The 128,901-nt window shown below is 41.3% G+C and overlaps 2 protein-coding genes across 3 annotated transcripts; both read left to right on the plus strand.

Moving 5' to 3' along the window:
• Positions 1-2,312: 2,312 nt before the first annotated feature.
• pex7 (peroxisomal biogenesis factor 7) lies at positions 2,313-89,181 on the plus strand. Of its 2 annotated transcripts, XM_059982510.1 has the most exons (11): positions 2,313-2,561; positions 3,694-3,751; positions 6,793-6,943; positions 12,251-12,328; positions 20,076-20,184; positions 46,779-46,885; positions 47,003-47,116; positions 49,820-49,875; positions 79,425-79,524; positions 82,144-82,200; positions 89,040-89,181. In XM_059982510.1, exons 1-11 carry the CDS (start codon positions 2,438-2,440, stop codon positions 89,040-89,042), a joined length of 957 nt encoding a protein of 318 aa, XP_059838493.1. In that variant the 5' UTR covers positions 2,313-2,437; the 3' UTR covers positions 89,043-89,181. The 2 variants fall into 2 exon arrangements, with proteins under 2 accessions (XP_059838493.1, XP_059838492.1); XM_059982509.1 differs by lacking the exon at positions 89,040-89,181 and having other exon boundaries at positions 82,144-83,024.
• Positions 89,182-89,371: 190 nt separating this feature from the next.
• On the plus strand, positions 89,372-98,424 carry slc35d3 (solute carrier family 35 member D3). The gene is made up of 2 exons (XM_059982511.1): positions 89,372-96,908; positions 97,458-98,424. The coding sequence occupies exons 1-2, from the start codon at positions 96,473-96,475 to the stop codon at positions 98,192-98,194; spliced, it is 1,173 nt and encodes a 390-aa protein (XP_059838494.1). The 5' UTR covers positions 89,372-96,472; the 3' UTR covers positions 98,195-98,424.
• The last annotated feature ends 30,477 nt before the right edge of the window (positions 98,425-128,901 follow it).

The following is a 128,901-nucleotide window of genomic DNA, read 5'->3' on the forward strand; positions in this document are numbered from 1 at the left end:
CATTATGAATTGAACCAGGTCGCTGGCACTGTAATAGCATTATGATAACTATCAGACAACGGTGGTGCCCATTATGAATTGAACCAGGTCGCTGGCACTGTAATAGCATTATGATAACTATCAGACAACGGTGGTGCCCATTATGAATTGAACCAGGTCGCTGGCACAGTAACAGCATTATGATAACTATCAGACAACGGTGGTGCCCATTATGAATTGAACCAGGTCGCTGGCACAGTAACAGCATTATGATAACTATCAGACAACGGTGGTGCCCATTATGAATTGAACCAGGTCGCTGGCACTGTAACAGCATTATGATAACTATCAGACAACGGTGGTGCCCATTATGAATTGAACCAGGTCGCTGGCACAGTAATAGCATTATGATAACTATCAGACAACGGTGGTGCCCATTATGAATTGAACCAGGTCGCTGGCACTGTAACAGCATTATGATAACTATCAGACAACGGTGGTGCCCATTATGAATTGAACCAGGTCGCTGGCACTGTAACAGCATTATGATAACTATCAGACAACGGTGGTGCCCATTATGAATTGAACCAGGTCGCTGGCACAGTAACAGCATTATGATAACTATCAGACAACGGTGGTGCCCATTATGAATTGAACCAGGTCGCTGGCACTGTAACAGCATTATGATAACTATCAGACAACGGTGGTGCCCATTATGCATTGAACCAGGTCGCTGGCACTGTAATAGCATTATGATAACTATCAGACAACGGTGGTGCCCATTATGAATTGAACCAGGTCGCTGGCACAGTAATAGCATTATGATAACTATCAGACAACGGTGGTGCCCATTATGAATTGAACCAGGTCGCTGGCACAGTAACAGCATTATGATAACTATCAGACAACGGTGGTGCCCATTATGAATTGAACCAGGTCGCTGGCACAGTAATAGCATTATGATAACTATCAGACAACGGTGGTGCCCATTATGAATTGAACCAGGTCGCTGGCACTGTAATAGCATTATGATAACTATTAGACAACGGTGGTGCCCATTATGAATTGAACCAGGTTGCTGGCACTGTAACAGCATTATGATAACTATCAGACAACGGTGGTGCCCATTATGAATTGAACCAGGTCGCTGGCACTGTAATAGCATTATGATAACTATCAGACAACGGTGGTGCCCATTATGAATTGAACCAGGTCGCTGGCACTGTAATAGCATTATGATAACTATCAGACAACGGTGGTGCCCATTATGAATTGAACCAGGTCGCTGGCACTGTAATAGCATTATGATAACTATCAGACAACGGTGGTGCCCATTATGAATTGAACCAGGTCGCTGGCAATGTAATAGCATTATGATAACTATCAGACAACGGTGGTGCCCATTATGAATTGAACCAGGTCGCTGGCACTGTAACAGCATTATGATAACTATTAGACAACGGTGGTGCCCATTATGAATTGAACCAGGTCGCTGGCACTGTAATAGCATTATGATAACTATTAGACAACGGTGGTGCCCATTATGAATTGAACCAGGTCGCTGGCACTGTAACAGCATTCCAATAACTATTAGACAACGGTGGTGCCCATTATGAATTGAACCAGGTCGCTGGCACTGTAACAGCATTCCAATAACTATTAGACAACGGTGGTGCCCATTATGAATTGAACCAGGTCGCTGGCACTGTAACAGCATTCCAATAACTATTAGACAACGGTGGTGCCCATTATGAATTGAACCAGGTTGCTGGCACTGTAACAGCATTCTGATAACTATTAGACAACGGTGGTGCCCATTATGAATTGAACCAGGTCGCTGGCACTGTAATAGCATTATGATAACTATTAGACAACGGTGGTGCCCATTATGAATTGAACCAGGTCGCTGGCACTGTAACAGCATTCCAATAACTATTAGACAACGGTGGTGCCCATTATGAATTGAACCAGGTCGCTGGCACTGTAACAGCATTCCAATAACTATTAGACAACGGTGGTGCCCATTATGAATTGAACCAGGTTGCTGGCACTGTAACAGCATTATGATAACTATTAGACAACAGTGGTGCCCATTATGAATTGAACCAGGTCGCTGGCACTGTAATAGCGTTACAATAACTATTAGACAAAGGTGCCACCTGTTACATATTGAGTATTTTGCTGGCGCTCAGCGGCCGCGAGGGGGCGCACGGGGCTGGCGGTCTCGGCACTCGGCGGCCGCGAGGGGGCGCACGGGGCTGGCGGTCTCGGCACTCGGCGGCCGCGAGGGGGCGCACGGGGCTGGCGGTCTCGGCACCCGGCGGCCGCGAGGGGGCGCACGGGGCTGGCGGTCTCGGCGCTCGGCGGCCGCGCAGTCGCATCCAGGCCGGCTTTGCGGTGCTTTGCCGTTGCCGGGGCCGGGCCGCAGGCGTTCACCGTGCTCACTTAATCATGAAGGATGACGGACGCTGCCGTGATTAAAACTTTCCGGGTGCTGGCCCGGCACGGTTACGCAGCAGAAATATCTCCCTATTTCCCCTCCAGAGTTGCCTGCGCTACCTCCCAGTACTACGGAATCGCAGGTACCGCCGTTACAGGGAGCCCGTGAGGAATTTATTTTGCTGGAAGAGCAGGAAATTCAAGCAAAGGGATGTTAAATATTAAGCCCCAGTTTCGATGAAGTCATGGGCTAGTTGCTGGGATGACGTTTGTTTTGGATTTGCTATTTTTACTTTTCATTGAGGTCAACTACAGCTTGTCTATATCCAGTGTGACCGCTTAAGGAATAAACTTGGTTATTAAATTATTCAGCTTTCTCGGTACTGTATTTTGGGGGAGAACGTATCGCACGGAAACAGATCGTTTGACCCAAGTGGACTGTTTCGGTATTTATTATACACACAGGCCTTCCTTTTAGTCACATACAGTATCCCAGTCCGTTCCTCTGTCCCTCATGTTTGTATCAGATCTCCCGGCAATCATGTTAATCTGTTTAGTTAAACTAATCTGCATGGAAGTTTGTATTTGCATTAGAAAGTTCTGCCAGATTGCTACGTGCTATTGGAAGTAGAATAGGTATAGGGAGATGTACTAAATTTTAATCTGACATATTATGGTATACTAGATAACTAGATTGAATGGGAGATCAAATGAGCACGCCTCGTATATTCAATATATTTTATACAGAAAAATGGCCATGATTACGTTTCCATTACTACCTGTAAACGTTAGATCAGTGGAACACATTAGATTTAAAATATAATCTCCAGCAAGCTCATTGCAGTTTGGCTGCGAAATGCAAACAGACTGCAGCAGGCACTTATTGTAAAATTAATTTTTAGCAGTTTCTGTGGTATTTAATCCTCTCAAGTCATGATTGTTGAATGTGAATTACTGATTTTGTGGCCATTTGGGTTATGGAAATTCACCTTTACAGAATTCGCAAATTACTCCTCAAAAATCAGATATATGGAGTAAGATACACTCTCAGAAAATATGTGGGGGTTAAATGTGAATAAATAAGTTTTTTTCCAACATGCAGTTCTTGACAGGTGAGCAGATGCCAAGCGTCATGTTAGGGTAATTTGCAATTGGGCCTGCTTTGTAAGAACTCAATTCCCCCACCACTTGCCCAAAACCCAGTATTGCGGGAGTTGCCTTTACAAAAATTTGTGATTGACTTTACCTGACCATTTTGTATACACTGTCTTTCAGGATGTGGGACATTAGTGGTGCTGGAACAAACAGAGACTGGAATTAACCTTTTCAGGAGGTACTGTGAAACAAAAGAGGGCTTTCATGTGATTCACATACTATTTCTGAATGATGTGGGGGAAATAAAATGACTAGAGCTGGGTTTCTGTTTTTGTAACCTCAATCTATTGCCTTTTCTACATCTCTGTCTAGCTTTATTTTTGAAAAGCAAATTATGAATATTGTGATTCTTACCCCAATTTAAAAATAAAACTTTGATAATCTGCTGTCTGTTATTCAGAAATCAAGTTGTTTTAGCATCCGACTCACTGGATGATGTTAATTGCACTCCATTTAATTTCACCGGGACTCTGTTTCCCACACTCCTGTCAAATTTTTCAAGGCCTCGATTGCCAGACTCCTTAGAATTTCACAGGAGTCTCTTATTCTCATTGATCCAGAAATATACTGGGGTCCTCTTTTCAGTTCCTCGTTAGGCAGTCCAAGTTTACTGGAAAACTTAGTATACTACTCTGTAACATCTTAAAAATGAATTAAACGAGTGTTGGACATAACTCATTTAATGGGCATAACATCCAACAGTCTAGAAAAATGGCCAGTCAATCTGATACCACCAAAGCAAGCTGCACTGACAGAGTTTTACTGTGTTGTGATACATATTATGAATCATTGCAGTTAACATAAAACCAGCAAACCAGTTGTCAGAAGTAACATTTAACAGATTTCTACATTGGACAATCAGATTTTGAAACTTTTTTTATATTACTGTAATGTAGTTTATTTGTCATAGATAACTCCATTACTAGAAAATGTTCAATTTTTTTTCCATTACATTCTACACTTGATATGGAAATCTGACATTCTTGCCTTGGGCTTGGCTTCTTGGACATTTTGCTAGTCATTGTTTACAGTAAATGAGAAAACAAGGGGGAAATGTGTTTTGAGCCAGAGCTTTATTCAAGAATAATTAAAACCAAAAAGGCATCAACTTTGGGGGAAATTTTAAAATGAGAGTACTGCAAACAATCTGCATGTCAGGAGAATTCTATGGAGAAAGAGCAACTAGATTAAAATGTTAGGCCAATGACCAGAATTGAAGAAGGGAAAATCAAAGGTATATTTTGATGTGCAGAGAAGGTGGGTGTGGGAGGTTGGTCAGTGGAGAAGATAAATGGGAAAGCCTGTGATAGGGTGATGGCCAAGGTTGCCCAGGGTGACACAATTACTTTTGGATCGAGGCCAATTAAATCATGAATAAGGCAGTCTATACAAAAAAATAAACAGATGAGGATGTTGGAACCTTGAGAGGCGGAACATAGCAGTTATTGGAAATTGGAAACAAAAAAAGGAATGCAGGAAATATTCGCAATTGGCCAGTTCTGAGGAAAACAGGAAGTTGATTATGTTGAATTATTCAGTTTGACTAAGTGTTGTGCTTTGAGGTTACATTGGGGCTTCATTGGGAAAGAGTAGAAGCCCAAGGATAAATGAGTCAGAGGGGGAGTGAAACGGGAGTGCCATTTACAGGTGACTGGGAGCTCTGGGTGTGCAGAAAGGTCACCCAGTCTGTCTTTGGTTTCTTTAGTATGGAGGTGAGCATGTGATGAGTGGCTAATGCAGAATTCTACACCTGGCAGCTGAGGGAGTGAGTGTGGGAAGGTTAGATCCCTGAAATGTTGCATCTACTTCAGTTGCATGGGAAATAGTATGAGAGTGCAAACACTGGGAACAGAAGTAGGCTACCTAACCCTTGAAATCTGCCCCATAATTCAATGATCATATCTGATTTAGGCTAACCTCAGTTACTTTTCTGTGCCAGTTCCTCATATCCCTCAATTCTTTCATCTTTCAGAAATACATATATTCCCACCATTTAATGTATCCAATGACATAACCTCCAAAACCCTCAAGAGGTGGAAAATTCCAGAGATTCACTGCCAGAAGAAATTCCTGCATACATCAATTTAAGTGACCAGCCATGTATTTTGTAAACCGGACTAGGATACAAATTGTGTTAAACATTTCTTCGTAGCTGGCATAACTCAAAAATTACTTGTAATTTCATCTTGTGAATAATGAAGACATTTTAAAATATATTGAATAGCTGTAAATATTCTTTGTTGCTATTACTGACTCAGCTAAAAATTATGTGGAATAATCGATAAAAACAAAGAGTTTTAAAATTAAACCTGCCCCTTTAAATATTTTATTTTTAAGGTAATATGTGAATTAAGCATTTCCAGATGTAATAAAATTAAAACTATAATGGATTAATAAATACCACATTGATTAAAATGTATTAGTCTCTGGGGTTTGCTGACAAGACTGGCATGTCTTACCCATCCAGAACTGTTCCTGAGATGCTGGTGATCCACTTTGAATTGCCGAGTTCTCTTTAGTGATGGTACTTCAGCAATGCTGTAGGATAGGGAGTTGCAGGACATAGATGGAGGAATGAGAAGTCCGGATGATGTGTGAACTGAATGGGAGGGAGGATGTGACTGTTCCCTTTGTACCTGCTGCCTTGTCCTTCATGGGGGGGGGCCATGGGTTTGGGTGATATTCTCATGGGCAGATTCGTCAGAAGCAAGTGAATTTGGATAGTTGTGGCTTATTGGTTTCAAAAGAAAAGATTGGCTTCTGGAGCTACTAAGCAGTTGAGACACTGGGAGAATTACATATTGCGGGAAATATATCAAATTATTGAGATTAATTGATAGATAGGTAATTTAGTTCACCCCTCCCCCTTCCAGAAGTTCCCCCTGAAAGAAATTTGCTTTCACAGGTTAGTGACAAATGAACAATTCATTTTATCTTTGTTTTCCCATTCTTGGAGATGTATTTCTTTTTAAAGTCTCTTACTTTCCTAGTTCAACAAGATTCCTAGTAACGTCTTTTATTCTTTAACGCAGGAAGCTCTTTGCTTGCTGCATCTGTCTCATAGGCCGATTAAAATTTGTATTAATTGTGAATTTCTATTAAATTATAATTTTTCTGAATACATAAGCCTTAATTTCCAGAAACACTCAACATTTGTATATTCTAGGAACACTAAAGTTTTTAAAGAACCAGATTCAAATAAACTGTCTTTCTGTTTAGTTTTGACTGGAACGATAGCCTTTTTGATGTTACATGGAGTGAGAACAATGAACACATCCTGGTCACTGGTAGTGGTGATGGATCTCTACAGATCTGGGATACAGCAGGCCCTGCTGGACCCCTCAAAGTCTTCAAGGAGCATACACAAGAGGTATAAATGAAACCTTTGGTGGCGATCTTGTGAATTTCAAGTTTGATTGAATTGTTGTCTTAGTTTCAGTGGCTGAAATTTCAGATATTTAAAATGATTTCACTGGCTGGTTCAGTTGCAATCGATGCTAATTTAACTCCTTTGCTTGGCAAAAGGATTTCATTCCATTTATGCTGCAATCTGCAGAGTGTTGACTTGTCAACATGCCTGACAAATGTGAGACCTCAGGGGAAGCCCATGTCCAATTGTTGATCTCATTAATGAATGAGAGGAAAAAAGTGAAAAATAATACAGGGAATGGGAAAGGAAATAAGGGAAAGTCAATTCAAATGAAATGAAAAAAGAATGGTGAGAGAGTTAAACAGAACAGATTAAGGCAACACAAATAAAAGATGAATGAATAATAAAGCCCCAGTATGAGTATGAGAGAGGATGTTGTAACTGAGTTACGTTCAGAATTGCTGCAGTGGTCTTTGCAACAATAATGTTAAAGCACCGTGAAGTATGCACACATTCTACACCTATGAAGAAGAGAACGAGTGATGCTGTTCATCAGCGATAACAACAATATAAATAAACCAGCACTGTTTTCATGATTTTCATTGAAGGAAAGCTTCATTTGAAATGTGCTGATGTGACCAGTTTTAAGAATTAGGTTAAAAGAGGAAAATGTTACCCCAGTGTTGGTATTGCGACTGAGAAATAAGACAGTTTGAAAACTTAGCAAAAGGATAACCTAGAAGTTGACAGAGAAATTAGAATTGTAAACTAAACAAAAAGAATAAAGAAAAAATGGACAAACCACTACTGACCAATTCATTGGCATTCTGGGCACATAACTAACAGAACTGTTAAATCGGAAACAGTTGTGAAACTTATTTGGATTTTCCTCAGATATGATTAGATGATGCTCAAAAGTTGTTTATAAAAATACTCTTCCAATTGTGCATGTCTTCATGAGATCATATCTCATTCTCCTAAACCCCAGTCAGTTTTTCACTTCACTCAGTTTCTTGTCTGTGGCTAAATTCCCTAATCCTAAAAATCAGTCCAGTAAATCTGGGATAAACTGAAAATAGGAAAAACTACTTCTTTAGGAATGAAGACAAGAACTGCACTCACTATTCCAGATGTGGTTTTGCCAAAACTCTGAGCAAATTTAGCAAAATTTCCTTGTTCTGACACCACAATCACCGAAGGTAATATTTTGCTGCTTTAACGCTTGCTGTATCTTTACATTGTGAACTATCTTCTTACACAAATACTTACTAGATTCTCAGCACTTAGAGTACAACATCATTTAATATTCTTCCTATCAAAGTCAGTAACTTTATACTTCATCTGTTACCTTGTTGCCTACTCTCTTGAGTTAACTTTATCTCTTTCCATACTCTGGTTTCCTTGTACTCAGCTTCCCACCTATCTCTGGATCATCAACCAACTCAGTAACTCTATCTTTTTATCTAAACCATTAGTATAAATAATGAATAACTGAGGGTTCCATACTGCTCCCCGGAGTATCTCACTAGTAATCACCTGCCTTCTTGAAAATGACTCCTACACCCATGCTTAACCAAACCTTTATCCTTGCTAAAGGGGCACACCTTCCATTGTTTTCAAATTACTGCCCACTTGTCTCAGTATATATTGTTTGTTCTGTGTGGCACAGAGAGTCTTCTGGAGAAAGTCTGGCTCACAGTACTTCACATGGCTTAGTGCAGTATACTGGCAACTTGCTGCGCCTGGACAAGAGCTTTTCACCACCAGTGGCTATCTTTTTACCCTGAAGTTCACAATCATTCAGAAATAATTGGAACTATTTAAAGTTAAATTGTCTAAAAATTGAAAAATATTTCATGAGATGTTGTTGTACCGTAAGTGCATTTTAAACATTGAAAGCAATGGTGAAAGCGAGTTTGTTTCCCATTCTCCTGGCAGTCAGTTCTCCTCATTCATATGACTGGGAACTTGTTCGCTTGCACTTGCTTTCAACTGATGCAAGCTCATTGAAGAACAGTATGTGTGGCAGCACTCTGAAAGTAGGACAGAAGATGATGTTAGTGTCAGCAATGGAAAAGAGGACTTCCATTGGAATACCCAGGAAGGTCTTGGTATAAAAGCTGGCATTTAAGTTGAAGATCTGCCTCATTCTGTTGCATAGTCCTGAGTCCTTTATGACTTTTCCCCTAGTATTTGATCAAGTGCTACATCCACAGCTTGCCCATAATTTTTTCTGATTGTTTCAGTGGTAATACACTCAGTTAAAGTTATGGGAAGATGAATCTCGGTTGTATACTGCATTCATACTTCGAACTTTAATGTACTCAATTATATCATGATTTTTAAGTCTCTCGTTACTGCATTTTTCCCATGCCACTCTTGCAACTGTCTGTTCACATCCCTGATCCGTTCAAACCCATACCTGGTGTCTATGACTTGAATGCCAATTTCTGAATAATACTTTTAGAAGATTATCTTTTAATTGAGACCACAACCCTTCGGTTTCAACAGAGTCTGACTCTTTGTGCTAAGTCGGGTTCTTTCATTACAAAACCTTTTCCAACATTGAGAGATTTCTTTAATCATTCCACTAGAGACCTGAGAACATTTGGTCACATCTGCAGAGATTATCTCTCTTCCTGACGGCACTGTTCCTGGTCACTACCATGGCTCTTTGCAATGCACTGTACGTGAACATTGTCAGGCTCATGTTTCCTGTGAACAAGAACTGTTCACATCTGTACTTGGGGTCAACAGCAAAGGCTCCATCAGTACATTCTTAGTCCTAGCACCATACTAATTCTCTGTCTCTGCTTTCTTTCCTGACCTCCACCCAAATCTGGGCAACTACCTAACCTAAGGCATATTCCTTCTAGATAAAGCTGTTCAATTAACATTTTCCCCTCTAATGTTTTGCAATGCCTGCATAATTCAACTGTTTGAGGTTTTCATTCATTTCAATTAGATTTTGATTGACTATTTTTAGGTACTATTTATTACACTATCAATTATCTTTTTAAAAGTTTTGTTTTAAATTTATAGGCATATTAACATATAGTAAGCACAATATACATTTGACATAACTTATCTAAACTGCCAAACTACCACATGTAGTATTCGGACAAAGCAACACTTCTTTCACCATCTGTATAGAATTTCTATGAGCACTGAATTCTATTCTAGCACTGTTGATTTTCACTCTGTCCAAATTTGCTGTCAAATACTTAATACAGACAACCTTGTTGCTGATGGTCAAAGTTCAAAATAAGTTTATTATCAAAGTACATATAAGTCACCATATACAACCCTGAGATTCACAGTGAATACAATAGAATCAATGAAAAACTGCACACCAGACACAACAAACAATGTGTAAAAGACAGCAAATTCAGCAAACGCAAAAAGAAAGAAAACAAACAGAATAATGAATAAATAAACACATAAATGAATAGATAAATATTGAAAACATGAGATGAAGAGTCCTTGGAAGTGAGCCCATAGGTTGTGGGACAGATCAGTGTTGGGGTGTGTGAAGTTAAGAAAACCCCTTTGGTTCAAGAGCCTGATGGTTGAGGGCTAATAACTGTTCCTGAACCTGGTGATGTGGGTCCTGAGGCAGCAGCAAGAAGAGAGCACGACCACTCTTGTGGGTGTCCTCGATGATGGATGCTGCTTTCCTGTGACAGCACTCCGTGTAGATGTACTCAGTGGAAGGGAGGGCTTTACCCATGGTGGACTGGGCTGTATCCATTACTATTTGTAAGCTTTTCCGTTCAAAGGCATTTGTGTTTCCATACCCAGCTGTTATTATCAGATACGAGGATCAAGTGTAGTATATCCATGTTGCTGACTATGCAAATCTGCAAAGGAAAGATGAGCTGCAAGGAGGAGGGAAGGAAGGTCATGTAAGTGTTATGGACAGATTATGTAATTGGAGAAGAATATAGGTGTGGTGCAATGAAAAGAAACGTAATTATCTTCTTTGATGCAAACAATAAAAACCAAATTACAGTTGTCCCTTGGTATCCACAGGGAATTGGTTCCAGGACCCCCCCCCCCCCCCCCGGCAGATACCAAAATCCACGGATGCTCAAGTCCCTTATATAAAATGGCGTAGTATTTGCGTATAACCTACGCACATCCTCCCGTATACTTTAAATCATCTCTAGATTACTTACAATATCTAATACAATGTAAATGCTATGTAAATAGTTGTTCTACTGTATTGTTTAGGGAATAATAACCAAAAACAGTCTGTACATGTTCAGTACAGATGCAACAATCGTAGCTCTTCTGGGAACGCTGATGCTGCCTCGGCATCAGCCGATGCCGATTCTTCCGTGATCTTTTAAGTTCTCTCGTGATCTTTAAGTACTTAGCAAATCATACCAAATAGCACATAAAACCTAAACTAACTCGAACATAAAGACACAGCTATATAAAGTAGAAATATTGTATGTACGGTGTAATTTCACTTGTCAAAATCAGGAAGACGTGCCGATTTTTTTTCTCTCCAAATCAATTTTGGCTTGCTGTCTTCCCGATATAGCTGTGTCTTTATCATATCATTCCTGCTTTTACTATATGTTCGAGTTATCTTAGGTTTTATGTATTTTAGGTATGATTTGGTAGGTTATTTTTTGGGTCTGGGAATGCTGAGAAAACTTTCCCATATAAATTAATAGTAATTGCTTCTTTGCTTTACGACATTTCGGCTTACAAACGGTTTCATGGTAATGCTCTACCTTTGGATAGCGGGGGAAATCTGTAATAAGTTTACTTTGAAGCATAGAAACATAGAAAACCTACAGCATAATACAGGCCCTTTAGCTCACAATGCTGTGCCAAACATGTACTTTGGAAATTACCTAGGGTTACCCATAGCCCTCTATTTTTCTAAGCTCCACGTACCTACCCAGGAGTCTCCTATCGTATCCGCATCCACCACCATCGCTGGCAGCCCATTCCACACACTCACCACTCTACGTTAAAAAAAAATTTACCCCGACATCTCATCTGTACCGACTTCCAAGCACCTTATAACTGTGTCCCCTCCTGTTAGCCATTTCAGCCCTGGGAAAAAGCCTTTGACTATCTACACAATCAATGCCTCTCATCATCTTATACACCTCTATCAGGTCACCTTCATCCTCTGTCGCTCCGAGAAAAGGCCAAGTTCACTCAACTTGACTTTGAACTTCCATCAAAAAAGCATGCCAAGTTCCACTTAGCCTTTGCAATCCATAGATTAAGTATCTCATTTTGCTTGTCTAACTACTTGGTGTTTCTTTTGCTCTGCTATTGCAGGTCTACTGTGTGGATTGGAGCCAAACACGAGAAGAAAATCTTGTAGTATCTGGATCATGGGATCAGACCATAAAAGTGGTAATTTTATTCTGTTTTTTAAAAAAGAATGGAGAAATGTAAATCTTCTTCCACAGGTTTTATTTTGTACCATGTAAGATGCACTCAGACCCCACTTAATGCTGAGGGTGTATTCCTCGGAGGTGGAGTGCTATGTGTAGTCATTATAACATTACATAAATGGATGTGTGTGCCTGATTTTATAAAAACAAACCTGAGGTATATGATCTATTATTTTATGCATACACAGTAATTCATGGATTTACAAACATGCAAATAGGTCTAACCTGTTCATCAGTGGAGCAGCAATACATCACAGCAGCAGCGGAGGGAAGTGAGTGGTGGCTACTTCTTAGAGGAGGGACCAGGCTATGAGTTCTCCTCTAAATTTGGCTTCATCTTTAAGTAGGTGTCGAGATTTGACTGCTTTTTCTTAAGTTTCCTCCCATGAAGTTCTTCTTGGTAGCAGGAAATCATGTCAAGAACACCTTTCTTTGCCTTATTGTCAGGGTCATTATTGATGAACTGGTCCATGATTTGTATGATCATGGTGATGCCAGTGTTGAGGAATTTTGTGGTGAGGTTTCTTGCTGGTGTTTCCTCATCTGTAGTTCTCATGTTCACTCAGGATGAGTTGCTCTGCCAGTTCTCTAAGCTCCTGTACTTCACCAGAGATACGTATGTATGGAGGTTACTGCACTATTTAAATCTATCAAACCAGCCTCTGCGGGCTGTGAATGTTACTAACTTGTTCTTGAATATGATTAATGATGCTTCTTGTCTTTTCCATTATCAGCTGGCTTAGCGGATTGTTTCATCCACCCATATATTTGGTGTATTTTCCATTTTTCCAAGCAAATGGCTCCTTAATGAGTCACCTTCATTGTTGATAACTTTGAGGTTGTCATTACAGAAGCTTTTATCTTGTCTGCATTTTTTAATAATTGTTCTGATCATTGACATAGCTAATTTCAAAGAGGCACCAACATTAATCTGACACTCACCAAGCTTCCAAATGCTGTATCACGTGCAGTTTCACATCCATGGTAATGCTTTTTCAAGATATCTTAGATGTACTATTCTCACTAGAAGTTGTGAGCCCTTTTCCAGACATTATAGGTGGGAAAAAAACGGAATCAGTTGGCGAGGGAGCAAGAACGTTTACATAGGCGGGGGAGCAGAGCGTGAACTAATGCAATTGGCTCTGAGTGGCTCAGGGCATATGTAAAGTGCTCTCATTGGCTGATTGTATGTTTACTGTTTTGGTGTCGGCTCTTGAGAAGTTTTAAGTATTGTTTAGAATGAATTTTTGTCGATTTTTAAAATTTCAATGAAGAATTAACCGCATTGTAACAAATCAGCATTAAGCGGCGTCGGAGTGTATACTAAAGAAAACCTTTAAACAAAATCAGTCCTCATTTAGCTGGATTGACTGGATCATGGTTGGCACTTGTGATAGCCCTGAGTTATGCTAATCTTTCCTGGCTGCATGGAATTCCATTCTGCTTTAAGTGTTCAATTGCACAGGGATGCAGAAAACTTCAGATCGTTCTAGTGCTCACATTGTTGTACTGCAGACTCCCAATGACTTGAGTCTATATTACCACAGCCACTGTGCGAGGTGGAGCAGAAACGGCCAGTAAGTCTCAGGTAATGCAGTCCGTCTGCATGGCCTTGATGGTTTTATAGCCGTTTGAATTATGAAAAGGCCTTGCCACTTTTTTCCAGTATCTTAATTAATACCTTTATTTAACACAATTAAACCATATAGCTTAATTAAAATTAAATTAAACCATTTTCCTCTTAAAAGAAGTTTGCAGATTGAAGTAGGCTGGGGTCAGTTAGGGCTGGCATGAAGTTGGAGGACAAGATGTGAGGTGTATCAATCCCCTGAGAATGGCAACTTACAGAATACCCCTGGCTTCAGTGTTGAGTCCAGGTGTGAAGTTAGAGGATGGGCATATTCCTGTCCGACTTCCAACATGTTCATCAATTCTGTGTTGCAATGCGCAATGCAACGAGTTGGAAGTTCTCCGCAGTCCCACTGACGAAGTGCCACAGTTGGCCAGCTTGTTTGTGCAGTTAAAGTGAATGCAATTACAGGGAGTTTCATATTCTTAAGCTTATCTGCATTAAGGAAGTCATCTCTTACAAATTTTGATGATCTGTTTGTAATCATCTTAGTTACAACCTAATTTGGTCTTGGTTGCCCATTGTACAGTGCAGGCAGATATGGCAGTGGAATGCCCCTCCTGTATGATGTGGGAATTCATGGAACCTGATGGTTTCCCTGATGACTACACCTGCGGGAAGAGCTGCCAACTCCAGCTCTGGAAAGACCACGTTAAGGAGCTAGAGCTGGAATTGGATGAACTAAGGATCATCTGGGAAGTAGAATTATTGATAGATATAACTTTTGAGAAGATGGTTACACCCATAGTGCAGCAAGAGGTATACCCCTTTGGATACTGCTGAGGGGGATGACCTATCTGGGTAAGGCAGTACAGCCAGACCAATAGCACTGTGGTCGGCTCTGAGCCTCTTAAGGGTCGTGTGAAGTCAGGCGAAGCAATAATCATAGGGGACTCGATAGTCAGGAGATTCTGCAGAAGCAAAAAAGATGCCGGGATAGTATGTTGCCTCCTGGGTGCTAGGGTCAAGGATGTCTCTGAATGGTTGCAGAAGTTTCTTGAAGGGGAGGGTGAGCAGTCAGGGGTTATGGTAAATATTGATACCGATGACATAGGCAGGAGAGGGGTAGAGGTCCTGCGCAGTAAATTTAGGGATTTAGGAAGGAAGCTGAAGAGCTGGACCTCCAAGGTGGTAATCTCTGATTATTTCCAGTGCCTCAAGCTCGGGAAGGTCAGAACAGGAAGATACCGCAGATGAAGGAGTGGCTGAGGAGATGGTTCAAGGGGCAGGGTTTCAACTTCTTGGATCATTGGAACCGTTTCTGGGGAAGAGGTGACCTGTACAAGTGTGGCCGGTTGCACCTGAACTAGAGGGAGGATTGCTAATGCAATTGGGGAGGGTTTATACCAGATTTGCAGGGGTGGGAACTGAAGTGAACAGGCAGAGGAAGGGGCGGTTGGCACATAAGTAGAGACAGCTTGTAGGGAGTTTGTGAGGAAGGATAAGCAGATGATAGAGCAAAGATGCCCTCAGCCAGATTGTTTGAGATGTGTCTATTTTAATATAAAGAGTCATAAACAAGACGGATGAACTTTGAGCGTGGATCAGTACGTGAAACTATGACGTTATGACCATTACAGAGACTTGGATGTCTCAGGGCAGGAATAGCTGCTGAGTGTGCCGGGCTTTAGATGTTTCAAGAAGGATGGAGGGAGGCAAAAGGGGTGGGGGAGTAGCACTGCTAATCAGGCATAGTATCATGGCTGTAGAAGAGGGGGACGTCACGGAGGGATTGTCTACTGAGTCATTGCAAGTGGAAGTCAGAAACAGGAAGGGGGCAATAACTCTACTGGGTGTTTTTTTATAGGACCCCCCCTCCCCCCCAATAGTTACAGAGACATCAAGGAGCAGCTAGAGAGGCATATTCTGGAATGGTGCAATAATAATAGTGTTGTTGTGATGAGTGATTTTAACTTTCTTAATATTGACTGGCATCTCCTTAGACCAAGGGGTTTAGATGGGGTGGAATTTGTTGGGTGTGTTCAGGAAGGTTTCCTGACTCAATATGTAGATAGGCCAACTAGAGGAGCGGCTATACTTGATCTGTTATTGGGAAATCAGCCTGGTCATGTGTCAGATCTCTCTCGGTGGGAGAGAATTTTGGAGGTAGTGATCACAACTCTATCTCATTTACCATAGAGCTGGAGAGGCATAGGAGCAGACAACTTGGGAAAACATTTATTTGGGGTAGGGGGAAATATGATGCATTATGCAGGAACTTGGGAACAAAAATTGGGAGCAGATGTTCTCAGGGCAATGCATGGCAGAAATGTGGCAAATGTTCAGGAAATATTTGCATGGTGTTCTGCAGAGGTATGTTCCATTGAGGCAGGGAAAGGATCGTAGGGTAAATGAACCGTGGTATACAAAGGATGTAGAAAATCTAGTTAAGAAATGAAAAGCTTACAAAAGGGTCAAGAAACTAGGTACTGTTAGAGCTCTAGAAAATAACAAGGGTGCCACGAAAGAACTCAAGAATTAAATTAGGAGAGCTAGAAGGGGCCATGAGAAGGCCTTGGTGAGCAGGATTAAGGAAAACCCAAGGCATTCTATATGAATAGCAAGAGGATGAGCCATGTGAGAATATGACCAATCAGGAGCGAGAGTGGAAACGTGTGCATGGAGTTGGAGGAGGTAGCAGAGGTACTTAATGATACTTTGCTTCATTATTCAGTATTCACCAGTGAAAAGGACCATGGCTATTGTAGGGATGACTTACAGCGGAATGAAATGCTTGAGTGCATAGACATCAAGAAAGAGGATGTGGTGGAGCTGTTGAAAGGTATTAATTTAGATAAGTCGCTGGGACTGGCTGAGATATACCCCAGCCTACTGTGGGAAGCAGGGGAGGAGATTGCTGAGCCTTGGGAAATGATCCTTGCATCATCAATAGGGACGGGTGAAGTACTAGAGGATTGGAAGGTTGCAAATGTTGTTCCTTCGTTCACGAAAGGGAGTAGAGAAAACTCAGGAAATTATAGACCAGAGTCTTACTTCAGTGGTGGGCAAGTTGTTGGGGAAGATCCTGAGAGGCAGGATTTATGAGTATTTGGAAAGACATAATCCGATTAAGGATTGTCAGCATGGCTTTGTCAAGGGCAGGTCGTGCCTGATGAGCCTGATTGAACTCTTTGAGGAAATAATGGAACATATTGATGGAGGTAGAGCAGTGGATATAGTGTATACAGTCAGCCCTCCTTATCTGCGGATTCCACATGCGTGGATTCAACCGACAATGCTTATACATGTTTGAGCATGTACAGATTATTTTTTCTTGTCATTATTCCCTAAACAATACAGTATAACAACTATCTACATTGCATTTGCATTGTATTAGGTATTATAAGTAATCTAGAAATGACTTAAAAGTATAGGCAGTCCCCTGGTTATGAATGAGTTCTGTTCCTGAGTCGTCTTTAAGTCTGATTTGAAGTCGGAACAGGTATATCTGGTATTATTTAGTGTCAGTCAGACATTTGTTTTAGTATATAGTACATATTTTACCTTTCTGTGCATATAAAACACTTAAGAAACATACGTATTTCAATAATTAAACCACTGCGTCGCTTAGTAATAATTTTAGCTTTCATCGGGGCAGGACCTTTCAAATGCTCCATTAAAATTGTTCCGATCGTTGACCGATTGTAGCCTAACGCTTTTCCAATGACTGATGGCGTTTCACCTCTTTCCGATCGCTTTATTACTTCCACCTTATTTTCAATCATGATCGTGATTATTTTCGTGAACAGAAACACCGCGGATTCAGATCTACGCCGGGTCCTAATGTCCACCACTCTGAACATGTTAAATAAAGTCTGGTGTTCCGCTGGGTCCTAAAGACCACCACACTGCTTCAGGTTAAATAAGGGACTTGAGCATCTGCGATCTTTGGTATCCATTTGGGGGGGGGGGGTTCTCGGAACCAATCCCCTGCGGATAAAGAGGGCTGCCTGTATAGCTTTCAGTATGGCATTTGATAAGGTTCTGCATGTGAGGCTCATTTAGAAAGTAATGAGGCATGAGATCCAAGGGACCTTGCTTTGTGGATCCAGATTTGGCTTGCCTACAGAAGGTAAAGGGTGGTTGTAGATGGTTCGGATTCTGCATGGAGGACAGTGATCAGTAGTGTTCCACAGGAATCTGTTCTGGGACCCCTCCTCTTTATGATTTTTTTATAAATGGCCTGGATGAGGAAGTAGAAGGGTGGGTTAGTAAGTTTGCTGATGACACAAAAGTTGGGGGTGTTGTGGATATTCTGGAGGCTTGTCAGAAGTTACAGTGGGATGCAGAACTGGGCTGAGTAGTGGCAGATGAAGTTCAACCCAGATTAGTATGAAGTGGTTCATTCTGGAAGCTCAAATTTGAAGACAATATAATATTAATGGTAAGACTCTTGGCAGTGTGGAGGATCTGAGAGATCTTGGGATCTGTGTCCATAGGACACTCAAAGCTGCTGCGCAGATTGACATTGTTGTTAAGAAGGTGTATGGTGTGACAGCCTTCATCAACTTCAGGATTGAGTTCAAGAGTTGTGAGGTAATGTTACAGCTATATAAGACCTTAGGTAGACCCCACATGGAGTACTGTGTTCAGATCTGGTCACCTCATTACAGGAAGGATGTGGATACTATAGACAGAATGCAGAAGAGATTTACAAGAATGTTCCTGGATTGGAGTGCGTGCCTTATGAGAATAGGTTGAGTGAACTTGGCCTTTTCTCTTTGGAGTGATGGAAGATGAGAGGTGACCTGATAGGGGTGTATAAGATGATGAGAGGCATTGATCATGTGGATAGCCCTGGCTTTTTCCCAGGGCTGAAATGGCTAACACGAGGGGGTTTTATGTGCTTGGAAGTAGGTACAAAGGGGATGTCAGGGGTAAGTTTTCTTACACAGAGATTGGTGGGTGTGTGAAATGCACTGCCAGCGATGGTGGTGGAGGCGGATATAATAGGGTCTTTAAGTGACTCTTAGATTGGTACATTGAGCTTAGAAAAATAGAGGGCTATGTGGTAGGGAAATTCTAGGCAGTTTCTAGAGTAGGTTGCATGGTCAGCACAATTTTGTGGGCTGAAGGGCCTGTAATGGGCTGTAGATTTCTGTTCTGTGTTCGTTGAGCGCCAATTTTTATAATTCTATTGAACATGAAAAGTCAATGAATTGTAAAAATAATTTATTAGAAATGCTATTTGATAGACTTAAGATTTGTGAATCCTCTTTAGAATAGGCAAAGGTAATGTCTGCTATGTACAAGAAACTTTAGAACCTCTCAAAGTCATGACCATTACTGCAACCATGGGAAGCAGGTTTTTGTGAATAACACCAGCTCAGAGTTCCAGCCCCAATTGATCCTTTACCCACTTTCTTAATTTCTAAGTTCATTGCGATTCTACCTAAATGTACTGTGGTACTTCAGAGCAATTGAGGACTGTGGATCTCTGGTGTCTTCTGAAGGCAATTAATTTTGCTTCTGATCACTCACCTCTCCCTTTAAATTAATCTTGTTGCTCCAAGGTTCAGGCACTTTTCCTATATCATCTGAAAACAATCAGCTCTCTGTGGGCAGGTAGTAAGACTACTGTGAGCTGCCACATGTATTTTCCTTTATTTCTGAAAGCACTGGCTTTGTACATTACGTGACTTTATTTGAGAACCAATTTATTTGGAAAAACCAGTAATCAACATAACCAAATGTGACAATCCTTAATACAAACATTGGATTCCTCTCTAAATATAATTGGTAAGAAAAAATCTTTACTTGCTGTGCCTAGAATTTATCTTGTACCCCTTCTAAAGCTATTTCTTGCTTTCTTCAAACATACAGCCCTTTGGTTGAAAGTTTTGTTGTGGACAGTTATTATAATTTCAAAATAAACTATTTCCATACCTAATGTTGTTTCTTTACTGAGGACTTTCCCATTATGCTCCTTTTAAGATGGTCCAAAAAAAAGTGTCAAACTCATTGTGTCAAACAAAGACCTGTCTTGAATTCTGACCACGTTATTCTGATTCAATGTTGTGAGTTCTTGGTTGTATCTTTTTATAGAGATGTTGATCTGTGCATTTCTTTTCTGTAGTGGGATCCACTGGTAAAAGATTCAGTTTCTACATTCCGGGGACATGAAAGTGTCATTTACAGCACAATCTGGTCACCACATATCCCAGGTTGTTTTGCTTCAGCCTCAGGTACATCTTCTTTCCAATTCAAGTAACCTATATTAAAATACCTTTAATTTGTACAACTCAGATTCCTGATCCCATACTTAATCTAACTCTTTGACTGATTTTGGAAGTATTTCAGTAAACTATTTATCTTTTGATATATGAAGTCATAAATGGCACAATATAATTGTATAAATTCATTAGTCGGGATTAACTTACAAAGCCGTGAGGTAATGTAGCTCTATAAAACTGGTTAGACTACACTTGGAGTATCATGTTCATTTCTGGTTGCCTCATTATAGGAAAGATGTCAAAGCTTCAGAAAGGGTGCAGAGATTTACCAGGATGCTGCCTAGATTAGAGAGCATATCTTATGAGGAAAGATTGCGTGAGCCAGAGCTCAAACATGAGGAAATCTGCAGATGCTGGAAATTCAAGCAACTCACACAAAATGCTGATGGAACGCAGTAGGCCAGGCAGCATCTATAGGAAGAAGCGCTGTCAACGTTTCGGGACGTCTTCGTCAACAGTCTTCTTCCTATAGATGCTGCCTGGCCCACTGTGTTCCACCAGCATTTTGTGTGTGTTGCAAACCCGAGCTTTTCTCTTTGGAGCAAAGGAGGGTGAGAAGCAACTTGATAGAGGTGTACAGACTATGAGAGACATAGATAGAAAGGACAGCCGGCACCTTTTTCTCATAGTGACAACAATGTGTAATATCTGAGAATGTCTATTTAATGTAGGTGGAGGAAACTTTAGGAGAGATATCAGAGGTAGGGATGGTGGGTACCTGGAACACATCCAGGGTGGTGATAGAAGCTGATATAAACAGGACACTGTTTCTTAGAAAGGTAGAATGATATGAGAAAAATATAGGGCTATGGGTTGTGTAGCAAGGAAGATCGATCATGGAGTATGTATAGTTCAGCTCAACATCATGGGCTGAATGGTCTGCAATGTGCTGTACTATTCTGTGTTACTATACTTTAAAATAATTGTGTAAGGTATGAATTCTGTGTAATGTCATTATAATAGAACGTGTGTGGTGCAATAACAAATATCTGTTGGTTACTTGGAATAGAATTTGTAACTTGCAGATTTTTATTTCAAATGAAAAATTGTTCCCAAATATAGGTTCCATCAAAGTTGGTTGTACTTCTTCAATTTTAAAGGAAAAGAAGCTACTTGAACACAGTTTGATTTTTATTACGTCCTTTAATTCTATTTTTTTTAAATTCTTTTGTCACTCATGGGCACAATACATTTAGCCAGCAATAGGTTTTAGATGCTGTTGAAATAAGATTAGAGCTAGATCATTCCTTGTAAGTCAAAAAGCTAGAGAGGCTGGAAATACTCAGCAGGTCATGTGGGATTCTGTAGAGAGGGTGAAAACCAACCATGCCATTGCTTTCGAAGCCATCTAGTTAACCGAAGGATGACAGCTGTCAGAGGCAGGTTTACAAATGTTTGAGTCAGAATTGAACAATTGCCAGAAATTGGAAACAAAAGAAGAATGCTGGAAACGCCAACAGATCAGACAGCAAGAGGAAAGCTGAGTTAAAATGGATGATCTTACTTCAGAACACAGAAAGGAAAAGCAGTTTATTCTGATGAAATGATTCAACTTAATTCTGAGGCCACCACACTTAATGCCTAGGTGGAAAATGTGTCCCAGTTATCCAATGAAAACCTGAGAACTAGAATCTAGTCTCTCATGTAGACCTGTTGAAGCCCAATATTGAATTGAGATAAGCATTATCAAGTTATTAAGTGCAAGTTGTCAAACCTCATACCTTTTGGGATGTTTTGCTTGTCTAATTCCACATGGTGGCCCCAGCTCAGCAACATTGTTTCATAAGTAATATTGATTCTCCAATATGAATTCACTGTTTTGGGCTGATATTTTTCCGAGTATCAACAAGTTCTAATATGCACCTATTAGGCTTCCCTGCAATATTTTGTAAAGGGCAAAATATTCATTGTGATGACTTTCTTAAAATTAATGGGTCTCATATTTGCTTTGTTTTGCTGAAAGGGAAGAATTATATTCTTCAATTAAAATATACAATTTAAGACAATTGAAATTCCTTTCAAATTGAAATTGACAGGATTTTTCAATGACTTGCATAAAGTGTAGAGGAAAAATAAGAGACTCTCAGCAAGCTCCAACAACCCTTGCCCTTTCAGAACTAAGTTACTTTGTAAAAGTACATTTTGTTAAAAATTTGCAGCCTGCCATCCTCTGTAGATATTCAAAATACATGGATCTCTTTGCTAGAAACCAATGTGGATAACCACATCAACTGTACAAGTGGATCTTGTATGGCGTTACTTAGTGGAAGAAACATTATCTTGTATAAAACAACTGAAGTCTCTCTAAATCAGTGGCTCTGTTGGAGCTATTTTTCACCATAACAATCTGCTGACACTCCTTCCAGCCCCTATTAATTATATCCTGGGTTTTCCTGTGAGATTCCAGTAGTTCTTCAAAACACCTGTTCATGTCTTTGTTCATGACAGAGTTCATAAAACTTTATCTAGGTCACACTTGGAGTATTGTGGGCCATTCTGATTGTCTTGCTACAGGAAGCATTAAGAGGCTTATCTAGAATGCTTACACAACGCTGGAAGAACTCAGCAGGTCAGGCAGCATCCGTGAGAAAAGAGTAGCCAACGTTTCGGGCCGAGACCCTTCATCAGGAAGGGTCTTGCTTGTACAATACTACAACCCCAGTTAAAGTCATGGTTACTGTGAATCCCTTCTTGTCTTCTCCTTCATCAGTACTTAACTCCAGCTTGATGATAACATCATTATGCTATCAGTAAATCATTCTCCATCAGCTAGAACAGTGTTCTATTGAAAATCACAGATATCTTTTAGTGTTTAGAAATCTCATGATCAGCAAAGTACAAACCCCATTTCCAGAAAAGTTGGGATATTTTTCCAAAATGCAATAAAAACAAAAATCTGTGATATGTTAATTCACGTGAACCTTTGTTTAACTGACAAAAGTACAAAGAAAAGATTTTCAATGGTTTTACTGACCAACAATTGTATTTTGTAAATGTACACAAATTTAGAATTTGATGGCTGCAACACACTCAACAAAAGTTGGGACAGAGGCATGTTTACCATTGTGTTACATCACCTTTCCTTTTAATAACACTTTTTAATCATTTTGGAATGGAGGATACTAATTGTAGTAGATTTGCAATTGGAAATTTTGTCCATTCTTGCTTGATATAAGACTTCAGCTGCTCAACAGTCCGTGGTCTCCATTGTCTGATTCTCCTCTTCATGATGCGCCATACATTTTCAAAAGGAGATAGATCTGGACTGGCAGCAGGCCAGTCAAGCACACGCACTCTGTGTCTACAAAGCCACGCTGTTGTAGCCCGTGCAGAATGTGGTCTGGCATTGTCCTGCTGAAATAAGCATGGACGTCCTTGATGGCAATATATGTCTCTCTAAAATCCTAATATACGGCTCAGAGTCAATGGTACCTTCACATACATGTGTTATGAATGTGCCACAACTCTGGGGGGCCGAAGGGTACAAAGTAGCCCCCTCCTTTTTGAGAATCGCAAGATCACAATTAATTCGGGTCTGGGACCCAGGAAATGAGAGAGAATCCTCAAGGTTTTGGAATGTGTCCTGGCCTCAGCAAGACAAAGCCACGGATAACGGCTATTGTCTCTTGGAGACGGAATTGTGTATTGAGTACTGTACTATTCATTGAAGCCCTCAGGCTTAGTATTTACTAATAAATACTTAAAAATAGTACCATCAGACTTCAACAGACCTCTCTATCTTTGCTGGTAAGTGACCCAGTTACAGGGTTCGTAACACATGCAACTCACCCATGCCGTGGGCACTGATGCACCCCCATACCATCACAGTTGCTGGCTTTTGCACCTTTCGCTGATAACAATCAGGATGGTAGTTTTCATCTTTGGCATGGAGAACTCGACACCCATTTTTTCCGAAAACTAGCTGAAATGTGGACACATCTAACCACAGCACATGGTTCCACAGTCTTTCGGTCCATCTGAGATGAGCTCGGGCCCAGAGAACTCGCCGGCGTTTCTGCATAGAGTTGATGTATGGCTTCCTCCTTGCATAATAAGGAGGATTTCTGTTGCATTTCTGGATGCAGCGACGGACTGTGTTAAGTGACAATGGTTTTCCAAAGTACTCCCAAGCCCAGGTGGCTATAATTGTCACAGTAGCATGACAGTTTCTTAGGCAGTGCTGCCTGAGGGCTCAAAGATCATGCGCATTCAACAGTGGTTTCCGACCTTGCTCTTTACGCACCGAGATGTCTCTGAATTCTCTGAATCTTTTCACAATATTATGTACTGTAGATGTTGAAAGACCTAAATTCTCTGCATTCTTGCGTTGAGAAATGTTCCTTTTGAACTGACTAACGATTCTCTCATGAATTTTGGCACAAAGGGGTGAGCCACGACCCATCCTTGCTTGCAAAGACTGAGCCTTTGATGGACGCTACTTTTATACCCAGTCACGATACCTCATCTGCTACCAATTAGCCTGCTTAATGTGGAGTCTTCCAAACCTGTGTTACTTGAATATTCTGTGCACTTTTCAATCTTATTTTAACTGTGTCCCAACTTTTGTTGAGTGCGTTGCAGCCATCAAATTCTAAATTAGTATATATTTACAAAATACAATTAAGTTGGTCAGTAAAACTATTGAAAATCTTTTTGTACTTTTGTCAGTTAAATAAAGGTTCACGTGAATTAACATATCACAGATTTTTGTTCTTATTGCATTTTGGAAAATACCCCAACTTTTCTGGAAATGGGGTTTGTATGTTATTTACCCCTCTGCCATCCTCCAATCTCAACATGTATACTACCACAGAAATAAAGATATAAATAGTACCGGCATGTTATTGCATCTTACTGCCCATTACACGACTGGTGTTTAGGGCAGCAATGAAGGTCCTCCATTGTTGGTGTTGTTCAGGGCTTTCTTCATTGTGCCAATAGCTTCCTCGTGGTTTTTACTATTGGCAGCTCTGCAAGTCCTGGGTGGAGACTCAGGAATACCATCATCACACTCAGATGTAGAAGTATTCTCATTGCTGTTTCCAATACAGTTTTATTTTACCAGTCAGGGTGTTAGCCCTGTTGGAAAGGAGAGGAGAGAGAGATACTGCTTCTACCTCTTCCAACGATTCTGAGTGAGGCACAGAGACATCTGTATTTACTGACAATTACCTTAGTGTTCAAACTAACAAATACGTGAATTTATACACTAAATACCTTGTGTGCATACCTGCTGAGTACCCCCTGACTCTCCTGGATAGTCAAAGAATAGCAAAGGTATTACCCGGGCGGAGGAATTTACGCTGGCTAGGCACCCCTTGTTCCTCGTGGTCCCGACTCACTCTCCACGTGTTCACACAGGGTTCTTCTCGCTTGTGTCTGCGATGGTTATTCTTTAGAGTTACCGCCACCAGACCACACAAAGCATCCACTTTTATATCCATTGCTTATCAATTCAAATGTCGCATTCCCATGTCATTGGCCGCAGGTCATGTGTCTGGCCTTTAACACCTGGTCATTGGCTCTGGTCCAAAGCAGCCTCCATCTATTGTCCTCTTCCCATCAAGGGACAGTTGCTGACTCATGGCTCTTTGTTCTCAGTCAGCAATGAGCTCGAATCACCTCAGGCATTCACAAGTCTGCATGTTATAGCCAACCAAAGAACACCTCACAAACAACTCCTTATTTGGAAATGACCTCCAGTCCAGCAGATTACCTGGTCTTTGTGTCTTCTTTAAAACACTAATCAAGTCCAGCATGTCAAGCTCTCAAAATGGAGGATCGAGTGTCTTCACAAAATGGCAGCCTCCATCCCCCAAGCACACAGCAAGAACAAAGACTGTTTCCACTGTCCTTGATTCATTTGAATTCACTGATTTGAAGATTCTCATTCTTTCTGGCCAACAGCCCTGAGTTGAACCCCCAAACCTGGAGGACTGGTTGACCTCTCTTAGTTTGGCCTCTTCCCTTTGATCTGTTTGGCATGGATGGCCATACCAAAAGGCAAAGCGGAAAGCCCTGACTCCAGCCAACATAGCTCTCCGGGTCATTGAGGCACACAAGTGTCCAAACCACAAGGTTGTGGTCCTTTTGAAGGGTTATTGCACCACTTGGAATAAATTCATTTTTAGTTCAGCTTTAACAATGTGTAGTGTATTTTTTCCTCATAGCTACAAACAAAACTCCAACCATTGGATTTTAGTAAAAGTTGCATGGCTTTCAACACATGTAGCCATATGTTACAGTTTCCAAAGAAAACTTTTGTGAAAATCTAGTTTCCAGAATACTTTGAGTTTAACAGTGATAAATACACTATTAAGAGTTCCAGTCCTCTGACCAGTTGATTATATCACGTTGAGTTATCATGATAAAGATGATGAGTTCATGTATCTGAAAGAGAAATAGAGGGAAAAGTTTAAATTATGAAACAATGGAAAGAGTAACAAATTTCACCCTGCAGACTGGATTCATTTCAGGGCCTTTATTTATAGCCATGACAAGGAATTAGCTAATCTCTGACTGCTGTTCCCTTGAATTTATGGCACTGCACTATCATTTGATATTTAGGCTGGGAAGACTAAAGCCAGGCAGCAGGAGAGTTCTTTGGAAATGCTGCTTTCTCTGGGCTAGAGTGTAGATGTATTCTGAAAATATGCATTAACCAAAAATGTGTTTTTGTAAATTGAAGCATTAAAGCAGAGGAGGTATATTAAAGTAAGTTGATGGAAATAGATGTAAAATTGATCGGGTCATTTTAATAATTTCAATCAGAGCTTCACTTTTAGTTGTAAAGGTTTGCAAAGGAGTCAGAAACGTGATGAGTGTTAGACTGAAAAGAAGCTAAAATACAACACTTGCCAAAATGATGACATAGAACCTAACAGTACAGCTCTGAAATAGTTTCCTCTATCTATAATGTCTGTGCAAACAATGTTTCTAGTTCCATCTGCCTATACATGTTCACCTTCATCAAATACCCCACAGTTCATGTGATCGTCTAAATGCCTCTTAAACATCACTATATTTGCTTCCTCTATTTTCCTGGAAGCACAATCCAGGCATCTAAACACTGTAAAAGAAAATGCTTGTAAATCTCCCTTAACTTTTCTCAGGCACCCTAAATTTATTCCCTCTAATCTTTGACATCTCCACTCACCACAGAGGGTTATGGGCTGTGTAGGAGGGAGTAGGATTATATAGGTTAGCACAATATCACTGTGCTGTATTATTCTATCTTCTATTAGAAGACTGACTGTTTACTCTATCTATGCCTCGTAGCATTTTGTATTCTAGCTGTATGCTGTATTGTAACAATTTCAAATGTTCTGTAATGTTTTTGATGATCAGAGAAACAAGTCTTTGATTATGTGAGGACTATCCTGGGCGCAGGATTCATTCCTTTCCATAGATGATGTCTGACCTGCTGAGTTCCTCCAGTATTTTGTATTTGTTCCTTTGGATTTCTAGCATCTACAGAGTCTCTCGTGTTTATTATGTAAGAAGAAGGCTTTTGGCCCAACATGTTCATGAGGGTAAAGGAAAAATCTATTTACATTAATTTTCCTTTCCCATTCTCACTCCTTTGCCCTCATCATAGAATCATTATTTCAAACCATGAGTCAATATCACAAAACAGCGCCTTCAGCCCATCAAATCCATGCCAACCATCAAGCACCCATTGTACTAATCCTGCAAAATCGTATTTTATTCTGCCACATTACCATCAACTCCACCAGTTTCTATCACTTGCCTACACACTGAGCAATTTACTTTGGCCAATTAACCTACCAACTTGGAAGTCTTCGGTAATTAAGAGTGAACTAGAGCACTCAAAGGAAACCCATGCAATCACAAAAGGAGAATGTCCACACAGACATTGCTGGGGATCCTGGGCCATAAAAGTTAAAAGCGTTCAACTTGTAGGTGCAATTTGTGCCAACTCAAGTGGTGATCCATGTCTTTTTTAATGTGCGAGGCTTTTGACTGATACCACGCTTTCTGGCGGTGACCAGCACCATCCTACACAAATAGAAGCTTTTGATGATAAAATAGCTTGAAAGGAAACAACATCATAGTGGGCTTGTATGGAGCATAAACATAATTTCATATGATTAGACATACTAGCCTGTTTCAGAGTTGTAAATTCTTTGCAATTCAATGTTTAAATGGAGGGTTATTTTTTATTTTTTATTTTTTTTGGTGTTCTTTTACTACAGATTGTTGCAGTGGTTCTCCCTCTAGCCCACAATTTCCCAACCTGGGGTCCACGGACCCCTTGGTTAATGGTAAGGGTCCAAGGCATATTTAAAAAGGTTGGGAACTCCTGCTCCAGCCTGTCTCTACTTATAGTCTGAAGCAAAGGTGGTGAAACATTTTTAAATCCTACTATCAGGTGGGCTGTGAAGGGAAAATGTAGATATGAGATGAGGTGGAGAAAGGAAGAACATGCTGATACCTCACAGTAACAGATGGTTATGGCTTTGCTGTTAGTGGATGTCTTGGGTATGTTGCTTACAACCAAAAAGTGCTCAACAGGAATTTGCCTGATGTTGAAAGCTCTGATTATTTAGCCCTAACCAGATGGAATCTGTTAATGACACTAGCTTGGTCCCAGATGAATAGGAAGCATTATATCCCAGAGAATATATGATCTGTATCTGCACATATCACTGATGCTTTTTATATTCTATTAAATTGTATATTTTAGAGCAATAAACAAAGATTTTTTTAAACTCAGACAGTCTTTATATGTACTGTTGATCCAGATTATGATTTATTTGTTATCTTCCCACAAATGAACAACCTATTTCATCGGCAAACATGCTAATGCCATGAATCAGTGGGAGGAATGAATGCAAATCTATCTCATTCTGTTCAGTGGTGCACCAGGAACATTCAGCATCAGAGTGTTTTACACTGATTTATCCTGCTCTTCCAAATGGAAGACTTCATATTGCAACTTTCAAACACAATGCACATTACATGTGTGACTGAATAAGTGTTAGTTTTAGGAATACATTCTGCAGTTAGTAATTTACTGGAACATTTAAATTGAAATGGTATGATTAAAGCCACATTGGCCTGAAACAAGTTCTCAAAGGGAACCCAGTCTGCATCTTTCCTTTGTTTTTGGATGCAAAGCCAGGACATTGGAGAGAAGGACCTGAATCACTAGGGTTTTCTTTTTATCATTGAATATCTTGTGGTCAAGAGTTGAGACTTCCAAGTACAGTGCATCAAAGTTACATAACCAACAATGGTGGGATGGCATTGTGCATGGAGCAAGATGTTACACTTGCTCCTGTTTCAATCACTGATTCATTTGACTATTAGAACATAGAACTTTACAGCACATTACAGACCCTTCAGCCCACAATGTTGTGCCAACTATTTCTCCACTGCAAGGTCCTCTATTTTTCTAAGCTCCATGTACCTATATAAGGGTCTCTTAAAAGATCCTTTTTTACCCACCTCTGCCACTGTCACTGGCAGTGTATTCCACGCACCCACCACTCTGACATCCCCCCGTACCTACTTTCAAGCGCCTCGTGTTAGCCATTTTAGCCCTGGGAAAAAGCCTCTGGCTGGTTGCACGATCAATGACTCTCATAATCTTATACACTACTATCAGATCACCTCTCATCCTCGGTCACTCCAAGGAGAAAAGGCCAAGTTCATGCAACCTATTCTCATAAGGCACTCTCTATAGAATCCACATCCCTATACATCTCATACCTCATTACTTTCTGAATGAGCCTTGCATAGGGAACCTTATCAAATGCCTTCCTGAAATCCATATGCACTACATCCATTGCTCTACCTTCTTCAATGTGTTTTGTTATATCCTAAAAGAATTCATATCCTTCCTGTAGTGAGGTGACCAGAACTGAACACAGTACTCCAAGTGAGGTCTAACTAAGGTCTTATATAACTGTAACATTACCTCACCGTTCTTGAATTTAGTCCCACAGATGCCAAGAACTCTCTGATCTCCACACCTCCAAGAGTTTTACCATTAATATTATATTCTGTCTTTAAATTTGACCTACCAAAATGAGCCACTTCACATTTATCTGGGTTGAACTCCATCTGCCACATCTCAGCCCAGTTCTGCATCCTATCGATGTCCCACTGTAACCTCTGACACCTTCCAGACTATCCACAACATCCTAACTTTTTTGTCATCAACAAACTTGCTAAGCTGCTCTTCTACTTCCTCATCCAAGTCATTTATAAAAATCACAGAGAGGACTGGTCCCAACATAGGTCACCACAGAACACCACTGGTCACTGACCTCCATACAGAATCCAAACCATCTACCCTTTACCTTCTGTAGGCAAGCCACTTCTGGATCCATAAAGCAAGGTCTCCTTGGATCCCATGCCTCATTACTTTCTGAATGAGCCTTGCATAAGGATCCTTATCAAATGCCTTATTGAAATCCATATACACTATATCCACTGCTCTACCTTCAATGTGTTTTGGTACATCCTCAAAGAATTCAATCAGGCTGGTTAGGCACTACCCCTGCCCTTGACAAAGCCATGCTGACAATCCCTAATCAGATTCTGTCTCTCCAAATGTTCATAAAACCTGCCTCTCAGGGACTTCTCCAACAACTTGCCTACTACTGAAGTAAGACACACTTGTCTATAATTTCCTGGGTTGTCTCTACTTTTTTTGAACAAAGGAAAAACATTTGCAACCCTCTAATCCTCTGGTACTTCTTCCATCCCTATTGACGATGCAAAGATCATTGCTAGAGGCTCAGCAATCTCCTCCCTTGCTTTCCACAGTAGCCTGGAGTATATCTCAGCCAGTCCTGGTAACTTATCTAACTTAATGCTTTTAAAAGCTCCAGCACATCTTCTTTCTTATGTACTCAAGTCCGTTGTAAGTCGTCCCCACGATTGCCGAGGTCCTTTTCCCTGGTGAATACTGAAGCAAAGTATTAATTAAGTACTTCTGCTACCTCCTCTGGCTCCATGCATACATTTCAACTATTGCACTTGATTGGCCCCATTCTCACACGGCTCATCCGCTTGCTCTTCACATACTTGTGGAATGCCTTGGGGTTTTCCTTAATCCTGCTCGCCAAGGCCTTCTCATGGCCCCTTTTAATTTCATTCTTGAGCTCCTTCCTGGCAACCTTGTAATTTTCTAGAGCTCTAACAGTACCTAGTTTCTTGAACCAGATTTTCTACATTCTTTGTACACCATGGTTCTTTTACCCTACCATCCTTTCCTTGCTTCAATGGAACGTACCTATGCAGAACACCACACAAATGTTCCCTGCCATGCATTTCCCTGAGAACATCTGCTCCCAATTTATGTTCCCAAGTTCCTGCATAATGCATCATATTTCCCCCTACCCCAATTAAATGTTTTCCCAAGTTGTCTGCTCCTATGCCTCTCCAGCTCTATGGTAAATGAGATAGAGTTGTGATCACTACCTCCAAAATTCTCTCCCACTGAGAGAGATCTGACACATGACCAGGTTAATTTCCCAATAACAGATCAAGTACAGCCTCTCCTCCAGTTGGCTTATTTACATACTGCGTCAAGAAACCTTCCTGAACACACCTAACAAATTCCACCCCATCTAAACCCCTTGCTCTAAGGAGATGCCAGTCAATATTAGGAAAGTTAAAATCACCCATGACAACCTTATTATTATTATTATTATACCATTCCAGAATCTGCCTCCCTACCTGCTCCTTGATGTCTCTGTTACTAATATGGGGGGGGGGGGGGTTCTATGAAAAAAAACACCCAGTAGAGTTATTACCCCCTTCCTGTTTTTGACTTCCAGCCACACTGACTCTGTAGACAATCCCTCCTTGACTTCCTTCTTTTCTGCAGCCATGATACCTTCCCTGATTTTCAATGCCACACTCTCCACCTCTTTTGCCTCCTTCCCTGTCCTTTTTGAAACATCTAAAGCCTGGAAGACTCAGCAGCCAATTCTGCCCCGAGACATCCAAGTCTCTGTAATGGTCACAACATCATAGTTCCACATTATTGGTCAACGCTCTTAAGTTCACCCACCTTGTTTATGATACTCCTTGTATTAAAATAGACACATCTCAAATCATCTGGCTGAGTGCATCTTTGGTCTGTCCTCTGTGTATCCTTCCTCATAAACTCCCTACAAGCTGTCCCTACTTATCATACATTCTAGTGTATAAGCCGATCCTGAGTATAAGTGACCTCCCATTTTCAAGGTTAAAAAAGTGACTTATTCATGTTATAGGTTTCCCCGCTATTCGAAGGTAGAGCATTCCTATGAAATGGTTTGTAAGGCGGAATGTCGTAAAGTGAAGAAGCAATTACCATTTATTTATATGGGAAAAATTTGTGAGCATTCGCAGTCCCAAAAAAATAACCTATCAAATTATGCCAACCTAAAATAACAGTAACATATAGTAAAAGTAGGAATGATCTGATAAATACACAGCCTATAAAGTAGGAATACTCTTCTGCAATTATTGCAGCACTGTCCACAGCAGTGAAAATCTCACGCGAGTGCTCTTGGCAGAAACACACGGCGCAAGCGCTCCCGGCAGAAGCACTCTTTCCAGTAACCTTTAAGCTATGAAGCTGCCAAATCATACCAAATAACACATAAAAAATACACAGCCTGTATAAAAGTAGAAATAATGTACTTGTAATGTAGTTTCACTTACCAGAATCAGGAAGACAGTGAGCACACTGATGATAGTGTGTTAGGCTGAGTCATTGGGGGCTGGGGTGGTGGGAGACTGGGCTGTCATCGCATCATCATCTTTCCATCAGGGCAGGCAGGTCACCTTCTTCTATATCTGCCTGCCTTGATGTTGAAGGTCGAGTCTCGTCTGCTGTGGCTGATGTGTAAGGCTTGAAAAACGACAGTATGCTTGACTGTTTAGCCTCGCGCATTTTTCTATCATACAGTTCTTCGTAAGCACTCAAGCCATCCTGCAAATATGCCCTAAACCTATGTACCCTTTCAAAATTAAAGTCATACTTTTCTGCAACCATTGCAGCATTGTCAATCACAGTGAAAATCTCATGCAGTTGCTTCACGTTCAGTACTTGGTCGACTTCACTTTCGGACCGTTCGCTACTGCGTTCGGCTTCAGTTGTTATCCTTTCCTCTTCATCAGTTCTTCATCTGTCATTTCTTGGTCATGTGATGCCAAAACTCTTCAACATCATCTTCATCAACTTCCACAAACCCTTAGCCAAAATCACTATATCCTTACTTCATTCACCACAATTGAAACACTTTATTATATCTAGTTTCACGCTAAGTGTAACACCCTTACTTTTCGGATACCTTAGAACTCATCACTAATGCTCTCGGGCACGTGTTTAAGCAATGCCGGCTAGAATGCAGTTCTGGGGGAGGTGCTCGGGGCGCGCGCTGCCTTTTTCCTTAACAGTGAGAACACCTGTTAGTGAAAACAGGTAACTAATGTAGGTCTTTCGTAACAGTGAAGTGTCGTAAAGCGAACGTTCAAAAAACAGGGGACATCTGTACCTTTGTATAAGCCGACCCCTTTCGTAGAGGTTTTTGATTTAATCAGAAAAGATCACAAGATCTCACATGCCGGTACTTAGCTTTGCTGGATCCGGAACCTGGAAATTTTGTGTACCAGTACCTGCTAAGAAAATAGGCCTACACTTTGTAGAGCATGAAAGGCGAATTCTTAATAAATAAATCAGGGAGGGAAGTTTTGGATTAGGTTCCCAATGGTAAAGAATCCTCTGAAATGTAACCCCCATAAAACTATTTAGCGCCCATTGTAATCTCATTAAAACATAACATGGGGTGGCGGGATCAGTACATGTACTCAGTATTGAGTTTGCAACCACCATGTACAAAAGATTAAAACAAATGCGATGATGCTGGCTTCAAGCTGAAGGTTGTTGATTTTGCTAAAGGAACGAATAATTCTGCAGCTGCTAAGAAATTTAGTGTAAATGAGAAACAAGTGAAAGAATGGAGAAAGGCAGAGGACACGCTGAGGGAAATGCCAAAGATGAAATGTGCAAACTGCAGGAAAACATGCCAGTGGCCAGAACTGGAAGAAAAAGTTTTAGAGTGAGTGATCACCAGCGATCGTCCGGATACATTGTTACCAAAGAAATGATTCGAGTTCAAGCATTGAAATGGGCCAAAATACACTGTGAGGTCAGCAAAAATTTCAAAGCTACACTTAAGTTGGTGCACCAGATTTATGAATAGACGTGATTTTGTGTTTAGACAAAAAACAAATATTGCTCAGAAGTTGCTGAGCGACCTTGAGAATAAGATTACGGCCTTCCAATCATTTGTAATCAAGCATTGAAAGGCACATTCTTACCCACTTTCACTGATTGGTAACAAGGACAAGACACCAATATTCTTTGATTTTGCTGGCAAATGCACTGTCAATCAGAAGGTGGAGAACACAGTCCTTGTCAAAACAACTGGACAGGAGAAGCAACATATTTCTGTCGTGTTAACGTGTATGGCTGATGGGACCAAATTACCACCGATGGTGATTTTTAAGAGGAAAACAATCCCAAAGAAAGAAAAATTCCCGTGAGGTGTCATTTACGTTTAAGAACGCGGCTGGATGGATGAAGCGGATTGCTTGAAGTGGGTTAAATAGGTGTGGCGTCAACATCCTGAAGGTTTCAGGAAGGAAAAGTGGCTACTTGTCTGGGACACGTTCAAAGCGCACTTGTCAGGTGAGACAAAAGCAGCATTGAAAGCTGAAAATACAGACATTGCAGTCATCCCCGGTGGTTTGATGTCTGTGCACCAGCCACTAGATTGGAGTTTAAACAAACCATTCAAAGAATTCATGTGTCAACAGTGGAACGAATGGATGATGTCTGGAAATCAGTCATGCTCTCCAGTGGGAAATATGAGGGCGGCATCTCTAGCAACAGTTTGCAAGTGGGTAGTGCAATTGTGGGAGGAAATGAAGGCCGAGTGCATTGTGAAGGCATTCAAGAAGTGCAGCATCAGCAATGCTTTGGACGGCACTGAAGATCATTTGCTTTGGGAAGAAGATGCTGGAGATTTGGCAGCCAGAAAAGCTGCAACTGACGATGTCGAAGCAGAAATTGACAGTCCTTATGATGATATGGTGACTGCTGAAGAATGGGATGCGATTTTCGGAGAGTCAGATAATGAAGAGTGTGAGAGTTTCAAGCTCTGAACATTTGACGACAACAATGTGTACAAATAAACTGAGGAACAGAATGTGTTTAGTAGATCTTTTGTGTAGATTTCATATTTTCTTTTGTATTTGACTTGTTACGTAACCCTGTAACTGGGTCACTTACCCGTAAAGATAGAGAGGTCCGTTGAAGTCTGATGGTACTATTTTTAAAAGTATTCATTGATAAAGGGGCACAAAAATAAGATTAATGCAAACATACAGATACTATACGTCGTCAATACTAAATCTAAATAGCTCTATCGCTGTCTAGGCCGGGGGTCGGCAACCCGCGGCTCTGGAGCCGCATGCGACTCTTTCATCTCTGTACTGCTGCTCCCTGTGGCTTTGGAAAATAAATGTTGAGTATTTAATTAAAATGTATTTTATGTTAGTTTGTTAGTTTTTGAAATGTAATTCTAAATTTGAAGATTATGGTGATCTTGTACAATCTAAATAAAACGTTGTGGCGACCCATTTCCTGGCACATCCGAACCAGCTCACAATTAGCCAGCGTTCCGGCTAAGGGAGATAACCTACGGGGGTTTGTGAGTACGTGTCTTTTGGAGCATCCGCGCCCACGGGGGGGGGGGGGGGGGCGTGTTGAGGGAGGCTTAAAAGCAAGGCTGTTTAGTTCGAATAAAGTTATCTTTGACTGCAGTTTACCGACTGTGTCGTTATTTTAGCGTTGCGTGTAGCACACCGCTACAACGTGTTTTTTAATCGCTATTAATATACGTCACCACTGCCAATGCCTGACACCCGCCAGTGCGCGATTTCTTTTAATTTTTCGATCCAAGGTAGGCTAACTATGGAGTTACCTTCAACCCAACGTCTTTTTTTCGGAGTTCAAAATGTTTTTGTTGCATGCAGAAATGTAATTTAGTTTTTTCTGCAGGAGTTCATCAATTTCATAAATGCAACACATTATAGTTTGTTTATACATAGCATAAAGGCAAAAAAGAACGTTGTATGCAGTGTTATTTCATTTTAAATGTCTAACGGGTTTTGTGGCTCCCAGTGTTTTCTTTTCTGTGGGAAACAGGTCCATATGGCTCTTTCAGTGGTAAAGGTTGCCGACCCCTGGTCTAAGGGATAATGTATTGTCCGATGGAAACATAACAGTCACTGTTAGTTTGTTCAAGCTGCAGCGTGTTGTGTTTAAGAGAGATGGTTGAAACTTGCCCAGGTGTTTTATGATACCAATCCTTTGAGTCGTGGGAGTTGGTTTCCCCGTTGTTAGCTAAAAGCTGTTTCCTGTGGTACCAGTCACCAGTCCCAGGCAACAGAACTGAACGCACGTGGCCTCCTTCAAATGGCTTCCAGCTATTACGGGATCACTAGCATTTCTTCTGGTGCGTCTGAGGGGCTGTTCCCACAGACCCTCTTTTATCCTGACTCGCAGGGTCGCAGATGTCAATCAGGTTGGGGGTGATGCAATCCCTCCCTCAACCAGCCCACTTTGCCTGAGGGCTTCCACGTAGTACAGTCTTCAATCCACAAATTCGCCTTCCGGAGACAATGGCCATGTCCCATAGCTTTATATCGCCGGGGGAACTAGACATTCCACACGTCTCTCTCTCATTTCCTGGGTCCCCTGACCCAACCCAATAGTGATCTTGCAATTCTCACAAAGGAGGGGGCTGCAGGCATAACAGACTCAAAAACAGCCAATAAATACAACTTGTCTTCTGTGTATCCACTTTTTCAAAGTTGGCACTCTCTGTATAAGCCGACCCCCTAATTTTAGTACCAAAATTTAGGGCCAAATTCTCGGTTTATACACTGGAATTTACGATATACGCCAACTGCCCCATCCTCTGCCTCTTCCTTCCCTCCCCCTTGTAAATCTAATTTAAACCTTCTCCAATTGCATTAGCAAACCTGCCTCCTAGGATATTGGTTCCCCTCCAGTTCAGGTGCAACCTATCCCACTTGTACAAGTCACCCCTTCACCAGAAAAGGTTCCAATGATCCAAGAACTTGAAACCCTGTCCCCTGCCCCATCTTCTCAGCCACTCATTTGTCTGCACCATCTTCCTGACCTATCCTGCCTCGTTACATCGGAAGTGATCCAGAATTTGTCACCTTGAGGTCCTGCTCTGCAGCCTCCTTCCTAACTTCCTGCGCAGGACCTCTATTAATTGGCTGTGATGAGACACATCATAAAACCTGACACAAAGTTTCCCCTCACTTTTCAAGCCTAGCCTTTCCAATCTTTCTTTAGAAGACGAATTGCGCATTTCAGGTAACAATCTTAAGTCTTCTCTAAACTCCTTCCAATGCATTTATATCCCAAAACAAGTAGTTCAATACTATACACGGTATTCCAGATGTAGTCACATAAAGAATTTCTGTACTCTTATATTCCATTCCCCTAGTACTGAACAATAGAACTCTGATAGCTTTCCTAATTACTTGCTGGATCTATATACTGTCCATTTTGTCAATTATGGACTGGGTCCCTCTGAATCTCAGAGTTCTACATTATCTTGCAGTTTATTCTTGCTGGAATGGGCAACTTCATATTTTTCTGTATTATTCTCCTGTTTCCAGCTGGTTGTTCATTCATTTAACAACTTGTATCTTACTACAGCCTCCTAAAGTCCTATTCACAAATTGCTTTCCTATTTTTGGTGTATCAGCAATTTTATCTTTGGAGCTTTCATATGAATTGGGGAAAGAAAAAAAGAATAATCTTTACTTGGAGTGCCTAACTTGGAAATTTTAAGCTAGAACATGGAAATTAAATTTAAATGAACTGTAAGAAGCAAAATAATTATTGGAGAATAAAGATATAATTAATGAGAAGAGATAAGAATCAGAAAAATCTCTGTTCTGATTTTTTATTATTGTCTCCAATACTCTTATACAGTACTGTGCAAAAAAAACTTGGTTGCATATATATAGCTAGGGTGCCTCAGACTTTTGCACAGTACTGTATATTGGTTAAAATAGGAAGGTGGTTGGGAAACAGAAATAAGAGTACTTAGCTTTGTATTAACTCATAGAATTAAATGTTATTTGGTAATTGAAAAGACACAATATACAGCACTGTGCGAAAGTCTTAGACACCCTAGCTCTTTCTATATACATAAATGCTTCTGCACCTTGGTAGAATGCTGATGACAATAAAGCACCAGCCCCCAACTTACTGGGCATTTTTAATAAGCAAATAGACTGCAGACATTTCAGTGTTGGTCCTTCAGGAAGCACTTCAATATCCTACCCTATGGTGCAGCATTACGTTCCAGATTCATTGTAAGGATTGCTAATGAATTGCTATCTGGATGTGTCCATGCACTTAGACTGATTTATTGGTTTAAATAAAGGAAAACAAGATGAGGAATTATTGATGAGAAAATGTAACTCAACCCCTTATTGAAACAAGGTATATTGATAAAATAAATTTAACTTAGTAACTAATAGTAGTAAGGAACTGCTATATTGACACCCTGAAAACTTCACTAAAAGCCTTTGGCATCAACCCAGACACGTGGGAACATATCGCCAAGGATCAGGTTGATTGGTACTCCTCCCTGCTTAAGGATGCAGTTACCCATGAGGCAGAAAAGACAATGGCAGCAGAAAGACGTAGGCTGGCCAGGAAAGGCCAAGCTGCTGACCCCCAGCCCAATGTGACTGCCATCTTTTGTCCACACTGCCAAAGAACTTTGAGCATGGATTGGCCTCTCTGGTCATCTGCATCCCAACAAGCTAGTCCAGCCCTACAAATCACAGATCACAAGAATGGTTCTCAACATTGCATGATGGACGAATGAACAAGGAGAATGGATCATTTGGAACTTTTATCTGTTCTACTGAAGTTGATTGAAGAGAAATGTTATGATCCAGCAACAATGAATATAGAGACAGGTTTTTTTTTGTTTTTTTTTTTATTTTTTTTAACTAGTTTTTCAAAACATTTTACAAATTAAAAACCCCAAATCCCAATGAGGAACATTAAAACAGTGCAAAATTAAGCATACAATAACAATATGCTACAAAGGAAGAGAATTTAACAAAAAAAAAAGCACCTAAATTAAAGACAAGTAAGCTTAGTGTCCTCCCCAAGCCCCACAACACAAGAAAAAACAACAGCAACTCCAGACCAACCACAACACAATATAGAGAGTATAAGTCAGGACAGCCAAGCTCCCAGACTGTGAATACACTCAGCAACAGAGGATAATAATGCCTTCTATCAAAAAAAAGGAGCTGAAAGCAAGGGACCAAAAAGAAAGAAAAAAAAACCCTAGTCAAGAGGAAGGTTATGAAAGTACTTGATAAAAGGTCCCCAGACCTTATGGAACTTTAGATCCGAATTGAGAACTGAATAATGAATTTTTGAGGTCCAAACAGGCCACGATGTCATTAAGCCATTGAGCATGAGTGGGCGGGGCAACATCTCTCCATCTGAGGAGGATCAAGCGTCTAGCCAGGAGAGAGGCAAAGGATAATATTCGGCATTTGGTCGGACCCAGACATAAATCTGTCTCGCCCCAAAAACCGAACAGAGCAATTAAGGGGTTTGGTTCTAGGTGCTGATTCAGAATACACAATAATGTAGTGAAGACATCTTTCCAGAATTTCTTCAAGCTAGGACAGAACCAGTACATATGGATGAGAGAGGCCACGCCCCTCTTGCATTTATCACAGAGCGGACTAACGTTAGGGTAGAATCGAGATAGTTTAGATTTAGACATATGGGCTCTATGAACAATCTTAAACTGTAAAAGGCAGTGGCGAGCACAAAGAGAGGTTGAGTTAACCGATTTGAGAACTGAATCCCAGCTCTCCTCAGATAAGGAGATATTTAAATCCTGCTCCCAGACCATTTTGATTTTATCCATGGGGGCCCGTCGTAAGGCTGCTAGTTTATCTCGGATGATTGATATTAAGCCTTTACCTAGTGGATTCATGGAAAGAAATAGGTCCATAGCATTTTTCGCAGGCATTTCAGGAAAGTTAGGAATTAAAGGAGCAACAAAGTGTCGGATTTGGAGATATCTGAAAAAAATGAGCATTGGGCAGATTAAACTTAACAGAGAGCTGCTGAAAAGAAGCGAAGCGATTATCAATGAAAAGATCTTCAAAATGTCTAATGCCCTTCCTATACCAAACCTGGAATGCTGAATCGTATGTAGTAGGTAAAAAAAGGTGATTATGAGCAACAGGGCTGGAAACAGAAAACCCCTGGAAACCATAGCATTTCCTGATCTGAGCCCATATACGCAAAGTGTGTCGAACAAGAGGATTAGCTATTGATCTGGGCAGACTACTAGTGAGTGCAGAGCCAAGAAGTGCAGAGATAGATAATTCTTTGGTGGAGCTCAGCTCCATCGCCACCCAGTTAGGGCACTCGGGTTGGCCATGGAAGAAAGAGGTTTTTTTTTTATTTCAAATAAAACATTTATTAAATGCTGCTAAAAAAAATCCCAAAAGTAAACAAACAACTAACTTAACCGGAAGTCGGCTGCTATGCGGCAACTTGAACAGTTCTTAAAGTGATAATGCAATAACATTTCTTAGAAGTAGTACTGCAAAGGGTCACAGCCCAAAACGTTGGCTACTGTTTTCTCACAGATGCTGCCTGACCTGCTGAGCTCTACCAGCGTTGTGTACGTATTCTTCGACCCACAGCATCTGCAGTTGTATTTTTGTGTTTTGACTGCGAAAGTCCAAATGTTTTACACAGTCGCTAAGGAGAGACTTTCCTTGAGGTAATAGATTCTCTTTCCTGGCGTTACTGCTGATCCCATCCGAAGTATGCCTTGCTCAAAGGATTTATGATGAAGGAAATAAAATGGCTTAAAGGCACTGACCTTTCCTTGGCAAAACTCACTGCCCCAGTCTTTTCTGCTCTTATAGCAGGGACTAACGTGGGTACAGATGACTAATTCCTTCTGAATGAGGATCAAACAAGGTCAAACCTGTTTCACCATCGACATCAACTTTCCTCAATCCTTCAGTTTCCCGAACTTCGATGAATCTTCACTCTCCACTGGACTGAACTGAACTGGCAGTATTGTAGCAAAACTGCCAGCAATAACCTTTGAGACTTAAGGCAGAAAGTAAAACTCCACTTTAAAGCAAAACTGCGTCATAACATCGAAAACGCAGCAGAATGGAGTCACTGGCGAATTCAACCACAAACTGCCCCATGTCACAGGGAGGGGTTCTCCTTTTATACCCTGTTAGAAAAAAACTATCACATGACCTCTCATTGATGGGAAAATGACATCACTCCACCATCACAAGACCATTACCTCATGCCCAGCATAGCCTCAATTACATCATGGTCATGTGACAGGCACAAGATACCTACGGGTACGTAACAGAAACTTACAGTTAAATCTCTTTACGTTAAATCCTGGATGCAGTTTATTAGAAGTAATAGCTAGATATAACATCTTATACAAGTTATAGATAAAACAATGGTTTTGAAGTGTAATTTGTTAGGTTTTGTAATTAGTTGAATTGAGCTGGTAAATGCCACTTTGACCCATGATGACCTACTTCATATTAAGGTAGAAGGAAAGTGTCCAACAAGTTGCTTGATGCAGTTGTTATGATTTTCACATAAGTAGCATATTGTGTATAGTGTTACATGTACAAGCATTAGGTTACAGAATTTCCTCAGTGGGCACTGACTGGAGGTTACATGTGAAAATATTTACCCTCTGTGTATACTGTTACTATAGTTGAACTATTAGAGGTGGGGTGTAAAGGTTTTGCTGGCTGTCTGCTGTGCAAAACCTATTCTTTCCTTGGCATGACAGGATATAAAGCAAAGAGCTATCAGGACTGCCACAGAGGCTGCTGAGCGAGCCTCCAGATGGCTATGGATCAAGGGCTGAGACCTGTGGACCAATGCTGCTGGGACTCAAGTCAGGGCCTGATCAACCCTGGCTGGGTCACTTGGGCAAGTGTCTGATGTTGAAAGACCCAAAACACTCGGTGACCCTGGGTTACATCACTGATGATGTGTCCCAGCAGATCTTAGAATGTATCTCAGCATTACATCTGTGAGCTTAAACCAGAACAAATAATTGAGCCAGGAAAGTGCTAAGCATTTCCTTTTTTCCCTCATTAAGAAAGAATTCAGTATAGTTTTGGCACAATTGACTAAGCTTTACAGTTTTTAATGTTGAGTCATGTATATAGTATAATATTCTTCAATATCTTTTAAAAGTGGTTGAAATGATGAGAGGCATAGATAAGGTGGTTGGTAAAGAGTTTTCTCCCCAGGCTCGGGGAGTCAAAAGCAAGTGGCACCATTTTAGGGTGAGAGAGGAAAGAGTTAAAATAACCTGAGGGGTAACATTGTTGAAATAAAATCAAAATATTTTGCTGTTGTATGGTATTCACTGTGTGTTGCAGAGAGATATCATGCTTGGATTCTCCAGTTTAACATATTTACATCTCCCATCTTCAATTGAAAAGGGTCGTTCAGTACCATCATTCTTGGGCAGTATAATCTCATTATGATTAAAAGTCAGTAAACTACAGCAATTACCATTCAGATGGCAACTACCATAATAAAATTCTGCTGCATATGTATTATCTAGCCAAGCAAAGTCGTCTAAATTTGAGGTGAAATGCATGATAGGTTATCTGCACTGTGCTTTTATAATTGATTATAAGGCTGAATTACTGATTTTGGGTAGGGTTAGTTTATCTCTACATTCTTTAATGTAAATCATAACAATTGAATAAATAAAGAATATTGGATAATGTAGAACAGTACAGCACAGGAACAAGCCCCTTTGTCCCACAAAGTTGTGCCGAACTATTTAAATTATTAATCAAATGGCTAACTAAATTAGTTTCTTCTGCCTACACAATGTCCATATCCTTCCATTTTCCTCACATTCATGGGCCTCTCTAAACATTTCATAAAAATCCCTAATATTTCTGTCTCTACCACCAGCCCAGGCAGCACATTCCAGTTATGCCCCACTCTGTGCATTTTAAAAAAAAACTTTGCCTCACATCACCTTTAAAATGATCCCTCTCACCTTAAATGCATGTCCTCTAGAATTAGATATCTCAACCCTTGACTGTTTACTCTGTGCCTCTCATAAACCTCTGTCAGATCCCTCCTCTGCCATTCCAGAGAAAGTGACCTAAGTTTGTTCAACTTCTCGTTGTAGCACATGTACTCTAATCCAGGCAATGTCCTGGTAATCCTTTCCTGCACTGTCTGCAAAGCCTCAACATCCTTCCAATAATGGGGTTACCAGAACTGTATATAATACTCCAGATGCAGCCTAACTGGAGAATTATAGACCTGCAACATTACTTCCTGACTTTTGAACTCAATGCTTTGACTAATAAAGGCAAGCATGCCATATGCATTTTAACCATCCTATCAACCTGTGTAGCCACTTTCAGGGAGCTATGAACTTGGACCCAAAAATTTCTATGCTCATCAATAGTTAAGGATCTTGCCCTTAAGTGTATTGTCTCTTTGCATTTGACCTACCAAGGTGCAACACTTTACATTTGGCTGGGTTAAACTCTATCTGCCATTTCTTTCCCCCAAGTCTGTAACTCATCTATATGCCATTGTTTTCTTTGCCAGTTATATATGCTATCCACAAAACCAGCAATCTTCATATCATCTGCAAACTCAGGAACTCGCCCATCTACATTTTCATCCATGTCATTTATGTCCATTATAAACAGCAGGGGTCCCAGTATAGGTCACCATGAATCACAGACCTCCAGCTGGAATACATCCCTTTGACCACTAGCCTGTTTTCTTGGGCAAGCCAGTTCTGAATACAAATGGCCAACTCACCATGGGTCCTATGCATCTTAATCTTCTGGATGAGCATCCCATGAGAGACCTTATAAAACACCTTACTAAAATTCGTGTAGACCATATCCACAGCTCTACCTTCATCAAAAGTCTCAATCAAGTTAGTAAGGCACAACTTGCCCCACATAAAGTCTTGTTGGCTGTCCCTAATTAGGCCATAGTTTTCCAAATGCATATAAATCCTATCCCTAAGAACTTTCTCTACTAAATTCTCTACCCCTGACTTGAAACTCACCCGTCTATAATTTCCAGGATTATGCCTGCTTCCCTTCTTGAACAATGGATCAACATTTGCTACTTGCCAGTCCTCTGGGACTTCACCTGGGGTTAGAGAGGACATGAAGGTATTGAGTAAGAGCCAAGCAATCTCTTCTGTTGCCTCTGTCAATAACCCGGAGCTTATCCAATCAGGCCCTGAGGACTCATTCACCTTCATGCTCCTTAAGCAACCCAACACTTCCTCCTCCTAAACCTTGAAATGCCTTAGCATGTGAATATGCTCAGCTCTGTTCTCTTCTCCCTATCCTGAATGTCCTCCCCTTGGTAAATACTGATGTAAAGTATTCATTAAGGAACTCACCCAAATCATCTGCATCCAAGTAAACGGTTTCCCCTTGATCCTTGAGTGGTCCTACCCTCTCCCTAGTTATCCTCTTGTTCTTGATGTACCTGTATATAGAATGCCTTTGGATTCTCATTACTCCTACTTTCCAAGGACCTTTCAAGGCTCCTCCCATCTTTCCTACTTCCCTTCTTGAATCCTTTTCTGGCTTCGTTATAATCCTCAAGTGCTCTGCTTGATTCTAGCTTTCTAAGCTTTGTATACATTTCCTTTTTCTTCTTCACTAAATTGATCACTTCTTTCAACATCCAAAGTTCTCTTACCTTGCCATCCTCACCTTCCTTCTTACTGGAACATACCTGCCCTCCACTCTGTGCATTTGGTATTTAAACACCCTTCACACATCAGATGTGGACTTGCCAATAAACAGCTGTTCCCAATTAACTCTCCCTAATTCCTGCCTAATGTGCTTATAATTTGTCCTGCTCCAGTTTAGTACTCTCCCACTAGATCCATATATATCCTTATCTATATTCATCTTAAAACTTGGGGAGTTGTGGTAACTGTTCCCTAACTTCTTGCCCACTGAAATGTCAGTAACCTGGTCAGGCTTATTCCCTGGCCCAGTACAACTCTTCCTCTTGTTGGACTATCTACATATACATTTAATACATCTCCTAAAGGCCACTAACAAATTCTGCCCCATCTAAACTCTTTGCATTTAGAAGGGCGGCATGGTAGAATACTGGTTAGCCCAACACTTTACAGCATTAGTGACTCGGGTTCAATTCCCACTGCTGTTTGTAACTTCTCCCCGTGACTGCATTGGTATCCTCCAGGTGCTCCAGTTGGTAGATTAATTGGTCATTGTAAATTGTCTCTTGATTAGCCTCGGTTTAAATTGGGGGATTGCTGGGCAGTGTGGATTGAAGGACTGGAAGGGCCAATTCTGCACTGTATCTTAATCAATCAATCAATCAATCAATCAATCAATAAATAAATAAATAAATAAATAAATAAGAACTAAAATTTGAACTTCCCCATGACAACAGACTTATTGTTTCACACCTTTCTTTAAACTGTCTGCAAATCTGACAGGAGGAGCTTGCACACTGCCTTAACTACCATCCTGCCTACACTTGTTATATCTTTTGCTCTAACTTCTTAAGCTTAAGTTCTACAATTAGCTAAATGATTCCAAAAGACTCAGGACCCTTAGCCTGCACCTGTTCTCACTGAATCCTGTTGAGCCAAAGCCTCCTACTTTAACCCTGGCCCACTCACACAGCAACCATCCCCACAATAACTGTTCCACTTACATCTTGTTTCTTTTTATTGGCTAAGTTACTAATAACCAAGGTATCTCCCGTTCCTCAGACAAATTGCGATAGGCCCCGATCATTATTAAAACTGGTGCGTAAAGTACACAAGGAACTGTCTCCAACTCACTCCATAATCTCCCTCTCCACAGACGTCCTGACATTTTAAAACATTAAGAAAATGGGTGTCTATACAGCCATTGTGCTACCAGCCAATAAATGTTATTTCCTTACCAGGAAAATTACCACACCTGAATTTCGCAGTAAGAACTGTTGAGTCTGATTTCAATTAAGATTTGCGAAAAACATCCAGTCCTGATGAAAGGTCTTGGCCTGAAACTGCCTGGCCTGCTGAGTTTCTCAAGCATTTTGTGTGTGTTGCTTCTCCATCTTCTTTGCTGCGCAAAACTGACTTATTTCCTCTTTCCCAGTTTTGATGAAGGATCCCAGAATTGAAATATTAACTGTTTCTCGTTCCACAGATGTGTTTTGTGCATTTCCTGCTTTTTATTTGAAATTAATTTATTTTTATTTTAAAAAGCTACTTGTCAGCAATAGAGGTATAGCTACTTATATATTGTATGCTAGTGAGGCTAATTTGATTGGAAGAAGAATGAAAGAACAATGTATTTTCATATTTTAGGTGATCATACTCTAAGAATCTGGGATATTAAGACAGGAAGAGTGAGTATAATAATTCCTGCACATCAAGCAGAGATCTTGACCTGTGATTGGAATAAATATGATCAGGTAAAAATATAGATTTTATTTCATTAAGTAAATCAAGGGTACTTTCTAGTTTTCAACATTGTTACTAAAAATCACAATGTAAAATTGCTCTAAAGAATTCCATTCTGTTTAACTCAGAACTTGCTTGTTACTGGAGCAGTTGACTGCACTTTACGATGTTGGGATCTAAGAAATATCCGGCAGCCAGTTCATCAGCTTGCCGGCCATTCCTATGCTATACGAAGAGTCAAAGTAAGCACATTTATTTTTTCAGTGCATGCAGGCGAACCATGGTAGATTGCTACTGATAGTTGAGCTATTTTTTTAAAAAAGGTGCTTTTAATGTAGTTATGTACATAGTGTTTTAAAACATATCCATTAAAGATATTTGGTTTATTTGAATGGGATGGTGCTGATATTATGACCTGATTTCTCATTACAGTTTATCACTGGTTTCTACTTCGTAACTATTAAGAAGTTACCACTCTTGTAGACCGATGGTTAGATTAGACAGTTGCTTGTTTATTTTTAAATGATATACATGGTCGGCTGGTGGCACAATGACAGCAGTGCCGGACTCCGGAGAGAAGGTTCCCAAGTTCAGACCCAGTTGGGCTGCACCCGGACACACTTTCCATCCGTGCCAGGTTGAGTGTCAAGCTCGCAGCTCGGCTTCGTAAAAAAAAACAACTGCGTTGTGAGAAGGATGTGGGGGACCACTCACAGAATCTTTCCTCCAAACGACCACTTGAAAAAATAAGTGGTCGCCGAGGCTGTGGCAGAGAACGACACACAAAAAAAATGTATAGGAAGGGTATTGCTGGCAGGAAACATTGCACATATATCGTTTATGCAATTAATGAGATTGTCAGACCGTGCTCCATTTCCTTACTTTCTTGTGTTGTTGCAACGTTGTTGTTATTCAGCATCACTCTTGATATTGCTGCAAGAGAACCAGCAGAGGGCAGGCATTTGCAGCAGCACACAGGAGTGAGGAGGCAAGGGTTTGTGCCACGCTCTTAGGACAGTGAATTCTGCCACATTTCTGCCCCAGCAGCACTGCCAATAACATTTCCCTCTGCAGATAGTGCTAAAATTAGCCCTATGAACACTGATTCCGCAAGCATTCTCATTCATAAAAGTACTGTGAGCATTTAGTCCAAGATAATGCACACATCACTTCCATTTATGTCTGTCATTTGTTTGACAGAGACAATGAATGGCCTAGAATATGATTCAAAAATGAGAAATGTGGGGTTTTAAAGTGGGAATATGTTTTTTATATAACATACACAAAATGTTAGAACAACTCAGCAAGCCAGGTAGAAACTATGGAAAAGAGTAAACGGTCAACGTTTCGGCTGAGACCCTTCATTGGAACTGGAGAAGTAAGAGTAAGAAGGTGGGGAAGGGAGGAAGAAGTACAAGGTAGTAGGTGATAGGTGAAGCCCAGGTAGGGGAAGGGGTTGAAGTAAAGAGCTGGGAAGTCAATTAGTGAAAGAGATAAAGGGCTGGAGAAGGGGAAATCTGATTGGAGAGGACGGAAAGCCATGGAAGAAAGGGAAGGGAGAGGAGCACCCAAAGGAGGTGATGAGCAAGTAAGGAGATGAGGTGGGAGAGGGAAATGGGAATGGAGAAAAGGGAAGGAGGGAGGCATTACCGGAAGTTCAAGAAATTGATATTCATTCCACTGGGTTGGAGGCTATCCAGATGGAATATATGATGTTTCTCCTCCAACCTGAGTGTGGCCTCATCGCGGTAGTAGAGGAGGCCATGGACTGATATATTGGAATGGGAATGGCATGTAGAATTAAAATGGGTGGCTACTGGGAAACCCCTTTTTCTGGCGGGCGGAATGCAGGTCTCCCAATCTACATCAGATCTTACCGACATGTAGGAGGCCACACTGGAAGCACCAGACACAGTACATGACCACAACAGATGCACAGGTGAAGTGTTGCCTCATTGGGAAGGACTGCTTGGAGCTCTGAATGATACTGAGGGAGGAGGTGTAGGGGCAGGTGTTCCATTTGCAAGGATAAGTGCCAGGAGGAGATCAGTGGGGAGGGACGATCGGACAAGGGAGTCACTTAGGGAGCGATCCCTGCAGAAACCAGCAAGTGGGGTGGGGGGGAGGGAAAGCTGTGCTTGGTGGTGGGATCCTACTGGAGACAGCAGAAGTTACAGAGAGTTATGGTGCTGGATGTGGAGAGTGGTGGGGTGGTAGGTGAGGACAAAAAGAACCCTGTCCCTGGAGGGGTGGCAGGAGGATGGGGTGAGGGCAGCATTAATGGTGGAAGAAGAGAAGCCCCTTTCTTCGAATAAGGAGGATATCTCCTTAGTTCTGGAATGAAAAGCCTCCTCCTGAGAGCAGATGTGGCAGAGATGGAGGCATTGAGAGAAGGGGATGGCATTTTTACAAGTATCAGTGTGGGAAGAGGAATAGTCCAGGTAGCTGTGAGAATCAGTGAGTTTATAAGAGATATCAGTGGATAAGCTGTCTCCAGAGATAGAGAGGGAGGTGTTGGAAATAGACCAAGTAAATTCGGCCCAAAACATCAACTGTTTACCTTTTTCCATAGATGCTGCCTGGCCTACTGAGTTCCTCCAGCATTTTATATATGTTGCTAGGATTTCCTGCATCTACAGGTTTTCTCTTGTGTGTATTTTTCATGGATTGTTACAATACATTTTTGGAAGTTACTTTTCTTTCCAGTAGTTTTACCTCAACGCACTCATGTCCAGTCTTTGAATGAAGTGAATAAATTGTTTTCTTACTGTACATCCTCAAAGCAAAGTGTACTGCAGAAATTATCCTCAAGTATTGTAAAAATACTACAACATACAACAAACTTAGACTACAAGATAGAACTGTATATAAATTTTAAACATCAATAATTGGTCCATAATTTCAGAAATATTGCATTATGCTAATACTAATATTTCCTTTTGCAGTTTTCTCCCTTTCATGCAAGCATATTAGCTTCATGTTCATACGATTTCTGTGTTAGGTAAGTGACATTTTTTTCTTCATCTACACTCCTCTTCCCTTGTACCCATCTTATCTTAGTCTTCCTCAGTTTTGGATGGCGTTTGCTACTTATCTTACTGATGAGATTTGTGATTTCTTGATGAATATCTCATTAAAATTAAATTAAGAAAACATACCAGGACATTTTGGTTCTTTGTGATTTGCTCTTTGTTTATAGACCAAACCTAGGAGTGACTTTAGCACCATGGTTAAGTTATAGCATAGTTATCTTTATGCCTGACGTATTGATTTGGAGAATGATCAGTAAAATGCTGACATGTTTTTTGAACAAATAAAACATACCAAGGCACTCCAGGTGAAAGGGCTTGACATGAAACATTGACTATCCATTTACTCCCACAGATGATACCTCACCTGCTGTACCCCTCCAGCAGTTAATTTTTTCTTTCAGATTCCAGCATCTGCAGTCTTGTGTGTCTTTGAAACATGTCAAATATTTTTAACTTCACATCCTTACATATATGTACTTTATACTTAAGAAACAAGATGGAAATGTACTTGTATCTGATAGATCTTAAATAGTAATGTTAGATCATTATTTACTGGGCTGGATTGTGCTGCTCTTTTATCACTCTCTGTGCCACATCCACATAAGCCAGCTTGAGCTTTGGTCAGCCCAGTGAGAAAATTCATGTGAAAAATACCTTTGACAGTCAGAAAAGCTGATGACTCGGTTTAGACACTTGTAAAAGCCAGAGTGATTTTAGTAAATGTTGAATATTTCTTGACATTGAACTATTGAAATTAAGCTTGAAATAGAAAATTAAATTTGAAGTTGTATTAAAATGAAGTTATAAAACATCTCAATAATTAATATTTTTATATCACATTATTTTTAGATCCTCCTAAATTATCATTGAAACAATTGGCATCTTAGATTCTGTACCACTTCTCACCTGACATTGGAGCCAAGAATCAGAATCAGGTTTAATATCACCGGCATATGTCATGAAATTTGTTAATTTTGCAGCAGCAGTACAGTGCAATACATGATAAATAGAGGGAAAACAAATAAATAAATTGCAGTAAGTATATATGTGTGTATTAAATAGTTAAATTAAAAATAATAGCACAAAAACATAATTAAAAAGTCAGGTAGTGTTCATGGGTTCAATGTCCATTTAGAATTAGCAAGGCAGAGGGGAAGAAGCTGTTCCTGAATTGCTGAGTGTGTGCCTTTAGGTTTCTGTCCTTCTGTCCTGATGGTAACAATGAGAGGGGGCATGTTCTGGGTGATGGGGGTCCTGAATAAATTGTCGCCACCTTTCTGAGGTGCTGCTCCTCAAAGACGTTTTGGATACTACGGAGGCTAATACTCAAGGTGGAGCTGCCTAATTTTACAATTTTCTGTACTCTCTTTTGGTCCTGTTCAGTAGCTCCCCCTGCAGCCTGTCAGAATGCTCCCCATGGTACATCTGTCAAAGTGTTTGAGTGTTTTTAGGTGACAAACCAAATCTCCTCAAACTCCTAATGAAATATAGTCGCTGTCTTGCCTTGTTTATAGCTGCATCAATATGTTGGGACCAAGTTATATCCTCAGAGATATTGACTCACAAGAACTTGAAATTGCTTACTCTCTCCTCTTCTTATCCTTGTTCCCTCGTTTTACCATTTCTGAAGTCCACAATCAGCTCTTACTGACGCTGAGTGCAAGTTTGTTCCTACGACACCACTCAACTAGCAAAGCGGCAGTTTTGTCAGTGTAATGCAGGCCAGGTGCTCTGCTCTGCTGTTTCATTGGCTGAAGAATCAGAGTGGGCAGCAGTAGTCAACATGACTGGACCGCATCTCTTTTGTGATCTTGGAAACAATATTACTAAATAATGATTTGTCCACAATCAATGTTTTGGGAACTGTGAGAATCGCAAGGACTATATACCATTTGGATAAAGCTAAATGTGCACCATGTCATCATGGAGATTTGAATTTTTCTTAATCCATTGCCTTTTTGTGCTATTGTGTTATTTTGGAGAAAAACAATACTGTCCATTGTATTTGTCACTGAGAAGCTACACAAATGAAATATTGAGATAAAAGTCATTAGTAGCAACTCTTACTGCTCACAACTTTACTGTGATAAATATTAATGTTTATGTAAAGGAGATATTCAGATATACAGTAAATTAAATTAAGTAATATATTTTCTGTGTTAGTTTGGACAGTCTCACTTCTAACTGTTGATACATTTCTTAACGGAGCACAGGCATTCTAAGTTCAGTATTAGTAGGCACTAAGATCACTTTTATTGTCTGTCAGTGGAAAGGATCTATGGAGGGCCTTGACATTCTGAAAAATATTGGCATGACATGATGTTCAGTTCTTTGGACCTACTGTGCTTTTTCTGCCTTCCATTTTTTCTATTTTTACATCACAGGTTTCTTTTTGATTCTCAGCCTTTAGATGCCTTTAGAGCTATTTTTTCACATTTGGATCATTGCAGAATAACTTTTTGAAGTTCATCTTACATTTGAAATTAAGTAGATTATTGATATTCTGCTTATGCTTATTCTGCTTATTTCCAAATTACTGTGTACTTCCAAACAGTGGGCTCTCTGCAACTCCTTTTGGTTTGGGGTTGTAAGATTGTTGTTTGCTTGTGAGAGAAGAGCTATTTTTCTGAGGTCCTTGAAATCATAAGTCAGCCTTGATCTTGAGGGGAGAAGAGTTGATTTTAAATTGGCTGGTGTATTTATGCTGTATACTGGAGACTAGAATGTTAAGGCAAATGGAGTTTTATCCCATTGCTTTTGACCATCAATTTTTGGTGAAAAAGTGCAATATGTTCTATTTATGCTACAGTCGTAATTACTTCAGCAAGTGCAACTTAAAAATAAAATCTCAATTAAGGACACTTCTCAGAAGAAACCTCCATTTTAATACGAAGAAAAAACGGCCATTTTTAAAATGTCTTTGGCCCTCACACACATTCCGCATTACTTGACTTGCATTGGATTAGTCTGATGTCTATTCATGGATGCTATACAAGTGTGTGGCAGATATCTTAAGCATAGTAGTAATATTCTGCAATGCAAGTAAGATCCCTTTGTCCTAACTTTTTATAACTTACTTGCAAATTAATAACCAACCAGTGGAAAATTTAATACCAAAACATGGAATTTCCTTTATATTGCAGATCCTTACTGAATGCCTCCTAGAAAGTTTAATAAAATTAGAGACAACTTATGTCAAGATACTATTTTAATTCATTTTCAGGCATCAGCCCTAAAGCAATAGCGTGACTATAATTGTGACCCCAAAAAACAAATGTTGTAGAAGACAAAGCAAGTTTTACACATTTATAGTATGAAGCTATGTGTAAAACATAATTAGTCTTCCAGAAAATCGCAACAAATATTCTTCAAAAGCAGCTGGTCCAGTTCGAGTTAGAATATAACCTTAAAGAAAAAGCCAGCAGAGTGGTGCAGTGAAGCACAAATGTACTCAAAATGTGCTGATGCCCCAAGTGGGATAAATTGGAATTGCCTTCAATGCATGTTGCAAAATGTGTTCTGCCCTCTACTAGCCACCTTGGCCATCATCAGTAAGGTTGGCTTTAATGGTCTCATTTTCTGCACCATTTTTTATGCTGAAAATAAGTTTGGATTAAAAATTTACCCTTAATTTTAGCATCATTATCTTTAAATTTCTGTGTGTCATTTTGTGAAATAATCATTATAGTATCTTGCCAGGGTTTCTGAATTTGATGGTATTTTACCCTTGTATCAGCAGGCAGCAGGAGAAATCTGCTTCAGCATCTGTCCCCTCACATATTGACATCTAGCCCACAAAGTGAAAAGGAAATGTTTATTTCACTATTCAGTAAAATCTTTACCTATGTGTTCTATTAGAAAACTTGGCCCATATCAGGTTTGATTTTCTTTGTCATTTTATATCAGAATTCTTACCTCACTTTGTAGTCACAGCCAACCCAAAATGCTTCCTTCACTGCTAAGTATCTGTTAAAATATTTTTATATTTAGTAATGTACTCTTGAGAAATGGTGTTAAAGCAAGGTCTGAACCATTCAAATCAAAGCATATTTTTCCATTGTTATTATTCCATTGTTTTCACTTTACTTGTATTCAGCACCAACATAATCTCACCAGATAAAATGTTATCCTTAGAATGACACAGGAGACTGTAAAGAGTTTCAGGACGATCTCAGAAATAAAAAACCAGGTGGACTATCCACATTAAGAATGCAGACATGTTAATAGTACATTCATTCTCAATGGCCTGACTTACACAGTTGTAACCCAGGATATGCCAAAACTGGGAGATAAAGCAACAACCTAATGCAGTCATGATCCCAAAATCATAATTTCTAGTTCAACATCCAGGTTGCCTCAATCATTTGAACTTCTTTCAAGAAGTGATGTTTTGAAGAAATTATGGTTACTATACTAAAATTTCCAGAAGGAATTTAATTATATATTTTTGAGGAAAATAGAAGTTCATCGTGTAGGAGATAATATATTGACATAGAAAATTAGCTGTTGAATAGGGGGCAAAGTTGGCATAAATTAGTCTTTTCCTAGTTGGCAACAGTTGGCAACACGTGATTTACCATAGGGATTGATGCTAGGTCCCCAGGTCTTTCAGTTTATGTCAATGACTTTAGTGAAAGCATCCAAGGTATTGTCACAAACAAGAGAAATTCTATACTTGCTGGAAATCCAAGCAATACACACAAAGTGCTGGAGGAACTCAGCAGGCCAAGCAGCATCTATGGAAAAGAGTACAATTGACATTTCAGGCTGAGACCCTTCATCGGGACTAGAAAGAAAGATGAGTCAGAGTGAGAAAGTGAGGGGATGGGAGGAAGAACCACAAATTGATAGGTGAAGCTGGAGGTGGGGGAGGGGTGGAGTAAAGACCATAAGATATAGGAGCAGAAGTAGCCCATCGAGTCTGTTCCACCATTCAATCATGAGCTGATCCAATTTTTCCAGCCAACCCCATCCCCTGCCTTTTCCCCATACCCCTTGATGCCCTGGCTAATCAAGAACCTATCTATCTCTGCCTTAAATATGCCCAGTGACTTGGCCTCCACAACCCCTCGTGGCAACAAATTCCACAGATTTACCACCCTCTGACTAAAGTAATTTCTCAGCATCTCTGTTCTAAGTGGACATCCTTCAGTCCTGAAGTTGTGCCCTCTTGTCCTAGACTCCCCTACCATGGGAAATAACTTTGCCATGTCTAATTTGTTCAGGCCTTTTAACATTCAGAATGTTTCTCTGAGATCCCACCTCATTCTCCTAAACTCCAGGGAATATAGCCCAAGAGCTGCCAGATGTTCCTCATACAGTAACCCTTTCATTCCTGGAATCATTCTCATGAATCTTCTCTAAACCCTCTCCAATGTCAGTATATCCTTTTTAAAATAAGGAGCCCAAAACTGCACACAATACTCCAAGTATGGTCTCACGAGTGCATTATACAGTCTCAACATCACATCCCTGCTCTTATAATTCTATACCTTTATAAATGAATGTCAGCATTACATTTGCCTTCTTCACCACTGATTCAACCTGGAGGTTAACTTTTAGGGTGTCCTACACAAGGACTCCCAACTCAATTTGCATCTCTACATTTTGAATTCTCTCCCCATCTCAATAATAGTCTGCCAGTTTATTTCTTCCACCAAAGCACATGACCATATACTTTCCAACATTGTATTTCATTTGCCACTTCATTGCCCATTCCCCTAAATTATTAAGTCTCTCTGCAGGCTCTCTGTTTCCTCAACTCTACCACTCCTCCATCTATCTCTTTGTACCATCAGCAAATTTAGCCACAAATCCATTAATACCATAGTCCAAATCATTGACATACATCATAGAAAGCAGCAGCCCCAGCACCGACCCCTGTGGAACTCCACCAGTGTAAAGAGCTGTGAAGTCGATTGGTGAAAGAGATACAGGGCTGGAAAAGGGGGAAATCTGATAGAATAGGACAGAAGGCTATGGAAAGAAGAAAAGGTCGTGAGGCACCATAGGCAGGTAAGGAGATAAGCTGAGAGAGGGAAATGGGAATGAGGAATGGTGAAGGAGAGGGAGGAGAAGGGGGCATTATCAGAAGTTGGAGAAATTCATGTTCAAGCCATCAGCTTGGAGGCTATCCAGATGGAATATAAGGTGTTGCTCCTCCAACCTGAGTGTGGCTTCATCGTGACAGTAGAGGAGACCACGGATAGGAAGTGGAATTAAAATGGTAGCTTCTGGGAGATCCTGCTTTTTCTGGAGGATAGAGTGTAGGTGCCTGGCGAAGCGATCCCCCAAAGTGCACAGGTTTCACTGATATACAGGAGGCCACACTGGAAGGTATGGTCACTTTTAATGATGAAATGGAAAAGGAAGGATAATTTGTGAAAACAACATGAAGCTACAAAATGATACAAATAGATTAATTGAGTAGGCAAATAGAATACAATGTGGGAAATTGAGATGTTGTCCATTTTGGACAGTAAAATAGAAGAAGCATATGACACCCTATCCTTGTTATATGCATCTTAAGACAATGTGGATTCACGGTTATGCGTCAAACCTATTTCTACCAATGTCTCCTTATATGCATCCAAAACTCATAGTTATGTGAGAAGCTCTGCTTTCCTGCCCATACAAGTCACATGCATGTGCCTCACAGTCTCACTCTCGCCAGTCTCGCATTGGTTTTGGCAAGGTGTGGATGTGCGAACTTGCGCTTTTAAACTTCTGTTGGTTTTACCTACGGTGCAGTGATTTTGTGCTTGAAGTATTTAACTGTGCCTTCTAAGTGTCCGATGTCATGTCCTGGGCCATCAGCCAAGCGGCAGAGAACCGCTTTAACACTTCAAAAAAAGTTGGAAATTATAACCAGCGCAGCATCAGCTGAAGGTAACACAGCTCTGGGACGCTACTGCCGGGAACAGAATCTTGCCTTTAAAGTTCTTCTGTTGCTTGATAATGCGCCAGCCCATCCTAAACATTTGGACAGCATTCATCCTAACTGCGTTTCCTGCCGCCTAACACAACATCGCTGATTCAACCACTCGACCAAGGGGTGATCCACATTCAAGGCGTATTTTTTTTTTAAAACGGCGAACTATCTCTCAGATGCTATAAGCAACAGACGATTTTGAAAATCCTGGGAGTTTACTAACAGTCAGGGAATGGTGGAAGTCAGAATACTTGGCACAAATGTGATGAACATGGACCCAAGTTTAGAATGGAGTCAGCATTTCATTTGTTCCCTGCCGTCAACCCTTCTTCCCTACAAGCAAATTTATGCTGAAAAACAAAATGCTGCCAAGCAAACAATCCTCATCATTTTCTTCAAACCAGTGTCATCTCCTGCTGCCGGCAGTTCTAAGAGTTCTGAGGGTCTTCCTTCACCCCTTGCTTGATGATCCTGATGACCCACAACCATCCACCATGTAAAGCTGCCTGACACCACAACAACCACTCATCTCCCAGAATCAAGTACTGTACACCCTATTATGTTAACTTTCTATGATCTATTACATTGAATATTACCTTAAATTGATGAAATATAATACGAATATTGCCTTGTGGTACAGCTTTTGTGTCGTATTGGTATGAAAATGTGAATAAATTACAGATGAAACATATTTAGGAAGCCCTCTGGAACGCATCCCTATTTTCTCCATTTAAATAATTATTCACATTATGCATCGACTACGAGGAACATATCCCCCGCATATAACGAGGATAGGGTGTATCTAAATAGAGAGAGAGAGCTGGGTTCTGAGGGATCCAAGTGTCCTGGTGCATGTTTTACAAAAGGCTAGAATGTAAGTACAGAAAGCAATGAGGAACATTGTTTATTGCTACAGGAATTAACTACAAGAACAATGAAGTTATTCTTCAGGTATGTAGAGACCTCATTTGAGAAAGGTTGTGCAGGATGAGATAGTTAGTCAAGTCAAGTCACTTTTATTGTCATTTTGACCATAACTGCTGGTACAGTACATAGTAAAAATGAGACAACGTTTTTCAGGGCCGTGGTGTTACATGACACAGTACAAAAACTAGATTGAACTACGTAAAAAACAACGCAGAGAAAACTATACTAGACTACAGACCTACACAGGACTGTGTAAAGTGCACAAAAAACAGTGCAGGCATTACAATAAATAATAACCAGGACAGTAGGGCAAGGTGTCAGTCCAGGCTCTGGGTATTGAGGAGTCTGATAGGTTGGGGGAAGAGACTGTTACATAGTCTGGTTGTGAGAGCCCGAATGTTTTGGAGCCTTTTCCCAGATGGCAGGAGGGAGAAGAGATTGTATGAGGGGTGCATGGGGTCCTTCATAATGCTGTTTCCTTTGCGGATGCAGCATGTAGTGTAAATGTCCATGATGGCGGGAAGAGAGACCCCGACGATCTTCCAGCTGACCTCACTATCCGCTGCAGGGTCTTGCAATCCGAGATGGTGCAATTTCTGAACCAGGCAGTGATGCAGCTGCTCACAATGCTCTCAATACAACCCCTGTAGAATGTGATGAGGATGGGGGATGGGAGATGGACTTTCCTCAGCCTTCACAGAAAGTAGAGACGCTGCTGGGCTTTCTTTGTTATGGAGCTGGTGTTGAGGGACCAGGTGAGATTCTCCGCCAGGTAAATACCAAGGAATTTGGTGCTCTTAACGATTTCTACCGAGGAGCCATCATGTTCAGCGGGGAGTGGTCACTCTGTGCCCTCCTGAAGTCAACAACCATCTCTTTTGTTTTGTTCACATTCAGAGACAGGTTGTTGGCTCTGCACCAGTCTGTTAGTTTATGTGAGAGTTTAGAGAAGCAACAGGGGAGTTAATAGAAATGTATAAAATCCTGAAGGGCTTTAACTGGGCAGATATGGAAAGATTATTTCCTTTTGAGTAAGAAGATGTCTAGATGTCATGGTTTATAAATAAAAGAGGAGATGATTTTGTTCTTCATTCTCTCTGAGGGTTGTGAGTCCTTGAACTTTTCCTCAAAGGATGGTGTAAATGGCCTTTTATGTAGAGTTAAATAGATACTTAATAAATAGTGGATAAAAAGTTACCACAAATGGATGGGAATGCAGGGTGAAATTTTCAGTGGGATCGTGTGTGTGGATCGTTAAGAGGACACCTAATCTATTCTTGCACCATATTTGTAGTCTTGTATCACCTACTGCCTTTGTTCTGCTGATACGGTAAATAATGATTCTTTCTTATTGAATGTTGAGCTTTGGAGGTGCTTAGCATCATCTGCTCATGGGATCAGCGTCTTCTGGAAGAAAGTTGTGGAAGACAGATTGAAGGAAACATTTAGGGTGAATTTCAGTATTATTCATAATATCCAAGAGATAGACACAAATCGATATAATGTAAACCAAACACCAAATATTTAACTTAGTTATTTTTTCTGTGTGGGTTTTATAACTTCATATGGAGAGGCAGAACTGAATGCAGTATATTAGTGTGTAAGGATTTTAATGCACTTTCTTAATGCTGGTAGACTGGTATAGACCCATCAAACCATTTCAAATTAATGTTCTGTGTGTCTTTTGACTTCCTACCAGCTTTCAAATACAAGCTAATGAAAAAAATCAATATTAATAAATCACATTTCATTTAGCTTTGTTCTTTTAGCAATTTTAGTTGTATATTGATTTTCAATCATACTTTGTTCATGGAATCCAGAATTTAACATCAGTAATCTGTCGTTACGTTCTGCTGATCCATCATTGCCAATATAACCATGCACCACTATACCCAAGCACATCTATTTGCAAATCTTTACCTCCAGTTTCAAATTCTGCACTTAAATAAAGAAATGTCCTTGCAGCTTACCTTTCATCCATGCTGCTTTCACTAGTCTAGAATCAATAACTGAAAAGTCCATAAACCTCTCACCTACTTAACATGAGAGAAAATAATTATTAAGAAAAGCAAGATATAAATTGGAAAATTAACAAGCTTAGAAAATAAAGGGAATGAGACCAAGATTATCAAAAAGTAAATTTATTATCAAATTACAATAGAACTAAGAAATACAATAGAATCAATGAAAAACTACAAAGACCGACAAGCAACCAGTGTGCAAAAAGAAGACAAGCTGTGCAAATACAAACTTTAAACAAACCAACAAATAACTAAATAACACAAAATGCTGGAGGAACTCAGCAAGCCAGGCAGCATCTATGGAAAAGCAAACAATCATCTCAGCTTGAAATATCAATTGTATTCTTTTCCATAGATGCTACCTGGCCTGCTGAGCTCCCCCAGTATTTTGTGTGTGTTGCTTGGATTTCCAGCATCTGCAAATTTTCTCTTGTTTGTGAATAAACAAATAACACTGAGAACATGAGTTGTAGAGTTCTTGAAAGTGAGTCCATAGGTTGTGGAATCAGTCTGGTGTTGAGGTTATTCAAGCTGGTTCAGGGGTCTGATGGTTGAAGGGTAATAACAGATCCTGAACTGGTCATATGGGACATTAGGCTTCTGTCCCTCCTTCCCGATGGCAGCAGCAAGAAGAGAGCATGGCCTGGATGGCCGAGGTCCTCGATGATGGATGTTGCTTTTTTTGTGGCATCACTCCTTGCTGATGTTCTTAATGGTGGGAGGTCTTTTCCTGTGATAGAGTGGGCTATATCCACTACTTTTTGTAGGATTTTCTATTCTTGGGTCTTGGTGTTTCCATACCAGACTGTTATGCAACCAGTCAGGTACACTCCACTGCACATCTATAGAAACCTCTCCAAGTTTTAGATGGCATGTTGAATTTGTGCAAACTTTTAAGAAAGTAGAAAGAAAGAGCTTTTGTGTTTTCTTTGTAATGACACTTGTATGCTGGACAGGACAGATCCTCTGATATAATGCTGATATGATAATTTAAGTTGCTGACCCTGTCCACCTCCAATCCCCTAACTAGAACTGACTCATGGACCTCCAGTTTTTTCTTCCTGTAGTCAATAGTCAGCTCATTGGTCTTGTTAACTTTGAGTGAGTTTGTTGTTGTGATACCATTCAACCAGATTTTTAAACTCCCTGCTATATCATAACTGTGGCAGAGAAGCAACACAAGTATGATAACCCCAGCTATCTCTGAATTTGAATCTTTGCTAGTCGTTAGTGTTCCATTGTTTGACCTACCAGAGTCAGAATCAGGGCTTATGTCATTAAATTAGTTGTTTTGTGGCTGCAGTACAGTGCAATGAATAAAAAATTACTCAGCTACAATAAGAATATATTTTTTTTAAAGTTCAAAAAGAGAGCAAAATTGTGAGGAAGTGTTCATAGGTTCTTGGACTGTTCAAAAATCTGATGGTGAAGGGGAACAACCTGTTCCTGAAATGTTGAGTGTACATCTTAAAGCTCCTGTACCAATGAGAAGAGAGCATGTCCTGAATGCCAATGGTGCTTCATAATGGTTTTCATCCTCTTGAGTCATCGCCTTTTGAGATGTCTTCAAGAATCATACTTCAGTTTTCTCACCAACACTCTCAAAGCAAATTTTCCTTTTTTACTTCCATTAAATCCTATTCAGTAAGTGCTTCCTTTTTGCCTATGTTTAGTCGGACAATTCCTTTTACTCCTATAAAATAGACATACTCATCTTTCTGAGAAACATTTGTATACAGTCGGTCCTCTTTATCCGCGGATTTCGCATGCGCAAATTCAACCAACCGCGAATCAAGAAAACCTGGAAGAGCTCTTCCAGCACTTGTTGTTCGTGTACAGACTTTCTTTTCTTATCATTATTCCCTAAACAATGCAGTATAACAACCATTTTACATAGCATTTACATTGTATTAGGTATTATAAGTAATCTAGAGATTATTTAAAGTATATGAGAAGATGTGTGTGGGTTATCATGCATAGGGATCGAAAAAATTGGAAGCTCTCTTACTAAGTCAGAACAGGTACATCTGGTATTATTTAGCGTCAGTTAGTCAAACGTTTGTCTTAGTATATAGTATATATTTTACCTTTCTATGCATATAAAACACTTAAGAACGTATATTTCAGCGCTGGGCTCGGGAACGGAAGTTCTCGGGACTCGGGACAGATCGCTCCCGAGTGCGATCTCCACCGTGCCGGGTTGTGGAGGATCAAAAACCCAAAACCCAATAATTAAACCTCTGCATTGCTTAGTAATAATTGTAGCTTTCATTGGGGCAGAGCCTTTCTCACTTTATCCTTTAAAATTGTTCCAATCGTTGACTGATGTAGCCTAACGCTTTTCCAATGACCGATGGCATTTCACCTCTTTCCAATCGCTTTATTATTTCCACTTTATTTTCAATTGTGATCTTGATTATTTTAGCGAACAGAAACACTGCGCATTCGGAGCTCTGGCGCCGGGTCCTAATGTCCACCGCTCTGAGACAGGTCTGGGTTTCCACTGGGTCCTAAGGACCACCACATTAAGGCAGGTTGAATAAGGGACTTGAGCATTCGCAAATTTTGGTATCTGCGAGGGGTCCCGGAACCGATCCTCTGCGGATAAGGAGGGCCAGCTGTAACTGGTGAGTATTTGTTTTGCCATTGCTGAGCAACTTGAGAGACTAGACCCTTTTAGGGAAGATGAATGGCCTCATTTTAAAATTGTTTTTCAGTGTTTTGGTGAGTTGAAATGTTGCAAAGCATATGGCATGCAGGAGCATTGTGAAGTCACACAACATTCTCATGCCTTGCCATTCCTAGAGAAATCACTGAGCATCTTCCTCTACTGATTTCAGCTTTCTGCTGTAGTAATTTTCCTGGATGCACCTTCACGTGGTTAGGGAAGATGGTTTCCATCAGATTTTTAGGGCATAGTAACCAGGGCATGATATGTGACAAATATTTTTGCCACATCTCTCTTGCAATGGAAATTCTTTTCCATCTTTTAAAAAATATATTAATTTTCCTAGATCTGGATGTTGCTGCAAGCCAACATTTCTTGCCTAGATTTACTCAACCTTAAGAAGGAAGTAAGTTGACTTAAACTATTTCTAGCATATGTATTTGCAAATCAGGATGGTGTGTGATTTGAAGGGAAGCCTGCAGGTGGTGGTGTTGCTGTGTACTTGCCACCCACGTGCTCCTTATTATGAGATACATGTTTGAAAGATACTGTCAGAGTAGCTTCGGGGGTGGGGGAGGAACTGAAATGTACATTGTTGATCGTGTGTTTGTGGCTAAAGAATGAATGCCTACTATAGTGAAGAAAACATCAGTCTTTGATGATGTGGAGTATCCCAAGTGTGTTGGGGCTGCAGTCATCCAGGCAAGTATGCCTTGTAGATAATGGACAGGTTTTCAGTGTCTTGCTGCATGTAGGTATGGGCTACTTCATTTAAATGCAAATGGAGTGGAAAGCTGTGCAGTTATCAGTGAATATTCCCACTTCTGACCTAATGCTGGAAGGAAGATCTCTGATAAATCAGGCAAAGGTGACCAATTTCTGCCTTGATGTTGTGGGGCTGGATGATTTGTCTTCAATATTCACAACTATTTCCTTTGCGCTCAGCTTGCCAATTTGTTTGTTGCTCCAGATTCTAGCATTTTCAATCTTTTGTGTCTTTTGTGTGGAAGTGTTTTACCTTTGATGTTTGTTCACTTCATTACACTCTTAGTTCAAACATGGATCAATGAGCTGAATTCTAGACCTGTTAGTTGCAAGATTTTCATTTGTGTGTACGTAGAGGATGTGGGTTTGGAAGGTGTTGTCTAAGGAGTCTTGGTGGCTTGCTGCAGTCACCAGATGATGCAACCTACTGTTACTGTTTATCAGTGTGGTGGGGGTGCCCATCAAGTGGGCTGCTAGGTCCTGTATGGAGTCGAGCTTTTCAAACATTGACGCAGCAGTCATCCAGACACGTGGTGAATATTCTACAACACTCCTGACTTGTGGTAGGCATGCTTTGCAGATTTAAGTAGTGAGGATTCCTAACTCTGATCTGCTCATGTAGCCACATTAGTAGTGCACCATTTGATAGCTCGGCAACAGATTAAGTAGTAATTAGCCAAATTCGTTATGTCCTACTTTTGTGTACAGGGCGTATCCAGCCAATTTTCCACCTTATCCAGTCAATGCCAGTATTGTTAACTGTGGAAGAACAGCTTGTGTTGAGAAGCCAATAACTCCTGAAAGCAGGTCTTCAGTACTACATCTTTTTGCATAGCCTTTGTTGCATGCAGTGCTCTCTGCCACTTCTCAGTAAGACACGGAGTAAATTGATTAACAGGAAGCGTGCAGGATATTTAGTGATATTCTACAGCACATTTATTTTATAAATGATAATATGAAAATTAGAACACTTAAGCTTTGAGAGGAGGGAATTTCACTCAAGTTCACTGCCTGAGTAGAAAAAGGGAGGAGTGGATTCGGCAGCATAATAGAACTTTCACCAGCAGTCCATATTGAAATTAATTAGCAAGGGCAAATTAAAGGAAGCCAGGGGCAAGCGCAACAACCATTGTCTGAGTGGATATAGTCAGAGTGGTGATCGCGAGGCTTTAGCTCGTTGAAGCTTCAGGCAGAGAACGCAAAGAAAAGAAAAGCTCTAGGTTAGATTTCTTTTCTTTATACCTGCTCACCTAGAACAGTACTGATGCCAGGCAGGACAGTTGAATACTCCTCTTGTGGGATGTGGGAAGGCAGGGAGACCTCCAATGTCTCTGACAATTACACCTGTGAGAAGTGTGCCCATCTGCAGCTTCTAACAATCCGCGTCAATCTGAGTTGGAGCTGGAAATGGATGAACTCCGGATCATTCGGGATGCAGAATGGGGTGATAGATAGGATATATAGAGAGGTAGTTACATCCAAAGTGCAGGACACAGGAAACTGGGTGACAGTCAGGAAGGGGGATAGGAGTTAAGGAGCTAGTGCAGAGTACCCCTTTGGCCATTCCCCTCAACAACAGGTATATCACTTTGGATACTGTTGGGGATGTTGATCTAACAAAAAAAAGTTACACTGGTCGGGTCTCTTGCACCGAGTCTGCCTCTGTGACTCAGAATGGAAGAGGGCAGAAGAGGCAAGCTGTGGTGATAGTGGAATCATTAGTTAGGGGAATGGACAGGAGGCACTGTGGGTGTGAATGAAATTCCCAGATGGTATGTTGCCTCCCAGTGTCAGGGTCTGGAATGTCTCGAATTGAGTCCTCAGTGAGAGGGTGAACAGCCAAAGGTTGTGGTCCATGCAGATACATGGGTAGGATGAATGATGAGGTTCTGCATAGGGAGGTCAGGGAGTTAGTTGCTAAGTTAAAGAGCAGGATCTCCAGGGTTGTGATCAAAGATAGCTACCTGTGCTACATGCTAGTGAGGCCAGAAGTAGGAAAATTATACAGTTTAATTGGTGGCTAAACATTTGGTGTAGGAGGGAGGGCATAAGATTTTTGTATCATTGGGCTCTCTTCCAGGGAAGTTGGGACCTGTACAGAAAGGATGGCTTGCAGCTGAACTGGAGAAAAGGTTTGTTAATGCTGCATTTTGGGGGTTAAACTGGAGTAACAGGGGGTTGGGAACCAGAGTGGCAGAGCAGTTAGTGGAGAGGTTGTGGAGACAGATGTTGGTAAGACCTCAGACAAAGTCAGAAATCAAAAGGTTGCGCATGGTGTGACTGGTGTCCTGAGCTGCATATACTTCAACGCAAGAAATATTGTAGGAAAGGTGGATGAGCTCAGAGCTTGGATCAACACCTGAATAATGACATTATAACCATTAGTGAGACTTGGTTGCAGGAGGGATAGGACTGGCAGCTCAATATTCCAGGGTTCCATTGTTTTAGACGTGACAAAGCTGGAGGGATTAAAGGAGGAGCAGTGGCGTTACTAGTCAGGGAAAATATTACGGCAGTGCTCGTCAGGACAGACTGGAGAATTCGACTGATGAGGCATTTTGGCTGGAACTGAGAAATAAAAAAGGTATGACCACGTTAATGGAGCTATATTACAGTCCCACCCAACAGTCCTAGGAACAAATTTGTAGAGAGATCGCAAACTGTTGCGAGAAACATAAGGTTGTTATAGTGCAGGTGATTTTAACTTTACACATATTGACTGGCAATCCCATACTGTAAAAGAAGTAGCAACACACACAAAATGCTGGTGGAATGCAGCAGGCCAGACAGCATCTATAGGAAGAAGCAGTCGACATTTTGGGCCGAGACCTTTTGTCAGGACTAACTGAAAGAAAAGATAGTAAGAGATTTGAAAGTGGAGGGGGAGGGGAAATCTGAAATGATAGAAGACAGGAGGGGGAGGAGTGAAGCCAAGAGCTGGAAAGGTGATTAGCAAAAGGGATACAGAGCTGGAGAAGGGAAAGGATCATGGGATGGGAGGCCTAGGGAGAAAGAAAGGGGTAGGGGAGCACCGGAGGGAGGTGGAGAACAGGCAAAGAGTAATTGTGAGAGGGGTAGAGAGAGGAAGAAAAAAAGAGGGGGTAAATAAATAAATAAGGAATGGGGTAAGAATGGGATGTTGTGATGGAAATGAGACATTCTCTGGGTCTCAAAGGCAAGGGCTCTGGACAAACAATTTTAATAATAAGGAGTTTATTTACAAGGGGAGAAGAGCTTGGGAACAACATGAGCAGCTACAATATTTGCACAAACGCACTTAGAATAGATGAGCGTCAGAAAAGTCGGATCGGCAATACAATACACGGGAAAACAGTGTGGGGACAGAGTACAGGTACACATACAAGCAAGGGAAAAGTAACTACAATACCTGCCACCCCTTGACAATGTACAGGCATGGCTCTCTGCTACAGGGACAACAATAAACATTCCCAAACCTTATTCAATGCACGGCTCACCACATGTCTCCAGAGCTGTATTGCAGTCTTCAGCCTGGAGTGAAGTAGGGTGGTCCCTCAAGGATGGCAAAAAAGAGAGTGAGCCAAGCACATGTAGCACCCTTTATAGGTCAGGGGGCTGAAGGGTCCAGCCCAGGTGATTCATCAGGGGGCCAACAGCTTGGTGCTAGATGGGTTAATTCAATTCAGGTGGCCAATGGTTAAGTGTGTATTGATTAGTTGGGGGGGTGAAATGTTGACTGGCATGTGGTGTGACCTCCGACCAGGTGAGGGCAGTGCTATCACATGACAGGCATGGCTCTCTCTGGATACAGGGGAGGAGGGACATTAACGAAAGTTAGAGGAATCAATGTTCATGCCATCAGGTTGGTGGCTACCCAGACGGAATATAAGGTGTTGTTCCTCCAACCTGAGTGTAGCTTCATCTTGACAATAGAGGAGGCAATGAATAGACATTTCAGAATGGGAATGGGACGTGGAATTAAAATGTGTGGCCACTGGGAGATCCTGCTTTCTCTGGTGGACAGAGCCTACGCCAGAGTCTCGGCCCAAAACGTCGACAGCGCTTCTCCCTATAGATACTGCCTGGCCTGCTGCATTCCACCAGCATTTTGTGTGTATTGCTTGAATTTCCAGCATCTGTAGATTTCTTGTAGAAGGATTAGATAGGATAGAGTTTGCCAAATGTGTTCAGGAAAGTTTCCTTCCTGACGAAGGGTCTCGGCCCGAAACGTCAACAGCGCTTCTCCCTATAGATGCTGCCTGGCCTGCTGTGTTCCACCAGCATTTTGCGTGTGTTGTTGTATGAGATATTGCATTTGCTATTAGGAAATGAGACAGGGTAGGTGACAGAAGTTTGCGTAGGTGAACACTTTGCATCTAGGGACCCCAATGCCTTTAGTTTTAAAGTAATATGGAAAGATATGGTCCACGGGTTGAGATTCTAAACTGAAGAAAAGCCAATTTTGATGGTATCAGAAATGATCTGGCAGGTATGAATTGAGGCAGGCCGGTAAAGATAACAAGTGTAGGGAGCTTGGTTTTCAAGAGATATTGAGGCCCTGGTTAAGAGGAAAATGGAGGTGCATGGTAGGTATAGGCCAGGGGTCAGCAACCTTTACCACTGAAAGAGCCACTTGGACCCGTTTCCCACAGAAAAGAAAACACTGGGAGCCGCAAAACCCGTTTGACATTTAAAATGAAATAACACTGCATACAACGTTTTTTTTGCCTTTATGCTATGTATAAACAAACTATAATGTGTTGCATTTATGAAATTGATGAACTCCTGCAGAGAAAACGAAATTACATTTCTGCATGCAACAAAAACATTTTGAACTCCGAAAAAAAGACGTTGGGTTGAAAGTTACTTTTAAGTAAAATACTCAATGTCTATTTGAGTCCTTCTTGTATTTATGAAAAACGCCGAACTTAAATTTTCCGCCAGCAGCAAACCAAAAATATCATCAGCCAGCTGTCAGCCTGAAAAATAAAAGGACTATTTCACTGAACAATGAAAAAATATGAATATACATAAAATAATAGGCAATTAAAATATTTATCATACTTGGTTAATGGGATTTCTGCTCCTGGACCTCAGCGCACAGCGTCTGCACATCAGGGCTGTATGACGTCACCTTCATCTTTACACAGGATCGCAAGCTGTCATCTGTGAAGCATGCGCGATGTTTGTTTTTAATAAAGTTCATGTTGGAGAACACCTGCTCACATACATATGTGGATCCAAAGATCGACAGGACTCCAAGCGCATACTTTTTCATGTTTACATAAATGTCGGGCACAGCATTCCATGTTTCAAACACAAGTTGGTCCGGATTTGGAAGGTTTTCAATATCACTCCATTTGTGATTCTGAGCAAGAACGGCCTTCTGACGGGCAACATCTTCAAGGTCTGCTGTCAAGCGTCTAAACTTGGACACCCATATGTCTTTGTCGGCTATGTCGGCCAGTTCCATCTCAAGATCAGGTTGACTCACACCTGCCAATGCAGTCGTATTCAGTAGGGAAGGATCGATGCTTAAGGGAGTGACCGGGAAGGATAATGTGTTTTTTTCCTCTCTGAACTCACAGAAGCGTTTCCCAAACGATGTTTGCATTGCGATGATTGCAGAATGTAAATACTCCGAAATTATCATGTCGTGACCTTGTTTGAACTCTCTCAAATTGGGGAAGTGAGACAAAGTGCCTTTCTGTAAATCTCTGGCAAGCACTGTCAACTTGCGCTCGAATGCCAAGACATCCTCCAACATGTGCAGGGCTGTGCGTCCTTTCCCCTGAAGAGCTGTGTTCAGCGTGTTCAGGTGCGCTGTCATGTCTACCATGAAGTGTAGCTTTTCCAGCCACTCTGGCTGTTCCAGCTCAGGAAAGTTGAGCCCTTTGCTGCCCAGGAAAGTTTTCACTTCTCCCAGACACGCGACAAAGCGTTTCAGCACCTCCCCTTTGGACAGCCACCGGACTTTGTTGTGCAGCAGGAGATCAGAATATGCGCTTTCCATCTCGTCCAGTAACAAACGGAATTGACGGTGATTTAAACTTTTTGCCATTATTTTATTGACAATCTGAATGACAACATCCATTACTTCTGTGCATTCCGGAGGAAATGTTTGAGCGCACAGTGCCTCTTGGTGCAAGATGCAGTGAAAAGTCAGCAGCTTTCTGTCCAGCGACTTCTGCAGTAAAGCCACAAATCCCTTGTGCGTTCCCGTCATATTCGGAGCCCCATCAGTAGCTACTGACACCAGATGGGTGGTCTTTATTCCTTTGGCTCTTTAAACAATTCAAGACAGCCTCACAGATGTCCTCCCCCCGTGTTTGGTCTTTTAGAGGTATCAACTCAATCAGTTCTTCCTGTGGCCCGGCAGAGTTTACATACCGGCAGAACAACGCTATTTGTTCAATATCGCCTTTGTCTTTAGACTCGTCACAGGCAATCGAGTAGGCCACAGCTGAATTGATGTCTTTAATTTGCTGTCTTGTGATGTCTTCTGCCATTTTTATGGTTCTGTCTTTGACAGTCTTTGCAGAGAGGGGCATATCCCTGATTTTCTGCACAATTTCACTCTTGTTTTTAAAGTCCGTGAATAGATGTTCTGAAATCTTAATGAAAGATTCTTTTATATATTCACCATCTGTAAACTGCTTCCCGTGCCTGACTATTTCCTGAGCGGCAATATAACTGGCGTATGTCGTTGATTTTCCTGACTTCATCCATTTCTGGAAATGATTTTTGCTCAGATCAACCTTCCGCATCAGTTCCGAAACGGCTTTTTTTCTCTCATCTCCATCCGGATATTTTTGAGCAAAGGCTGCGTGTTTACTCTGGAAATGCCTTGCGACATTTGACTTTTTGTTGTTTGCTAGTTTCTCATTGCATATTAAGCATACCGGTAAACCAGTCTCGTCAACAGTGAAAGCAAATGAATCTGTCCACGTATCATTAAACGTTCTGTTTTCTTCAGTCACTTTTCTTTTTTTAGAATTCTCCATAGTTGGCTTACCTTGGATCGAAAAATTAAAGAAATCGCGCACTGGCGGGTGTCAGGTATTGGCAGTGGTGACGTATATTAATAGCGATAAAAACACGTTGCAGCGGTGTGTTCAGGCAGTCAGTAAACTGCAGTCGAATAACTTTATTCGAACTAAACAGCCTTGCTTCTAAGCCTCCCTCAACCCAGCCCCCATGGACGCAGATGCTGCAAAAGACACGTACTCACAAACCCCCGTAGGCAATCTCCCTTAGCCGGAATGCTGGCTAATTGAGAGCCGTTTCGGATGTGTCAGAAAATGTGTCGCCACACTTACATTGTACAAGATCACCATAATCTTCAAATTTAGAATTACATTTCAAAAGCTAACAAACTAACATAAAATACATTTTAATTAAATACTGACCAATTATTTCCCAAAGCCACAGGGAGCCGCAGCACAGAGGTGAAAGAGCCACAAATGGCTCGGGAGCCGCAGGTTGCCGACCCCCGGTATAGGCAAATAGAAACACATGAGGTGCTTACGGATTACAAGAAATGGAAGAGAACACTTAAGAAAGAAATCAGGAGAGCGAAAAGAAAACATAAGGTTGCTCTAGCAGATAAGGTGAAGGAGAATCCTAAAGGATTCTACAGATACATTAGCATGCAAAGGTTTGGGCACCCCCTGGTCAAAATCTCTGTTACTGTGAATAGCTAAGTGAGTAAAAGATAACCTGATTTCCAAAAGGCATAAAGTTAAAGATGACGTATTTCTTTAATACTTTAAGCAAGATTACTTTTTTATTTCCATCTTTTACAGTTTCAAAATAACAAAAAAGGAAAAGGGCCCGAAGCAAAAGTTTGGGCACCCTGCAGGGTCAGTAATTAGTAACACCCCCTTTGGCAAGTATCACAGCTTGTAAACGCTTTCTGTAGCCAGGTAAGAGTCTTACAATTCTCGTTTGGGGGATTTTCGCCCAGTCTTACTTGCAAAAGGCTTCTAGTTCTGTGAGATTCTTGGGCCGTCTTGCATGCACTACTCTTTTGAGGTCTATCCACAGATCTTCGATGATGTTTAGGTCAGGTGTCTTTGAGGGCCGTAGCAAAACCTTCAGTTTGCGCCTCTTGAAGTAGTCCATTGTGGATTTTGAGCTGTGTTTACAATCATTATCCTGTTAAGAAGCCATCCTCTTTTCATCTTCAGCTTTTTTACAGATGGTGTGATGTTTGCTTCCAGAATTTGCTGGTATGTAATTGAATCATTCATCCCCCTACCAGTGAAATGTTCCCTGTGCAACTGGCTGCAACACAAGCCCAAAGAATGATCGATCCACCCCTGTGCTTAACAGTTGGAGGGGTGTTCTTTTCATGAAATTCTGCATCATTTTTTCTCCAAACATACCTTTGCTCATTGCGGCCAAAAAGTTCTATTTTAACGTCATCAGTCCATAGGACTTGTTTCCAAAATGCATCAGGCTTGTTTAGATGTTCCTTTGCAAACTTCTGACGCTGAATTTTGTGGTGAGAACACAGGAAAGGTTTTCTTCTGATGACTCTTCCATGAAGGTCGTATTTGTGCAGGTGTCGCTGCACAGTAGAACAGTGCACCACCACTCCAGAGTCTGCTAAATCTTCCTGAAGGACTTTTGCAGTCAAATGGGGGTTTTAATTTGCCTTTCTAGCAATCCTGCGAGCAGTTCTCTCGGAAAGTTTTCTTGGTCTTCCAGACCTCAACTTGACCTCCACCATTCCTGTAAACTGCCATTTCTTAATTACATTGCAAACTGAGGAACTAGCTACCTGAAAACACTTTGCTATCTTCTTATAGCCTTCTCCTGCTTTGTGGGCATCATTTATTTTAATTTTCAGAGTGCTGGGCAACTGCTCAGAGGAGCCCATGGCTGCTAATTGGGACAAGGTTTGAGGAGTCAGGGTATTTATAAAGATCTGAAATTTGCATCAGCTGGCCTTTCCTAACAATGACTGTGAACAAGCCATAGCCGTAACAAGCTAATTCAGGTCTGAGACCTTGGTGAAAGTTATCTGAGAGCTCAAATCTCTTGGGGTGCCCAAACTTTTGCATGGTGTTACTTTCTTTTTTTTCACTCTAAAATTGTACAAGACAAAAATAATACACTAATCTTGCTTAAAATGTTGAAAAGAATGTTTAATCTTTAACTTTATGACTTTTGGAGATGTTCATCTTCTACCCAGTTAACTGTTCACAGTAACAGAAATTTTGACCAGGGGTGCGCAAACGTTTGCATGCCACTATATGCTAAGAGCAAAAGGATTGCAAGGGACAAGATTGGCCCTCTGGAAGACCAGAGTGGTAATACATATGTGGAACCAAAACAGATGAGGGTGATCTTAAATGCATTCTTTGTATTTACATGGGAAGCAGATACAGAGTCCATAGAAGTGAAGTAACTTCATGGACCCTGTACAGGTTACAGAGGAGGAGGTTGTCACTACCCTGAGGCAAATCAGGTTGGATACATCCCCAGGGCCTGACAAGGTGTTGCCTCGGACCCTATGGGAGACCCCAGCAGAGATGTTTAAAATATCCTTAATGACAGGAGAGCTACCAGAGGGTTGGAGGACAGCCAATGTTGTTCCGATGTTCAAAAAAGGCTTTAAACATAAACCAGAAAACTACAGGCTGCTGAGTCTGACATCAGTTGTGGGAAAGTATTGGAAGGTATTCTAAGGCGACTTGATACATAAGTACTTAGACAGACATGGACTGAATAAGGATAGTCAGCATGGCTTCATGTGTGGGAGGTCATGTCTAACTAATCTTGAGTTTTTCGAGGAAGTTACCAGGAAAGTGGATGAAGGCAAGATATTGGATGTTGGCTACATGGACTTTTGCAAAGCACTTGACTGGGTCCCACATGGGAGGTTGGTCAAGAGGGTTCAGTCACACGGTATTCAGGATGAGGTAGTAAATTGGTTTGACATTAGCTGTGGGAGAAACCAAGGAGTGTTAGTAGATGCTTGCCTCTCTGACTGGAGGCCTGTGACTTGTGGTGTGCCGCAGGGATTGGTGCTGGGTCCTTTGTTGTTATCTATATCAATGATCTGGATGATAATTGGTAACTGGATCAGCAAGTTTGTGGATCAAGATTGGTGGTGTAGTGGACAGCGAGGAAGGCTATCATGGCTTGCAGAGGGATCTGTATCAGCTGGAAAAATAGGCTGAAAAATGACATAGGGAATTTAATGCAGACAAGTATGAGGTGTTGCACTTAAGTAGGACCAACCAAGGTAGCTCTTACACACTGAACGGTAGGGCACTGAGGAGTGTGGTAGAACAAAGGGATCTGGGAATACAGGGTAAGTATGGTCGTAAAGGAAGTTTTGTCACAGTGGCCTTCACAAATCAATGTATTGAATACAGGAAATGGGATATTACATCATTGTATAAGGTGTTGATGAGGCCAAACTTGAAGTATTGTGTCCAGTTTTGATTATCTCCTTAGAGGAAATATGTAAATAAGATTGTAAGAGTGCAATGAAAATTTATAAGGATGTTGCTGGGTCTGGAGTTACTGAGTTATAATGAACAATTGAATAGGTTAGTACTGTATACTTTAGAACATAGAGATTGAGAGGAGATTTGATAGAGGTACACAAAGTTATGAGGGGTATAGATAGGGTAAATGCAAGCAGCCTTTTTCCACTGAGGTTGGGTGGGACGACAGTGGAGTTCATGGATTAAGAATGAAAAGAGAAAAGTTTAAGGGAAAGCTTCTTCACTCAGGGTTGTGAGAGTGTCAAATGAACTGCCAGCACAAGTGGTCCATGCGAGCTAGATTTCAGTATTTAAAATAAGTTTGGTTAGGTACTTGGATGGTAGGGATATGGAGGGCTATGGTTCAGGTGCAGATCATTGGGAGTGGGCAGTTTTAAGTGGTTCAGCAAGGACTAGATAGGCTGAAAGGTCTGTTTCTGGGCTGTATTTCTATATGACTCCAAGAATTTAATAAAGTTGAAAAGACAAGAACATCTTTACACATATTGATAACTAGTCACTGGTGTGCATAAGTTAAGTTCTTCAGCATGGAGCATTTAACTTCCAGTGGTGACAGGTGCTCTGATATGATTGTAAAACCTCCACCAAGGGAGCTCTGAAAAGCTGTCTTGTCTAGTGCTGCAGAGCAAATTGTTGTTTTTTTGGATCTAATCCATGTAGAAAATCCATAATATGCTCTTGTACTTAACTCAATTGAAGAAAGTGCTTATCCAGCTGGCTCTGTTCAATATAGAAATGAACCAGAAGGGTGGGGGACGTAAATTAGCGAATTGCATGAAGAAACAGAAATGTAATGAATCTTGTTAGTTGTCAAGATTTTGTACTTCCAGTGCGTTTAATCACAAACATTGCTATTTCAGTTCAATGGGAACAATGATAGGTAAACTCCAATAATCTATGTTAGGAAATCCTAATGATTTGCCACCTTATTAGTCTGGAATGTGAGCTTGGACGTTTGGAAAGCAAGTTTCCTCTGTATGTGGCTTGAGCTTTGGATCCAGAGTGCAGGCAGAGTGGGGATCCAGACTGTGGTTCAGAGCCAGGATTGAGGTCTGGTGTGTGTGGAAGGGGGTTCAGAGAGAGGGAGTGGGTGCAGGTGGGTAGGCACGGCAAGCAGTTGGGTGAACAGGGAAGTTTGTTGCCAGAGCTTGGGTCTAGAGTGTTTCCTCCTCCCTGGGTTCAATGGAAAATGTGTTTTATCTGTATTATGTGTAATGTTTTTTTAAGAAGTGAAATAAAAGTGTGCTTTTGTCATAAAAGGGTACTAATAGTTCAGAAAATAGTCCAGAAAATCTTCTAATCCAGTGCTCCCAAAGTCTGAAGCTGGCAAGATTATCAGGGTTTTATTGTACTCTGGTGCTAACGTTTAAGGGAGCTTTGGATATCTTGGGATTGGTCTGAAACTGGACAGTTAAGGAAGCCTCTGCATCTATTGAAACAAACATACAAGCTGTTTCACACTTAATATTTGTATTTATTTTAACATAGCAAAAGATCCCAAAGGATTTCCAGGATCATTATTAAATAAGATTTGATCTGGAGCCCAAAAAGCAAACTTTTGGGCAAATTATTAAAAGCTTAGTCTAAACAATAGGTATTGTAGAGCAGTTAAATTTAAGAATAATCAAAAAAAATTAAAATGAGAAGACTGGAGGAGGATGTCAATTACAAAGATTTCAAACATTTACAGAAGGACAATGATAAAAGATGATGGAGATATTTGGATTTTAAAACTTGCTTCACCGAGTCTATCAATGAGCACCAGGGTGTTGAGTAAATTGGACATCTCATGAATTAGGACAAGCAGCAGACTGGGTTGACCTCATCTCTGTGAAGGATAGAATCCTTTTTCTTTGAACAAACCCAGCCCATCGTATGTTGGAATAGTTAAATCTAGAAATAACAAAGTATAGTTGTATATTTTGGTAGCTGCTGAACTGAGGAAAGGATGGAGTCAGACAAGATTTTTGGAAGTGGAAATAGACTGTGTTTTATGCTAATTACTTGCTAGCCATAGGGTAGTTACTTTATATCTAAAAATATATGACCAAAATTTTGAAATTATACTTTATGTGTTTAGGGTTCTGAATGTTACAGATCCCACTACATTTACTAATCACTTATTATTTTATCAAAATAATAAACATTGTGAACATTTTCAGCATAGATCTTGGATTTTTTTTCTAAAATGGTTACAGAATCAGCAGCTGGAATGTGGTAACAGAATAGCTATTTACAATGCCAGTAATCCAGAGCCCTGCACAAATACTCTGGAGCACACGAGTTCATTTTCAGTCATGGCAATTCATATATTTTTTTATTTTTGAAAATCTGAAAATAAGCTTGTATTGATAAAAGCTGTTGTACTATGACTGTTAATGCAACAATAAATAATGCCCTGAAAAGATTGCAAACTGCTGTCATTACCCATGTGAACTCTATCCCATATTGTCTTCTGAAGTTTTCTACTAAGTTACTGCTGCATACTGCTCCTGATCAATGTTCAAAGTAAATTTATTATCAAAGTACATATATGACACCATATGCAATCTGAGATTCATTTTCTTGCGGGCATGTACAATAAATACGAATACTTAATACTTTATTGTCACCAAACAATTGATACTAGAGCGTACAATCATCACAGTGATATTTGTTTCTGCGCTTCGCGCTCCCTGAAGTACAAATCTAAGTAAATATAATAAAAATTTAAATTATAAATTATAATTAGAAAATAGAAAAGGGAAAGTAAGGTAGTGCAAGTCAGGTCCAGATATTTGGAAGGTACGGCTCAGATCCGGGTCAGGATCTGTTCAGCAGTCTTATCACAGTTGGAAAGAAGCTGTTCCCAAATCTAGCCGTATGAATCTTCATGCTCCTGAACCTTCTCCCGGAGGGAAGTGGGACAAGAAGTGTGTTGGCTGGGTGGGTCTTGTCCTTGATTATCCTGGCAGCACTGCTCCGACAGCGTGTGGTGTAAAGTGAGTCCAATGATGGAAGATTGGTTTGTGTGATGTGCTGGGCTACGTTCACAATCTTTGGCAGCTTCTTCCGATCTTGGACAGGACAACTTCCATACCAGGTTGTGATGCACCCTAGAAGAATGCTCTCTACGGTGCACCTATAAAAATTAGGGTTTTAGGGGACAGACCAAATTTCTTCAGTTTTCTCAGGAAGTAAAGGCGCTGGTGGTCTTTCTTGACAGTGGACTCTGCTTGATTAGACCAAGTCAGGTCATTTGTGATATTCACCCCGAAAGTTTTTGACCCATTCCACCTGCACACCACCAATGTAGATGGGGTTGTGTGGTAGAATCAATGAAAGGCTGCCCCGAAAAGTTTGGACAAACAGCCAAACAACCAATGTGCAAAAGAAAACAAGCAGTGCAAATACAAAAGGGGAAAAAAGGAATAATAATAATAAATAAATTAGTAAGAAATATCAAGAACATGAGACGGTGAGATGCTTTTGAAAGTGTAAGAGTGCTTGAAAGCCTGTCCATAGGTTGTGGAAGCATTTTGGTGGTGGGTGAGTGAATTTATTCCCTTTGGTTCAAGAGCCTGATGGTTGAGAGTAAATAACTGTTCCTGATTATGGTGGTGTGGGTCCTGACTCTCTTGTACCTTCTTGATGGCAGCAGCAAGGAAACTGCATGGCCTGCATTGTGGGGGTCCCTGAAAATGAATGCTGCTTTCCTGCAACAGCACACTCTGTAGATTTGCTCAAGTGGTGGAGAGGGCTTTACCCATGATTGACTGAGCCATATCCACTACTTTTTGTGGGATTTTCCGTTAAAGGGCTTTGGTGTCTCTATACAAAGCTGTGATGAAACCAGTTCTCTGCACCACACATCTATAGAAATTTGTCAGTTTTAGGTGACATGCCAGATCTTTGCAAACTTATAAGAAAGTACCTCTGAGTTCGAGATCATGCTTCAAGAAGAAAGTCCACCACCCTATTATGCAATTGGGGATTAGTACTAGTAGGGATGTTTAAGAATAACAACTACATCACAAAAATGAATATTTGAAAATACTAAAGAATATATTTTCGAGTACTGAAATAAATGTATATCATAGGCCAGTGAGCCTGACATCAGTAGTGGGAAAGTTACTGGAAAGTATTCTAAAGGTCCAGGCATAGGAGTATTTGGATAAACATAGTCAACATAGCTTCATGCATGGTGCATCGTGTCTAACATATTTTTGAGGAAGTTACCAGGAAAGTTAATGAAGGTAAGGTGGTGGATGTGGTCTACATGAACTTAGAAAGGCGTTTGACAAGGTTCCCCAGGAGAGGTTAGTCAAGAAGGCTCAGCCACCAGGCATTCAAAATGAGATAGTAAATTGGATTAGACATTGGCTTTGTGGGAGAAGCCAAAGGATGATAATAGCTGGTTGCCTCTCTGACTGGAGAGTCCTGTGACTAGAGGAGTATTGCAAGGATCGGTACTTGGCGCTTTGTTGTTTGTCAGCTATATCAGTGATATAGATGATAATGTGGTTAATTGGATCAGCAAATTTGAGCAAATGACACCAAGATTGGAGGTGTAGTGGACAGTGAGGAAGACTATCATGGCTTGAAGTGGGGTCTGGACCAGCTGAAAAAACGGGCAGAGAAATGGCAGATGGAATTTAATGCAGACAAGTACAAGGTGTTACACTTCGGTAGGACCAACCAGAGTAGGTCTTACACAGTGAATGATGAGGCACTGAGGAGTGCAGTAGAACAAGGGATCTGGGAATACAGGTCCATTATTCCTTGAAAGTGTCATCATAGGTAGATAGGGTCGTAAAGAAAGCTTTTGACACATTGGCTTTCATAAATCAAAGTATTAAGTAAAGGAGATGAAATGTTATGTTGAAGTTGTACAAGACATTGGAGAGGCCCAATTTGGAGCTTTGTGTGCAGTGTTGGTCACTATCAACAGGAAAGATGTAAATAAGGTTGAAAGTGCAGAGAAACTTTACGACGATGTTGCTGGGTCTGGAGGACCTCAGTTATATGGAAATATTGAATAGTTTAAGACTTTATACCTTAGAACATAGAAGATTGAGAGGAAATTTGATAGAGGTATACAAAATTCTGAGGGGTATAGATAGGTAAATGCAAGCAGGCTTTTTCCACAAAGGTTGGGTGCAGCAACTGGAGGTCATTGTTTAAGGGTGAAAGGTGAAAATTTCAAGGGAAACATGAGGGGAAACATCTTCACACAAAGGATCAGGGAGGCTCTATTTCAACATTTAATAGAAGTTTAGATAGGTACATGCTAGTAGCGGTATGGAAGGCTATGGTTCCAGTGCAGGTCAATAAAAGTAGGCAGTTTAAATAGTTTGGCACAGACTAGATGGGCTGAAATGCCTGTTGCTGTGCTGTACTTTTCTATGGCTCTATTGTAATGAGGTTTACAGTAGATTCAGCTTACAAAACAGGTAGCTATTCCATTTATTGAACAAAGACAAAAAGAGACATCTTAAAATATCCTTGTGGGACAAATCAGAACTATTAATTATTTCCCCTCTCATATCTGAGGGGGCAACATCCAACATGTGTAGTGTTACATCTGCCTATCAGAGAGTTGCAATCCATTTATACTTTATGCAGGTCAGTTTGTGCAATGGAATACTAACTGTGTCATAACTTTAAAATATGATTTTAAGTCTATTTATTTACTTTAATTGCATTTATTTGTTCTCATTCATAGGTTTTGGGATATTTCCAAGCCTGACTCAGTGCTTGAAACACTGGAGCACCACACAGAATTTGTATGTGGGCTTGATTTCAGCGTACATATCCCTGGTCAGGTACGTGACTAACTGCTTCAATGACTGGTCAAAATGAATTAGTTCAAAACCTGCAAACAAGCTCCAGATCCCTGATTTGGAACAAAATAGCAGAGCCAAAATGCTGAAGGGGAATTACCTAGTAAAGCTAAATAAAACAGGACATTTTTTCGGCTTGTGCGTCTACTCTGACTTCACAACTAAATTCGATTTTCTTTGTATTTTCATGGGCAACTTGATTCCATGTATTTTGGACTTGGCTGCACAGACAGTATCTGACCGCAGTGATGTTTTGGGGCCTTGGAACAATGAGTCATGCTTTCCACTCCAGACTATTATCTGCCATGTTCTACAGGAAAATCATTGTGTATAACACAAAGTTTAGCTGTGATGTCTTTGATACTCAAATAACTTGCTGTCATTAGTTAACAAGGTGCACTATCAGAATTTACTTGTTTTTCAAGACACTAGTCTTACAGAGGACAGTAGGAAAGTGAAAAAAGAAAATCATTAACTATGTGCTTGACAATAAAACTTCTCATTAATAACCATATGAGGTTTTAAAAGGCTATATGACTTTGTGCAATCTGTGTAATTTGAAGCAGCTGCTCAACTCTGAAAAGCCAGAATTAGGTATGCATCACCTGAACTGTATCATTGTGAACACAAAACTCTCAATAGGTGTAGGGACAATGTTTGTACTTTACTGCTGATATTTAATTGTGTGCAAGATGGTATCACTATTACCGTAAAGAAATCAGTTACACTGTGTATTTGCTTAACAACAATGCACGAATAATGATCTCATCAGATTTTGTGCTTAGTCAGAGGTGTAGTCAGTGTGCACAGAAAACAGAATTAAAGCCTTTTCCTGTACTTCAACTCCTATTTCTCGAAGAAAGAATATATAGTTAGTGAATTAGCTCCATAATCTATAGCTGATTTATTAGATTGTCCCAAGAGTGTTGTGAAAGCTCCCTTGAGGCTGAGGATAAAGAACATTGATGAATTGGAGACAGCAGCCATGGAAGCAGAATTAAATCAGTTAATGGATCAGTTATAGTGTTCCTGAATGAATTAATGTAGAGCCAAATGTTGGCAACATTCACTGCAGACTTATCAAAATGAACAAACACGATTAAGATAAGTGTAGGCGGTTAGATTCCACCATCACATTTTGTAATTAAATGCTAGGTGAAGAAAAACTACACTGCTGCATTACAGTCAAGCAATTGATTAAAAATGAAGGTGATTAGAATATGCTGAGGTAGGGATTGAACATTTTAAATACTTCCCTACATCATTTTCATTGTTTTGCATTCACTTTTTTGCTGGAATGGGCATTAGGTATAGGAGTGTGTCAGCCTAGTGAAATCTACTCTGTGGCAGAGGCAGATTACTCAGGTTATGAACAAGCAACAAAGTGAATTTGCTTAAAACATACTTAACCTGTTTCTGCTCAGGTATTCATCTGGGCTGATTTTCAGTAGGGAAGTCAGCACCTTACTGATTTCAATCTGTTAATGTTTGAAGGGAAGATTAGACGAGGATGAGTGTACATCCAGGCTTCAATAAACATAAACCTTGCATTCAATAAATGATTCAGTCCAATTTCCAACAAGATTCCACCATCAGATACACCTTTCTATCACCTCCCCGTTAAGCATTCTGGAGCAACCATGTCCTCGGTAACTCACTGGTCCTCTCTTACCACTCCCTTTAGTCAGACACTTCCCCGTGCAAATGCAGGAGATGTACACCTTCTTCCCATGATCCGAATGAAGCACTTGCACTTCTTCCAGTCGGGCATATGGCACTAACATTCACAACTTGGTTTCCTCTATATGTAAAAACCAACAAACAGTTTGGGTAACCACATTGGAAAGCAGCTGTGGTACGTCCGCAGTCGTGACTCTGGCCTCATGTTGCCTGCAACTTAGATTTTCCGTCCTGCTCTGATGTATTTGGCTGCTGTTGTTCCTTTTCATGCCTTGTGGCGCATCTGGTGACATTCTTGCCATTTCCGTAGCATTTGACTATTTTTTACAAGGCTGAGTTGCTAGCTTGAAGCACAACCCAGCACAGAAGGAAAGCATGCAATGCGCTGGCTGGATTCGAACTTGGGACCATTTGTCTCAAAGTCTGATGGTGATGAAACTACAGGACTGGCTAGTACTATCTGGCTGTGGCCTGCAATGATTTCCATTTTTTAGCATCTTTAATGCAGTGATATATTCCCAAAATTATTAGGAAGATTGTGAGTAAACAAAATACTGATGGGAAGTGGCATATTTATGTAGTTTATGTAGACAACATGGCTGGGTCAAAAGTGGTTAAAAACTTACACTCACACAGTAACCCCTCTCATTCACAGTTCTTTGCATTGCTCCAGTCTACCTTTTCAGTTGACGTCTTCCTGAAGCATCATTTTAAGTATGTGATAGGATATTGTTAATCAGCATGCAATCCATTTTGGCATTTTTTTATGCAAATGTGCTAACCCAAATGGACATGATGTCATCCCGACATCCACTTTTGTTGTTGTCATCATAGTTTGATATATTTTAATTGACCATTTTTTTAGATTGATAACGATAGAACTATTTCTAACTTACGCATTCTGTTGTACTTTCCTTACAGGTTGTTGATTGTGCCTGGGATGAGACTGTGAAGATCTATATTCCATCTTGCCTTACAGTTAGTCATTAAATTTGTCATCACTGTACAATTTAGTACATAATGTTCCACTTCACAAAACTATATTTCTGTATAAGACTGTATTCTTTATACTCAGCTCATAATGAGCATTAGCTGTTATGTTGAGAAAATTTATAAAGCTCTGCAGCAGTTTTATACATAGGTGTGTATATATGTATACACACATATATATGTACACATGTGTGTGTGTATATATACACACACACACACAGAGCGCTAAATGTATAGTTAAATATGTCTGCCGTGGATTGATATGCACTTAAAGGGACTGTAAACTTCCATTTGTCCACATTGCAGAATGCTTGGGAAGGCAGTGGATAAAAAATACAACACTGGCAGTTTATTTATTTCTTGTGTTAATTCATGAGTAACCAGCTGCTGCAAAGGCTTTGAAACTATATACAAATTTGACTTTGTATATTTCATACTAAGTTAATACATTTTGCACTAATTCATTGTTCAACTAAGAGTAAATACCTGTCTTGGTTCTATGGTACTTCATCCAGACTGTTAAGATTAGACACTGCCTTAAAGTTAGTGTAACCAGGTCTTAATAGGTGGAGGGAAGTGTTGCTGCAAGATGAACTTCAGTCGACATTGGCTTGGAAGAATTATCATGAATATGTTTTCATTGTAATTGAAGAAAGAACAAATTTGAACTTTGCAGCAAGAGCTTTTCATTGTTCAGAAATTTTAATTATTTTTCTGTCTTGATACTGTTACGGATAATGTCATTGTTAACATTGACATGAAGTATATATTTATGTCAATAACATTCAAAGTAACTCACATATTCAGACTAACTTACTTGTTTTCTTGTCATCAGTACCAATTCTTATTTATATAGCATTTTCAATATGGAAAATAAATTGAGGCACTTCCAAGGTGCAGTTTTAAAAATGGTTAGTTTAGCCAAAGGTGAAGGTATTGACGCAGACTTTGCTTTTAAGTGGCTTCTCTCAGTTTGTCTCAGATATTTCCCTTTCTGCTTCAGCTCAATAATGATTTGTCCTTCAGGTTGTGGAAGGCTTGGTCATTCTCCACACCCCGCAGTACTTAGTCAAAACTCAAGTTATTTGCTTTATTCAGGAAACTGCATTGCACCTGGTCAGCTTCCATCCTGAACCATGGTGTTATCTTTTAGGACAGCAGGATTTCTCTGAGTTTTCCCATTTTCTTCCACATTCCAAAGTGGGGTGCAGCAATTTTTCCCAGTTTAGATAGGTAGCATGAACATTGGGGGTGTTGATGAGCCTATCAGAGATTAGATTATTGGAGAAGAAGTGGTCGGTGTACTGATAGGAATGCACCGAGAGGAGGCATAGACTTGGTAGGCCAAATAGTTTCCTTCTGTGCATCTAATTTAAGAAATCACCCAGATACAGAGTTCCAAAACAATTTAAAAATACCCTCGTCATAATTAGGATTTGGCCTATTTCATCCAATTCTAAGGTTACAAATCATAGATTGCCATTTTCATGAACAATTTAAGATGAAATCCCTCGGTCAGCATCTATTTATAACAATTCATCCCTTTGGTTATCCAGTCAGTCAGTTGTCCCTTTGAAGATTCCCCCTTACTCAGGAGGTTTATTATTAGGAGCCACATCAAATATTTCCTGTACATCATCGTCTGCATTGTTCTCCGTCTTTAAAAAAACATTTAATTCGGCTTACTTGTACTGCTAAGATTGCTGGATCAAATATAGAACCAAGTTTGACCTGTTTAATAGGACAGAGACATTTGCTGTGTTTTATACCAACTCTACAGTCCCTCCTTTTCACACCTGGTAATTTGCCCAAGTAAAATACTGCATAGTGCTATTCTGATTTCTTTGCAACATTAGGGGTAATCAGGACACACAGCTTAGAAGAATCTGGGAATATCTTGGATTCCTATTGGTGCAGGTGGTGTTGAGAAAGCAGGGAATTTGCAGAAGGACTTGGGCAGATAGGGAGAATGGGCAAATAAGTGGCAGAGGTTAATATAGTGCAGGGAAGTGTATGGTCATGACCTTTGAAATAAGGATTAAAGGTGTAGAGTATTTTATAAACGGAGAAAATTTCAAAATCAGAGGTGCAAAGAGACATGGGAGTCCTTAAGCAGGATTCCTGATAGGTTAACTGACAGGTTTAGTTGAAGATAATGCAATGTTAGCATACAATTGAAGAGAATTAGAATATAAAAGCAAGGATGTAAAGCTGAGGCTTTATAAGGTATTCGTCAAATGGCACGGGATATTGTAAGCAATTTTGGGTCCCTTATTTAAGAAAAGATGCACTGGCATTTGAGTGGGATCAGAGGAGGTTCATAAGAATCATTTCAGGAATGAAAGGGTTATTGTATGAGGAGTGTTTAATGGTTCTGGGCCTGTGCCAACTGGAGTTTAGAAGAATGAGGGGGTTGTCATTAAAATCTATTAAATATTGGAAGTCCTAGATAGAGTGGAAGTGGAGAGGATTTTTCCTATTGTGTGGGAGTCTCGGCCCAGAGGGCACACCCTCAGAATAGGTGGATGTCCATTTAGTACAGTGATGAAAGACATATTTCTTTAGACAGGTGGCAGTGAATCTGTGTAATTTATTGCCACAGATGGCTGTGGAGGCCAAGTCATTGGGTATATTTAAAGCAGAGATTAATAGATTCTTGATTATTCAGGGCATCAAAGGTTACAGGGAGAAGGCAGAAGAATAGGGTTGAGAGGGATAATAAATAGGCCATGATGAAATGATGGAGCAGATTCAATGTGCTGAATTCTGCTCCTATGTCTTATATTACCCAGTCTCTCTTTGGAGTCATCAGAGAACTTCACTTAGCACGTCTGGTGATTCCTCCAACTGCCCTGAGGTGTGGTCATTATCTTTGATCATTCTACATCTGACTTCTCAAGTTTATGCTGCATTACTGAACCAGCTTGAACCTTATTGCAGCAACCTGGCCACTACATTACAGAAGCTCAGTCAGATTTTGTAACACTGGTAATATCCTTCCATCTGATATCCTTCATTCTGGGCAAGAGCAACCTCATAATATTTCTTGACATAATATGCAGCAGCATAAGCAAGCATTGCCCCTTATTGTTTTCTTAACCTGATTTTAATGGATCCCAGTTAAACCTGCAAAGGAATCCTCTTGGACACCCTAATCTTTGATATTTGATCATGCCCTGTTTAATTTTACAAGCAACCTACTGATCCACAGAGCTTTGTTAAATCTGTTCTGTATAAAATTACATTTTATATTTATTACTTGTCCTTGTCTAATTTCAAAGTTCAAATTTCAAAGTAACTTTATTATCAAAGTATGTATATGTTCATGTATGTATATGTATATGTTCAATTCATTTTATTGTGGGCATGTACTGTAGATACAAAGAAGCACAATTCAATCAATGAAAAACTACAAAAAGCAAAGATGGACAAATAGCCAATGAGCACAAGAAGGCAAAATGTACAATGACAAGTAATAATATTTAGAACATTGAGTAGTCATTGAAAGTAAGTCCATAGGTTGTGGAATAGTTCAGTGTTGAGGTGAGTGAAGCTGTATGGGTTTAGAAGCCTGATGGTTGAAGGGCAGTAACTGTTCTGTTCCTAGTGGTGTGGGACTCAGAGCTTCTATACCTCCTTCCTGATGTCAGCAGTGAGAGGAGAGCATGGCCTGGGTAGTGAGGGCCTTTTTGATGGATGCTGCTTTCTTGTGGCAGCACTCCTTGCAGATGTTTTCAATGTGGGGAGGGTTTTTCCTGTGATAAACTGGGCTGTATTTACTACTTTTGTAGGCTTTTCCATTAATGGGCTCTGGTGTTTCCATGCCAGGCCATTATGCAACCAGTCAGGATACTCTCCATTGTGCAACTATAGAAGTTCGTCAAAGTTGAAAATGTAACATGCCAAATTATTGCAAATTTCTAAGAAAGTAGAGGTGTTGCTGTGCCTTTTTTGAAATGACACATACATAATGGTCCCAAGAGAGATTGTCTGAGATAATCCTAAAGAATTTAAAGGTACCAATCCTCTCCATTTCTGATCTCCTGATGAGGACTGACTCATTGGTCTCCAGTTACTTTCTTCTGTAGTTAATAATCAACTCTTCGGTTTTGCTGATGTTGAGTAAGAGGTGGTTGTGTGGCACCACTCAACCAGATTTTCAGTCCACCTGGTTCAGTACTTGTTGAATGTTACCCTTATACCAATTACCTAAAATTCTAACAAATGTTGTTTGATGCTTCAGATTCTCTTTTGAGCTGTCTGTCTCTTAGTCAATATTCTGACCCAATAGTTTCAAGTAGTATATTTTGTTAACATGTTACTGGTAGAGTTAATGCAGTTGCTTTCTTTGAAGCCATCTACCATCTACCAACACAACACCACATCCTTACAAAGTAAATTTATACTTGGTGACTTTCACATGTACAAGAAGCCAAAGTGTAGACATCTTGGGCAGTGATCAGGTATTGTCTTGCAATGCTGGATAACATAGTTAAGGAGGGTGGAAAATAGGAGGTCAAATTATTAAATTGTCAAATCTGGTATTCCTAACGACTTGATGTTGGCACTACAGTGATGTGGTTAGCCCAACAGTATTACAGCTTGGGGTGTTTGAGTTTGGAGTTCAGTCCCCAACATAATCTGTGAGGAGTCTGACCTGCTCCCTGTGTAATGCGTAGGTGTTCTCCAGATCTTCTGGTTTCCTCCCACAGTCAAAAGGCATGCTGGTTAGTAGGTTATTTGGTCATTGAAAATTGTGCTGTGATTGGGCTAGGAGTAAATCAGATTGCTTGTTGATGTGGCACAAAGGGCTAGAGAGGCTTATTCCATGCTATATCTCTAAATTTATCAACAGAGGAGCAGTGTCTGAACTATTGGAAAAAACACCCAGAAAGAAGGAATGCAAACTACTTGAGTCGAACATAGACAACACACCAACTTCAGTAGAAAGAATGACAAAAATTGAACAATGCAAGTTTAATTTCTATAAGAAAGCTGAGAATACAAGTTGTTGTGTCCAAGTATTAGCACTCATGAAAGAAAATTGTGACTAGTGAAAGGCAGCGTTTGTGGGCCTAAATCTTCAACTGTTCAAAGTAAATTTATTGTCAAAGTACATACAGTGGCATGCAAAAGTTTGGCACCCCAGTCAAAATTTCTGTTACTATGGATAGTTAAGTGAGTAGGAGATGAACTGATTTCCAAAAATCATTAAGTTAAAGATGAAACATTCTTTTCAACATTTTAAGCAAGATTGATGAATTATTTCTGTTTTGTACAATTTTAGAGTGAAAAAAAGGAAAGAAGCACCATGCAAAAGTTTGGATATCCCAAGAGATTTGAGCTCTTGGGGTGCAGATAACATTTACCAAGGCCTCAGATGTTAATTAGCTTGTTAGGGCTATGGCTTGTTCATAGTCATCATTAGAAAAGGTGAGGTGATGCAAATTTCAAAGCTTTATAAATACCCTGACTCCTCAAACCTTGTCCCAACAATCAGCAGCTACCAAGCACTCTGAAAATTAAAATAAATGATGCCCACAAAGCAGGAGAAGGCTATAAGAAGATAGCAAAGCGTTTTCAGGTAGCCATTTCCTCAGTTCATAATATAATTAAGAAATGGCAGTTAACAGGAACAATGGAGGTCAAGTTGAGGTCTGGAAGAGCAAGAAAACTTTCCGAGAGAACTGCTCGTAGGATTGCTAGAAAGGCCAATCAAAACCCCTGTTTGACTGCAAAAGACCTTCAGGAAGATTTAGCAGACTCTGGAGTGGTGGTGCACTGTTCTGCTGTGCAGCACAAATATGACCTTCATGGAAGAGTAATCAGAAGAAAACCTTTCTTGTATCCTCACCACAAAATTCAGCATCAGAAATTTGCAAAGGAACATCTAAACAAGCCTGATGCGTTTTGGAAACAAGTCCTCTGGACTGATGAAATTAAAATAGAACTTCTTGGCCGCAATGCGCAAAGGTATCTTTGGAGAAAAAAGGGTGCAGAATTTCATGAAAAGAACACCTCTCCAACTGTTAAGCATGGGGTGGATTGATCATGCTTTGGGCTTGTGTTGCAGCCAGTAGCACGGGGAACATTTCACTGTTAGAGGGAAGAATGAATTCAATTAAATACCAGCAAATTCTGGAAGCAAACATCACACCGTCTATAAAAAAGCTGAAGATGAAAAGAGGATGGCTTCTACAACAGGATAATGATCTTAAACACACCTCAAAATCCACAATGGACTACCTCAAGAGGTGCAAGCTGAAGGTTTTGCCATAGCTCTCACAGTCCCCCAACGTAAACATCATTGAAAATCTGTGGATAGATCTCAAAAGAGCAGTGCTTGCAAGACCTGTGCTGTTAACGTTCAATTTTGTGATTAATCATGGACATATTCTTTGATTTAAATCCACTTCCTTTGATTTCAATAGTGTTAGCCAGGTCTTGTAACAGCTGAATATACATCTGAACTGTTCTATTCTTGCTAACTGCAGCTAGCCACCATTTTACTCCGATTCGTGTCCTATTTGCCTAGAATCAGAAAAGATGTTTATAATCAGCTGTCAAAGAAGTGCTATAAAAGTTATGGCCACTCAACAGTGATTATCAGGGAAATTTGTTACAGTTCATTGAGACCACTCTCTGCATGAAGTACAGATACTATATGTGTGGGGTAATGTGCTCCGTTTAGACAGGTCAACTTGTATCTTGGGCTTGTTTTATTTTAGACTTTTGGGAAGAGGATTCTGGTTAGGACTGTGAATCTGTTACTGTGGAAAGCTGGTGAGCAAGCTCACCAAAATAACAAATCTATATTTTAATTTCAGTGATGTCTACACAGGAGAATAAATCGAATCAGTCTGCATTTCTGGAAGGATCAAGAAATGAATAAACGGTGACCTCATTGAAACCTATCGAATTGTGGAATGTCTGGATAGAATGGATGTGAAGAGAATGTTTCCTAAGGTGGGAGAGTCTAAGACCAGAGGCACAGCTTCAGAATAAAATGGCATTCTTTTAGAATGGAGATGAGGATGAATTTCTTTAGTCAAAGAGTGGTGAATCTGTGGAATTCTTTGCCACAGACAACTGTGGAGGACAAGTCTTTATGTATATATTTAAGGCAGAGATTGATAGACTCTTGACTGGTCAGGGCATGAAGGGATAGAGGGAGAAGGCAGAAGGTTGGGGCTGAGAGGAAAATTGGATTTGCCATGATGAAATGGTGGTGTAGACTCACTGGGCCAAGTGGCTTAATTCTGCTCCTATATCTTGTGGTCTTAACTTGTTGACAACAACCCAGCTTCAATCAGTACAGGCAGTACATTCCAGGTACTTAACATCCTATAGGTGAAGAAACTCCCCCTCAGATCTCTTCTAAATCTCTTCCCCCTTATCTAAACCTATGGTCTCTAGTTTTATTTATCTCTAATATGAACTGCCTTGCAATATACCGTCTGTACACTACGCAATTTTATTTACTTCAATCATATCTTCTCTTAATCTTCTCTGCTCCAGGGAGAACGGACTGAGCTTCTCCAGTCTAATTCCAAGTAACAACATGGTGAATCTTCATTACACCCTCTCCATATGATCACATCCTTCCTTAATGACCAGAACAGCATGCAGTGCTCCATCTGAGATATGACCAAGGTTTTTAAAATTTAGAACTTAATCTCCATACCTCTGTATTCAGTGTCCTGACTAACAGAAGATAGATAGGTACTTCATCGATCCCAAAGGAAATTACAGTGTCACAGTGGCATTACAAGCACACAGATATACAAATATTAAAAGGGAAGTAAGAAACAAGAAAAAGTAAGTACCTCTAACATTCTAACTGGAGGAGGCCTTCACTTCCCTGGCTATAGGTTGAATTATTATAGAGTCTAACGGCTGAGGGTAAGAAACAGTTGTCTTAGTCTTTTACTAAAAGTGCTCCTCTGTTCAGCCAAGAAACATTTTTCAGAATTACCAGGATTTTCCATAGGGTCATTTGTTCTACCACAGCCTCCAATGTGTCCAGTTTGACTCCTATAACAGAGACAGCCTTCTAATCAATTTATTGAGCCTGCTGGCATCACCCATGTTGATGCTATTGCCCCAGCACATCACCACATAGAAGACTGTATTGGCGACAGCAGACTGGTAGAACATGTGAAGGAGAGGCCTGCATACTCCAAAGGACCTCAGACTCCTTGGGAAGTAAAGGTGACTCTGGACCTTTCTTGTATACAGCCTCTGTGTTGGTGCTCCAATCAAGTCTGTCATCCAGATGTACCCCTCACTTGTAGCACCTCACCACATCCATGTCCTCCCCATCAATACTAACAGGGAGCAATGCAGGCTTAGTCTCCTTCACCATCTCCTTTGTCTTACTGATGTTGAGCTGCAGATGATTAAGTTTGCACAATTTGACAGTCCTCCACCAGGGCCCTGTATTCATCTTCCCATCCTTCCTTTATATTTGCAGATGTCATGACTCAGTATTGTATCTAAAATCTGAGATATACAGGGTAAACAGGAAGTTATCCAATGCAGTCCACTGTATGGCCCCAGTGCTGCTTATAGCCATGTCTGACACAACTCTGAAGCTGCACAATCTATGGTCTGCCAGTCAGTCCATTATCCAGGATGCAATGGAAGTGCCCACTTGCATTGAATGAAGCTTTTCCCTCAGCAATGAGGGCTGCATGGTATTGGAGGCTCTTGAGAAATCAAAAACATGATCCTCACAGTGCTGCCCTGCTTATCCAAACGGCAGTTGGCTCAGTTCCACAGGTAGATGACAGCATCATCGACTAAGGTAACATGCTTTTCAAGCCATGTTATCAACATTTGTTGCCACCTTCAAAAGTCTATGAACTTGAACTCCAGGTCCTTTTGTTCCATTCACAATGTATGTCCTAGCCTCAGTGGTAGCCACAAACTATCTTCTCTCATTTGTCAAGATTAAATTCCATCATCCATTCACCCCCACCCCCATGTCACCATAACCAAAATATGGATATCCTTCTCTGTCTCACATCGCTTAAAGATAATGCTTTAAAATGTTACTTAAAAGTTTTTTTGTTTTAGTTTTTGCTTTCTATGTATTGCATGCCAATATAACCTGAAGAGAATGCCTTGAGGTAGACATGGACCAAAATGATATTAATATTTTAGAAACCAGTTTGAGAGTCAGGCAGCTAAAGAAACCACAAGGAGAAAAAGCTGGAAATTTTCAACAGGTCAGGCAGCAGCTGTGGAACAGGGAAGTTAATGTCTCAGTTTGATGACCTTTCATTAAAAAGGTTCCAATGGAAGATCATTGATGAAATAAATTCTGTTTCTTGACTGATGTAACGTGAGTAATTCCAGCATCTTCTATTTTTGTAAACACGAGATTCTGCAGATGCTGGAAGTCCAAAGCGACCATACCTCTTCCCACTCTCTATCCTGTAAAAATACCACTCCCTTTTCTGAGCTCCTTCATCTCTGCCTCATCTGTTCCCAAGATGAGGCATTTGACAAGGTACCCCATGCAAGGCTTATTGAGAAAGTAAGGAGGCATGAGATCCAAAGGCACATTGCTTTGTGGATCCAGAATTGGCTTGCCCACAGAAGGCAAAGAGTGGTTGTAGACAGGTCATACTCTGCATGGAAATCTGTCACCAGTGGAGTGCCTCAGGGATCTGTTATGGGACCCATTCTCTTCAAGATTTTTATAAATGACCTGGATGAAGGAGTGGAGGGATAGGTTAGTAAATTTACTAATGACAAAAAGATTGGGGTGTTGTGGATAGTGTAGAGGGCTGTCAGAGGTTACAGCGGGACATTGATAAGATGCAAAATTGGGTTGAGAAGTGGCAGTTGGAGTTCAACCCAGATAAGTGTGAAATGGTTCATTTTGGTAGGTCAAATATGATGGCAGAATATAGTATTAATGGTAAGACTGTTGGCAGTGTGGAGGATCAGATGGATCTAGGGGTCTGAGTACAGAGGACACTCAAGGCTGCTGGCGCAGGTTGACTCTGTGGTTAAGAAAGCATACGATGCATTGGCTTTCATCAAGTGTGGGATTGAGTTTAGGAGCCGAGAGGTAATGTTGCAGCTATATAGGACCCTGGTCAGACCGCACTTGGAGTACTGTGCTCAGTTCTGGTCACCTCACTACAGGAAGGATGTGGAAACTTTAGAAAGGGTGCAGAGGAGATTTACAAGGATGTTGCCTGGATAGGGGAGCATGCCTTCTGAGAATAGGGTGAGTGGACTTGGCCTTTTCTCCTTGGAGTGACAGAGGATGAGAGGTGACCTGATAGAGGTGTATAAGATGATGAGAGGCATTGATCGTGTGGATAGTCAGAGACTTTTTCCCAAGGCTGAAATGGCTACCACTAGAGGGCACAGTTTTAAGGTGCTTGAAAGTAGGTGCAGAGGAGATGTCAGGGGTAAGTTTTTTAACATAGAGAGTGATGAGTGTGTGGAATGGGCTGCCGGCAATGGTGGTGGAGTCAGATATGATAGGATCTTTTAAGAGACTCCTGGACAGGTACGTGGAGCGCAGAAAAATAGAGGGCTTTGAGTAACCCTAGGTGAAGAAATGTTCGGCACTGCTTTGTGGGCCAAAGGGCTTGTATTGTGTCATAGGTTTTCTATGTTTCCTCTGCAGGACATCAGAGGTGTCCCCCTTCTTCAAAGGCTGGGGTTTCCCTTCCTCCACCATTGATTCTGCCCTCGTCTGCACTCACACCATCTTCCTACCCCCTTAACAGGGATAGAGCTCCTCTTGTCCTCACGCCATCCCATTAGCCTCCACACCCAACACACCGTTATCCGCAACTTACATCTTCAATGGGACAGTGCCACCAACCATACCTTTACCTCACCCCCACCTCCCATTTTCCACAGGAATCATTCTGTCCTTGATTCTCTTGCCCAATTGTCTCCCCCCACTATTCTCCTCTTGGCACTTACCCCTGTAAGTGGCAGAAGTGTTATACCTGCTTATTCACCTCTTCCCTCATCTCAGCTCAGGGCCCTAAACAGTCCTTTCGATGGAGACAGCAGTTCACCTATGAATCTGTTGGGTTGTCTATTGTATTCAGTGCTCCTCTACATTGATGAAACCCAACAAATTGGGGGAGCACTTTGTTGAGCACCTCTGCTCCAAGCACAATAAGCAGGATTTCCCTGTTGCCAACCATTTTAATTCCTATCTCCATTCCCATTCTGATATGTCAGTCCATGGCCTCCTCTTCTGCCACAATGAGGCCACAATCAGGCTGAAGGATATTCTGTTTGGGTAGCTTCCAATCTGATGCCATGAACATTAATTTCTGCAGCTTCTGGTAATTGACTCCTGCCCCCTTGCCTTTTCTTTAATTCCCCACTCTGGCCTTTAGTCTCTACTCCTCACCTGCCTATCACCTCCTGCTGGTGCCTTCCTCCTTCCCTTTACCCCATGGTCCACTACCCTCTCCTATCGGATTCCTTCTTCTCCATCCCTTTACCTTTCCCACCCATGGCCTCCTAGCTTTTTACTTCAGACGCTCTTCCCCACCCACCTGACTTCAGCTATCAACTTTTAGTTTATCGTCCTCCCTCCCCCACCCCCACCCGTCACCTTCCTTTCCAGTTCTGAAGAAGGGTTTCGCCTGAAACGTCAACTGGCTATTTTTATTTCCATAAATGCTGCCTGACCTCCTAAGTTCTTCCTACTTTTTGTGTGCTGTTTTTCTATTTTTACTTCAGATTTCCAGAATCCCTAGCACGTTTCTTTTGATTTAATATTCACAGAGTACCTAAAAGCTTTAGTTGTGAAACACTTGACCAAAAGTCTGCCTCGTTCCTGTTTAAGCTGCCTAGTGGAGTTTGCAATCCAGTCTAAAATTATACTTAGCTTTCATCCTGCCTTTGACGTTGTGCAGCGTGTCCAGAAATAAAAATCAATAGAAATGCTTCCTTGGATTACTGTAAAATGGCACAGACTGACAGTACCAGCAGGTAGACAGCAAAAGTGAAACAATTTGGCAGAAAGAATGAGAGGGAATATAGATGAATTCATACAAAGTGCTGGAAGAACTCAGCAGGCCAGGCAGCATCTAAGGAAAGGAGTACTGGCGACTTAGAGACCCCTCACTGAGATTTAACGTACTTGTATCTGTGTGTATACAGAAGAGGCAGGTGATGTTGAGATAGTGGTAAGTAGAGCTTTGGGTTTCAGAAATAAAGGCACAGACTACAAAATGAGTGATACTGAATTTTATTAAAGTCTGATTAAATGGCAAATACGATTTTGCTTTCATTTCTGGTTTAGACGCTTCAAAAAGCAAGTGAGTGCTAGAAAGCAGGAGGAACAGATTTACTAGAATGGTCAGCAAAATGGGAAGCTGCGGCTGTTCACGTTGGAGCAAAGAAGATTAAGAAAAGGTTTGATAGAGGATAAATTAAGTTCCATGCAAGAAAACTGTACCGTTAACAAACGGTTGCTTGGTCTGGAGGTACGGGTTTAAAATCCGAGAACAAACAGGGTAAAGCTCGGTCTCCTGCCTGTAGCGGTGCTGGAAGCAGGTTCATCAGGGCCGTAGAGAGAGAGACAGTAGGTGATGTGGCTCTGGGGAAAGGCCTGGGGTTTTCATGATCTCTCCTCCAGGAGCTAATGAGCACACGTAACAGTCGGATTTCACCACTACCTCTGAGAAGTTCAATGTCAGCAAATGGACAGCCCGCCATTGTTACGAAAGGAATATTAAGGTTAAGTTAGGAAATTTCCCAGGTAATTGAAGCAGAGTCAAAAGAGATGATAGTGGTTTGATACGGGAACCTACAGCAAAGGGAAAAGGCGGCGTGCTATTAATTTGCTGGCTCTGCTGAAGAATCTGCGCGGGCAATCCGAGTCAAATGGCCTTCGAGATTCTGAGAAATAAAAGCGAAGCGGAGGCAATGCACGGCGTAGCTCAAAAACGCGTTCTATACGGATACAGGTCTTTCTACCCAGCTGGTCCATACCGACCGAGATATCCTATCCAGGATAATGTAGCCCAGTATAATTATGCGCGCGTCAGAAAACAACACAGAAATCTGAAGAGAGCAGATTATGAAGTCCAGATCTTCATTTTCATCTGTTGATCCACAAGCTGCGACGACAGGTTAGCAAATGTGTCAAAATAGTTTATCGATTAAAAGGACGGTGATTGTAACCTCTATATAACGAGTAAGGAAGTACTCGTTTCTAATCATGGAATTTCCGGATTTCAATCGAGTGCAAAAACATTGATTCATGTCACAGATTTCATTCTCTTCCGTCGTCTGGTTTGAAGTCGGATATTGTGTTGGACGCATTTCTCTGGCATATTGATGATTCCTTATCTTTTAGTAACGCTACGTTGATGAAGCATAAACGGAAGGAAGTTTCGCATTTACAGCCCTTTGCATTACATCGACGTTTTGTAAAAATGACAGAGCTGTAGGTACGAAGGGATACTACAACCATGTCCAATTTCTTACAGAATCAGTTTCTAGCGCGCCTCCCAGGGTGCCTGTAATCAGCAATAAAAGACAACACGACTCAGATCTTTGACTAACGGCCCCGTTTAGTGTTTTGATCCCGAAAAGAATGTACTCAGCTAAAGGAGATAACATACTTTCAAGAGGGCAGATTATTTTCAGCACCTGACGAAGACGTGTTTTATTTTCGTCTAAACGTCGAACAGTTCGCATAAATGTTAAGGGTTCAGGCTTTTGAGAGTGGTGATTGAATTCGGCATTAATCAACTGGCAGAACACACACAAGACCGGTGAAGGGTCTCGGCCCGAAACATCGACCGTTCATTACCCTCCATAGAAGCCAGCTGACTTTGAGTTCTTCCAGCATTCTGCACATATTGCTCCAGATTTATAGCACCTGCAGTTTCACGATGTCTCCAACTTGACTGACGGCCTCCCCCCCTCCCCGAGCGGTGACTCACCATTAATCGTGCAGTGGCGAAAAGAAATGTAAAATAAAAACACTCACTTAATTAAGTAAATGGGAAGCTGCATTTGTGACTGGTTTCCATGCGTCAACTCCCGGGATCATTCACATTTGACTTTGCAGCATTTTGAATGGTGGTCATTAATAAAGTGTTCAGTTGATCAGTTTCAGCCCCGGTCCTGTAAATGCTCCCGCCTCCGCCTTTAGTTAAATGAATGGAACCGTAGGGTGGGCGGTGCTTCAGCCGGAGTGTCTGTGGCAGTTGGTACCCAAAGGCTAACCCATTGGTTTCACATCTGAAGCACCATGCACCTCTGCAAGGGCAGGACGCTCGGTATCTCGGTGGCTGTTGCCCACGGAGTGTTTTCGGGATCCTTGAACATTCTGCTGAAGATTCTTATTTCTCGGCACAATTTCATCTTTTTGACGCTGGTGCAGTTTCTGACGAGCAGCACCGCCGCTCTGACACTAGAGATCCTGAGGAGGCTGAGTAAAATAGACGTTCCGCCTTATAGTTTCAGTCTGGCCAAGGTCTTCGCCAGCGTCACGCTGCTGTCCACTCTGCAGTCCTGTTTGACTCTTTGGTCGCTCCGAGGCCTCAGTCTTCCCATGTACGTCGTTTTCAAGCGCTGTCTACCTCTCGTTACCTTAATCATAGGAGTTTTCCTGCTCAAGAACGGCACCCCCTCGATCGGTGTCGGTGTAGCGGTGCTGCTCACCACCTGCGGAGCCGCGCTGGCAGGTCAGTATTACCGGCGATCTGTCCCCAAAGTCCGAGACTCCTATCTCGCCGATTTGTAAGTCCCCATGCAATTGCAGAGGACTCCAGTTGCCGTTAGTTTATTCACGGGCATTGCGCGAAAAATATAATGAAGGTTAATTGACAATGGCGAGATGTCCCGGAACTTTGTTCTTGCATTGCACGAACACAACGGAAAGGATGTAAAAATTCACAGAGATCAATCTGGTTGAATAACCCAAATAGCACTGACATCCAATCTAAAATCGACTAAAACTGAAAGGAATCTGCATGACATGTATGTAAGATATATATAATGTCTATAAATCTTTTTAATGTTTTATAAATCTTTACTCTCCATACAGTCATTGTCAAATAGTTGATTAACGGCGTCAGTTAATAAAGTAATTGGCTGAATAGTATTTCTTTGTGTTTTATTACTAAACCCCTAGCTTCTCGCTCTGTTTGTTTGGTAACCAGGTACCGGTGTACTAAAGTGCAGCTGGTACAAGTTATTCGGCATGTTTCTCACAGGCCTGTGCTTTCCCCCAGGGGCTGGTGATCTTTCCGGGGAGCCAATCGGCTACGTGACCGGGGTATTCGCAGTGCTGGTACACGCCGCTTATCTGGTGGTGATTCAAAAGAAGGGCAGCGAGCATTCCTACGGCCCGCTGACTGCCCAGTATACCATCGCCGTCACCGCCTCGCCAATACTGCTGATCTGCAGCCTCGCCAGCCTGGATGTGGTCAATGTCTGGTCGTACCCGGGCTGGCTGGACCCCGCAGTCTGCTGCACCTTCGTCTCCTGCATCCTGATCGGCTGCCTCATGAACTTCACCACCCTGCACTGCACATACATCAACTCGGCGGTCACCACCAGCTTCGTGGGCGTGGTCAAAAGTGTGGCCACCATCACGGTGGGTATGCTGGCTTTCAAAGACGTGGTGCCAACCTCCCTGTTCATCGCCGGCGTGGTGGTGAACACAGTGGGCTCGGTCACCTACTGCATGGCCAAATATTTCGACACGAGGCAGCAGGCCAAGTACGATGACCTGGAAGAACTGACCAAAGAGGAGGAGGAAGGACAGACTGAATCTCCCAGCGTTGCTCCCCAAGCGCTTGAACTGCAGGAAGTTCCCAGCGCCGAGTCTGAGGGGAGTGGAATCGGACCCATAGAACCGCAGGCGCCCCACAACAATGCACTGACAGAAAACTACGTCGGTGTGTGGAGGTTGTTAAGACAGCTTACGGTTTCCGGGAAAGACCCCGCAGCTCAGGACTCCCAGTAAATCATCGAAACCTCACTCTTCGTTGCCTTGTGAAGGACCAGTGGTATCTATTATTCGGGGTGCCGGCGTTACCTCCGTCTTACCAACTGACAGAGCAACGTGGACCAAATGCCAGGAACAGATTACCAACATCCTGTGCTATTATTTCTCAGATGCGAGGCGAAAACCAGACGTAAATCTCAATTACACTCGGAAGAATTATCGTTATGATTATGCGGATACTGTATTTACACGCCAGTCTACTCTGTACGGGCAGGATTCCAGCCCGTGGGGAAACTCGCCACTCCTCCCCCCCCCCCCCCACACACACACTTCTCTTTCTCTCCACATTTGCCCAAGCAAGTGAAAAATACCCCCCCTCCACCCTACCCCTGCCCCGGCGTTCAGCGACAGTAGGTCTACCGTTTACACAGCAGAGGTTTATGAAACAGATCACCGACACCCACTGAATAACACCGTGGGATGGGCAGGAGTGAATGTAAATCGAATAATGCACGTGAATATTTGCAATCCGGCAAATTAAACATCTAATTTTGATATTAAGTAGTGGCTACACAATGTCAGCGGAACTTCTTAATGAAATTTCTTCCTCATTCTCACAATCTCATCAAATTGAAAATTTATCCGGAGACAAAAAATATTTTTAGACGTATTCATCTTTAGTTGCTATTTCTAATTGTAATTGTTAGATGGAGACCCCCCCCCCCAAATCTTGTGTTCCGATTGTTAAGTGACAATGACAAAGTTTAAGATATGACACCATAAAGAAGAAAACAGATTTTAATTCCGTAATGCAGCTCCTTCAGGAGCTTCTATTCCTCCCGAAACCACCAGGGTTGAGAAGTATTCGGAAATGCCGACGCCCTTCTCGTCGCGTCCTGTCTCACCGATCAACTGGCAGCTGTTGTGTCAAGTTGCCTCATCGGCCGAACCAACTCGTGTAGTTTTCACAAACACAAGGGCTTCTGCAGATGCTGGAAATCCAAAGTGACACACACGGGATGCTAGAGGAATTCAGGTCAGGCTGCATCTATGGAGAAGAATAAAGAGTCGACGTTCCAGGCCGAGACCCTTCGTCAGGACTGGAAAGGAAGGGGGAAGAATGTCCTTTCCTATCCAAATGAAGGGTCTCGCCCCTAAACGCCGATTCTTTTCCTTTCCGTAGATGCTGCCCGACCCACTGAGGTCCTCCAGCATTCTGTGTGCTAAACTTGTATTTTTGTGTGAAGTTGGGAAGGGAAGGGTTGTTTAGTAATTATGTGAAACAAAGATAAAATTGAAGACATTTTAGTTTTTTGTCTGCACTATATGTTTGCACGTACAAGTGAATTAATGAGGGTTTCTGTTCACGTGGAGAGAAAATGGGCAAAGGAAAGTGTGGGTGGATGATTAAGTATGCAGAGATGGAGATGTATGTGACTGAGGTGAATCTGTAAGGAATATTATACATAAAATAGTTCTGAATACAAAAGATATTTTGATTGGAAAATACACAATTAATTTCAAAGTTATTTATAATTATATAAACTTTTTAAACACTTTGCAATTTTGTAAGACAAACTATCTCTGGTGATTCATTATTGAATACGAATTGTACAGAGTTTAGATGGTCCTGTTAAACTTTGCCATTAAGTTACTTTAGGTATGCTGTATTCCCTTTATTTTTGTATTTATTGCAGTTGCATTTTTTATATCTGCTATAGGGAAAAAAAGTCGTTGTAGGTGCCGGGTTACATTTTTTTTATGCATTAACTAGACCAAATCTTTTGGTCCTCACTGTACAACAGTGAAAGAATTTTTTTTAAAACACACTTTCGCTCTGTTTGTTGGTTTCTCTTGAATCATGCTTTACATATGAAATATTTTGGTCATTAATTGCCTACAGTGGCCATAGCATTTCACAGTCAGTGAAGCTGCAAATTCATTGACATAGGTACAGAGAAGATGTCAGGAGTAAGTCTTTTATGCAGAGAGTGGTGAGTGGGTGGAATGGGCTGCTGGCAACAGTGGTGGAGGCAGATAAGATAGGGTCTTTTAAGAAACTCCTGGATGGTTACATGAAGCTTAGAAAACTAGAGGGCTATGGGTAACCCTAGGTAATTTCTAAGGCAAGGACATGTTTGGCACAGCATTGTGGGCCGAAGGGCCTGTATTGTGCTGTAGGTTTTCTATGGTTCTATGTTCTACCTCACCAATGCACTTAATTCGTATATAACCATTGTTCATTGCTGGTGAAGATACTCTGTATTTCTGTGGAAACATGGTATAGTTCCTGTCAGAGGTTCTGGTACCATCAATTTTAAATACTCCTTTGGAGATTTCAAGCCCAACCATATAATTCTTGTGCCTCCTATTCAATGTCTAGCAGAACATTGTCAATAAATACCCCATGGAAAGATTCTAGGTCTTTTTAAAACAACAGCTCAAGGAAGGCCACATCTCCATTTTCCTAATTGATCAAAGTCTCGTTGTAATCTACCATAACCTTCTTCACTATCATTAACACCTCCTAATTTCCTATCATCTGAAAATTCCTTGATCAATCATTGTGTATTCATTTCCAAATCCTTTATATAAATAATGAATAACGGAGTCCCAATACCAACCCCTGTGGCACACTACTAGTCTCACACCTCCATTCTGAGAATAACCTTTAATCACCAGCCTCTGCTTCCTTCCTGTAAGCCAATTTTGATTCCACCTAACTAGCTCTCCGTAGATTCAATGAGACCGAACCTTCCAGACCTGCCTGCCATTCAGGATCTTGCTGAAGGCCTTACTAAAGTCCAAATAGACAACATCCAATGAGTTCAGGGAAGAAAACAGTGATGTTGCAGCATATTGACTTTACAAGGAAGGCGTTGTTCATGGCCTTGAAGTTCATTCCAAAAAAGAAAAAGCATTCTAACAGGAGAATGAAGCAATTGTGGCTGACGAGGGGAATCAAAGGCAGCATAAAAACAAAAATGAGGGCATTAAATTTTGCAAAAATTGTTGTGAAGTTAGAGGATTGGAAAGTATTTTTAAAACCTACAGAAGTCAACTAAAGAACAATAAGGAGAGAAACAATGAATTGTGAAGGTAAGCTAGCCAATAACAGAAAAGAGGATATCAAAAGCTTTTTCAAATATATGAAGAGTAAAAGAAAGTCAAGAGTGGATATTTGATGCTAGAGAGAGAGTAATGGGGGACAAAGAAATAGTGGATACACTCTAAGAATTTTGAATTAGTCTTTACTGTAGAAGATAGCAGCAACATGCCAGAAATTTGAGAGTGGCAGGGTGCAGAAGTGAGTGTAGTTGCTATTACAAAGGAGACAGCACTTAGGATACTGAATTGTCTGAAGATAGACAAGTCACCTGGACCAAATTAACTACATCCCAGGATTCTGAAAGAGGTAGCTGAAGGGATTGTGGAGGAATTAGTATTGATCATTGATGGAAAATCAAAAATGTCATTTTACTCTTAAAAAAGGGAAGGAGGCAAAAGACAGCAAATTACAGGTGTGTTAGCCTGAATTAAGTGTCTTGTAAGATGATAGAGTTCTTTATTAAGGATGAGGTATTGGTGTATTTGATGCATGTGATAAAATTGGGCAAAGTCAGTATGTTTTCCTTAAGGGTAAATTTTGCCTTACAAATCTGTTGGAATATATTGAGGAAAAAGAGCTTTGACCAGCAGCCAATCTGGACATTGGAAGTTTTGAGAGTAGGGGACTTCAATCAGGTGCACTGCCCAGGTACAAAAGGCAGCAGCGAGTTGCTACAGCAAAAAAGAGCTTTCACCAGCGTTTGGGAATCGATTAGCAAGAGCAAATTAAAGGCAGGGGAAGTGCAGCGGCTGTCATTTGAGTGGACAGAGTCAGAGTGGTAATCTGGAGGCTTTAGCTCTTTGAGGCTTCTGAGAAGAGAAGATTCATTCAGAGAAAGCAAAAGAAAGGAAAAGCTCAAGGTTTTTGCCTTCCCTTTACATATGCTCAGCTAGGACATAAGAGTTGCCAGGCAGGATAGTTGAATGCTTCTCTTGCGGGATGTGGGAGGGCAGGGAGACCTCCAGTGTCCCTGATAACTACAACTGTGAGATGTGCATCCAGCGGCAGCTTCTAACAATCTGTGTTAAGGAGTTGGAGCTGGAACTCGGAGGCTGAGGGCGTGATAGGACATATAGAGAGGTAGTTACACCCAAGATGCAGGACACAGGAGACTGGGTGATGGTAAGGAAGGGGAAAGAGGTTAAGAAGCCAGTGCAAGGTACCCCTGTGGCCATCACCCTCAATGAGTATCATTCTGGATACTGACAGGGGGGATGACCTAACAGAGGAAAGTCACAGTGGTCGGGTCTCTGGCACTGAGTCTTCCTCTGTGACTCAGAATGGAAGCGGGGAGAAGAGGCACGCTGTGATGATGGGGGAATCGTTAGGGGAATGGACAGGAGATACTGTGGGTGTGAACGAGATACCCAGATGGTATCTTGCCTCCCGGGTGTCAGGGTCTGGGATATCTCAGATCCAGTCCTCAGCATTCTTAACTGGGAGGGTGAACAGCCAGAAGTCGTTATCCATGTAAATACCAATGACATGGGTAGGATGAATGACGAGGTTCTGCATAGGGAGTTTAGGGATTTAGGTGCTAAGTTAAAGGACAGGACCTCCAGGGTTGTGATCTCAGGATTGCTACCCATGCCATGTGCTAGTGAGGCCAGAGCTGAGAAGATTATACAGTTTAATATGTGACTAAGGAGCTGGTGTAGGAGGAAGGGCATAAGATTTTTGGATTATTGGGCTCTCTTCCAGGGAAGGTGGGACCTGTACAATAGGGATGGTTTGCACCTGAAATGGATGGGAACAAAAATGCTAGCAGGAAGGTTTGTTAATGCTGCATGGTGGGGTTTAAATTAAAGTTGCAGGGGGACAGGAACCAGAGTGCCAGAACAGTGGAGAGGTCGTGGAGGCAGATGTTGGTAAGCCTTTAGATAAAGTTAGGAGTCAAAAGGTTGAGCATGGTGCAACTAGTGGCCTGAGCTGCCTATGTTTCAATGCACGAAGTATCAGAGGAAAGGCAGCTAATAGTGTTGAAGATGAGGGAGCTGATTTACAAACAGAGGCAATGTGTAGTGAGGAGAGGCTGCTGATAGGGCAAAATTGCAACCAACAGGATGAGTTGCAACATAAAAGGCGGACAAAATCGAAAAGTTTGAATACAGGACTGAAGTTGTTATATTTGAATGCACACAGTATATGGAATAAGGTAGATGGACTTGTAGCACAGTTGCATATTGGCTGGTATGATGTTGTAGGCATCACTGAATCATGGCTGAAAGAAGAGTATAGTTGGAAGCTTCATGTCTATTGTATTGAAAGGACATGCAGAAAGGTAGAGGGGTCGGTGTTGTTTTGTTGGTAAAAAGTGAAATCAAATCAATAGAAAGGGGTGACATAGGGTTGGAAGGTGATGAATCATTGTAGGATAGAGCTAAGGAAATGAAAGAGTAAAAAGATCCTGATGGGAATTGTACAGTATACAGACCCTCAAATAGTAGTAAGGATGTCGCCTTCAAATTACAACAGGAGATAGAAAATGGATGCCAAAAAGGCAATGTTACAATAGCCATGGGGGTCTTCAATATGTAGGTAGATTGGGAAAATCTGGATGGTGTTGGATTCCAGGAGGGGTAATTTCTAGAGTGCCTGCGGAACAGCTCATGCTGAGCCCACTAAAGGATTCTGGATTGGGCACTGTGCAATGAACCAGAATTGATTAGAGAGCTTAAGGTAAAAGAACTCTCAGTGGAAAGTGATCATATTATAACTGAATTTACCCTGAATTTTGAGAAGGAGAAGCTAAAGTCAGATGTATCAGTATTAGAGTGGAGTAAAGGGAATTATAGAGGCATGAGACAGGAGCTGGCTAGAATTGATTGGAAAAGAATGCTGGCAGGGATGATGGCAGAGCAGCAATAGCTGGAATTTCTGGAAGCAATTCAGAAGACACAGGATATATATATATCACAAAGAGGAAGAAGTATTCTATAGGCAAGATGACACAACCGTGGTTAACAAGAGAAGTCAAAGACAACATAAAAGCCAAAGAGAGGGCAGATAATACAGCAAGAATTTGTGGTAAATTAGAGGATTGGGAAGCTATTAAAAACCAACGTGGCAACTAAGAAAGTCATTATGAAGGTAAAGATGGAATACGAAAGTAAGCTAGTCAATAATATTAAAGGGGATACCAAAAGCTTCTTCAGATACATAATGTGTAAAAGAGGGGTGAGAGTGGATATCAGACCACTAGGAAATGCTGCTGGAGAGGTGGTAATGGGGAACAAGGAAATGGCAGACAAACTGAATAAGTATTTTGCATCAGTTTTCACTGTGGAAATCAATAGCAGTATGGTGGAAATTCCAGGTGTCAGGACTCGTGAAGTGTGGGAAGTTATGATAATTAGAGAGAAGGTTCTTGGGAAAATGAAAGATCTGATGGCAGATAAGTTACCTGGACTAGATGGTGTACACCTAAGGGTTCCAAAAGAGGTGGCCGAAGAGATCAGGGAGGCATTGGTAATGATCTTTCAAGAATGACTAGATTCTGGAATAGTTCCAGAAGACTGGAAAATTGCAGTCTTCAAGAAGGGAGAGAGGCAGAAGAAAGGAAACTATAGGCCAGTTAGCCTGACCTCAGTGATTGGGAAGAGGCTAGAGATGTGGCAGTGGATGATTGACAGCAGGCAGAATGGGAATAAAGGGAGCCTTTTCTGGTTGGCTGCTGGTGACTAGTGGTGTCCCACAGGAATCTACTTTGGGATCACTTCTTTTCACATTATATGTAAGTGATTTGGATGATGGAATTGATGGCCTTGTTGCAAAGTTTGCAGATGATATGAAGAGGGGCAGGTAGTTTTGAGGAAATAGAGAGGCTACAGAAAGACTTGGACAGATTAGAAGAATGGGCAAAGAAGTGGCTGATGGAATACAGTGTCGGTAAGTACATGGTCATGCACTTTGTTAGAAGAAATGAAAGGGTTAACTATTTTCTAAATGGGGAGAAAATACAAAAAGCTGTAGGATTCCCTAAAGGTTAATTTGCAGGTTGAATCTGTGGTGAGGAAGGCAATTGTGATGTTTGCATTCATTTCAAGAGGACCAGAATATAAGCAAGGATGTAACATTGAGGCTTTATAAGGCACTGGTGAGGCCTCACTTGATGTATTGTGAACAAGTTTGGGCCCCTTATCTTACGTAACGCACTGTATGGTTTCACTGCTAATGTAATGGTTTCTCTGTAGCAGCAATGTTTTGGTTATGACTAGAGATAATGGGGCTTTGGAATGTGGGCTATCCAATGAGAGGGATGTTGTTCTCGTTTTAAAAAAATCTTTTTATTAATTTTAAGGGATATTGTTCTTTTTTGTGGATCTGGGAGCAGGGATTTTGCGGTCTTTTACCAGAGAGAAATGAGGAAAGAAGACGTGAATGGAGAGACTTGGTAAACCATTGGACAGAGTGGACTTGGAACAAGGGTCTGAGGGTCGGCTATGCTTAGAGGAGGTCAACAGGGAACAGGTGAACTGAACCATGAGCTCCAACGTTGCGCATTAGACTGGGCCCTTTTTTATGTTTCTTTACTAACCATATAGTCAAATTAAGAATTATAAAGCTCAATCGTTTAATTGCACATTGTGTACTGTTTATTATTTCATGGTACTGATTTGTAACAGGGGAACACATCATGTAGCATCCACTCAAACTAGATTTCTTAAGTTTGGTCGGGCCAAGGGCTGTCTTCCCCTAGATTAATCAGCTAGCCAAACCGAGAGTTACATTTAGAAAAGATGTGCGGAACCTAGAGAAGGTTCAAAGGAGGTTCATGAAAATGATTCCAGGTTTGAATGACTTGTCACATGAAGAGTGTCTGATGGCTCTGGGCCTGTATTCACTGGAATTCAGAAGAAAGAGGGGTGACTTCATTAAAGCCTATTGAATGTTAAAAGGCCTTGATAGACTGGATGTAGACAGGATGTTTCCTATGATGGGAGAGTCTAAGACCAGAGGACAGCCTCAGAAGGGGGGCGGGCTATTGGAATAGAAATGAGGAGGATTTTTTTTTAACCAGAGAGCAGTGAATCTGTTGAATTCATTGCCACAGGCAGCTGTGGAGGATGTGATTATGTATATTTAAGCAGAGGTTGATAGATTCTTGATTGGTCAGGGCATGGAGAGATAGGGGTAGGAGGCAGGAGATTGGGGCTGAGGGGAAAAGTACATCAGCCATGATGAAATGGCGGAGCAGACTCGCTGGGCCAAATGTCCTAATTCTGCTCCCATATTTTATGGTCTTAAAAGCTGTATCCAGGCAGGATAGACAAAGGAAAATCAATGAATGTTGTTTATTTGGATTTTTAGTAGGCCTTTGACAAGGTGGTGCACATGAGGCTGCAAAACAAGTTAACAGCCCATGATATTGTAGGAAAGATTCAAGCAAGGATAGACGACTGGCTGACTGTCAGAAGGTAAAGAGGTGGAATAAGAGGAGCCTTCTCTGGTTGGGTGCTGATGACCAGTGGTGTTCCCCAGGTGTCAGTATTGGGTATACTACTCTTTATGTTAGTGATCCAGATGATGGAATTGATAGTTTTGTGGATGATACAAAGATAGGTGGAGGGTCAGGTAGTGTTGATAAATCAAGGAGTCTGTGGCAAGACTTAGCATTTAAGAGAATGAGTAAAGAAGTGGTAGATAGAATACAGAGCAGGGTCATTTACTTTGGTAGAAGGATTGAAGGTGTAGACTATTTTATAAATGGGATGTGATTTCAGAAGTCAGAGATGTAAAGGGACTTGGGAGTGCTGACATTGGAGAGAGTCCAGAAGAAATTCATGAGCATGATCCCAGAAAGCAATATGTTAATGTATGAGCAGCATTTGATGGTCTGCACCTGTACTTAAAGGAGTTTAGAAGAATGGGTTGGGATACCAATGTAACCTGCCTAATATTGAAAGGCCTAGACAGAGTAGACATAGAGAAGATATTTCCAATAACGGAAGAGTCTAGGACCAGAAGATACAGCCTCAGAGTAGAAGCAGGCCACTTTAGAACAGAGATTAGGAGGAATTTCTTTAGTCAAAAAGTGGTGAACCTTTAAAATTCATTGTCACAGGGGGCTGTGGAGGCCAGGTCTTTGGGTATATTGAAAGCAGAGGTTAATAAGTTTTTGATTAATAGGAGTGTCAAAGGTTACAGGGAGAAAACAAGATAATAAATCAGCCATGATGGAATGGTGGAGCAGACTTCATCGTATGAGTGGTCTAACTTTTCTCCTATGTCTTATGGCTTTTTGGTCATAAAGCTAAATAAATCCCTGGGGCTTGACCAGGTGTATCATAGAATGCTAAGGGGAGCAAGGAAGAGATTGCAGAGGAGTAAGTAAGGAAATGGACAATAGATTTTAAGGAAAACATAGCTAGGTACATTTATACAAACATATAAAAATACAAGTTAGAAACAGATGTACATTACCTGGCTGTAAGACCGGCTTCACATTCACTTTTAACTTCAGCCCTTCATTCTTGTTGACCTTGATAACATTCCACCCCCTTGCTTAAACATTGTCTCTCTAAATCTGCCCTAAAACTCTTCAAAGACATTGATTCTGCCAGCCTTTAAGGAAGAGAGGTCTGAATAATTTTTAACATGAGGCTTTGACATCAACAGGTGGCTTTCAAGGCCAGCATTTTTCACCCATCCCTAATCACTCTTTGAGAAGGATGGTGAGCCATTTCTTGAAGCAGTGCTCCCATAGAACCATTGGGAATGACAATAAAGGACCATGAAATCTGGTTGGGTTGAGTTGTTGTCTGATCTTTACCATTTACTTTCACATTATTGCCTTAAGAATACGATCGGGTTATGAAAGAAGGAGGAGATGAATGTCTTCAGGTAGCTGGCCAAGAACTGGCAGAGAAGTTAGAAGAAGCGATACAGTGCAGGGTCACCAACACGAGGGATAAGAAGCAGAAAAGTGACAGAATGGGTAAATTAGAAAATAATGAGGCGCGGATCAGAAACTTGTCCAGTAGAGCAACATCAAGTACAGAATAGGAAATCCTCATGTGAGGCCTCAATTTTAAATTGAAAGACATGGCTGACAAAGATTATCAAGCTAGTTTAGAACACGTACTTGGCCAGACGGATTACCAGAAGAAAAGCAACAGCAGATAAGACAAGTAATTGTACTGACGTGCGAGTAAGTTGCCAAGTTCAACCCAACTAAAAACACCCGGGCTGCACATTGTCCAAATTATTTCCACTTTGAAATCTTTCTAAGGCAGGGTGGTGCGGGACCGGGTGGGAACATACAGATGATAACATTTCCATGACCTTTTTAGATTCTCTCAGAGAAAACATTTCAACTCATAGGTGATGATCTTTTAAAACAATTGCTCTCTTGCTTTTAAATTCTCCCACAAGAAGAAACATCATCTCTATATCCATCCTTCTATTCCAGTGCTCCATGGAGCCGTGCCTTGTTTCAGATACATAAGGACATTTCCTTATTAAAATTAGTGTGTGTTTTCCAGCATTAGATTGTGTGTGTGTGTGTGAGAGAGAGAGAGAGAGAGAGAGAGACAGAAAATCTGGAAAAACCGGTGCTCTACATTTTACAGCAGGATACTGTGTAAATAATCACAGATATCAATGATTCACTGGTCAAAGATTTCACTGTTAACAAGGATGAAGTAGCTGGCTGATGCCATTGTGAAGTGAGTGAGTGTGAGTGAGTGTGTGTGTGTGTGTGTGTGTATCATGAAGAATATACTTCTGCTGTTTTCGATGTAATGTGGAGGATTCCCCGCATGCTGGTTCTGTAATTGAATCCAGCTTCCAGTCAACCGTGCAGCTGCTGACAGCACCTTATCCAATGTCAGCCTGTGCAAGCCAGCCAACATTGGCAATGTGTGCTTCAGTGGACTGTAATGCTCAGTGCATTCCGTGCCTCATGTTGGACTTGCTCAGTGCTAAGATGCAGATGCGATTGCAATTCTGAGTCTAGGACAGGGATTAAATGGAATGATAGGATCTGAATTCACAAATATTCTTATCAAAATTAAAAATTCCTCTTTACACTACAGTAGTGAAGAATTATACTATGCTTACAAAACAGAATCACTCACAAGTAATAGTTACAAGAAATAAATGCTGTTTATTTCACTCCGCTACGGATTCCGGTCTGTTTCACTCCGCTACGGATTCCGGTCTAGTTGCTATTCAAGATAGTTTACTGTTTCTGATCTTGATCAAAAGTTGTAATTGCAGAAAATTGAAGGGTGCTTATCAACATAATTTCAGTGGAAGGCACTTGAAAAGAATAGTAATCAATTTGAGCAGCTTCTGTTTACAAGATCATTGTCATTTTCAGAGAACAAAGCTGGTGATTCAAAAATACAGCACTTCAATGTTGTGAAAAATAATATCAGGGCCAAACTTTCACCCATAATCTTTAACAGAAAAATCACAGCAGCATGCAAATAAGGAAAATTGAAAGTGGGTCTATTATTATGGGGCAGCGATTTGTATGTAAAATTGTGAGGGGCATAGCTGGAAAAGACAGCAGAAATCTTTTTCCCATATAGGAGGTGGAGGTTACTTAGTGAGTAGAGGTCATGGGCTCAGTGTAAAGAGAAAGAGATTCAAAGGGGATGAAGAGGGACTTCACCATGAGAGTGGTTTGCTCTCTCTGACAGAATGATTGAAACTGGGCCACAACAGCATTTGAGGAATTTTCAGATGAGCACTTGAATCACTTTGGTAGAGATGCCTATGGATCAAGTGCTGGGCAGTGGGGTTTATACCAAGGGGTGCCCATTGTTCATTGTGTAGTGGCTGAGTGGCTGTCAGAACGTCCAGCCAAGATGCATCGTGGTAAACTCATCCATTTCATGTGAGGCTTCTGTAACAAAACTCATTGAATCATGCACTAAATGCTGAAGCCAACGTGGGAGCAACAACTGTTTAGATAACCTTTTCTGTGTAATGTTAATCCACGGCATGTGACAGGCTCTCAATCTCAAGTAGAAGTGAACATCTGCAGCTCACAAATTCATTTCCTGGTTCTGACAGGCAGATCCATCAACACAACAAGGGAACCAACAATCAGCCGTTTTCACTGTCACCCTACTCCAACACAGCAAGAACATTTTACAATATTACTACACCTTTGACAGGCTGGGAATGACAACCAACTCCGAGAGTGTTTGCACAGTATTTCATGTAATCTCAGATGGCTTTGATACATTTCTCAATTTCACCACAGCATCAGCCACTGACTTTGTAGAGATACAAATACTGACCTTTGTAATTGTAGAGAATGCCACAGAACAATATGGAATAAAATAAAGACAGCAGTGATGACACGAAGCAAAGCAGAAGCTGCCACAAAGCGAGGAGTAGGCTGCTAATAGGTCACTAGGCAAAACAGGAATTCAGCCACACAAATAGGAATGGCCCATGGTTACTGCTCCCTCTAGTGCTGTGGATGCACACTTACAAGGCCCCCAATACACAACAGGCAGGTCACCCAGTGTTAGTTAGTGTTTTGGGTCGAGACCCTTCCTCTCAACTGAAAGAGTATTTGCTCAGTATAAAAAAGTGGAAGGAAGATGAGGAGCAAGATCTAAAAGGCAAAAGATGGATCTAGTTGATGGGCAGATGGAAGGCGGAGGTGGGGAGTGATAATAATGCTGGAGGTGAGAGGTGGAAGTGACAAACAGCTGAAGATGATTGAATCGGATAGGAAAGGAAGGCAGAGAGTGGAATCAAGGGATGGAAATGGGGAGGGGACCAGAGGGAGGAGTGTGTGGGTGATGAGCTGATGGAGGGGGTAGAGGAGAGGAATTAAACAGTGTGATGGGAGATGGAGTGAGTGTAGAAAGAACTGGGTACAAAAGAGAAGAGAGTAAAGAGATGGAGGGGGACCAGCTTACCAGAAGTTGGAAAATTCAGTGTCCACATCATCCTGTTAAAGATTACTCAGGCAGAATATGAGTGGCTGTTCTGTTTCCCCTCATCCTGGCAGTTACAGAGGTCGAGGACAGACCACATCGGTGGGGAGCAGAATGAAAATGGCTGGCACTGGAGGATCCAGACAGAATGGAGCAGTCACCCAGTTTGTGGCTAGTCTCAATGACGTAGAGGAACAACATTGGGAGAACCAGATGTAATGAACAGGCCATGTGAATGACTGCCTTACCTGGAAGAGCTGCTGGTGGTGACAGAGGAAGTGTAGAAATAGGTATTTCACCTTTTGCAGTCACGTAAGTGCCTGGAGATGGGGAGAGACATGGGATTCACAGAGAGGGTGATGTCTGCGAGAACTAGAAGGAGTGGGGAGGAGAAGAAGGGGAAGACCTTCACCACTTCCTGCTTTCTACAGGAATCACTCACCCCCACCTCCTTCACCCTGTTTCCTCTCTCCATCTGCACATCTTCCACACACTGGTCACGACCCCCACTACTCTCATCTGTCCTCCCCGCATCCATCCCTTGATTCCATACACTACGCTCCTCTCCTATCAGATTCCATCATCTTCAGCCCATTGTTCTTTCCATCTATCATTTCCCAGCTTCTGGCACCACAACTACTCTCCCTCCTCCATCTGACTATCACCAACTTCATTTCCCTCCTTTTTTTTTATACTATCTCCCTCCATCTTTCATTTGTGATGAGAGATCTCAAACCCTTCATTAGGCCTCTTTTTCTCCACGGATGCTGCCTGACCTGCTTAGTTCCTCGGGTGCTAGGATCTGTAATCTTCTGTGACAACCAACCTCAGATCGTGAGTTACCTTCCAGCCATCATTACTGAATTTCCTCATCAAGGTATTGTTTCTGCAGAAATCAATTATTTCAGCACAACATCAACAGATATCTGGCGCATCAAGCAAACCCAGTATCACATCTGTAAGAATAAATACCAGAGTTTATCAAGTCATGCATGAGCAGTAGCAATGCTGTATGGTGATCATCTTTCTGTAATTACTGATGGCAGAGAACCTCCTGCTGTTGCGACTGTGAACAAAGTCACTGAAGCTGGTGATATAGAAGTCTTTATTCAACACACAAGCAGGCATCATCCTGGAGGCACTCTTAGAAGAGGCTCCAGATCAAATATTACCTGACATTGTTATATGCTAAAGATCAAAGGTAACAGCAGGACAATTCTATGGTTGCAACATTTATACAAGGCTTCCTTTCAATTACATATAGATTTCAAACACGTCCAAATTCTGACCAGCACTCCAGGCACTCAAAATGAATGTTAATCCCCACTGACTCTGGGCTGCACTCATGCAGGCATCTCAGATCAATGGAGTGTTCCTTTGTTTGCAATCGAACCCCCCCATCTGCAGTTCGAAGAACAGCGTTGTTCTGGGCTGCATTTTGAACTCAACCTACGAACCATGTTCAGGTCTGAAGACTGGTTGCTGTTGAAATTAATATTTGCTATATCATAATTCCAGAATACGCCCTAACAGCAACAGTTAGTGCTACTTTCCTGAAAGGCAGCATTCCAAAGCATAATTACCACTTTGCATTGTTTGTTGTACTGAAGATAGTGATAATGTATATCACAATGTGGTTCAATGAGGCAACTTCAGAAATATTCACATATTGCAAGATTATAGTATTGGGCCCCAAGTCAATTGTGAAACATTGAGCTTTACATGAGCACTAAAGATATCTCTGCATGCAGATTGTCACAAAGGTAAATCATGAATGCACGAACTTTATACATTTATGCTGAGCTGCAGAGCATCATTGAATGAAGAGTTGAAAAAATGAATATTTGTGAAAAATTACCATTGATGAAACAGAAAAGGAATTCCAAGGAGCTGATAACCCTAGCTCTTCACAAACTATACTAATGATCAGAATGAGGGAATTAAATCATATATATTCAAGTATGTTGATGATGAGAAGATGGGTTCTAGGTCTGATATGAGGAGGCATAGAAAAACTTCAAGGGAATATAGGCAGTTGAGAAACTGGGCAGTGAAAAGGCATAATATGGAAAAAGAGTGAGGTCGTCAACTTTGGTAGATGAAAAGAGAAAAGCAAAGTATATTTTGCAAGAGTGAGACATTGAAGGGTGCTTTATTTCAAGGAACCTGAGAATCACTGAAAGTTAGCATGTAGGAACAGCAAGGAATTAGGAAAGCAAATGGTATTTTGGCCCTTATTGCAAGAAAGTTTATGTATAAGAGTTCATTTGCATTGCTTCGATATGGAACCGTGTTGAGACAGCATCTGGAATATTAAGTAAAGGTCTGGTCTCCCTGACTAAGTTAAGTACAATCACAAAAGATAAATCGCAGACTTGGTTCACCAGGTTGACTCCTGGGATGGTTGGTTGTTGTATTATGAGAGATTAAACATACAGGGTTGAAAAGTCTTCCCCACCACCAAGCACAGCTACATGTTGTAGAAAAGTAGCATTTATTGTCAATGACCTCCATTATCCAGACATGCTCTCTTCTCACTGCTGCCATCAGGAAAAAGCTACAAGAACCTCAGGACCTCATTTAGAAGGGGAGAGAATTCAAAATGCAGAGATGCAAAGGGACTTGGGAGTCCTTGTGCAGGATACCCTAAAGGTTAACCTCCAGGTTGAGTTGGTGATGAAGAAAGCGAATGCAATGTTGTCATTCATTTCTAGAGGTGTAGAATATAAGAGCAGGGATGTGATGTTGGGGCTCTATAAGGCACTCGTGAGACCACACTTGGAGTATTGTGTGCAGTTTTGGGCTCCTTATTTTAGAAAGGGTATACTGACATTGCAAAGGGTTCAGAGAAGATTCAAAAGAATGATTCCAGGAATGAGAGGGGGGATCTCATAGACACATTCCAAATGTTAAAAGGCCTGAACAGATTAGATATGGCAAAGTTATTTCCCATGGTAGGGGGGTCTAGCACAGGATTGAAGGACGTTCATTTAGAACTGAAATGCAAAGAAATTACTTTTGTCAGAAGGTGGTAAATCTGTAGAATTTGTTGCCACGAGCAGCTGTGGAGGCCAAGTCATTGGGTGTACTTAAAGCAGAGATAGATAGGCTCTTGATTAGCCAGGGCATCAAAGGGTATGGGGTGAAACCAGGGGAGTGGGGATGACTGGAGGAATTGGACCAGCCCATGATTGGTGGAGCAGACACGATGGGCCAAATGGCCTACTTCTGCTCCTATATCTTATGGTCTTATGGACCCACAACCCAGGTTCAGAAACAGTTATTACCCTTCAATCATCAAGTTCTTGAACCAGAGTGGATAGCTTCACTCAGCTTCACTTGCACCATCACCGAACTGTTTCAACAATCTATGGACTCACTGTCAAGGATTCTTCATCTGATGTCCTCATTATTTATTTGTTTGTTTATTTATTTATTTTCTTTTGTGTTTGTGTCATGGTCCGGTCCGCGAGGTCTGTGTTCCGGTTCACAGTCCAGTTCTGTGGACTCTGTACTCCGGGTCTTCTAGCTGCCCCTTGTTTCAGTTGGGCTTAATCATAGGCACCTGATGCTCATCTGGGAGCTGGGAATATAAGTGGCCCTGGGTTCGAGTATAGGTGCTGGTTTGTCTTGTCAATATCCTGCCCTTGCCTCTGTAGGGTAAGTCTTTGCTGTTACCCTGAGGCTGGACTGTTTCCTTCCCTTCCCCTTCTTTCTGTCGCCCCCGCTTGGACCCTCGCCTGCTACCCTTTGCCTGGAGCCTTGCCTATTCTCGCCATCAAGTTCTACTGCCGGAGCAAGACTGGAGCCTTGATGTGTCCAGATAAGGAACTGTCTTTTGTTGTTTGGAACCGTCTCTTTGTGTCCTCACCTTCGCAAGGTAGGTCTGGCTGTTTGCTGCTACCTAGTGTTGGGAACTGTCTTGTTGTGTTCAGCTTTCTGTGTATGTCCCGGCCCTACTTCCTATTCCCAAGGAGGGGTCCCAGCTCTGTGTTTTGCGTTCCTGTCTCCCAAGACCCAGGCTCTGCGCCTTGCGTTCCTGTCTCCCAAGACCCAGGCTCTGCGCCTTGCGTTCCTGTCTCCCAAGACCCAGGCTCTGCGCTTTGCGTTCCTGTCTCCCAAGACCCAGGCTCTGCGCTTTGCGTTCCTGTCTCCCAAGACCCAGGCTCTGCGCTTTGCGTTCCTGTCTCCCAAGACCCAGGCTCTGCGCTTTGCGTTCCTGTCTCCAAAGACCCAGGCTCTGCGCTTTGCGTTCCTGTCTCCAAAGACCCAGGCTCTGCGCTTTGCGTTCCTGTCTCCCAAGACACAGTCTCTGGTGTTTTGCATTCCAGTCTCCCAAGACCGAGTCTGAGCTTCATGTCCTCATTCAGCCCAGGGGTCCTGCGTCCTTCCCCCACGTCCAGTCCTGTTGCCTTGCCACATCTTATCCTCACCTAGATCCAGATTCCGAGCCTGAGCCAAGACCTAGGTTCCGGGTCCCTGTCCAGGTTCCAAGTTCCTAGTTCCTCGTCCAGGTCCCGCTTTCCTAGTCTAGTTCTAGCCCAGGCCCTGTATCCTCGTCTGTGTCCTGTCCAGCGTCATTTCTTCCCCACTTCCCTTGCTTTCTTGACACTCCTAGTCCTGTCCCTAGTACTTCAGTGTCTGTGTCTTGCATTTGGGTCGGCTCTCAACGCCCACCCTACGACAGTTTGCACATTTTGTTGTCTTTTGCACATTGGCTGATTGTCCGTTCTGTTGGGTGTGGTCTTTTATTCTTTCTGTTGTGTTTCTTTGATTTACTGAGTATGCCCAAAAGAAAATGAATCTTGGCTGTATATGGTGACATGTATGTACTTTGATAATAAACTTAGTTCTCTTGAGTGAATTAGTTGTTAGTAATTGGTTTATTAATATCACATATACAGTGAAAATCTTTTATCTGCATCCCATCCAGGCAAATTTTTTCAAACACTGGTACATCAAGTTAGAAATAAAGGAAAGCAAAATCAAATGCAGACTATAGTGTTATTGTTACGGAGAGTGTAGTGTGAGTAGACAAATAACGTGCAAGGACCATAATGACGTAGATTCATCTTTAGAATACAAGAGGTCCACTCCAGAAGCAAGTTGTCCTTGACCATAGTGTTATGTGTTCTCAAGCTTTTGTGCCTCCTGCACGATGCAGTGAGGGAGGGGGTGGGTGGTGGTGGGAAGAGGGAGTGGCTGGTACAGAGTGAGAGATGATCTATCGAAACGTACAACAATTTCATAGGTGTTGACAGGCTGGGGTGAGGAGTTGCTGTTTCCCCAAGCTAGATCATCTACAATTAAGGATGACAGCATGAAATAAGGGATCAAACATTCAATAGAGGTGAAAAGAATTTCTTTATCCATTGAGCTTCGGAATCGTTGCCCAAGAGTGCCGTAGAATTTGTTAGAGGTTGACTATGTTTAAGACGGAGACGAGTTGATTTTTGGAAGTTAAGGTAATGAAGGGACAAGAGGTTAGTGCAGCAAGGTGGCACTGAGATGAAAGATCAGCTGAGGGATAAAATGACCCACTCCTGCTTCTTTCTTCTGTTCTTATGCACCTGCACAATGAGCAATTTACAAGACATATTCTTTTACAGAATAGATGTAAGAATGAGCCAGTGGATGCCATTCAGTGTAAGTTGTCAGTATTCAGGACAGAGATGAGGAGAAATATCTTCACCCAAAGCATGGTAAAACATTGGCATCTGCAGTAAAGAGAGGCTTCGTCACCAAGTGAATTCAAGGCAGCGACTGATCCCTTGCAACACCATATTCTGCATTCTGTTTCTCTTTTTACTGCCTCAGTCTACTTATGTATAGATTGATCTGACCAGACAACACACAAACAAAACCGCTTCACTGTATGTCAGTACACATGACAATAATAAACCAATACTCATACCAGTATTACAACAATTAAAGGTTATGAGAGTATTGCTGTCTAAGAAATTGCTCTAAGAAATCAGTCATAATTTTCTGAAATGGCATAGCAGGCCTCAGGTGCTGAATGGCCTATTCCTGTTGGCATTTCTTACGTTCTCATTAGTACGCCCACTACATTGTAAGTTGTACTGAATAAAATCACCATGTTCTTCCTGGAGCAGTAAGTTTATCCAGTGATCTCAAACAGCTCCCTCAATATGATGCTTGTGTCAGGTCTGGACTTTTAAAATCGGATCTTTAAATTCTGCCTGCTGATTCAAACAACAATTTATTTTCCATCTTTCACTGAATTTGACATTTCTTCAAATGAAAATATTAAGTATGACTATGTTCATGTTCACTGTGTCATTAATTACATTTTCAGAAAACTTCAGGCAATTGCTGTCAAGAAGTCAGTAAGATTGAGAGGAAAAACAAGTAAGACACTGAAACCTCGCAGTCATTTGGAAATAATTAGATTTGATGTGAATTTTAACAAGAATGTGGGATTCTTGAATAGTAACACTGAGCTATAATTGATTAAGAGCATCCTGATGTATACATCCTTGCTGTCTAGATGTTCCAAGGTTGTGTGAAGAGTCAACGAGATAACATCTGCTGTAGACCTGTTGCAAATTGGAGCAGATCCAAGTCACCATTCAGACAGGAGCTGTTATGCTTCAACACCAGCCTCTCAAAACTCTTCATCACTGTGGATGTAAGTGTCACTGGGAAATAGTCATTTAGACAGGTTACCAGGTTCCTCTTGGACACTGGTACGTTGGAAGCCTGCTTGAAGCAGGTCAGTACAACATATTGCTCGAGCGAGAGGTTGAAGATATCTGAATACACCAGCCAGCTGGTCAGCACAGGTCTGCAATACTCAGCCAGGTACTCTGTTCAGACAGAATTCTTTCCTTGGATTCACCCTTCTGAAGGCAGACCACATGTCATCTTCAGGTACTGAGACCAAAGGACCATTGGGAGACATGAGGGTGCTTGATGGTTCCTCCCTGCTCTGGCGGTCAAAGTGAGCATAGAAGATATTAAGCTCACCTGGAAGTGAAGCTCTGCTGTTCCCTATGTTGCAAGGTGTAGCTTTGTAGGAGGTTCTGGCCTTCAAACCTTGCACAGCTGTCGAGCTTCCCTCGTTGATTCCAGCCTAGTCCAGAATCTCCACCGCCCAAGAGATGGTTTTTCGGAAATCGTACCTGCAGCTCTTGTAGCATTCTTAATCTCCAGACTTGAAAGCCTCTGATCTGACTCTCAGCAGATTCTGGATTTCATTATTCATCCAGGGCTTCTGATTGGGGAAAACCCTGAACCATGTGTAGGGGACACATTGTTTTAACTAAGAATGTAATGATCCTGGTGTAGTCATTCAAGTCCTCAGATGATTTCTTGAAAATGGCCCAGTTCACTGACTCAAGGCAATCCTGTAATCGTTCCTCAGCCCTTGGCCCTCGGGGATGACACTTGAGTCCAGCTGAGCTTCTAACCAGGTACCTGTGCTATCACCTATTTTCACCTCTTGAACATTACCTAATTGCCCCATATCTCAACGTTCATGAAGTTTATTCAGTTGTCAGATTTTTTTTTGCCCCACATGCCTTCAAGGCCTCTCACCTGTCAACTTTTGTAACCTACTCCCACCCCAGTTTACCATTGCTTCACTAATTCTGCCCAAAAATTTAAAGCATTTTTTCTTTTTCTTTTCCAATCTTTTTATTAATATCAAGATAGTAGATATAACATAATATTGCTACACAATTATTGGGATTACATTGTTAATGGTTAACATATATAATTATATATTCAGTTACTACAAAGGTAATAAACCTGCCGAAAATGTTCAAGTACAAATGTAGAATACATAAAAAGATTAACATATCCAAAAAGAAAATATTACCCCCCCCCCAAAACACTAATCTAAACAATACTAAACCAAAAACTAAGAAAAGAAAAGAACATGGGCTGTTTGTAACATCAAAAAAAAAGAAAGGACCATTAGTGTCATCAAGTCTGAGCCTCCCGGCATATATTAACACAAGAGACTAGGTTTGGAAAAGGTCGAATTACATCATATGAAAGTGTTGAATAAAAGGCCTCCAAGTCTTTTCAAATTTAATGGATGGGTCATATATAACACTTCTGATTTTTTTCTAAGTTTAAACATAACATAGTTTGAGAGAACCAATGAAATGAAGTGAGAGGATTAATCTCTTTCCAATTCAGCAAAATAGATCTTTCAGCCATTAATGTAAGAAATGCAATCATCTGACGTGCTGAAGAGGTTAAGTGGTGTAGTTCTATCGTTGGTAAAACAAAAATTGCAGTAATAGGATGAGGTAAATCAATATTCAAAACAGTTGAAATAATGTCAGATATCTTCCCAATATTTTTTCAGAGGAACATGACCAAAACATATGGGTTAAAGAGGCTGTCTCAGAGTGACATCTGTCACACACTGCACATGTCTGAGAATAATAACGAGCTAATTTATCCTTAGACATATGGGCCCTGTGCACTACTTCAAACTGTATCAACGAATGTTTAGCACATATAGAGGATGAGTTAACTAATTGAAGAATTTTTTGCCATTTTTCGATAGGTAAAGTAAACTTAAGTTCCCTTTCCCAATCATTTTTAATTTTATTAGATACACCTAAATGAATTTTCATAATTATATTGTAGATAGTTGCTATTGCACCTTTCTGAAAAGGATTTAAATATTACCAAATTACCAATTTGGTCACCAATGTCTTTGTCATTGATAGATCGGATCAATGCTATCCAGATGATTATATTATCTAAATTTTTATGTTTATTTCAAGTGGTACCAATTTTTATTCCAAAATCTTTTTTTGGTAGTGTTGATTCTAAAACTTCTTCATATATTTGGCAGAATAAAAATCCGAGGCTAGGCAAAAGATATTTACAGAAGTTTAAAAAGAAGGGTGGTCTGGCGCTGCTAAATTTTAGATTTTATTATTGGGCAATTAATATCCACTATTTAAAATTTTGGCTATAGGACTTGGATGTAACTCCAAGCCCTCATTGGATAAATCTCAAATGTAAATCGGTACAAGGGTTTTCACTGGGTTCTATTTTAGGGACTTTGCTTCCCTTTGCTCTTTCTAAATTGTATAAACAATTAGATAATCCAATAGTTAAATACACTTTACAAGTATGGTTTCAATTTCGGAATTTTTTTGGGTTGAATCAATTTATTTTAGCAAGTCCTATTATATCTAACTTATTTTTCTATCCCTCTATTAAGGACCAAGCCTATTTGACTGGGAAAACTAAAGGTATATTATGATTTTGTAATTTATTTTTGGATAATTGTTTCATGTCATTTGAACAATTATCTAACAAATATAATTTACCTAAATCCCATTTCTTTAGATATTTACAGGTTAGAAATTTCTTAAATACCATCCTTCCTACTTTCCCAAATCCAATACTCTATGGATAGTTTAGAAAAGTGCTTTTAATCGGTCCTTAAAATTGAAGATGCTAACCAATGACAGCTGGAATGTTTCACTCTGCGAAAGGCTTGGCAAATTGCAAGTTGTTACTGGTAACAGAAACCCTAAAGGACTTCCAACGATATTAATGAAGAAAATCCGACAGAGTAATGACAATTAATGTCATTAAGGCTGTATAATATTAAGATGGGTAAACTATAATTCCAAATCATGGGGACCAGCATGTGGGCCAGTTGGAGAATCTGCTGAAGTCTGTAGTTACAACCATGTGAAGGGAGGTGGCAGCAGCTGTATGTGCATTTTCTTTCATCAGTTTTGCAAGATACAAGAAAGTTTCACATCACTTTCCTAACAAGGTGTAATTGTGTTTGGACTGTCCCTCACCTTCAGAAGGATCTGAGCCAGTGCCCAATCTGGGAATGACTGCCCAGGTTCCCTGTCTACTTGCCCTCCGTGGATTGGATCCGGAGAGTGGTTAGTATGGCCTTTGGTTTATTATCATCACACATTAAGAGATACAGTGAAGAAATTAGTTTTGCAAGCCATCCATACAGATCAGTTCAAAAACATAACTACTTTGAAATAGTATATAGGGAAAAGTAATAACAGAGTACAGATGATAGTGTTAAAGTCACAGAAAAGTGCAATGCAGATAGACATTATGGTGCAAGGCCATGACGAGTTAAATTGCGAGAGGAAGAGTTTATCATCAACATACAAGCAACGTTCGACAGTCTTGTTACAGCAGGATAGAAGATGTCCTCGAGCCTAGTAGTCTGAGTTTGAGATTTGTGTATTCTGCTGAATGGAAGGGAAACAAAAGAGAATGTTCAAGGGTGGGAGGAGTCTTTGATGTTGAGTCCCAGGCAATAGCTTGGAGATGTGTTTGTTTGGAATTATGCTATTGAAGGTGGATCTGTAGTCAGAAAATAGGATTCTGATGTGAACATCTTTGCTATCCAGATGATCCAGAGAGGAGTTCAGAGTCAAGCTAACTGCCGTAGACCTGTTTCCGTAGTTGGCAAATTGCAGAGAGTCAAAGTTGTCTGGAGATGTCTTGTGCCATTATTAGCCTCTCGAACCACTCCACGATCGTAGATGTCGGAGACACTCTATGATAATAATTGAGGCATGTTACCTTAGTTTTATTTGGCATCAGGATGACTGTGGTCTTCTCAAAGCAGCTGGGAACCTCAGATTGCTGAAGGCAGAGGTTCAAAATCTACAAATACACCTGCCAGGTGATCCATGCAGGATGTGAGATGCAGCCAGAAACAACATCTGGGATGAAGGCTTTCCTCAGCTTCACTCACCAGAAGGCTGATCTGATGTCCCCAGTGGTGACTGAGGGGACATTGAATTGGATGCTGTCAGGGAAGTTGCAGTCGTTCCCCTTCTGTTCAAAGCCTGCATAGCTCATAGGGGAGGGATGCATGTTGTCAACAATGCTACATTTTGTAGCCTATTATAGAGAGCAGGCCCTGTTACAACTGACTTCTGGTCAGTGACTCACTTTTGGACTGGTATCTTTGCATCCTAGGTGGGTTTATGAAGGTCACACCTTGACCTCCTGTACAGGTAAGGATCATCTGATTAGAACACTGCTGATCTGGATTTCAGTAGGGAGTGGATCTCTCAGGTTGCCCATGGTTTCCAGTTGGGAGATACTCAGATTGACCTCTTTGGTACACAGCCCTCTAACACTTGCTGATGAGGTCTGTGATGGTGGTGACAAACTCATTTAGGCTGTCCGTTGAATCCCTGAATATGGGCCAGTGCATTGACTCAAAGCAATCATGTAGAAGCTTCTGTTTCCTCAAACTAGCTCTGTAGGACCTTCTGTACCGGATCCTCCATTTCAGTTTCTGCTCCTGCTCAGGGTAAAGGTGCACAGCCTGGTGGACTGACTTACCAAAGAGTGGGTGGGTAGATCAGAATCAGGTGTATTATCACTGACAAACATCATGAAGTTTGTTGTTCTGTGGCAGTAGTACAGTGCAATACATAAAATTTACTATTAATACCAATAAGAAAATATAAAAAATAAATCAATAGTGTAAAAAGAGCAAAATGGTGAGGCAGTGTTCGTGGCTTCATGGTCATTTAGGAATCTGATGGCAGAGGGGAAGAAGCTATTCCTAAAATGTTCAGCGTTTGTCCTCCGGCTCCTGTACCTCTTCCCTTAAGTAAATCTGCTGAGAAGAGGGCATGTCCCGGATGGTGAAAGCCCTTAATGATGGGTGCTGCTTTGTTAAGGCACTGCCTTTGAAGTTGTCCTTGATGGTGGGGAGATTAATGCCCATGATGGAGCTGGCTAAGTTTACAACCCTCTGCAATTTCTATTAGAAACACCATACCAGGCAGTGATGTAACCAGTAATAATGCTCCCCACTGTACATCTGAATAAATTTACTACAGTCTTTGGTACATACCAAATCTCATTAGACTCTGAATGAAGTATAGTAGATGTCCTTGATGGTCGAGGGTGCTCTCTTTGATCTTCTCCATTCTGGAGTACAGAAATGTGGTCTAGCCAGAGACCGGACTACGGGTGAGGTGGGGTGAGTTTTGGCCCTGAACCGCCTCTGACATTCTTTCCCAGATGGACAAACTGGATTATCTTCTGATGCTAGAAATCAAGAACAGAACCAGAAAGTTGAGGAAACACTCAGCTTTGTTTGGAGATGGAAGAGCAAACCAGCAAGATATAGAGGAAATAGTCGCCCTGAAATATTGAAAAAGGATAGGAGGGCTAGGTGTATCTGGTGTTAGAACACCCGTGTCTCCACATTCAATGGATCAGTTATGGAGGATGCAGAACTGGAGGATGGTCTGTTGAGTCTGGAGGCTGGTGGATGGAAGGGAATGACACGGGAAGCTGGTCAGACAACATGACCCTTTATCAGAACTCAAAGTGGGAAAATCATGCATTATATGTTGCAGAGAAGTGATTAAGTGGAGAGAACTGAGGGGATGCTCATAACATGTTAAAAATAATTATTTTATAAACCAACTGTTGGAGGCAGAAGTGGAAAAAATTGAAAATTTGGAACAGGAAGGTACAATGGTGGGAAGAAAATAATGGTGTTAGATCCAATATTTAGTCCCAAATATTGTAAAGATTCCAGGTTATTTCTCGAGCTTATCTCAGGCACGACTGGAGGCCAACAACAGAGGGGTCAAAAAGAGAAAGGGATGGAGAATTAAAGTGATAAGCAACTCAGAACTCGTGGTCACCTTTGTGAATTGCATAGAAATGTCATCCAATCTGTGTTCTGTAGAGACAATATAGTGAGAACCAAATGGAATACATTGGATTAGAAACACAAGTGAACCATTGTTTCACCAGAGGTCTTTCTGGTCTGAGGCTGGTGGAAAGGGAGGAAGCAAAAAGAAAAGTGTTGTTTCTCCTGTGGTTGCGTAGGAAAGTGCTGTGAGGAGGTGAGTGATTGGAGGAGGTGGAAGAGCAAACCAGGGAGCTGTGGGAAAATAGTCTCTTTGGAATGCCAAAACAGGATGGGAGAGAATGATGCATCTGGTGTTGCAACCCCACCAATCTTCACATTCAGGGGGTCAAGATTCACTTATGGATGGTGCAGAATTGGAGGATGATTAGTTATATTTGCAGCTAGTGGGTGGGTGATGAAGAAAGGGGGAACCCTATCTTTATTCCATCAGGGAAGAGCAGGATGATGAGCAGGTCTGCAGGATGTAGAGGAGATGCAGCTGAGGACCATGTCAACAATAATTAAGGTGAAAGACAACAATATCTCAAATGTGTGGGAAGTTAGATGGTATGATGGGGAAACTTGAAGAATGGAATAGAGATATCACAAGCATCAGCGTGTGAGGAGATGTAGTTGAGCAGCTTTGGAAGTCAGTGGAATTATAATGGTTACTAACCTTCCCACTGAAATGGAGATGGAGATGGCACAAAAGAAAATAACCACAAGAATATGAAAATAGTGTAGAAACTTGCAGCAAAATGATAACATTTTCAAATTCTGTGTGAGTGCAAACAGCACCAAAAAGTAACTAATGTTGAGAGAGGGATCCTGAAATTGTCTGAAACAAGGACTATTCCAAATATAGGCTGTGCCAATATGTTTTTATAGTTATACCTTTAACTTGGAGAAGTTAGTGGAGTTGGTGGTGAAGTTGTTCAATGTAACAAGGTCGAGGAGAGCAGAATGGTGATAAAAGGGGGCTTGATAAACCTATCTGAGGGAGGAGTGAGGGCCTTCGGTGCATTCTGGAGTATATAGAGGAATGAGATGTTAAAGGAGAACGTGACCTGGATGGAAGCGGGAAACTGGAAACTCATCCACAGGTTTGACTGTATCAGGATTGATCCCCAGTGAACAGTGCCACAAGATCAGAGAGAGGTCGCTTGGAGTGAGTGGGAAATAGCAAAATAGAGGCAATGAATGCCACATTGGTAACTGGCAATGAAGAGATCTGGAGAGGGCATGAAGCTGCAAGAAGGGGTACTTGTGGATTAGGAATAAATTTCTTGCCTTCCCTTCCCTTCCCATTGTCTAGGGACTGGTAAAGCAGTGGTCACTTGTTTTTCATCCACTTCAGTGCAATGGTTTTAGTGTTAATGTTTGGCAAACCAAACACAGATTGAGTGACCATACTGGAGCACATCTGTTCAGTTTGCACAAGCAACTGTAAGTTCCCTGTTCCCTGTGTTTTTAGTTTCCCAACCCACTTCCTATCTGACCTCAGATTCTTACACTACTCCATCTGGCCAGAGAATTGCTTTTCCGCCAAAGAATTAATTTTACTTTCAGCACATTTTGGAACTTAATATTGAATTCAACAATTTTGGCTACAGTACTTACTGTTTAACTTTCACCTCTTGATTGATAGTTTTTTTTTCCCTGACTTCTGTCTCTAACTTTGGACTGTACCCTATCACAGCTATTCCCTTTGTTTCCTCCACCATTCTCTCTCAGTGCACCTGAGTGCACTTCCTCGTTGCCCCGGTTCTGATGAAGAACCCTGTGCCTGCAATATCAATGTTTCTCTCCCACAGTAGCTACCGGAGCTGGTTCTTGTTTCCAGATGTTCACATTTTGCACTGTCTGATCAAACTGTCACAGCTCGTTAGAAATTGGTGGGCCAATCAAACGAGAATTTTCCCTTTGCAAAGCCTTCATGAGTGTTGAATAGTGTTGTTGTTGTACAGAAACACTTCAGCATTAACATCCTATTTCTATCCTTTTTATTGCAGTCAAAGGAAGATTAATAAATCTACATTGCCTCTGTCCAATCATTCTTTTTCAATATATACACCACAATTGTGTTTCTAAAGTGCTGATACCACCATAGTTTTTACTAAATCTTCATAATACTTGTAAGTGTCTCATAAATCTACTCACAGCCTATCTGTAGCTGAAGTGATTGGTGTTTAGTACTGGCATCTGTCCTCACTGTCCAGTGGAAAAGTGCAAGTAAAATTGGACTCAATGATAAATGAATTTAATTGGCTTTATCTGGTTCACCGAGAGTATTGTGCTTACAGAAACAACTACAGGTTAATGTAATAAACACAGAGGTCACCAGGTAAACCAGGGAAGATGCAAGAGGAAGAATTGGATGTTAAAAGACCATAAGACATAGGAGTAAGATTAGGCCATTTGGTCCATCAACTCTGCTCTGCCATTCCATCACAGCTGATTAATTACCCTTTCAACTCCCTTCTCCTGCCTTCCTGTAACTTATGATGCCTCAACCAATCAAGAACCTATCAGCCTCTGCTTTAAATATACCCAATGACAGCCTCCACTGCTGTCCATACCAATGAATTCCACACAGTTGCCACCCTCTGGATAAAGAAATTCCTCCTCATCTCTGTTCTAAATTGTCATTCCTCTATTCTGAGGTTGCCCTCTGGACCTTGACACATAGGAAATATGTTCTCCACATCCATTCTGTCCAGGCCTTTCAATATTCTATAGGTTTCAATGAGACATCCCTCATTTTTTTCTAAACTCCAGCAAGTACAGGAACAGTGTCATGAAAAGCTCCTCATATGTTAATTCTTTCATTTCTGGAATAATTCTCGTGAACCACCTCTGGCCCTCTCTAATGCCAGTACCCCTTTTCTTAGATAAAAGGCCCAAAATTCCTCTGAATAGTCCAAGTGCGGTCTGACCAATACCTAATAAAGCGTCAGCATTACGACCTTACTTTTATACTCTGGTCCTCTCAAAATAAATACTAACATTGCACTTACTTTCCTAACCATCACCCCAACCTGGAAGTTACCATTGGGAATCCTGCACAAGAACCCCTCAAGTCTGTTTGTACATCTGATTTTTGAATTTTCTCCCAGTTTAGAATATAGTCTATACCTTTAATTCTTCTACCAAGTCCGTACACTTCCCTGCATTATATTCCATCTGCCATTTGGCCATTAACAAAGTGGTATGGCAGTTTAAGGGCAGTCCTCCGGGTGGATGTGGAGCTGATGGTAAGCGGATTTTAGGTCTAAGGTCGAGTACACCTTGTACTCTGATTGACCATATCCGCGATGCGGGGTAGGAGGTACATGTCAAGCTGTGTGAACCTATTGATGGTCTGGCTATAGTCCACGACCATCCTATTTTTCTCCCCGTTCCAAACAATGACCACCTGGGCCCTCCAAGGGCTTGTGCTTGCCTCAATGATCCCCTCCCTGAGCAGCCACTGCACCTCCGACTGAATGAAGGCCCTGTCCCCCGTGCTGGACCTCCTGCTTTTAGTTGCCACAGGTTTACAGTCGGGGGTCAGGTTGGTGAACAGTGGTGGGGTAGGGATCTTGAGGGTGGAGAGGCCACAAGTGGTGTCCGTAGTACAGCTGTAGGCATGGTGTTGGGTGGGATGTGCGGATCGGTGTGTGTGTGTGTATGTGTGTGTGTGTGGTCAGTAGCAGGGTATGTGACATATTCCTACAGAACTGGGGATTCCCAACAGTGAGTGGTGGGAGGGACCCATCATACTCCATTGTCACACTTTTCAGGTGGCTCTGGAAGTTGAGCCCCAATAACACAGGCTCACACAGTAGAGGCATGACCAGTAATGTAAAGTCTTGATATTCTGTGCCCTGCACCACTAGTGTTGCTACACAACCCCCCCGGATGTCCGTTATATGTGACCCAGAAGCCATGGCGACTCTCTGGCTTACCGGCTGTGTCACGAGTCTGCAACACTGCACCATGTCTGGGTGGATAAAACTCTCCGTGCTGCCCGTGTCAAACAAGCAGCTAGTCCTGCACCCCAACACCAGTGTGTCCATCATTGACCTTGCAAGCTGGTGGGGAGCGCTTTGGTCGAGGGTCACGGAGGCCAGAGTTGAATCGCTGTCTTGGTCTGGCACGGTGGGGTGCCTGGTAAGCACCCGTGGGTCGTAGGTGGTGCGAGGTGGCACAGACCAAGATGGCCGCCCCATGTCTCATGCACAGTGGTGGGCAGGCAAGATGGCGATCCCCATGCCTTGCACGCAGCACTGCTTGATCCTGCTCGCTGTTTGGACTTACAGGCCTTGGTGAAGTGACCCTTCTTTCCGCAGCTGGAGCAGGTAGCAGGTTCTCGGGCCGGGCAGTGTTTCTCGGGGTGCTTCTTGAGTCCACAGAAGTAACACTTCACGAACTTGCGACTGGCAGCAGCTGTGGTCGATTCGCTGGTGGGTTGCGGGGTCTGCAGTGTCCACAAGGCCGTTGGGAGATTGCGTGCCTGGAGAACGTCAGAGTAGTGAAGAGCGGCCGCCAGCATGTGGGCCAGCTCAATCGCCAAACGTAAGGTAAGATCGGCGTGTTCCAGCAGCCGCTGGCATACATACACTGACCTGGTCCCTGTGACGAAGGCGTCTCTTACTAGGAGCTCCGCATGCTGTTCGGCCTTCAGCCCCCGGCAATCGCTGGCCCGCACAAGTGTCTGTAGGGCCCAGGAAAAACTCAGCGTTCGACTCCAGGCCGCTGCTGCCGTGTTGCTAAGCGACGTCGTACATAGATGGTGTTTACCGGCCACAGGTATTGTCGTCTGTGGACACTTATTGCGCCGTCGTAACTCGGCTCATCTCTAATCATTGAGTTCACCCATGGACTGACCCTGGAGAGGAGAACTCTGCGCTTCGCGGCAGACTCAGTCACTTCAATCTCCTCCAGGTATGATTCGAAGCAGGCTAGCCAGACTTCGAAAGCATTTCCGGCCTCGGGCGTTTGCGGGTCGGGGTCTAACTTGTCAGGTCTCAGGACATGTCCCATGCCTTAAAATTACTGTTAATAAAATTGATGCACC

This window comes from Hypanus sabinus, chromosome 10 (genome assembly GCF_030144855.1).
Source record: "Hypanus sabinus isolate sHypSab1 chromosome 10, sHypSab1.hap1, whole genome shotgun sequence".
Classification (NCBI taxonomy): Eukaryota; Metazoa; Chordata; class Chondrichthyes; order Myliobatiformes; family Dasyatidae; genus Hypanus; species Hypanus sabinus.

Excerpts from the sequence above, each read along its gene's own strand:
- pex7 (XM_059982509.1), top strand. The coding sequence starts at position 2,438 with ATGACGGACGCTGCCGTGATTAAAACTTTCCGGGTGCTGGCCCGGCAC. Across the intron at positions 2,562-3,693 it reads CCAGTACTACGGAATCGCAG|GATGTGGGACATTAGTGGTG; the intron begins GTACCGCCGTTA and ends ACTGTCTTTCAG. Across the intron at positions 49,876-79,424 it reads TCATACGATTTCTGTGTTAG|GTTTTGGGATATTTCCAAGC; the intron begins GTAAGTGACATT and ends TCTCATTCATAG.
- slc35d3 (XM_059982511.1), top strand. The coding sequence starts at position 96,473 with ATGCACCTCTGCAAGGGCAGGACGCTCGGTATCTCGGTGGCTGTTGCC. Across the intron at positions 96,909-97,457 it reads CTGCGGAGCCGCGCTGGCAG|GGGCTGGTGATCTTTCCGGG; the intron begins GTCAGTATTACC and ends GCTTTCCCCCAG.